Source organism: Narcine bancroftii, chromosome 6 (assembly GCF_036971445.1).
Source record: "Narcine bancroftii isolate sNarBan1 chromosome 6, sNarBan1.hap1, whole genome shotgun sequence".
NCBI lineage: Eukaryota > Metazoa > Chordata > Chondrichthyes > Torpediniformes > Narcinidae > Narcine > Narcine bancroftii.
In genome coordinates, this window is record NC_091474.1 from 99,247,495 (window position 1) to 99,371,612 (window position 124,118).

Consider the following 124,118-nt stretch of genomic DNA (forward strand, 5'->3'; position numbering starts at 1 on the left):
TGCTGTTTTCCCATCATGTTGCAAAGCCTATCTACACTATACTAGCCCCTAGCTCTACCTACAGTTTAGCCAACTTCCTCGTCCCCTCATCTTAAATTTCTCACCTTGACACACGCCCTGGGGAAAAAGACTAACTATCTATCCTATCTTTGCCCTACTTAATTTTGCAAACCTCTCGAATTTTACATTATTTCAGAATTTGGGCCTTTCCTGTATTTTCTGCTAATATACTCCGCCTTCCCTGATGGGCCAGAAATGCAAGTTCAACTCAAAATTAGCAAATAAGAAGCCCAAGGGATTAAAATTCATTTCTTTCTTTTTTGGACTATAGGCAGAGAGCAAAGGATTGTCTATCTGCCTCAACCCAGGCTCTCAGATACAGCACGTTGCTTCCCCCAATCAGCAATGTTGACATTGATCATTCAGCTGCAATGTTAGCTGAGTAACCGCAGGTACTTGCAGAATGCCCACAGTGCCTGTTGTCTTAAAAAAAAGGAGAGGCAGCGCCTGAACAAAGAGGGACCGATATCCTTTGCTGCAGCTGTTGGGGAGGGTTTAAACCAGGTTGGTGGGGAATGGAAACCAGAGTGTGAAGTCAGATGATAGAGTTGGAGATGGTAGGGTAGATGCTGTGTGTAATGAGACTGAGAGGAAGGATGGGCAGTGGATGGAACATATATGTAGTCAGTTGGGTATGTTCAAATGTGAACAAGAAGTACTTAAGAATAAAAAGCAAGGAACCATGCTTTAGAATTAGGAAGCAAAAAACAGGAAGTACTCATGAGAATTTATAGTAGCCAAGAAGGAACTTAAGAAAGAGGATAGGAGAGAGCTTGGCAAGTTGGAATAATGAAACCCTTAAGGCATTCTAGGCATATGTGAAGAACAGAAGGATGACAAGAGTGAAGGTAGGGCCAGTTAAGGATAAAGAAGGATACTGGATGTCTGGAGGTGGAGGAAGTTGGAAAAGTCCCAAATGCTTCAGTGGTCACCAGAAAAAAAGGATCTTGGTCAAAGTGAGGTCAGAATAGAACAGGCTTCTGTGCTGGGCCTTGTTGAGATTAAGCAAAAGGAAGCACTTAGAAACATTAGGATTGAGAAGTCCAAAACTGGACGAGATGTACCCCAGATTGCTAAGAGAAGGGAGGAAGAGATTGCTGGGCCTCTGGCAATGATTTTTGAGACCTTTTTGGCCACAGGGGAGGTGCCAGAGGATTGGAGAATGGTCTCTGCATCCAGCATATCCTCCTCCACTATCTCTGCCACCGGATTCTACCACATAATCTTCTCTCTGCCTTCTGCAGGGACCACTCTCTCCATGTCCACTCCTCCCTCCCCACCAATCACCCTCTTGGTATTTATCCCTGTGACCACAGGAGATGCTCCTGTGGATGCTACATCCACACCTCCTTCCTCAGCATCATTCGTGGCCCTAATCAATCCTTCCAAGTGAAGCAACATTTCACATGTGAATCTGCAGGGGTCATCTACTACATTTAGAGCACCCCTCTACATCAGAGAGACAGGGTACTGACTGGGAAATCACTCAGCTCTGTCCATCATAATAGCAGGGATCTCCCAGTTGCCACCCATTTCAATTCCCCACCCCATTCCCTTGCTGCTATGTCCGTCCAGAGTCTCATGCACTGCCAGACTGAGACCTGCAAATTGGAGGAACAACGCCTCATCTGTGAGGGCCCCCTCAAACCGGGCAGCATTAACGTCGATCTCCAGTTTCCGTTAAACCCCCCTCCCCTCTTCTTCTTTCCCCTTTCCCCCGGTTCTTTCTCTCTCTCCCCTTTTCCCTCTGTCTCCTTTCACAGACCCAAAATATGTTAATTATCATATCAAATTAACACGTTTTGTCTGTGGGTCTGCACTCCTCCCCTCCTATTCTTTCCCTTTTCTCTCTCCAGTCTTTATCCAGTCGCCTTCCTGTTTTTTGCTTGTGCCTTGCAGGTCAATAATATATCTTTTTTACCCTGGACTCAGCAAGACCGGCTGAGTTCTCTAGCATTTCTGTATGATTTTTTTCACCCCTGCCCCTCCCCCTCTGTACGTTTTTATCATAATTCCATGTACAAATCCATGGTCACCTTTATACCTCTTACATTAAAGCAAACACATATCTACCTGTGAGAAGCAGAGGTGCCTTCACAGATTTCACTCCAGACAAAAATTGAGAACAAAGAACATTTATTTTACAACAGTGCAAAGTTGGGTGCTTCCCTTACCCTGGGAATACACACACATACTGGGGCTTACCCAACTTTTTATACATTCCATTTCAGTACAGGGGTACCTCCCCCCTTAACATTCTTCTGCCTCCTGGATTGGTGCATTAGGTAAATCTGCCTAAGTGCCTTCTAACTTCTTATCAGTTTATGTGCCTTTGTGCAAACTTGTTTACCAGGAAGTGTCATGTCTTTGTTCTTATTCATTAATCAACCCCCAGGACTGCTCTAAATCTATCTACTTGCTATAAGACCCCTATTCTATTATACTTGCTTGACTTCCCATATTCCATTATCCCTTCACCCCATCCTAATTCATTCCTATTTAGCACTTGCTTGACTTCCCATATTCCATTATCTCTCACACAACCAACTGTCTTTATATACCACTCAGAGCTGGTGTGACAATTAGCCCAACTAGGCAGCCACCTATGGCACAGACAGCGGGGCGCTGTTGAAGAGAGATTCCAGTACCTCTGGAACCTCTGTAATGAATGGACAATCAACCACAGACACTACCTCACTTTCTCTTATTTTTACATGAATTTATTGTGACAGAATGTATAGAGATTTTTGGGAGATAAATTGGGAAAGATTTGTTAGAGCAGGTCACACACAAACACTTTAAAACAGAATTTTTGCAGGAGCTTTTTCAAGGGTGCTCAGACTCATGATGGACTGTTATTTGCAAAAGGCAACAAATGTAACAACAGGCAGTGGCAGCTTTGTCTGGAAAAGAGCATTTACTGCCTGGAAGGTCATGTGATCTTTACAGGCAGAGAGCAAATAAAAACAGGCTTTGCTTTCAGAGTTGGAGGGAGTGAGAGAGAGTGAGGAGAGACACAGACATCAGTTCCAGAGGGACAAGCTGGCAAGCTTTGGAAGATGGCCTGGTCAAAGGAGAGGACTGGCTGTCCAGTGTTTCCCTTGGAATAGGAGAAACAAAAAAGAACCGTATGAAGACCTGAAAGAAAGAGGTTATCATCAGGAGAACCCTGAAGAGGGCAAGTTTCATCAGTAAAACACTGGAGTAGCTGTCCTGGGATGAGAAAACTCTCACCAAAGCCTGGTGAACTTTATTAATGCTAACTTTTGTGCACAGTACAAGAATTGCCTGCAACCAGTGATATTGGACTATGAACCAAAGAACTTTTCTTAACTTATATACACATTACATACATGTGTGCTTAGCATTAGAGGGGGTTTAATTAGGTTAAGTAATTCAATAGAGATAAGTTAAAGTTTGATTCTGTTTTCATGTTCAAAGATAATTAAAAGCAACTTTTGTTCAAGTAACCCTTTGTCGTGGTGCATATCTATTGCTGTTGGGTTTTTGGGTCCTCTGGACTCATAACATTATTTATTTTTAAATGTAATTTTACAGCAATGTTTGGTTGTGACTAATGCGCTATAAGCATATGCATTAGTCTGGTAAGGCAGAGGGAGGAAGTCGAACATTACATCAGGTATTGAACCCAGTGCTCAGCCCAGTTAGCTCCCCCCCCTCCTCCCACTCCCCCTGCTCAGCCCAGCCTAGGGCGCAAAATAGCCCTGCATCCACTGCCTGTTCTTCCTCACAATCTCTCAGCACATTGCATCCACCTTTCCACCATCTGCTCCATCATTTGACTTAACGCTCTAGTTCCCATTCACCTGCCAACAACAGAGTCTAAACCCTTCCTATCAGCTCTCGCAAACCTGCTCTCGAGCTTAGGTCATACCTTCCCCAGAGGAGATCACAGAAAATGTTTTTAGACTGGAGAATTTTAGTCATCAGGAGAGACTGTGGTTATTTACTTTTGGAGTACTGGAGATGTGGGAGACAGGGGGGGCAGGAGTGTTCTGTTTTCAATGCCTCACAAACTGGTAGGGGGGTCACGGTTCTCAGCCAATACACACCGTGGGGCTGCACGGAGAACCATTAGTTAATTTATGCATAGGACCCCACAGTGACAAGATGATATTTTTAGTCGATTCTGGAGGCGCCCGATCTAGCATTCTACACCAACCCAAGGGGGTTAGAATAGAAGGGACCGTTATAGTTTCAGGGGTGGGAGGATGAGACTTTACAGTCCCGGTATTGCGAGAGGTCAGAATCCAAATGGGGGATAAGATCATAATCGAGGATCTTCTATTACTTCCCCAAGCCGGAGTATGCTTGCTAGGAAGAGACTTACAGGACCAATTGGCTATCAGAACCAGACCTTTACAATTGGAGTACAATTCTATGTTTTGAGCGAGGAGGATCGAAAACTTATAAATCCGAGAGTATGGGCAGAAAAGGCAATAGAGAAATCCTCGACATTCCTCCACTACAAGTCACTTTAAAGGATACTCAACAAATTGTTAGACAGAAACAGTACCCAATTCCGATGGCTGGCCGAAAAGGTTTACAGCCCGTAATTGACCACTTGATTCAGGATGGCATACTCGAACCCTGTATGTCTCCCTTTAATACCCCGATTTTACCTGTTCAAAAACCAGACGGCACCTACCGCTTAGTACAGGACTTGAGGGAGCTTAACAAATTCATTCTTACCCGTCACCCGGTTGTACCTAACCCCTATACCATTATGAGTAAAATTGATCCCCATAATCAATGGTTTAGTGTCATTGATCTCAAGGATGCATTTTGGACTTGTCCATTAGCTTCAGAGAGCAGAGACATGTTTCCCTTTGAATGGGAAAACCCCTTTACTGGCCGTAAAAACCAATACTGGTGGACTGTCCTTCGTCAGGGCTTTACAGAATCAGCCAATTTATTCGGTCAGGTCCTAGAACAGATATTAGATGAGGCTCCTCGGAGAGAAAATTGCCAACTCATACAATACGTTGATGACTTGTTAATTACAGCGAGAACTTATGAATTAGCTAAAGATTTTACTGTTGCACTTTTAAATTTTCGAGAGAAGAAAGGTCTGAGAGTCAGCGAATCCAAACTACAATTTGTGTAATCCGAAGTTAAATACTTAGGACATCTAGTGAGTCAGGGAACCAGGAAAATTAGCCCAGAGAGAATAACTGGTATTATGCAGATTCCCCCTCCCAAAAATGCCCAGGAACTCAGGAAATTCCTTGGGTTAGTGGGATTCTGTAGAATCTGGATGGAAAATTATTCTAACCTGGTCAAATTCCTTTATGATAAACTTCCCAGTATAGGAACCGAACCTCTTGACTGGACGGATGAAGAGATCAAAGATTTTAACTTCGTTAAACATTGCGTTACGCGTGCCCCAGTTTTAGCGCAACCCAACTTAAACAAACCTTTTGACTTATATATACCAAAGCTGGGGCAGCCACAGGAGTGCTCACCCAAAACAGGGCAGGCTATAGACAACCAGTGGCTTTCCTGTCAAAGCTTTTAGACCCCGTTTGTCGCGGCTGGCCAGAATGTGTACAAGCCATCGCAGCCACGGCAATTTTAGTTGAGGAAGGGCAAAAGATTACTTTCGGCGCCCCTATGATAGTTCACACCCCTCATACTGTCCACAATATCCTCTTACAGCGGGCTGGAAGATGGCTCACGGACTCGAGAATTTTAAAATATGAAACGATCCTAATGGATAGCAATGATTTGACCTTACTTACAACTAAAACTCTCAACCCAGCAGCCTTCCTCATCTCTCCAACTACTGACCAATCCTCAAACGATTTAGAACATGTGTGTTTAGAAGTTATCGACTTACAAACCAAAATTAGGGAAGACTTAACTGATGTCCCTTTAAATGAAGGAGAAAGATTGTTTATTGACGGCTCTTTACGTTGCATTGCAGGAACTCGCTATAGTGGGTATAGTGTAGTGGATGGTAAGCAAGGACTGGTGATCGAAGCCGGTCGCCTCCCTGGTCATTGGTCAGCACAATCCTGTGAACTATATGCCCTCTGTAGAGCACTCCACGAACTAGAGAACAAGGTAGGAACTATCTACACTGACTCTAAGTACGCTTTCGGTGTAGTCCATACCTTCGGTAAGATATGGAAAGAACGAGGGATGATAACTGGCAAAGGACAGAAGTTAGCCCATGAACATTTAATTATCCAATCCCTAGATGCTTTAACACTCCCGACCGAAATTGCCGTAGTACATGTGCGGGGACACCAGACTGGCAACAGTCCTGAAGCTAGAGGCAACAGGCAGGCTGATGCAGCTGCCAAACAGGCGGCACTCGCTGAAAAGATTCACATGCACCAGCTACTGCCCACACCAATAGAGATTAAAAAGACTCCCATCTTTTCACGGGAAGATGAGGTCTCAATGAAAGATAAGGGATTTCGCCAGACTGCCGACGGGTTGTGGTGGACAGCAGACAGACGGCAAGTCCTTAACAAAGCCCTAACTCGCCAAGTTATAGATCAGCTACATCAACAAACACATTGGGGAACCCAGTCACTTGTTGATACCTTTGAACGTTCCCTTCACTGCCCTGGCATATACACTATTACTAAACTCGCTACTAGATCTTGTCCCATCTGTCAGAGGATCAATAAGAAATCGATGCGCCATGTAATGCCTGGCGGTCGCGACCTTGCCATTCGCCCGTTCCAGCGCATACGAATAGACTTCACGGAACTTCCTAAAATTGGTATTTACAAATTCCTCCTTGTCATGGTCGATCATTTTACACGATGGTTTGAAGCTTTTCCCACCCCGAATGATCGCGCCAGCACTGTTATCAGAATACTCTTTGAATGTGTCATTCCACGATATGGTATGATGCAAACCATTGATTCAGATCGAGGTACGCATTTTACCTCTCAGGTTCTCCTGGGTGTCTGCAAGAAACTAGGAATAGACTGGCAACTACATACCCCATGGCATCCCCAAAGTTCGGGTCGAGTCGAACGTATGAATCAAACTTTGAAACTTCAACTCACCCGACTTCATGAAGAGACTGGCCTTTCCTGGATTAAATCGTTACCATTAGCCCTGATTAGAATTCGCACAGCCCCTCGTAAAGACCTTGCAGTCTCACCATACGAGATGATGTTTGGGCTTCCATTTATGGGGTTCCACACTGATTCTCCCATCCCCGAGGCTAATGACCAATACATTTCAAAATTTTTACAAGGGCTTTCTACTTCAATCCACGACTTGAAATAAAAGGGACTATTAGCCCAAACTCCACCCTTAGACTTTCCTATACATTCTATTAAACCTGGTGATTGGGTTTATGTCAAAGCATGGCAAGATGACCAACTAAAACCTGCCTGGGATGGTCCCTACTGTGTACTTTTAATTACAGACACCGCCTTACGAACAAGAGAAAAAGGCTGGACCCACATTCAAAGAATCAAACCAGCTTCCGAACCACAACATCACGACACACAGACTCAACCCTCAACCTGGCGTGCAGTTCCTCATCCTTCAGACCTGAAACTTACACTGCGCTGCGACAAAGTGCCGTAATGTTACATTTATTGTTTATTGTTTTATTTAACTGTTGCTTCTCCATTTCTGCCATGTCACTTAATTACTTGCTATGTTTTAAGTCCTCCTGGAATAGGGGCAGCAGAGGTTACAATTGTGTTACTTTACATTGTAGACAGGGCATAGATTTCAGACAGATATGTTTTCATAAGGCATTCCAATACGGACCAGGGGAACAGAGCAGCTATCGTCAGTTAACAGCCTACATAGGTATTGACGGCAGGAGTTCTAAACCTCTAGCACAACGGAGATGGTTTGACAAAGACACACTGAATTTTATTAATCAATGTACATTTCGCACACAGGGAGAGAATACATGTTCTCATTCACACACATTGGCTTCTACTCACAACCTCACTGATACTCGGACTAAGCTTAACAGGCAAGCTGCAACATACGGGTTAAATCACAAGAAACAATCCCACCCAGCTTGGTCTCTTCTCAAACATCCTTTGGGTCTCTCTTCCATTCACAAACACCACCCCATAAAGGGGAGCACCATTTACAAACAACGTGAGCTGCTACCGCACTCTAAAGCTGCTTGGCATTTCAATATCAGACTCCAGACAGCCTTCGGAGATCGATGGCCCTAGGGTTCGGGGCTGAAGAGGAACGTCAGATACGAGCCACAATTCAACGGAACCGCCTGACTCTTGCTACTCGTTCGCTGCTGAAGGCAGCATTTCTCAGAGACTTCTTCAGGACTCGTTCGCTGCTGAAGGCAGCATTTCTCACAGACTTCTTCAGGACAATGCTTACAACAGTCAGGCGGTTAAAGACACTGCTTCAAGACTTCAATGAGAATCTGCCCATGCCCATGTTCAGACTTGGCAACCTCGGACTGATGTGGGATGGACTACACTCTTTACTGAGAACTGGAGCCTTATACTCACAACCCTAATAGCAGCTGGACTCGCTACTCTGACCTTTATGGTGCTCCCCTACCTAAAGACTTTAAATTCATCGAACCCTTCGTCACAACACTACACCCCAAAGCCTTAACTCTCCAACGACACAGAGACTGCAATTCGGTTATTGACCAGCTGGGAAAAACAACACCTTACACTTTACAGCATCAGTAATACTGATCTAAAAGAAAAGTGAGGATGGGGGGGATCAGTAACACTGAGACCGGTAACCTAAGATCAGTAACACTGATCATGGTGAAAGATCAGTATTACTGATCTAAAAGAAAAGTGAGGATTGTGAGAGATGGGAAAACTGATCTAAAATTATGAACATAAAGGAAACTAAAATTCATACATCGGTTAATGGCTGTAACCAGTACAAACAGGATGAGCTTGGGAATTAGGATTCAGGAAAGCAGAGTCAGCACGATTAACATAAGAATCTTCTAGTCTTTGTGACAAGATCAATGAGCCACCATAAGACTAAGATAAGGAGCGATAAGGATCAATAGAATGTAGGAAGTTGAGGTAGTCTGGATCAGATAAGGGTCTCCTAGACCTAGACAGAAGTACCAAGTTCTACATATCTAATTAGTTAACCTTACACAGATTTACAAAGTTATACATATTAAATTAGTCAACCCTAGACAGGATGAGCCAATTCTGCATACCAAGAGACTGTAGCTCTGAGAATCAGGAAGGTGTGAATAAGGACAATAACATGAAGGGACACTGACAGAATACCCCCTGGTCCTCCAAGTATACTGAAACTGTACATAGGCAGGAAGGATTGCCTATGCCAAACCCATCCAGGGGGCAGAAGAATATAAGGCGGAGGGTATTCTGATACTGAAATTTACTGTATAAAAGTTGGGTGAGCCCCAGTGTATGTGTGTATTCCCAGGGTAAGGGGAAGCACCCAACTTTGCATTGTTGTTGTAATAAATGTTCTTTGTTCTCAATATTTGTCTCGAGCAATTGCTTTAAAGGTAATTCTATTTCTAACAACGTCCACTCTTCCCCACGGCCACTCTTCCTCACATCCACTCTTCCCTATGTCCACTTCCTCATGTCCACTCTTCCTCACATCCACTCTTCCCCCATGTCCACTTCCTCATGTCCACTCCATCCACATCTTTCGATATTTGGTATGTTTCAATGAGCTCCTCCCTCATCCTTCTAAACTCCAGCAAGTACAAGCCCGGAGACATTAAATGGTACTCAACTATTAACCATCTCATCCCCAGGATCATTCTCATAAACCTCCTCTGGACCCCTCCTTAGATATAGGGCCTAAAACTGCCTACAATACTCCAAATGTGGTTTGTCTAATGTAAGCTTCAGCATTGCATCTTCCTTTTTTATCCAAGTCCTCTTAAAATGAATATAAATATTTCATTTGCCTTCCTTACTGTGGACTCAAATGAAGTAAAAGCACAATGCTGGAGAAACTCAGCAAATAAAATGGTGTACTTTATGCAGCAAAGATAAAGCATAACCATCGTTTCAGGCTTGAGCCCTTTGTCAAGGTATGAGAAAATGTAGGAAGATGAGCCATTTTTTTGTTCAGGTGACTGCCTGTATTCTTTCATACCTTGATTAAGGGCTCCACCCCAATTCGAGAAGGGGCAGTATTAGATCTCCTATCAGGGAATGAGATAGGTCAGGTGACAGAGTTTTGTGTTGGGAAACACTTTGGGTCTAGTGATCACAATACTATTAGTATTGGGTGGGCCAAAGGTTGAGATTCTTGATTGGAAGAAAGCAAATTTCAAGGGGATGAGGAAAGATTTGGAGGGTGTAGATTGGGATGAGATATTTTCAGGGAAGAATGTAATGAGAGTGCAGATTGGTATCTCCCCATGAGGATTAACGGAAAGTTTGAAACTGAAGGGAGCCTGTGTTTTCAAAAGATATTGGAAACTTGGTTCGGAGGAAGAGGGATGTGTACAACAGGTATAAACAGCAAGGAATATAAGGAGAGTTAAAAAAATTTAAGAAGGAAATTAGAAAGGCTAAAAGGAGATATGAACCTGCTGTGGCAGGAAAAGTGAAAATAAATGCAAAGGGTTTCTCTAGGTATATTAAAAGTAAAAGAATAGTGAGGGATAAAATTAGATCCCTTGAAGATCAGGAGGTAGGCTCCATGAGAAGCCAGAGGAGATGGTGAAATTTTAAATGATTTTTTTTCTTCAGTATTCACTAAGGAAAAGAATATTGAGCCAGATGAAATGAAGAAATATGGTCGGGAGCTCATGGATAATATAAAGATTAATGAGGAGGTAGTGTTGACTATATTGAAAAAGATCAAGGTGGATAAATCTCCAGGTCCTGACAAAATAACCCCTAGGACCCTGAGGGAGGTTAGTGAATAAATAATGGGGGCATTAACAGAAATATTTAAAATGTCACTGGCCATGAGGGAGGTGCTGGAGGACTGGAGGGTGGCTCATGTTGTTCCGCTGTTCAAAAAAGGAACCAAAGGTAAACCTGGTAATTATAGGCCTGTAAGTCTGACGTCTGTGGTGGGTAAATTAATAGAAAATGTTCTTAGAGATGGTATATACAACTATTTGGAAAGACAGGATTGATTCGGAGTAGTCAGCATGGTTTTGTACGTGGGTAGATCATGTCTAATAAATTTTGAGTTTTTCGAGGTTACTAAAAAGGTTGATGAGGGTAATGCAGTGGATGTCTATTTGGACTTTAGTAAGAGGTTAGTAAGGAAGGTGGAAGCATTATGTATTAATGATGAAGTAGTGAGATGGATTCAGCAATGGTTGGATGGGAGCTGCCAGAGAGTAGAGGTGTAAAATTGTTTGTTGAATTAGAGGCCGGTGACGAGTGGACTGCCTCAGGAATCAGTACTGGGTCCACTGCTGTTTGTCATATATATTAACAATCTAGATGATATGATTAGTAAATTTGCAGATGATACAAAGATTGGTAGTGCTGTTTCAGTGAAGAAGATTATCAAAGATTACAGGGTGATATAGGACAGTTAGAAGAGTGGGCTGGAAAATGGCAGATGGAGTTTAATACTGAAAAATGTGAGGTGCTACATTTTGGTAGGACTAATCAAAACAGGACATGCACATTAAATGGTAGACAATTGAGGAGTGCAGTGGAACAAAGGGATTTAGGAGACATGGTACATAATTCTCTGAAAATTGAAACACGTGTGGAGAGGGTGGTGAAGAAGGCATTTAGTATGTTGGCTTTTATAAATTAGAGTATTGAATACAGGAGTTGGGTTGTTATGTTGAAATTGAATGAGACCAAATTTGGAATATTGTGTGCAGTTTTGGTGGCCAAATTACAGGAAGGATATAAACAGTATAGAGAGAGTGCAAAGGAGGTTTACGAGAATGTCACTAGGGTTTCAGCGTTTGAGTTACAGGGAACAGTTAAGCAGGCTGGGACTTTATTCCCTGAAGTGTAGAAGGTTGAGGGGTGATTTGATAGAGGTATTCAAAATTATAAGGGAGAAAGATAGAGTCAATGTGGACAGGCTTTTTTCCACAGAGTGGGGAAGATTCAAACAAGAGGGCATGGATTGAGAGTAAAAGGGGAAAAGTTTAAGGGAAATATAAGGGGGAATTTCTTCATGCAGAGGGTGGTGGGGGTATGGAACAAACTTCTGGCAGTGGTGATAGAAGCAAGATCAATGTTAATATTCAAAGATAGGTTGGATAGGTATATGGACTGGAAAGTTGTGGAGGACATGGACGGGAGAGGTATGGAGTGTTATGGTCCAAATGTGGGTCAGTGGGACTAGTTTGGAGATGATGTTCAGCACGGACTAGTAGGGCCAAACTGGCCTGTTTCTGTGCTGTAAATGGTAATATGCCATTATGGGTTAGCTTCGCTAAAGAAGATTTAGGAAGGATGGTAAACATGTGCAGTGTGCGCAGTACTGACCCCACCCTTTTCAATCAGGGTTTATCTGTCATGCCCTAGCACGCTAGGACAATGACTGGAGTCTTCAGGTCATAGGTGTTATGTCGGAGCGTTCTTCTCCTAGATGGATGGCCTGATGACGCTAACGAGCCCAATTTGCCCGGGTGTGATATCGGAGTTTTCCTTCTCTTAGGCTGGCTGCCAACCAAGGCTACCAAGCCGAGCCCACCCATCCAGTTATGCCGCCGGACACTTGGTCGTGCCATTAAAACGGGGGACACCGACAAGAAGGTGTTGCTACAGATGCAGTAATGTAGGAGAGGCCATTTGCAGTGACTTCCTGCCTGGCAGGTCAGAATTGGCCACGCAGGGACTATGTGATCATAGGGATATCAAACATGGAGAGGGTGAGCAAATTTAAATTCCTGGAGTCACCGTCTTGGAGGATCTTTCCTGAACCCAACACACCAATGCCATTGTGAAGAAAGCACGTCAGCACCTCTTATTTCCTCAGAGGTTTGAGGAGGTTTGGCATGACACCAGAAACACTGGCAAATTTCTACAGATATGCAGTGGAAAGTGCGCTGACCAGCTGCATCAAGATCTGGTATGGGGACACCAATATCCCTGAGCAGAAAGCCCTGCAAAAGGTAGTGACAGCCCAGGACATTGCAGGCAAAACCATCCCCACCATCGAGAACATCTAAGTGGAACGCTGCCATCAGAGAGCAGCAGCAGTCATCAAAGATCCACTCCACCCAGCACACGCTCTTGCTTTTGCCATCAGGAAAGAGGTTTAGGTACCACAAGACTCATATCACCTGGTTCAGGAACAGCTGCTATCCCTCCACCATCAGACTCCTCAACAACAAACAGAGAATGATGTAAGGACTTTTAATTTACTCATTATTTATTATTGAATATTTGTTTTCTATATTTGCATGTTGTTTACATTTCTTTCTTTTTGAGTACAGTTTTTGTTACCAGTAATTAGAAATTCTGCCTGGCCCACAGGAAAAAGAATCTCAGGGTTGCATGTGATGTCATGTCTGCACTCTGAGAAAAACTTTGAATTGCCAGGGCATCAATGGTTATGGAGAGAAGGCTGGGGCATGGGGCTGAGTGGAAGAATGGGCCAGCTCATGAGTGAATATTGGGCTTGTCAGCTAAACTGGTAAATGCAGGCTTGATTTTAACATTTAAGAAAAATATGGACATTGTTATGAGTCCAGAGGACCCCAAAATCCAGCAACAATAGAAATGCACCATGGCAAAGGGTTACTTAAACAAAAGTTGCTTTTAATTATCTTTGAACTTGAAAATAGAATCAAACTTTAACTTATCGCTATTTACTCACTTAACCTACTTTACTCCCTTCTAATTCTAAGCGCATGTGTGTGTAATGTGTGTTCAGCAAAGTTCTTTGGTTCACTGTCCAATCTCACTGGTTGCAGGTGTGAGAGATGGGAAAATTGATCTAAAATTATGAACATGGAAGAAACTAAAGTTCATCAGTAAAATGGCTGTAACCAGTTCAAACAGGATAAGCTTGGGGCTTAGGATGCAGGAAAGCAGAGTCAGCACGATTAACATAAGAATCTTCTAGTCTTTGTGACAAGACCATAGGACTAAGATAAGGAATGGTAAGGTACAATAGAATGTAGGAAGTTGAGGTAGTCTGGATCAGATAAGGGTCTCCTAGCCCTGGACAGAAGTACCAAGTCATACATTTCTAATTAGCTAACCATACACAGATTTATACATATGAAATTAGCCAACCCTAGATAGAATGAGTCAACTCTGCATATCAAGAGACTGTAGCCCCGAGAATCAGGAAGGTGTGAATAAGGACAATGACATGAAGGGACACCGACAGGATACCCCCCCCTGGTTCTCCAAGTATACTGAAATTGCACGTAGGCAGGCAGGATTGCCTAATGCCAAACCTCTCCAGCAGGAGGCAGAAGAATGTAAGGGGGAGGGTATTCCTACACTGAAATCAACTGTATAAAAGTTGGGTGAGCCCCAGTGTCTGTGTGTATTCCCAGGGTAAGGGGAAGCACCCAACTTTGCATTGTTGTAGTAATAAATGTTCTTTGTTCTCAATTTTTGTCTCGAGCAATTTCTTTAAAGGTACTTTAATTTCTAACACAGGCAATTCTGGTACTGTGCACAGAGGTTAACATTAATAAAGTTCACCAGGCTTTGGTGCTTAACAGGTAAATGGTTACCACTCAGAAAGGTTCTTGTTGGTTTTCAGAGAGAGAGTTTTTCTTGTTCCAGGACATCCACAACTGATTCCTTTTTAATCAGCCACTTCAGTGTCTTGCTGACGAAACACCCCCTTCAGGGTTCTCCAGATGATAACCTCTTTCTTTCAGGTCACCACAGAGTTCCTTTCTGATTCACCAATTCCAAGGGAAACACCAGTCAGTCAGTCCTCTCCTTTGACCAGGCCATTTTCCAAAGCTTGCCAGCTTGTCCCTCTGGAACCGATGCCTGTGACTGTCCTCTCTCCTCTCTCAATCTCTCAATCTCTCTCTCTCTCTCTCTCTCTCTCTCTCTCTCTCTCTCTCTCTCTCTCTCTCTCTCTCTCTCTTCCTCCTTCCAACTCCAAGAAAAAAACATTTTTTTTTTCCGGCTCTCTGCCTGCAAAGATTACCTTCCAGACAGTAAATGCTCTTTTCCAGACAAAGCTGCTGCTGCCTGTTGTTACATTTGTTGCCTTTTGCAAATAACAGTCCATCATGAGTCTCTGAGCACTCTTGCAAAAGCTCCTGCAAAGTTTCTGTGTTTTAAAATGTGACCTCCTATAACAAACCTTTCCCAATTTATCTCCCAAAACACCTCTATATACTATGTCACAACATGTACATGGGTATGGATGCAGGTTAGTGGATCTAGGCAGAAAAATGTTTGACACAGACTAGAAGGGTCAAAGAACACTACAGACCATGGCTGTGTGAGAGATGAGTAAAACTAATATGAAAATATGAAAGATGAAGAAAGCTAGTATGGATATATGTGTAATGGATAAAGCCAGTATGAATAGGATAAGGATAGATAATAGATAATAGAATGTAGGAAGTAAAGTTAGTCTGAATAAGATAAGGGTCTTCTAGCCTTTTAGACAGGACAGAAATCAGCAAGTTCTGCATATGTAATTAGTAAGCCTTATTTAGACAGAATTAGCAAGTTCTGCATATAAGGACAATGACATGATGGGACACCGACAGGATACCCCCTGGTCCTCCAAGTTCACAGAAACAGCAAGTAGGCAGACAGGATTGCCTAATGCCAAACTCATCCAGGAGGCAGAAGAATGTAAGGGGGAGGGTACTTCTATACTGAAATAAACTGTATAAATGTTGAGTGAGCCCCAGTGTGTGTGTGTATTCCCAGGGTAAGGGGAAAGCACCAAACTTTGCATTGTTGTATAATAAATGATCTTTTTGTTCTCAATTTTTGTCTCGAGCAATTTCTGTGAAGGTACTTCTGTTTCTCACAGCTGAATAGCCTATTTCTGCTGCTATGTCTGATTTAAGAGGCTTTAGATGCAATGGGACCAAGCTGAGTGAGTCAGGGTAAGAATGGAATTAGAAGGTACAGTTGGAATAGGATGCTATTGTGAGAAATAGAAGTACATTATCAGAAATTGCTCGAGACAAAAATTGAGAACAAAGAACATTTATTATACAACAATGCAAAGTTGGTTGCTTTCCCATTACCCCGGGAATACACACACACACAGGGGCTCATTCAACTCTTATACAGTTTATTTCAGTATAGAAGTACCCTCGCCCTTACATTCTTCTGCCTCCTGGATGAGTTTGGCATTAGGCAATCTTGTCTGCCTACTTGCTGTTTCTGTGAACTTGGAGGACCAGGGGGTATCCTGTCGGTGTCCCTGTCATTGTCCTTATTGTCTTTATTCACAAACCTGCCTTTGTCCTTATTCACACCTTCCCGACCCTCAGGGCTTACTAACTTCTTATATGCAGAACTTGCTAATTCTGTCTAAGACTGTCTAATTACATATGAGGAACTTGCTGCTTTCTTTTAGGCTAGAAGACCCTTATCTTATTCAGACTAAATTTACTTCCTACATTCTATTATCTATTATGTATCCTTATCATATTCATACTGGTTTTATTCATTACACATATATCCATACTAGTTTTCTTCATCTTTCATATTTTCATATTAGTTTTACTCATCTCTCACACTATTGTGAGAGATGGGAAAATTGACCTAAAATTATGAACATGGAAGAAACTAAAGTTCATCAGTAAAATGGCTGAAACCAGTTCAAACAGGATAAGTTTGGGGCTTAGGATGCAGGAAAGCAGAGTCAGCACGATTAACATAAGAATCTTCTATCCTTTGTGACAAGACCATAGGACTAAGATAAGGAATGGTAAGGTACAATAGAATGTAGGAAGTTGAGGTAGTCTGGATCAGATAAGGGTCTCCTAGCCCTGGACAGAAGTACCAAGTCATACATTTCTAATTAGCTAACCATACACAGATTTATACATATGAAATTAGCCAACCCTAGATAGAATGAGTCAACTCTGCATATCAAGAGACTGTAGCCCAGAGAATCAGGAAGGTGTGAATAAGGACAATGACATGATGGGGCACCCACAGGATACCCCCTGGTCCTCCAAGTGTACTGAAACTGCACGTAGGCAGGAAGGATTACCTATGCCAAACCCATCCAGGGGGGCAGAAGAATGTAAGGGGGAGGGCATTCTGATACTGAAATTGACTGTATAAAAGTTGGGTGAGCCCCAGTATGTGTGTGTATTCCCAGGGTAAGGGGAAGCACCCAACTTTGCATTGTTGTAGTAATAAATGTTCTTTGTTCTCAATTTTTGTCTCGAGCAATTTCTTTAAAGGTACTTTAATTTCTAACAAATGGGGGCTCGTCCGGGATCACACTCCCTCCACTGACAGAGTGCCCCGACGACGAGAGTAGGTGCACCCCGGCTGATTCAGCTGGACTCACGGGCGACGGGTGGCTTGTCAGTGGAAGAAGCGAGTGATATCCGAGAAGAGGCATTGAGAACAAACGGCGGAAGGACGCGCGCTAGAGCAGTACTGCCAGAACTCGGTAAGAGTATTTTACTTGTTCCTAAGTATGGGAATAGCGGGCAGTAGAGATGAGAGTCCTGACACAGGACGTGACCACCAGATAGCTACGTACAGCCCGCTTGGGATGATGTTATCTGAGTGGGGCACAGGAAAGACCCGCGGTAAAGACAAACTGACGACGGTCAGGTATTGTTGTAATGAATGGGTGAGATACCCGGTTAAAGGGAGCTCCGTGTACTGGCCAAAATTCGGATCCGAGGATGAATGGATGTGTGAAGCTTTGAACTTATGGCTCTATCAAAACCAGCCAGACAATGTTGAGAGCAGGGAATATGCAGCCTGCTGGCTCAAGGGATCCATTGAACAGCTGGTTTTGAATGAGAAAGAATCCAGGGATAAGAGAGAGGAGGAACCTCTTGTCCCTGAATCACAGGGTTGGGATGTGTTACATTCCCTCCCTCCACCCTATGTTCCTCCTATGCCAGCTCCTATCTTTCCTTCCCCTCCTATGACCTACCCTTCTGCACCTTCCCCACCTCCCCCACCACTAGAGAAGAGAGAAGAGAGCAGGAGTGGTATGATAACTTGCTCACAAAGCACTCGATTACCACCTCTGTTGGCAGGAGAGAGAGGTAACTTTAATTCAGAACAGCGTGAAACTCTTCAGGAAGAAAGGGCAGAACCCTTTGATTCATTTCCCAGGGAGCAGGAACCCAGACCTAATAAGCTAAGAAACCAATTGGATGAGACCACTGTGGGAAGTTCCCATGGGAGAGGGTCTCGGTTTTGTAAATGTGCCCCTGACCAGTACTGAAGTGCGTAACTTTAAGAAAGAACTGACCTCCCTGATAGAAGATCCCCAGGGATGTGCCGAACAGTTAGACCAATTTTTGGGACCATATATATATACAATATGGGGGTCTCGACATAGAATCCCCAGCAGGGGAACAATTGGTACTAACAGGTTTTGTTACCAACTCAGCCCCAGACATTAAGAGAAAATTACAAAAGACAGAAAATTGGCATGAGCAGGGAATAACCCAGCTTCTACAGATCACACAAAAAGCATTTGTCCAGACATCTGAGGATAAGCAGAAAGCAAAGGCTAACATTTTGATGCAAGCAGTTAAAGGAATAGTAGATGAGTAACATGAAAAAAGGCAGGGACTGTGTGCCAGCTCCTGAATGTTGGGAGAAGTGCAGGGAGTGGGAGAGTAGAGACCAGAGATAATTTCATAAATCATGACTTCCCACTTCAGTCACTGACCAATATTGATTAAAATTCATGCTAAAAATTAAATGTCATAAATGATCGTTTTTCAATACTGTAGAATTAGCGAATTTAACTACCAGTTAATTCCAATTTATGAAATAAATTGTATTTAAATGTGATTTTGCACAGGGAGTACCTGAGAGTTGAGTGATGTTATAACATTTGCAGGGAGAAATGTTTGCGCAAATAGGGTGAGTTCTATACATCTTAACTTTAAGTGTATGTGAGATAAAGAAAGGATCTGATGTGTAAAGTGGCTGGATCAGCCAGTTGAAGGGGGAGTGTGCATGTCCCTTTAAGTGCACTGTGGCACTTGAAATTGAGGCTTCAGGCTCTTGTCTTGCAGTTAGAGGTATGGAGCCCTATCAACACATTTAATACATTTCTTCTACACATTCAGCAGTCAAGGTCCGTGAGTTTAAAGATCACCCACCTCTGGAGAATAAAGATACCTCTGGGGATTCCTATAAGTTTAATCATTCATTTCTCTGGTGCATTTTCCTCTGGAGTGAAATTAATGCCTCAGCACAATTTCTCTGTATTGCCGCTGTTATTTAATTCATGATAACTTTCCCCCATTCATCAGGTTTATATTTAAATCTGGTAGTGCAGAAGTTACATTGTAAATAATCACGGAGGTAAACCCTGCGCAACTGGATTCAACTTAATGGAGAAATAAACCTGCGAACTGGTCTATGGTGGTGTGTGAGTACTGCAATAGGTGGAATATGATTTAAATTGGTGGCATCGTTCAGAACAATTGGGCGCATAGGAATAATAATATCATTAAGAACTCACAGATCTTGTACCAGATGCTATTCAGTACATCTTGACTTAAGGACTGGAGAAATTGGCATGTTAGAATGAGATTGGCATGGTACCAATATTTCTTGATTCAATAATGACTCCACAAGCTCCAGGATTCATGCAGCAGAACTTTTAAGTGGAATATTATAGAAACTAGCCTGTACTTAAATTATTGTGTGTGCAATCTTCATAAGAACATCTTTTAACTTTTTTTGGTGCCTGTTTTACAGACTGTTTTAAATAAGGCCAGCTCCTGTGAGCTGTGGCACAAGGCATTTTACTTAAGGCAGAACTAAAGGTTGAATATGTTTCAAGTTCTCTTGCAGGGGCTCTTGTGCTGCAATGTCTGTTATGTACTCAATCTAACAAATTGGAGGGTTGTGCCCCATACAGACAAGCAGCTCCAACTGCATTTTAATAAGGTCTAACATATTCAAAACCCATGCAAATATGGTTTGTGTTTCATTTTACAATTTTTACACTAACACAAAGGAAAGTCAGATTGTTACAAAGTGCCGTAATTTAACATTTTTTTTTCGTTTCTTTAATGGTTTATTCAGTTATTGTTGTATTTTACTTGTCTTTTGATTATTCAGTTATTGTTGTATTTTATTGCAGTTTTCAATGAGCTTGACATTTATTGTGGCTTTATTCAGTTCTTATTGTATTTTAATGCTGTTTTTAATGAGCTTTACATGTATTGTTCATTGTTGTTTACTAATTTCTTTGGAATATTGTTCGTTAATGTTTTAAGCCCCCCTGGAATAGGGGCAGCAGAGGTTACAATTCAGCTCCTTTAGAATGTAGACAGGGCATAGATTTAATGTATAGTCATAATGGGATATAAGGGATCCCAATACGGACCAGGGGAATTAAACAGCTTTAGTGGAGTACATCTAATTTGTATCATAGCCTACACAGGTATTAAAGACAGGAGTTTTGAAGCGATAGCACAAAGGACATGGTGGGACAAAGACAGACAGAATGGTAGTCAGGATTGTACATGTAGCAGAGAGAGAGAGAGTTGATACATATGCTAATGTACACAGACAGGCTGCAACTCACAAGTTCAATGATATATATGCTAATGTTAGCAGACAAGCTGCAACACACAGTTAAATCACAAGAAACAATCCCCCCCCTGCTTGGTCACTTTTCATCACCCCATGAAAGGGAGCACCAGTTTCCAACAACGTGAGCTGCTTGACACTTTAATATCAGGCTCCAAACAGCCTTCGGAGATCGGTGGCCCTAGGGTTCGGGGCTGAAGAGGACATCAGATACGAGCCACAATCAAACGGAACCGCCTGACTACTGCTACTTGTTCGCTGCTGAAGGCAGCGCTTCTCATAAACTGCTACTCGTTCGCTGCTGAAGGCAGCGCTTCTCAGAGACTGCTACTTGTTCGCTGCTGAAGGCAGCGCTTCTCATAAACTGCTACTCGTTCGCTGCTGAAGGCAGCGCTTCTCAGAGACTGCTACTTGTTCGCTGCTGAAGGCAGCGCTTCTCAGAGACTGCTACTCGTTCGCTGCTGAAGGCAGCGCTTCTCACAGACTTCGTCGGGACAACACTTACAAAGGTCGTGTGCTTCAAAGACACTGCTTCAATATTTCAACGTATGGGATGGACTAGACTCTTTACTGAGAACTGGAGCCTGATACTCCAAACCCTAATAAGCAGCTGGACTCACTCCCCTGACCTTCATGGTGCTCCCCTACCTAAAGACTTTACACAGACATTACAATTCGGTTATTGACCAGCTGGGTAAAACTACACCTTACACTTGAAAGATCAGTGTTACTGATCTAAAAGAAAAGTGAGGAAAGGGGGGGGGGGGGGGGATCAGTCACACTGACACTAGTAACCAAAGATCAGTAACACTGATCATGGTGAAAGATCAGTATTACTGATCTAAAAGAAAAGTGAGGATTGTGAGAGATGGGAAAATTGACCTAAAATTATGAACATGGAAGAAACTAAAGTTCATCAGTAAAATGGCTGAAACCAGTTCAAACAGGATAAGTTTGGGGCTTAGGATGCAGGAAAGCAGAGTCAGCACGATTAACATAAGAATCTTCTATCCTTTGTGACAAGACCATAGGACTAAGATAAGGAATGGTAAGGTACAATAGAATGTAGGAAGTTGAGGTAGTCTGGATCAGATAAGGGTCTCCTAGCCCTGGACAGAAGTACCAAGTCATACATTTCTAATTAGCTAACCATACACAGATTTATACATATGAAATTAGCCAACCCTAGATAGAATGAGTCAACTCTGCATATCAAGAGACTGTAGCCCAGAGAATCAGGAAGGTGTGAATAAGGACAATGACATGATGGGGCACCCACAGGATACCCCCTGGTCCTCCAAGTGTACTGAAACTGCACGTAGGCAGGAAGGATTACCTATGCCAAACCCATCCAGGGGGGCAGAAGAATGTAAGGGGGAGGGCATTCTGATACTGAAATTGACTGTATAAAAGTTGGGTGAGCCCCAGTATGTGTGTGTATTCCCAGGGTAAGGGGAAGCACCCAACTTTGCATTGTTGTAGTAATAAATGTTCTTTGTTCTCAATTTTTGTCTCGAGCAATTTCTTTAAAGGTACTTTAATTTCTAACACTATGATCAAGTGTGGCTAAACAGACAGGCAGGTGTCTTTGGAATTCTCCACATGCATGGGCTGCAGGGATTGTTTAGAGAAAATAGGTACATCTTTTGAAACCTCAGGGAAACGAGTGTTTGAGGGAACTGGTGCAAAGGAGGAGAGGCCTGCTCCTACTTTTCTTATAACCTGCTATTCTTGGAAAGTGTATGGACCTTCAGTCTGCTGCACCACAGTCTCAGGACCCTGTTGGAATCTAGAGGTTAAAACATTATGAAAGAAATGATTAATTAATAATTTTATATTTACTGCATGGTTTAGGGAAAAAGAGGAATGTGATTAAGTGGCAATCACAGCATGGAGCAAAGTTGGCTGAGCAAAATTGTCTGCTCCCAAATACAGGGAGAGGAAATGCATAAAACGATGTAGGAGGAATGCTCAAACTGAAGGAGGTGGGGAGTAGCACAGGAGACACAGGCCAGACCAGAACAAAGAATGGCCTGCAAGAAACAAAGGGAATGGAAAACCAGTCTAGGAGGAAGATTAAGGCATGAGGAGGTGTTAAAGAGTACAGCAGAAATTGGCCAGACAGGAACAGAATGGTGATTAGAAATATCTGGGGATGAATTAATTTCTGATCCAATCAACAGGATAGTCTGGCCTGGAGGATTAAGATGGGAGTGCTACACCCCAGATATCTGCAAAACAGGAGATGACTTGTGATAACCCTTATGCAAAAAGAACTAGCAAAGGAAGACAATTTTTGTTCTGTATGATAATGAAATCTAGCAAAGGAAGCCAACTTTTGTTCTGTATGATAAGGTTGACCTATATAAACTGAACCAACTGGACAATAGGGGTCAGTCTTGGGGAATAGCTGACTGTGCAGGTGACCTATGAACTAACGACTGACCCAGAGCTCTGTTAAGTTTTATTCTTGTGCTGTGTAATAAATTGACTGTTGAACCGAATACCTTCTCCTATCACTTCATTCAAAGAACACGCTAGAGAAAAGGGAAGAATGGGAGGGAAACGAGTACCGACCAACAGACAAATATAAGAGGACAGGAGAGAGGAAAGGTGAGAATTGAGAGGGTTGGGGGGTTCTTTTTCTCTCTTTTTGAGAGAAAGAGAAAGATGGTTTTCTAAAAGAAACTAGAGGTCAATATTAATGCCATCCAGTTGGAGTGGGGGTGGGGTTGTGAGACCTTGGACAGACATGCCAGCAAGGGAATGGGAGGGGGATTGAAATGGGCGGCTGCTGGCTGCGGACAGATCCGAGGTCCTCAACGAAAGGAACTCCCAGTCTGCATGCAGTCTCTGTGACATAGAGAAGGCCACGGCAGTGTGAGGGATACTGGAATGTTAGGAGTCCAGAGATACTGGAAGCAAGTGCCAATTAAGAATAAAGTATTATGGGTTAACTTAAGGTGAAGGGATACTGGAATGTTAGGAGTCAAGCAAGTGCCAATTAAGAATAAAGTATTATGGGTTAACTTAAGGTGAAGGGATACTGGAATGTGAGGAGTCAAGCAAGTGCTCATTAGAGATTAAGTATTATGGGTTAAATCAGGGTGAAGGGATGCTGGAATGAGAGGAAGGGTTGTAAAAGTGTAATAAACTAAGGATCTTCAAAACAGGATAACAAGTAGATAGCTTTAGCAAGTCTTAGGGATTGATTAATGAGTGAAGAACAAAGGCATGATACTTCTCTGGCTAACAAGTTTGCAGGAAGACACATAAACTGATAAGAAGTTAGAATCCACGTGGGCAGAATTACCTAATGCTAAACCAATCCAGGAGGCAGAAGAATGTTGGGGGGAAGGTATCTCTGTACTGAAATGAAATGTATAAAAGTTGGGTCTGCCTCAGTATCTGTGTGTATTCCCAGGGTAAGGGGAAGCACCCAACTTTGCATTGTTGTAAAATAAATGTTCTTTGTTCTCAATTTTTGTCTCGAGCAAATTCTGTGAAGGTACTTCTGTTTCTCACAGCAGGATGTAGTAGACCACTCCTGCAGAAGCACTAGTGAAAGGCAGCTTGGTGAAAATGGAATATTGAAATGCAAAATTTTTAGAAAAAATTACTTATAGTTTAAGGAATCAAATTGAAAACTTTTACAAAATTTGGGAACCATATATGGATTTTATGAATGTCCATCCACATCCTCCACCCCTCAGTTTGTAATTATAAAATGTATATGTTAGTATATATATGTAAAGTAGGTGTTTTTTTTTCTTATAGGGGAGGGGGTTGGGGAGAAAGTTAAAAATTTATTGTATGGTTTATTAAGTTACTATATTATTGAATTTACATTTTGCATTGATGCAATTGATAAATAAAATTTGCAAAAAGAAGGTGGAAGATGTGGAGCATCTCCTGTGGTGAGAGGACTTATCCAGAGCCTCTGCCCAGGGGCTGCCGCGGAGGGGTTGTGGGGCTGTGCGGCACTGCGGGGGATGGGCTGCACCATGACTGGGCGCTGGTTCTTGCGGGCCAGGAGGAGGAGCCACTGCTTCGGTGCAGTCCTCCGCGGCGATAGGTGTCACTGCGGCGCAGGGTGGTGAGGCGCACAAACAGGTCGACGGGCAGCGAGATGGCGGCGGCTCTCATCGTTGCTCTGTGTTTCGGTGCAGGTAGGAGCGCCAGAGAGGCCGTGGCGAGCCGGTTCTCATCCCCCTCGGGCTCTGTACACTGCTCGGGAGCCCCTTCACCCCCCACTATCCGCCGCCTCGCCCAACCCTCGAACCCCTGTCCCCGCTGAGGGCGGCCGAAGATTGTGGCATCCTCTCCCCGTTCAGTGCCAGGCTCCGGCCGGGTTTCTCTGACCGCCCCCTCTGGAGGTTAACCCCGCGACCGACCTCCCCTATGTTCCCCCCCCCCCCCCCGGGCAGACGGGAATGGCCACGTCCCGGTGGCCCACTTGGGCCGATGGGCTCAACTTTGTACCAGGTGCATCAAAAACGTCCAAACACTAATCACGCTCCAATGTGGTTGGGTCGTGGTTCTGGACCACAATTAATTCTTCTGATGAGGAGGAAAGTCCATTGTGAAGAAAACCCTAGTAGGGTCCATCGAGAAATTGGCATCGTGTGAGGAAATGCCAAGGGCTAAAAGGTGGCGGGATTCTGCAAATAGCCAGTACAGCGGATTTGGGAGCCAACAATCTTGTTGTTTATTGTCAGAGGAATTGAACACGAGTCAGCAGTAAAACACAAAAACTCAACGCTGGAGAAACTCAGCAGGTCAAACAGTGAACTTTATATTAAACACAGATACAGAACTGACGTTTCGGGCTTCAGCCTTTCAGCTTGATGAAGGGCTCAAGAATCCTGAAATGTTGCTTGTGCATCTTTATTTTTGCTCTACAAGGTGCACTCTTTGACCTGTTTCTCCATCATTGAGTGTTTACATGAGTCAGAGGTTATGCATTAATTATACAGAGTATTTTTTTAAAAATTAAATTAGGCATAATGCACTGTTACAGGCCACTTTGGCCCTAAGAGTCTGTGCAGCCCAAATTGCACCCCATTAACCTACACCCTGGTACTTTTTTTTAAATTGGAAGGTGGGAAGAAGCCAGAGACCCTGCAAAAAAACCTATGCAGTCATGGGGAGAACATGCAAACTCCTTACACACACCACGGGATTCAAACCTGATTGCTTGCACTGTAAAGATGTGCTAACCGCTACGGCACCTGTGGGACTGTATCAGTAGAATTGGTGTAGAATCTTATTGGAGGAAGGACGTTAATGTATTGGAAGCATTTCATACATGATTTACTAAATTTGTCTCCGGATGGGAAAGTTGCCTTATGTGGAAGGCTAGGCTTCAAAGTGCTTGGGAACTTGATTAAAACATTTGGGTTCCTGAGGAGTCTTGAAAGGATGCAGAGGATGTTTCCCCAAGAAACACTTCTGGTCTGCTTTGCTGATTCATTTTTCTTCAGATCCATTTTCTTCATCTGTCCTGGTCCTTTAAATGATCTCATTGATAAAAAATAAATATTCCAATAGATTCTATACCACAATTCTGAGACAAGGAGTTTCAAGGCATCTAACCCACATTCTTCCTTATTTCAGTCTTAAATGGGCACTTCCTTATTCTGTTCAATGACCTCTGTCCCATTCACCACGAGAGGGAATATTCAGCATTTACTCTGACTAAACCCCCCAAAAAATGGCATATTTAAGTCATATTGTGAATTGCAATCAGTATAATCCCAACCTAGAACAGCACAATACAGGCCCTTCAGCCACAATATTGTGCATACTTTGTACTCAAAACCTTCTATTTGTTATCTGTAACTTGGATACATGCTCTATGCTTAGGGTCATATGTTGTCTGATCCACCTCCAATGATATGGGGGAAAACAAAATATTGGACAAGTTATCTGTCTCAAACACCAGAGGCAAAGCTGTGCATGTGAGCATGCGAATTGGGAGCTACAATGCCTGCTCTGTCGTTTAATGTGCTCATAAATGATCTGATTTTAACCTCATTCCATAATTCTATCTGCGTAAGGTAACCTTTGTTTGTCAAACATCTGCCTTTCTTTAAAAATTATTCAAAGATTATGCTTCACTGCCCTTTGAAGAAAAGAAATTCTAAAGATTAATCACACACCAAAAATATCCAGTGAGTGGCAGTATTAGTGAGATCTGGTTGTGCAAAGATTTTGCATCATAATTAATTCTAGAGACACACCCAAGCTGTATTTCAGTGAATTAATTTAAATGTCTGTGAGAGATTTTTAAAACTGATTTTCTTCCTTTTTTTAATTTTTTTAAATTTTTCACACTATAAACCATATTGATCAAGATACATACATTAACCTTCTTAAATATATACAGTGTCATTTTCTTCCCCACTTCCCTCCTCCCCTCCCTCCTCCCCTCCCTCCTTCCCTCACCTCCCCTCCCTCCCTCCCTCACCTCCCCTCCCTCACCTCCCCTCCCTCCCTCCCTCCCTCACCTCCCCTCCCTCCCTCCCTCCCTCACCTCCCCTCCCTCCCTCCCTCCCTCACCTCCCCTCCCTCCCTCCCTCACCTCCCCTCCCTCCCTCCCTCACCTCCCCTCCCTCCCTCCCTCACCTCCCCTCCCTCCCTCCCTCCCTCACCTCCCCTCCCTCCCTCCCTCACCTCCCCTCCCATTTATTTAAAGTTCAGAATATAAGATACAATAAACCCATCAAACAATGTTGTCACTCAATAAAAATAAACAAGAAATTCCACTGAGTCAGTTCTTTTCATTATCTTCTCCTGTCATTTTAGGTGGTAGATGTCCACAGTAGGTTTTCTCTATTGTTTTTCATGTATGGCTCCCATATTTGTTCAAATATTGTAATATTATTTCTTAAATTATGTTATTTTTTTGTAATGGAATACATTTATTCATTTCTAACATAACAATTACAGCACGGAAACAGGCCATTAGGCCCTTCTAGTCTGCACCGAACCAAACACCCCTTTCTAGTCCCACCTCCCTGCACAATGCCCATAACCCTCCATCTTCTTCTCATCCATATACCTGTCCAACCTTTTCTTAAATAATACAATTGACTCCGCCGCCACTATTTCTCCCGGAAGATCATTCCACATGGCTACCACTCTCTGAGTAAAGAAGTTCCCCCTCATGTTACCTCTAAACCTCTGCCCCTTAATTCTTAACTCATGTCCTCTTGTTTTAATCTTTCCTCCTCTTAACGGAAATAGTCTATCCACATCCACTCTATCCCTTTCATAATCTTAAATACTTCTATCAAATCCCCTCTCAACCTTCTACACTCCAAAGAATAAAGACCTAATCTGTCCAATCTCTCCCTATACTCTAGATGCTTAAACCCAGGTAACATTCTGGTAAACCTTCTCTGCACTCTCTCCACTCTGTTTATATCCTTCCTATAATTAGGCGACCAGAACTTCACACAGAACTCCAAATTAGGCCGCACCAACGTCTTATACAATCTCACCATCACCTCCCAACTCCTATATTCCATGCAATGATTGATAAAGGCCAGCATACTAAAAGCTTTCTTCACCACCCTATTCACGTGAGTTTCTACCTTCAGGGAACGATGTACCTTCACTCCTAAATCTTTCTGCTCTTCTGTATTCCTCAATGCTCTCCCATTTACCACGTATGTCCTATTCTGATTCTTCTTACCAAAATGAAGCACCTCACACTTATCAGCATTAAATTCCATCTGCCATTTTTCAGCCCACTTTTCTAAGCAGCCCAAATCCCTCTGCAATCCTTGAAAACCTATATTTCAGCCCACTATTCCACCTATCTTAGTATCGTCTGCTATATACCATTGTTGTATTCTCAAGTTATCTTCTAATTTCCAGGTTGACATAATACATTTTTTTGCTCCAGCTAGGGCTATCATAACAAATCTTTTTTTGTGCTCCATCCAAATTGAGTCCAAATTCTTTGTTTTTTATATTACTTAGGAGGAAGATCTCTGGGTTTTTTGGTATATTGCTTTTTGTGATTTTATTTAATATCTGGTTTAGATCTTCCCAAAATTTTTTAACTTTCTCACATGTCCAAATTACATGAATTGTTCCCATTTCCTTTTTACAGCGAAAACGTCTGTCTGATACTATTGGGTACTATTTATTTAACTTTTGAGGTATAATGTATAGCCTGTGTGTCCAGTTATATTGTATCATACGTAACCTCCTGTTTATTGTATTTCTCATCGTTCCAGAACATAACTTCTCCCATGTTTCCTTTTTTATCTTTATATTTAAATCTTGTTCCCATTTTTGTTTACTTTTACCATTTGTTTCCTCATTCTCCTTTTCTTGTAATTTAATATACATGTTTGTTACAAATTTTTTGATTATCATTGTGTTTGTAATCACTTCCTTCTGGTAACCTCAGACTGTTTCCCAATTTGTCGTTCAAGTAGGATTTCAGTTGGTAGTATGCCAACATTGTATCATGAATTATATTATATTTATCCTTCATTTGTTCAAAGGATAATAATTTATTTCCCGAAAAACAATTTTATGTTCTTTTGATCCCTTTTTTCTCCCATTCTCTAAAGGAAAGGTTATCTATTGTAAAAGGGATTAGCTCATTTTGCGTCAGTATTAGTTTTGGTAGTTGGTAATTTGTTTTATTCCTTTCTACATGAATCTTCTTCCAAATGTTGAGCAGATGATGCAATACTGGAGAATTCCTACGTTGTACCAATTTTTCATCCCATTTATATATGTTCAGGTATCTTCTCCCCTATTTTATCTAATTCTAATCTAGTCCAATCTGGCTTTTCCCTTGTTTGATAAACATCTGATAGGTATCTTAATTGTGCGGCTCTATAATAATTTTTAAAGTTTGGTAATTGTAAGCCTCCTTGTTTATTTTCTTTGGCTTGGCTTCGCGGACGAAGATTTATGGAGGGGGTAAAAAGTCCACGTCAGCTGCAGGCTCGTTTGTGGCTGACAAGTCCGATGCGGGACAGGCAGACACGGTTGCAGGGGAAAATTGGTTGGTTGGGGTTGGGTGTTGGGTTTTTCCTCCTTTGCCTTTTGTCAGTGAGGTGGGCTCTGCGGTCTTCTTCAAAGGAGGTTGCTGCCCGCCAAACTGTGAGGCGCCAAGATGCACGGTTTGAGGCGTTATCAGCCCACTTGCGGTGGTCAATGTGGCAGGCACCAAGAGATTTCTTTAGGCAGACCTTGTACCTTTTCTTTGGTGCACCTCTGTCACGGTGGCCAGTGGAGAGCTCGCCATATAACACGATCTTGGGAAGGCGATGGTCCTCCATTCTGGAGACGTGACCCATCCAGCGTAGCTGGATCTTCAGCAGCGTGGGCTCGATGCTGTCGACCTCTGCCATCTCGAGTACTTCGACGTTAGGGATGAAAGCGCTCCAATGGATGTTGAGGATGGAGCGGAGACAACGCTGGTGGAAGCGTTCTAGGAGCCGTAGGTGGTGCCGGTAGAGGACCCATGATTCGGAGCCGAACAGGAGTATGGGTATGACAACGGCTCTGTATACGCTTATCTTTGTGAGGTTTTTCAGTTGGTTGTTTTTCCAGACTCTTTGTGTAGTCTTCCAAAGGCGCTATTTGCCTTGGCGAGTCTGTTGTCTATCTCATTGTCGATCCTTGCATCTGATGAAATGGTGCAGCCGAGATAGGTAAACTGGTTGACCGTTTTGAGTTTTGTGTGCCCGATGGAGATGTGGGGGGGCTGGTAGTCATGGTGGGGAGCTGGCTGATGGAGGACCTCAGTTTTCTTCAGGCTGACTTCTAGGCCAAACATTTTGGCAGTTTCCGCAAAGCAGGACGTCAAGCGCTGAAGAGCTGGCTCTGAATGGGCAACTAAAGCGGCATCGTCTGCAAAGAGTAGTTCACGGACAAGTTGCTCTTGTGTCTTGGTGTGAGCTTGCAGGCGCCTCAGATTGAAGAGACTGCCATCCGTGCGGTACCGGATGTAAACAGCGTCTTCGTTGTTGAGGTCTTTCATGGCTTGGTTCAGCATCATGCTGAAGAAGATTGAAAAGAGGGTTGGTGCGAGAACACAGCCTTGCTTCACGCCATTGTTAATGGAGAAGGGTTCAGAGAGCTCATTGCTGTATCCTACCCGACCTTGTTGGTTTTCGTGCAGTTGGATAATCATGTTGAGGAACTTTGGGGGACATCCGATGCGCTCTAGTATTTGCCAAAGCCCTTTCCTGCTCACGGTGTCAAAGGCTTTGGTGAGGTCAACAAAGGTGATGTAGAGTCCTTTGTTTTGTTCTCTGCACTTTTCTTGGAGCTGTCTGAGGGCAAAGACCATGTCAGTAGTTCCTCTGCGCGAAAGCCGCACTGTGATTCTGGGAGAATATTCTCGGCGACACTAGGTATTATTCTGTTTAGTAGAATCCTAGCGAAGATTTTGCCTGCAGTGGAGAGCAACGTGATTCCCCTGTAGTTTGAGCAGTCTGATTTCTCGCCTTTGTTTTTGTACAGGGTGATGATGGTGGCATCACGAAGATCCTGAGGCAATTTTCCTTGGTCCCAACAAAGCTTGAAAAACTCATGCAGTTAGGCATGCAGAGTTTTGCCGCCAGCCTTCCAGACCTCTGGGGGGATTCCATCCATACCTGCTGCTTTGCCACTTTTCAGTTGTTCGATTGCCTTATATGTCTCATCCAGGGTGAGAACCTCATCCAGCTCTAGCCTTAGGGGCTGTTGAGGGAGATGGAGCAGGGCGGAATGTTGGACTGAGCGGTTGGCACTGAAAAGAGATTGGAAGTGTTCTGACCGAGGATGGAGATCTTGTCGCTGAGGAGGACTTTGCCGTCTGAGCTGCGCAGCGGGCTTTGGACTTGGGGTGAGGGGCCGTACACAGCCTTTAGAGCCTTGTAGAAACCCCTGAAGTTGCCAATGTCCGCGCTGAGCTGGGTTCGTTTGGCGAGGCTAGTCCACCACTCATTTTGGATCTCCCGGAGTTTGCGCTGAAGATGGCTGCATGCGCGACGGAAGGCTTGTTTCTTCTCTGGACAGGACGGCTTTGTAAGGTGAGCCTGGTGGGCAGCTCGCTTCTTTGCCAGCAGCTCCTGGATTTCCTGGCTGTTTTCGTCGAACCAGTCCTTGTTTTTCCTGGAGGTGAAGCCCAGTACCTCTTCAGTTGATTGCAGTATGTTAGTCTTCAGTTGATCCCAGAGGGTTTCAGGGGACGTGTCCGTGAGGCGGATTGCATCCTCGAGCTTTGCTTTGAGGTTTGCCTGGAAGTTTCCTCTCGCTTCGTCTGACTGCAGGTTTCCAACATTGAACCTCTTTCTGGGGGCTTTATTGTTCCTGGGCTTTGGCTTGAAGTGAAGGTTGAGCTTGCAGCGAACCAGCCGGTGGTCAGTGTGGCATTCCGCGCTAGGCATGACCCTGGTGTGGAGCACATCTCGTTTGTCACTTTCTCGCACCAGGATGTAGTCCAGGAGGTGCCAGTGTTTGGATCGGGGATGCATCCAGGTGGTCTTAAGGCTGTCCCTCTGCTGAAAAAGGGTGTTTGTAATGACAAGCCGCTGTTCTGCGCAGAGCTCCAACAGGAGGTGCCCATTGTCGTTGCACTTGCCGATGCCATGCTTGCCCAGGATTTCTGGCCAGGTTTCTGAGTCTTTGCCGACACGAGCGTTGAAGTCGCCCAGGATGACAACCTTGTCGGCTGTAGGGTTGCGTTGAAAGAGGTTGCGCAGGTCGGTGTAGAACTTGTCCTTTTCTGCTGGTTCCGCCTGGAGGGTTGGAGCATAGACACTGATGAGGGTGATGTGATGCTTGTTTTGAAGGGGGAGTCGCATGGACATGATTCGGTCCGAGAGGCCTGTCGGAATTTTTTAGAGTTTGGAGGCAATGAAGCTCTTGACCATGAAGCCTACACCAGATAGGCGTCGTTCATCCGAAGGCTTGCCAGACCAGTAGAGTGTGTAGCCCGTGCCACGTTCTTGGAGGCTGCCTACATCTGCAAGGCGGACTTCACTGAGAGCGGCTATGTCGATGTCAAGTCTGAGGAGTTCATGTGCAATGAGGGCAGACCGACGTTCAGGTCGGTGGCTGTCAGCCTTGTCTAGCATGGTTCTGATGTTCCAGCATGCTAGCTTGAGTTTGTGAGCATCTTTTGAGGGGGAGGACGTGGAGGGGGAGGGCGTGGAGGGGGAGGGCGTGGAGGGGGAGGGCGTGGAGGGGGAGGGCGTGGAGGGGGAGGGCGTGGAGGGGGAGGGCGTGGAGGGGGAGGGCGTGGAGGGGGAGGGCGTGGAGGGGGAGGGCGTGGAGGGGGAGGGCGTGGAGGGGGAGGGCGTGGAGGGGGAGGGCGTGGAGGGGGAGGGCGTGGAGGGGGAGGGCGTGGAGGGGGAGGGCGTGGAGGGGGAGGGCGTGGAGGGGGAGGGCGTGGAGGGGGAGGGCGTGGAGGGGGAGGGCGTGGAGGGGGAGGGCGTGGAGGGGGAGGGCGTGGAGGGGGAGGGCGTGGAGGGGGAGGGCGTGGAGGGGGAGGGCGTGGAGGGGGAGGGCGTGGAGGGGGAGGGCGTGGAGGGGGAGGGCGTGGAGGGGGAGGGCGTGGAGGGGGAGGGCGTGGAGGGGGAGGGCGTGGAGGGGGAGGGCGTGGAGGGGGAGGGCGTGGAGGGGGAGGGCGTGGAGGGGGAGGGCGTGGAGGGGGAGGGCGTGGAGGGGGAGGGCGTGGAGGGGGAGGGCGTGGAGGGGGAGGGCGTGGAGGGGGAGGGCGTGGAGGGGGAGGGCGTGGAGGGGGAGGGCGTGGAGGGGGAGGGCGTGGAGGGGGAGGGCGTGGAGGGGGAGGGCGTGGAGGGGGAGGGCGTGGAGGGGGAGGGCGTGGAGGGGGAGGGCGTGGAGGGGGAGGGCGTGGAGGGGGAGGGCGTGGAGGGGGAGGGCGTGGAGGGGGAGGGCGTGGAGGGGGAGGGCGTGGAGGGGGAGGGCGTGGAGGGGGAGGGCGTGGAGGGGGAGGGCGTGGAGGGGGAGGGCGTGGAGGGGGAGGGCGTGGAGGGGGAGGGCGTGGAGGGGGAGGGCGTGGAGGGGGAGGGCGTGGAGGGGGAGGGCGTGGAGGGGGAGGGCGTGGAGGGGGAGGGCGTGGAGGGGGAGGGCGTGGAGGGGGAGGGCGTGGAGGGGGAGGGCGTGGAGGGGGAGGGCGTGGAGGGGGAGGGCGTGGAGGGGGAGGGCGTGGAGGGGGAGGGCGTGGAGGGGGAGGGCGTGGAGGGGGAGGGCGTGGAGGGGGAGGGCGTGGAGGGGGAGGGCGTGGAGGGGGAGGGCGTGGAGGGGGAGGGCGTGGAGGGGGAGGGCGTGGAGGGGGAGGGCGTGGAGGGGGAGGGCGTGGAGGGGGAGGGCGTGGAGGGGGAGGGCGTGGAGGGGGGAGGGCGTGGAGGGGGAGGGCGTGGAGGGGGAGGGCGTGGAGGGGGAGGGCGTGGAGGGGGAGGGCGTGGAGGGGGAGGGCGTGGAGGGGGGAGGGCGTGGAGGGGGAGGGCGTGGAGGGGGAGGGCGTGGAGGGGGAGGGCGTGGAGGGGGAGGGCGTGGAGGGGGAGGGCGTGGAGGGGGAGGGCGTGGAGGGGGAGGGCGTGGAGGGGGAGGACGTGGACCTGTCCTCGGGCCTGCGCAAAGGAGCTTTTAGGTGGAGTGCAGTGCTCGCAGTACTGGCCCCACCCTTTACACCCATGGTTCGTGTGCCGTGGCCAAGCAAGCTGGGACGTGGCAGCGAGGTCCTTGGGTCGTAGGTTTTATATCGGAGTGGCCTTCTCCTATGCAGGTTTCTTACCCGGGCTGGAGGGGCCTGCCTCCCCTCCTAGGTCGGTCCTTACTGACCGGACCGGGGCCGAGGCCGCTGCAGCTCACCCTGTTCCTGGACTGGGGCCGCCGCCTCCCACTCTCTGCCCGGATCGGGGCCTCCGCCTGCCCCACTCGACCGAGGCCGAGGCCGCCGTCTCCCCCTTGCTTCTGCCCGGATCGGGGCCGCCGCCGCCTACCCTTCGCCCGGACCGGGGCCGGGGCTGCTGCTGCTCTTCCTGTGCCCGGACTGGGGCCGCCGCCGCCTCCAACTCTCTGCCCGTATCGGGGCCTCCACCTGCCTCACTCGACCGAGGCCGAGGCTGCCGTCTCCCCCTTGCTCCTGCCCGTATCGGGGCCGCCGCCGTCTACCCTTCGCCGGGGCCGGGGCCGCTGCTGCTCTCCCTGTGCCCGGACTGGGGCTGCAGCCTCCAACTCTCTTCCCGGATCGGGGCCTCCGCCTGCCTCACTCGACCGAGGCCGGGGGCCACCGTCTCCCCCTTGCTCCTGCCCGGATCGGGGCCGCTGCCGTCTACCCTTCGCCCGGACCGGGGTCGCTGCTGCTCTCCCTGTGCCCGGACTGGGGCCGCCGCCTCCCACTCCCTGCCCGGACCGGGGCCTCCGCCTGCCTCACTCGACCGAGGCCGGGGCCGCCGTCTCCCCCTTGCTCCTGCCCGGATCGGGGCCACCGCCGCCGCCTACCCTTCGCCCGGACCGGGGCCGGGTCCGCTGCTGCTCTCCCTGTGCCCGGACTGGGGCCGCCGCCTCCAACTCTCTGCCCGGACCGGGGCCTCCGCCTTCCTCACTCGACCGAGGCCGCCGTCTCCCCTTTGCTCCTGCCCGGATCGGGGCCGCCGCCGCCGCCTACCCTTCGCCCGGATCGGGGCCGCCGCCGCCGCCTACCCTTCGCCCGGACCGGGGCCGAGGCCGCTGCTGCTCTCCCTGTGCCCGGACTGGGGCCGCCGCCTCCAACTCTCTGCCCGTATCGGGGCCTCCACCTGCCTCACTCGACCGAGGACGGGGCCGCCGTCTCCCCCTTGCTCCTGCCCGGATCGGGGCCGCCGCCGTCTACCCTTCGCCCGGACCGGTTTATACCATTCTGGTAATTTATCTAGTGCTATCCTCGGTTTCCCCTTTTCCATAAAAATTTCCTGATTATTTTCTTTAACTCCTTGAAGAATTTCTCTGTTAAGCATATTGGTAATGTCTGAAATAGGTATTGTATCCTTGGGAAAATGTTCATTTTAATACAGTTTATCCTTCCTATCAGTGTTAGTGGTAAGTCTTTCCAATGCTCTAAGTCTTGTAATTTTTTCATCAGTGGATAATAATTGAGTTTATATAGATGGCCAAAATTTTTATTTATTTGTATACCTAGGTATCGCATTGCTTGCATTTGCCATCTGAATGGTGATTCTTTCTTAAATTTTGAGAAATCCGCATTATTCATTGGCATTGCTTCACTTTTATTTGCATTAATCTTGTACCCCGACACTTCTCCATATTCCTTCAATTTCCTATGTAATTCTTTTATTAATATTTTTGGTTCTGCTAAGTATATTATAACGTCATCTGCAAATAGACTGATTTTATATTCCTTGTCTTTTATTTTTATCCCTTTTATTTTATTTTCTGTTCTCATCAGTTCTGCTAGTGGTTCTATAGCTAATGCGAACAGTGAGGGAGATAGTGGACATCCCTGCCTTGTTGATCTGCTTAAGTTAAATTGTTTTGATATATGTCCATTTACTGTCACTTTCGCCAATTGCCCCTTATATAATGCTTTAATCCAATTAATATATTTCTCTGGTAAGCTGAATTTTTGTAGTACTTTGAATAAATAATTCCATTCTACTCTGTCAAAGGCCTTCTCTGCATCTAAACCAACTGCTACTGTTGGATCTTTATTTCCTTCTACTGCATGAATTAAGTTAATAAATTTACATATATTGTCTGTTGTTCGTCTTTTTTTAATAAATCCAGTTTGGTCTAGATTTACTATTTTTGGTACATAGTCGGCTAATCTGTTTGCTAATAGTTTAGCTATTATCTTATAATCTGTGTTAAGTAAAGATATTGGTCTATATCACGCTGGTGCGAGTGGATCTTTCCCTTTCTTTGGTATTACTGTAATTATTGCTGTTTTGCATGAATCTGGTAAGCTTTGTGTTTTATCAATCTGGTTGATTACTTCCAGAAGGGGAGGAATTAATAAGTCTTTAAATGTTTTATAGAATTCTATTGGGAATCCATCCTCTCCTGGTGTTTTATTGTTCGATAGTTTTTTTTTATTATCTCCTGTATTTCTTCTATTTCAAATTGTTTTGTTAATTTATTTTGTTCCTCTGTTTGTAATTTCGGTAGTTCAATTTTAGTTAAAAATTCATCTATTTTGTCTTCTTTCCCTTCGTTTTCAGTTCGATATAGTTGTTCGTAGAATTCTCTGAAGTTTTCATTAATCTCCGTTGGATTATATGTGATTTGCTTGTCTTTTTTCCTTCATGCCAATACCATTCTCTTAGTTTGTTCTGTCTTAAGCTGCCATGCTAGAATTTTGTTCGTTTTTTTCTCCTAGTTCATAATATTTCTGTTTTGTCTTCATTATGTTCTTCTCCACCTTATATGTTTGTAGTGTTTCATATTTTATTTTTTTATCTGCCAATTCTCTTCTTTTAGTTGTGTCTTCCTTCATTGCTAATTCTTTTTCTATATTTGCTATTTCCCTTTATAACTGTTCTGTTTCCTGATTGTAGTCCTTCTTCATCTTGGTTACATAACTTAACTATTTGCCCTCTGATGAACGCTTTCATTGCGTCCCATAGTATAAACTTATCTTTCACTGATTCCGTATTTATTTCAAAGTACATTTTAATTTGTCGTTCAATGAATTCTCTAATATCCTGCCTTTTAAGTAGCATGGAGTTTAATCTCCATCTATACATTCTTGGTAGGATGTCCTCTAACTCTATTGTCAATAACGGGTGAGTGGTCCGATAATAGTCTAGCTTTATATTCCGTTTTCCTAACTCTCTCTTGCATGCGAGCTGATAACAGGAATAGGTCTATTCTTGAGTATGTTTTATGTCAGCTCGAATAATATGAATATTCCTTTTCCTTTGGGTGTTGTTTCCTTCATATATCCAAAAGTTGCATTTCTTGCATCAATTTAATTATAAATTTGGTTACTTTGTTCTTTCTGTTAATTTTTTTTCCAGTTTTATCCATGTTTGAATCCAAATTAAGGTTGAAATCCCCTCCTATCAGTAGATTCCCTTGCGTGTCTGCTATCTTCAAAAAGATATCTTGCATAAATTTTTGATCTTCTTTAGGTGAATATATTGAGTAAATTTCAAAACTCCGAATATATCTGACATTTTATCATAAACTGATTTTCTTCCTTAAAAGTCCATTATTGAACATGATTTGCATTAGGAGTGGAAGGAGGCATTTTTGTGACAAAGAATTAAGAGCCATTTGAACCTCGACAGATGGTCCTTGAAGATCAATGGTGATTTTGTTCCACTCCAGTTCTCTGCCTGCTGTTGTGGTCGATGAGACCAAAGTGAGATTCAGAGTTGCAGGTCTGTCGCGAGGTGCTAACAATGTCAGCTGAGCCAGTGAACCCCCACGATCTATCTCTTTTAAAAACATATATAATATAACCCATACATTATAAATTATTTAAATCATTATCAATCTTAATACCTAGATACTTAATTCTAGCATCAGACCATCTAAATCGAGTAATTTTCCTACATTGTGTATACTCTCACTTAACTAAAGGCATAATTTCACTTTTTTCTCAATTAATCTTATATCCAGCTACTTCACCATATTCTTCCAATCTTATTAATTCCTTGTGTCAATTATATATGGGGTCTGTCAAGTAAACCAAAACATCATCAGCCAACAAATTTTTTATATTCTTCTTGATTAATCTTTGAACCTTTAATCTTAAAATTTTGTTCTGCTAAAGGTTCAGTTGCCAAAATAAACAAAGCTGGTGATAATTGGCATCATTGCCTACTCGATCTAGTTACTTGAAAAGCATTAAAAATTTGTCCATTAATCACCACTTTTGCAGACGTTTTTATATAAAGTTTTAACCCAATTTATAAATATAATTTCAAAAGCAAACTTTTATAATACTTTAAACAAAAAATTCCATTCTAACCTATCAGAAGCTATCTCTGCATCTAAAGTTACCTCCACAACTAAAACACCCCTTTTCTGAGCTAGAAGAATTAAACTGATCAATCCAGCAACCTTATTAGCAGATTGTCTCTTTTTAACAAACCTGTTTAATCCATATGAATTAAATTTGGTAAATATTTAGCTATTCTATTGGCTAAAATTTTAGCAATAATTTTATAATCTGTATTTAATAAAGAAAATTGGCCTGTAAGACTTGGGTTTTAACAGATCTCTGTTCTTCTTTGGTATAACTATAATAATTGCACCTGAAAAAGTGGGATTCCGCTGCTTGCTTTAACACCTCCATAAAAGGAGGCATCAAAAGATCCTTAAATTTCTTATGAAACTCAGGCGGAAAACCATCCTTGCCTGGTGATTTACCATTCTGCAATGAACTCAATACCTTAGTAACTTCTCTTATCCTAAATGGAGCATCTTTATTTTTGATCTTGACAATTCAAACTAGATAAGCTTACTTGAGATTAAAAAAATGTCAGCTTTAGCCTCATCATAATTAGATTGATAGTTCTATAAAATAAAATAATTTAAATAAATCATTTATTTCATATAAGTAATTTTATATTCTTTTTAATAACATTAATTGTTTGAGATGTTTGTTCTGTTTTAAACTGCCAAGCAAGGACTTTATGGGCCCTTTCTCCCAATCTATAATATTTTTGTTTAGTTCTCTCAATTAATTTTTATTTTCTATAAGTCTGAATCGTATTATAATGAAGCTTTTTTGTTAATAAATTTGATATTTTCTCTTCATAAGCTTTCTTTTGTATATCTTTTAACAAACTTTCCATCTCCTTTTCTAATTGATTAACCTCTTTAATATAATCTTTCTTAATTTTAGCTGTGTAACTTATTACCTGACCCCATAAATATACCTTCAAAGCATCCCAAATAATAAATATACTATCTAGAATTTATTTCTAAAAAATCTTGGATCACTTTCCTGATAAAATCACAAAAATCTAGCCTCTTCAACAATGGAGAAATTTTTCTCCACCTTTAAATCAATTTTTCTTTTTCAGGAAACAAACATGTCATCAAAAATGGTGAATGGTCAGATAAAATCTTAGCTTTATATTCAGTATACATAATTCTTCCTTGCAATTGTGCTGACATTAAAAAAAATCTATTCTCGAATAAGAATCATGTCTATACAAATAAAAAGAATAATCATTTTCGTTTGGGTTTAACCTTCGCCAAATATCAAATTCAAATCTTTCATTAAGCTCAGAATCCTCTTTGCTGCCTTAGTTCTTACAACTGATTTTACAGACTTATCCAACACTGGATCAAGACAACATTTAAAATCCCTTCCTATCAGACTTTTTCTTGAGCTTCAGCTAAATGCATAAAGGTGTCGAAATTTCAGAATAAATTTGGCAATGTATCAAAACAAATCCCCTTTTTCTCAATCTAATTATTAAGTCCATTTATGTTAAAACTTACAAAATTTAACACTACTTACATCCATCTTCCAAATAACTTCCAAAAAATGATGAACTCCCTTTGCCTCCAACCCCTACCTCAACCTCTGGCTCCCTAAAACCATGAATCATGCTTGGCATCTCCAACCAAAAAAAATTCTGAAAAAAGAAAACTGGAAAAAACCCCGAAAGAAAAAACAGTACTACGGATGTTTCGGGTTTAAGCACTTCTTCAAGGTATAAGCAAGAAACAGGAAGGCACTTGAATAAAGACTGAAGAATGGGGGAGGGGTGGGGAGGAAGGAGACCAGAACACAGCCAAAAAGTGCTAATTAGATATGATGAGAATTATATATGAAAAGGTGAGAATTGATTTGGGCTGGCAAAGGAGACAAAGGGAAAAGGAAAGATAGACCAGTTCTGCGTGCTTTTTCTACAATCATAGCTTCTGCAGACTTGTGTTTCACACCAATACATACTATCTCTGCTCCTGACATTCATGTCTCATGAGTGATTTTTTTTTTAAAAAATAAGCAATTCTTGGGACCTTTTCTCTCAATTCCTAATAACTGGCTTCTCTCCTTTAGCCTTTCTATCACCATTGTTCCAAGGCTATGGAAGTCCATCTATTTTACACTCTGAATTACACTTCTTCACATGAATTCTCTCTCAAATTGGAGGCATCAAAAATTCATTTACACAGTTGAGCTAAATACCTTTTGAAATTGCAGATGGCATGATTGGAGGACTAATGATTTATTTTAAAAAGCAGTTCTAGATGGGTCTACTGACTTGTCTATTTTTAGGCAGTTCAAAGAGGCTGGAGAGGATTTGCAAAACTCTTGCAAGTGCCAATCTTAGTGAGGCATTTTGTCCCATGATGTGTTGTTCTGTTGAAACATGTGACTTATGCAGTCACCAAGCATGTGGCTGCATTCCAAGGTGTTGACTCTTGTAGTTTTCAATTTCACAATCACCGAATTGTTCATTGTGGTAAGTCAGCATGTACAAGTAAAACATTACATGGTTTGAGCCATTATATTAGCAACGAGTATAAGTAAGCTTTTCAGTCATTTTGCCATTTAATATGAAAGACCTCAACAATGAAGACGCTGTTTACATCTGGTACCGGACGGATGGCAGTCTCTTCAATCTGAAGCGCCTGCATGCTCACACCAAGACACAAGAGCAACTTGTCCGTGAACTACTCTTTGCAGACGATGCCGCTTTAGTTGCCCATTCAGAGCCAGCTCTTCAGCGCTTGACGTCCTGTTTTGTGGAAACTGCCAAAATGTTTGGCCTGGAAATCAACCTGAATAAAACTGAGGTCCTCCATCACCCAGCTCCCCACTATGACTACCAGCCCCCCCACATCTCCATCGGGCACACAAAACTCAAAACGGTCAACCAGTGTACCTATCTTGGCTGCACCATTTAATCGGATGCAAGGATAGACAACAGACTCGCCAAGGCAAATAGTGCCTTTGGAAGACTACACAAAAGAGTCTGGAAAAACAACCAACTGAAAAACCTCACAAAGATTAGCGTATACAGAGCCGTTGTCATACCCACACTCCTGTTCGGCTCTGAATTATGGGTCCTCTACCGGTATCACCTACGGCTCCTAGAACGCTTCCACCAGCGTTGTCTCCACTCCATCCTCAACATTCATTGGAGCGACTTCATCCCTAACATCGAAGTACTCGAGATGGCAGAGGCCGACAGCATCGAATCCACGCTGCTGAAGATCCAACTGCGCTGGGTAGGTCACGTCTCCAGAATGGAGGACCATCGCCTTCCCAAGATCGTGTTATATGGCGAGCTCTCCACTGGCCACCGTGACAGAGGTGCACCAAAGAAGAGGTACAAGGACTGCCTAAAGAAATCTCTTGGTGCCTGCCACATTGACCACCGCCAGTGGGCTGATATCGCCTCAAACCGTGCATCTTGGCGCCTCACAGTTCGGCGGGCAGCAACCTTCTTTGAAGAAGACCGCAGAGCCCACCTCACTAACAAAAGACAAAGGAGGAAAACCCAACACCCAACCCCAACCAACCAATTTTCCCTTGCAACTGCTGCAACTGTGTCTGCCTGTCCCGCATCGGACTTGTCAGCCACAAACGAGCCTGCAGCTGACGTGGACATTACCCCTCTATAAATCTTCGTCCGCGAAGCCAAACCAAAGAAGAAGATTTGTATTGCACTTTTCATATTTGATAAACTATAGTTGTAATAGCATTCTTTAAAGGAAGGGCAAGCAGCCAGAAATGATGGGGCACATTGATATCAATAACACAGGATGGAAATGTGCCGGGTACAGCAAAACAAACACGAGGAGTGAGGACGTAGGTTAAAAATAGGACCACCAAGGTGGTCATCCGTTGATTACTGCCAGTTTCAATGAAAGGAGTAGTGAACTTGGCTGAGCAGTTGGTGCAGGAGGGAGGGGTGCAGATCTTTTAACGTCGACTCGGGCTGACATGACCTTTACGAGAGAGAGAACCAGAAGGGCCAATGTTTTGTCAGCGAGATTTGTTAGTTTCATCCAGGAGGCTTTAAATGAGTGAGGCAGAGGGTGGGGAGCAAGACAAAGAAAGGGTGTTGAAGCAGGATAGGACGGTGGACAAGGTAACTCATGTAAACTTTGTTGACTTCAGTGCAAGAGCCTGGTGAGGAATATGGATGAGCTGAGAGCGTAGAACATTCCAACACAATACAAGCCCTTCAGCCTATGATGTGTTGATCTATACAAATCAATTCAACAATCTAAACCTCCCCTACCTCACACCCATAAACTTCTATTTCTTTGCCTAAGAGTATTTTAAATGACCCTATTGTTCCAGCCTTCACCCTCATCCCTGGAAATGCATTACAGGCACCCACTACTTTCTGTTTTAAAAATAAAAACCTTCCTCCTCAAAGCCATGTTGACTCTCACTGAGAAGACTTTGGTTCTCTAAATACTTGAAAATTTTATCCCTAAGAATTCTGTGCAATAGTTTGGCTACCACTGATGTGAGACTCACTGGTCCATCATGACTTTCTGAATGAGCATGCCATAGGGAACCTTGTCAAACTTCATTCTTGTTGAAGTTCAAGTAGCCTGCAAGCTGAAGTCAAGCTTATTGTCATCTGATTGTACAACTACAACCTGACAAAACAGCATTCTCTGGTTCTCAGTGCAATTCATATAGACACACAACCAGACTTAACACACATACAGACCTACAATACATACGCAGGACAAGCATTTGTATATATAAACAAATATTGTTTGGTACATATAAGAGTCTTGGAGGGTTAGTGTGAGCAGTTCCTTTTGGTCATTCAGCATTCTCACTGCCTGTTCCTCAGCCTTGTGGTGCTGCCTCTGATCCTTCCTTATCTCTTCCCTGATGAGAGCAGCTGAAAGATGCTGTGTGCGGGGTGGAAGGGGTCCTCAGTGATTTTGTGCACCCTCTTCAGGTAACGATCCTGGTAGATCATGATGGTTGGGGGTGGGGATCCTCTCTGCCACTCTCGTGGTGCTATGGATTAACCTCCGATGTATTTCTCTGCAGCATTCATACCACACTGTGATGCAGTCGGCCAGGAAGCTCTTGATAGAGCTTCTACTAAAGAAGGTTGACATGATGGTTGCTAGAGGCCTTGCCCACTTCATTCTTCTCAAGAAGTGTAGTTTCTGTTATGATTTCCTGACAAGTGAGGAGATGGATGTGTGTGTGCATGATAGGTCACAATTTAAGTGAACTCCAAGGGTGCTCTCCACTGCAGTCATTCCTGGGTCCACAATCCAGGATGATTGTGAATTCCACAATCATCTCCTTCATCTCGTTTGCATTTGGACTTGGGTTGTACAAGATATTAGAATTTTATTCTAAAATTGGAAAGGGTGTAGAGCAGGTTGATGAAGTCATTGGAAAGTTGAGTTATTGTGAGAGAGAAGGGAAAAATCAACCAGTTTTCCTTGGTGCCTTGCATGAAGGGATCAGATTGAGATTAGTAAGATCATTATGAGAGTTGCCTTCTGAAGAAGGGGATTCGAAGACGTCTTCCTATAAGGTTTGGGAGATGGGATTTGAAGGGACAGTCCTTCACTCAGGGCATTGGGGACATGGAGCAAGATGGCAATCAGTGGTGGAGGCCAGGTACATTATCTTAGATAACTCCATGGGTGGGAGGGGATTGGAGGTCTTAATGTAGGCTAGTGGGATAGAAGCAAGAGAGCATATTGTTTGGCATGGACACGTTGGGTCTGTGCCATGACTCCATGGGGGGGGGAAGGGGGGCAGGGAGTCATAAACTTGAGTATGCACTGTTAAATCATGATAAATTGCAGTTAGATGCTGCCACCTTGTTTTTGCATTGTCATTGCGACCAAGAAGTCAAGAAAAAAGTTTTAATCAAAACTTTTGAGTGCCATCTAAGTGTTTGGCCTATGATTTATGATAATAGGCACAGAGGTTACTGAGAACTCGAGCTGTGACAATACAGGTTTTTACTTTATGTGCATTTTCTGTCAGTTTTGTTAAAATATGCCTTGAATTATGGCCTTGCTGTGTCATGAAATACACCTTTCCATTGCTCTTTTAAACATTTCATTCTCTGGTCAATCTGTAGTCCCCCGCTCTACCTTTCACTCCATGTTTAGTAGCTTTCATTTAAGCAATTGTTACCCAGAAGTATATACTTGCCTATTTTTAAATTTCTGCTAGTTTTCTACCCAGGATCTCTGGTTATGTAGGCCTTCCCTGGTATGGATCCATGAAATGAACATACGTGGTGTTTCCAAGTTGGTTATACTGAACTTGATTGCACTTGATGTCAGAGGTTTCTTGAACCTTTGTTTTCTGCTTGATCAATCCCTAGCCCAGAGCAGGTCATGCAGTCTCTCAGTCCTGATGCACTGCAAGTTGATCATCTTTCTTCATTTATTTGGTTAGAGGATCATCAGCAAGTTCACCACATTGCTCACCTTCATTTGCCTCTGAAGGTGCTGGTAAGCTGCCTTGAGTTCTGCAGTCCTCCTGTCACCACAGAGTACAGAGTGGTGGAGGTTCTAGGATCTGCACTTGGCTGTGAGAAGATTCGATATTGTATTTCAAAGTCGGTCTGATATGTGAATTGGAAGGGGGCATCAGGCTGGTGGTGTTCCTGTGCACCTGACTCTCTTGCCCTTGGCAGTAATGCGTGTGAATTTGAGAGGTATTGTTGGAGAAGCCAGGGTAAGGAAACGTAACGCATTTTGTAGATAACACAATGGCTGTCAGAAAGTCTCTGGCAATGTGTTGGATATCAACCACACTATGCAAATCCCCAGTACATATGATGCTGATGTGCTCAAAATTGTTCGCATGCCCCTCCCTGAATTTTCTATCTTCCACACCTTTCTCCTATATATGAGAAGCATTAATTTCGAACCTTGCCCTCATCACCCAGCTCTGTACATATTACATCTTTGCCCCTTGCTCACATCTCTTACATTTTCTGCCCTCCTAATTTATTGAATTCTCTCTTGCACAATCTCCCTCAATTCAGATGCCCAAGTACAGTTTTCTTTCAAACCTGCAGTATCTTTTTTGCCATTCGTAGTTCCCTGTTCTTGTCAGTTTTACCTTTTACATTGGCTACATGTTAGCCCTGAACTGTCCACTGCTGAATGATACAGGTCCCATCAATCCGAGAAGCAACCCTAGTGAGTCAAGGTCCTTTTTAGTCTTGTGTTCGACTGTCCTATCCTCTTTCTGTCCTCATTGAAACATGATTGGTGTCATCCTGAGATTAAGGCCTCCAGGTCCAGTTTTTCTCCATATTGGGCCAATATGCACTAGAACCTTTGGTTATTCTCACTCCCACTATGGAATGTCTGTTTCCAGGGAGGCAACAGACCATTCTGGAGTTTGGAACCATAGAACATTACTCGGCCCTTCTAGTTTGTGGCTTTTTACCACAGAAAAGTCTGTTTGTTCCCCTCACTAATGAATCCCACAAAACTACTGCTCGCTAAGACAGGTGCTCCTTGACTTACTGAGTCCTTCTGGCAGTTGATGTTTGAAACATGTCTCCTTAATTTTATGCTTAGTCCTGTATAATTCTCTCTTCAAAGTTATTTAAATCACAAAGTAACCATGTCTCAGAAATGGCTATCAATTGAGAATTGAATGGAGGGAAGAACTCAAGAAAAGTATCAAATGGTCAAGTACAACCCGACAAAACAGCATTCTCTGGTCTTCAATGCAAAATGACACACAACCAGACATAACACTCATACAGACAACAATACTGGACGTATGTAGGACAGGTATTTTATCTAAACAAATAAATAAATATTGTTTAATTGGGGCGGCATGGTTGGCATAGTAGTTAGCGCAATGCCGTTACAGCGCCAGCAATCGGGGGTCCAAATCCCACGCTGTCCATAAGGAGTTTGTACGTTCTCCCCATGTCTGTGTGGGCTTCCCCAAGGCCTCTGGTTTCTACCCACCATTTGAAATGTATTGGGGGGGGCGTTGTAGATTAACTGGGTGTAATTAGGTGCCTTGGGCTCGTGGGCCAAAATGACCTGTTACCGTGTTGTATGTCTGAATTTGTTTTTAAAAAAGAGTCTCGGATGATTGGGGTGAGCAGTTCCTTTTGGTCATTTAGCATTCTCATTGCCCGTGGGAAGAAGCGTTCCTCAGCCTAGTAGTGCTGGCTCTGATACTCAGAAGGAAAATGATAGTGAAGAAATGGGAGCTGTGGGCTGAGCTGACCTGATGAACTTCATCCTGGGAGCGGATCCATTGGTTTTAATTTTCTAGCAGACTCAGAAGGTTCATTTGGTTTGGAAAGTAGCCAATGCAAGTTCTTAATTAAAAAAGGAAAGGCTTAATGCCTTTCATACAGAAATGTTGGAAGTTATTGCAGTAAAATCCATGTTTTCTGGAATTCAAGTAACTGGCAGAAAAAAGTCACGGAAAATAAATAGGTAAAAAATACAAAAGTTTAAAGTTGGCACCTTCTAGCGGTCCATGCAATCTTAAACAACAGGCAACTTCACTTTATAACATCTACCAATCCCTATAACTGCAAGATATTGGGGATGTTAGACTTTATAGGAAAATTGGAAAAATTCAAGCCAAATTGGGAAAATATGGCTTCAGGAAAGAGAAATCATATTTAATAAACATACTGGAATTCTTTAGAAAAAGTATGAAGAGCAGTTTAATAATGGAACTGAATATCAACAAAAATGCAAGTTAAATTATTTAAATTAGCTTTAGAGTACTGTAAACAATTCGGCCCTAAAATGCTGCCCACTTTAAATCTCATCTATTTACGTTTTTGAAGAGTGGGAGGAAACCGGAGTCCTTGGAAAAAAACCACACAGGCACTGGGAAAACCAAACTCCTTACAGACAGAGTGGGATTCAAACTTGGGTCTCGTCCTAATTGATGGAGCTATAAAGGTGTTGCGCTAACCACTACGTCAACCAATGTCGCCCTAGGGAAATGCAGGAGATCTGAACCATAAAATGCTCTTGTGGCTTCATAGGCCAGGCATTATCTGGGAATAGAGACATATTTAACATGCATTTACAGGCTATGGAGGGAATGCATTCCCAGAAAATGGTCCATGCCACAATTCTCTGAAGAACAAATCCACATCGCTGTTCTAGTGCCAAGAAATGTAACTTGAAAATTAAATTAAGATTGGCATATATTCTGTGAGTGTGAATTGTATTCCTTATCTCAGGAGTTTGGTTGTGTTTTGCCAATGTGTCACAGGGAACTTTTTTGTTTTCCAACCAGCCATATTGCAGGAATTGCGTGTAATCACTTAGTACTGGGACACGTCTTGGTGCTCCAATTACCTGCTGCACTTCTGGGACAGGGCAGTAATTGAGAATCTTAGCCTTGGCCTACGTTGGTTCAGTAATGCTTATAAAATGAATTCTAATTTTTTTTTCCTCTCTGTTGGCAGCTGTGGCCAAGCCTTTTTCAGGACAGGAACGATGTGCTGAAGGCCCCCTATTTTGGTGTCAAAATGTAAAGACTGCTTCAGACTGTGGAGCAGTAAAACACTGTCAGCAAAATGTTTGGAGGCAACCACCTGTGGTAAGTTGGTGAGAAAACTATCTGCAGTTTCTCTATTAATCTGAAGTTCTACCTGTGGTTTGAGTATCTTGTTGAGTAATGTGTGACTGGTTTTAGTGAACTTTGGCTTCAGTTAATATCCAGTTTAGATAAAGATCAGCACTGATGCAATTAGAGGCCTTGGATTGTAAGTTGCTGAGTTTTTTGCTGTAGCTTCACTGGGATTAAAATGTCTACATATTTGACAATAGCATTGAATGGTTCTTTGCATCACAGACAGATTATGATTTTTCTAAAATAAATATTGTAATTTCTTGTCTGAATGTTCCCATATACCTGACAATGGAACTGTTGTGATTCCTACATTTTTGTGTTTCCTTATCCTTCGTGTTCATTGTTTGCAAACTCTTGGTTATCCGAGAGAGTGCCAAGTGCAGTGTTCTTGGGGTGAAAGGTGATGTACCAGCAATGAAAGCTGGGCAAGGTCCAAAACTCAGCAGGGTTTAATCTAACGTAGGATTTGGATTCAGTTTCAGGCAGCTCAGAAATGGAGCATGAAGTGGACAGAAGGCACAGTGGGTTTAAATTTCTTCACATTTAATATAGAACATTTCTGTACAGGCTCTTTAGCCCACCGCATTGTGCTGACAATTGAAACCTATTCCACAACAATCTAATCGTTCTCCACCTCACACCCATAACCTATTTTGCCTACAAGTCCTGTTCCTCAAGGTGTTTGCATCTAACCAAGGAGATTTAAGAGTGTTTTAAATCTCCCAACTGTACCAGGTTCTACCACCACCTAAATGTGAATAGTATTTTCACTTTGAATCAGATTTTCTCAACAATTTTGTAATCAATGATAAATTGTTTCAAATGTGTTCAAATAATCCCCTTTAACTCATTAGTCTGGTTCTGATTAACACAAAGGCAGTTCTATTCAGTGTTTAATCTGTTGCTGATTTTGCTTGTTTTTCTGTTCGTGATTAGGTGGAATTTTTTCTTGACTAATTCTAGTTTGATTCATTTCAGAAAAGTCTCTCTTGTGATCTCTGTAAAGATGTCATGAATGTGATGAGAAACCTTCTGAAGCAAAACACCTCTGAGGTACTTGTGTGGAATTATTCAGCATGCCGTTCCCTTAGATGGTTGTTTTGGAAAAGACGTAAACTGACTCAAATCAAAATGCCTGTGGATTTGGGTCTCTCTGGCAGAGAAGGAAGTTGGACCTTTTTGATGCACATCCATACAGGCTGGGCTGTGCAGACCCATAACAAACCAGTTGTGTACAAGAATCGCAAAAAGCATTAATGTGATCTTGGGCAAATAATCTGACTTAGAAAAAGCAATTGAGAGATGCATATTGGCCAGAGCACCCAAAACAAGTCCTGTTCCTCAAGGTGTTTGCATCTAACCAAGGAGGCCACTGCAAACCTAACCCTGTTTTCATTCAGTGGATTTAAAATGAGTAAATATATTAGTGAAGTGTTTGATCCATTACACTGGAAACATCAAATGGTGCTGACTGTCACCATGGGACCTTAAAAGCTTGCATCCAGAAAGGTGGCGATAACAATCATGAGTTAACTGACCATATACAAATGCACCATAATTCTTCCTAATGCAGCCACACAGATGCACCAACTGAAATAGTCCACATTAAATTACCCCAGTATGGAAAGAGATAAATATCAAGGATTAATAAATATTCACAGTTACAGTTATTCAAAGGAAACAGTGGTGCAGGTTGGTATTTTGGTGGTTCTGGGGTTGTTTGTGGTTAGTGTACTAGGAGAAGGTTCAAGAGCCTGAGACCCATTGGAGACAATGTAACCTGGAGGTGCAGGACCTCGGGCTTCTTTACCAGAAGGCAATAGCGAGAAGAGGTTGTGACCACAGTGATGGGGGTCCATTATGATGTTGGCTGCTGTGTTGAGGCAGCGATGAGCAGAGATGCATTCAATGGATGGGAGGTTGGAGTCCCTGGTTGGCCTGCCTATGTTTGCTACAACCTGCTGGTACAATCTGTTGTTAACTTGTAAAGGTGGGGACTGAAGTTCATTGGGGGTAAGAGGTAAATCACAAAATTCTGTAGACACTGTGGTTAAAGTAAAAAAAAAACCACAAAATGCTGGAGAAGCTCAGTGTCCTTTATATAGCAAAGGTAAAAATGCATAACTGACGTTTCTGGCTTGACCTATCAAGACTTGTAATGAAAAGAAATCACAATGGTAACGCCATTCCCAGAAAACACTGAAAAGAAAAGAATGAAACTCAAAAGAAAAAGAAAACTAAGGACCTGAAAAGAAAAGGGCAGATGCGTTGTCTGCGCCAAGTCCTATGTCTGTAATTACACCTCTGACCTTGCTGGGATAATTTAACCTTATCCTTATTTAAAAGGGGGGAATCAATCTATCTGAGTACCAATGTACTGCAATAAGGTTGCCACACTCTAACAAATGTGTTCTGCAGACGAGGAAAAGGACAAAACAAAGTATTGGATAAAAGGTGGAGATATCCCCAAAAATGCCCCTAATTCAGAGACATTTAATACCCTTGACTCTGGGTAATAAGATCCTGAACACCTAGTGCCAGAGGGAGATCAGGTGTATCGAGGATTGCCTCGAAGTGGGGAAGCTTATTTAGAAACAAGTATAATTTGTCCAATTGAACATTTTTCTGCTATCCGCAAGTAAGATCTTCTTTGAGGGAAAAATTTGGGCCAGGAATAACCCTGTCTGAATGTAGTGACACAGAGATTCTAATTCGAATGCGAATGTGTGTAAATTTTTTTCTAAGATTATTACATATTCCAAAGTGAGGGTCCGAAACCGGGCCTACAAAGGTCAAGGGAGAGAAGGGAGTCGGACTTAAGCTCAACAATAATGAAGAATGGTGGCAGGATCTGTGTCTGGACAGTGTGACGGGGATTGTCAATGCCAGATACAGGATGGTGCAATATAACCGTAGAAACTATTTCAGAAATGTGTTTTAGATGTAGTGTGGAGATGGGAACTTTCATCCACTCTACCTGTCTGTGCTCAAAGGTGAGACCTTTTTGGGAAGAACTAGGGGATATTCTAAAAAAAATTACAAGAGTGGATTTTCCACAGGATCCGGAGTTGTTCCTCTTTAGACTGACTAATTTCCAGATTTATCTGTGAACGACGCTTTGGCGCTAGACAGGAAGTCCCACTGCCAGCTAAATACCACAGGATGGAATATGGTAATGCAGAATTGCATTCCCCTGGAGAAAATCACTTGTAACCTTTCTTAAATATAGAGCCCAAAATTGTACCCTGTATTCCAAGTGAGGTCCCACCAGGGCCTTTTAAAGTTTCAGTCTCTCATCCCTGCTCTTCTATTTCTCTAGATATGAATGCCAACATTACATTTGCCTTGATGTCAGGTAAATGGTATCATTAGCTAATAAGCAGGAGTTGGCCATCATCTAGGTTAAATTAACTTTTTGGTTTATAAATGTGAGTGTGATTATTTGTTAATGGGGCATACTTATTACTCTGTTAATGTTCGCTTTTCTCTCCAGAAGAAGAGAACCAAAGATTAATTAAATCAAACACAGTGATGCTGAATTGCCCTTTATGTATCTGTACTCTGGAAAGTACTGAGGTGAAGAACATGGATTACTTCCTGCTGGTGCTGTCTCATCATACTGGACTGTAGTTGTCACGTGTACTGAGGCAGTGAGGATTTTAATTTTGTGTGCTATTTACGCATCACCAAAAAAAAGTTCACTTCTCTCCGGCCCCATTCTGGATACAAAAATTCACAGAAAATATGGTAATAGCAATAATAAGAATCATGACAGAGGTCAAACTGGGTTTCTGGCATTTTAACATGGTGGCAACAACAGATTTATTTGCAGCTGCCTCCTGCAGTTCCAGGAGCCGTTCAATCATCACCGGGTGGATTGGAATCATCAGTCCGAGTGCAGCTGAGAGTAGCCTCTAGCTCTGTAACCCCTCTAAATGGCCAGCTTTAAAAGAATTTCACTCCCCTTCTCTTCAATCCTTAAAAGGTTTGCTGAGGCTGGGGTTGATGTGCTTGTTTTATCTTCCAGGAGGAATTGCGAAGTTACTTGGCCAAAGCTTGTGAGCTTCTTCCAAATCCAACCTTGACTGCACAGTGCAATGAATTAGTAGATGACTATTTACCAATCATCTTGAATATTCTCAAGGAAGAGCTGGTAACTATGCTCCCTCATTTCCTTTTCTTATGCAACTTAAAATGAATGGAATAATATGCAATTAAAATCAGAAATATATCTTTCCTCTGTTCTGGTTGAACTTCAATATTGTCCCGCCCTGATCACCAAGATGGTTTTGGTTGTTGATGTTCAGTCACCACAGACCCTGGATATAAGGGCAAGAATAAAAACTGGATGTGGTGGAAGCATTCAGCTAGTCAGACAGATGGTAGGGTGTAGTGGTTAGCGCAATGTTAGAGTACCAGTGATCGGGCTGGGTTTGAATCCTTCGCAGTCTGTAAGGAGTTTGTATGTTCTTCTCATGACGGTTGGGTTCCTCTGGGTGTTCCAGTTTCCTTCCACTCTTCAAAATGTACTGGGGCTGTAGGTTAATTAAGTAATCGGGCACATAAGCTTGTGAGGCATAAGGGCTGTTACCCTGCAGTATGTCCAAATTTAAAATTCAAAAAAATTATGCCACCTGATCAGTTGAATGTTTCCAGCATCTGCAATTTTTGATTTTTCACATTACAACTACAGTTCCTCATGATCACGTTGCAATTCTGTGACCATCTTCACCTACTTCATCAATGACCTTTCATCACCTGATCAGAATGAGATGTTCTCACCGTGCGATGTTCTGTTCACAATTTGTTAGCATGTTTCAAAACAAGGGCAACATTCAGGAACAGGTTGGTAATTAGCAAGTATCATCAATGCCATAATAGTGCCAGGCATTAGCAACCATTTGCCCCCCAAATCAACAAGCTCAACAGCATCCAGGACAAAGGAATTCATTTAATAGATAACCATCCACCACCCTAAATATTCATTCCCTCCCCCCTCAGGGTGTACATCTACAAAATATGCAACTCTAATGTAACCCTCAAATCTGTGTCATCTGCCACCATTCTCAGGTCACAGCAGATGAGAACATCACCACTTGCAGGTTACAACAAGTCACAAACGAAATTGACTTGGAACTATATCGACACTATTTACTGTATATTGATTCTGGTCTAAATCATGGAAGTTGGAACGTGACAGCAACCCTCCAGAAGGATTGCAGTAGTTCATAAAGGCATCTGTTCAAGTGCTTTTGGGGGAGGGGTGTAATAAATGCAGGCGTGGCCAACAATAATGGACTGAGGCAGGGAAATGTAGTCGAAACAAGGGATGCAGAAAATTGAGTTAAGGAGAAGAAAAATGCTAATGAGAGATTTAAGAAGATAGGAATTTGTAAAGCCCTAGAGAAGTACAGGATTGCCAGGAAAGATCTTAAAGGACTTGGGAGACTTGGACTTAGACTTACAGCATTTTAACAGGCCAATTCGGCCCGATGACTCTGTGCTATCCAAATTACACCCCATGAACCTACACCCCAGGACGGGAGGAAATGGAGCCCCCGGGAAAAACCCACACAGACACGGGGAGAACTCACAAACACCCAGGACCAGTCCCATTGGCTGGTGGTGTAAAGGCGTTGTGCTAACTGCTACTAGGTCATGAGAAGGAGTTGGTGAGGAAAAATGAGGCATTCTACAAATATGTCAAGAACTAGAGGATGAGTCGTGTGAGGATAGGACCCATCAGGGCTGATAATGGCAATGTGTGCATGGAATCAGAGGAGGTAGCAGATGGTCCTTAATGAATACTTTGCTTCAGCTGCATGGAGGACCTTTGAAATTGTGAGGATAACAAAATGGGGTGAAATGCTTGATCATGCTGACATTAAGAAAGGATGTTTTGGAGCTTTTAAAAAGCATGAAGTTATACAATTGACAGGACCAGACGAGATGTACAGCTTTCCATAATGTTTGGGACAAAGATTTTTTTTTCCCTTGATTTGGCCCTGTGCCACAAATTTAAATTTGTAATCAAACAATTTTCTTGTGTTTAAAGTGCATGTTCCATCTTTTATTCAAGGTTAATCCTTAGGATTACCAAGCATTGGGAAACCTAGAGCAACAGAAGATAACTAAAAAGGCCATATGGGGAGGAAAGATGAGGTATGAAGGGAAGCTAGCCAAAAATATAAAAGCTTCTTTAGGTATGTAAAGAGGAAAAAAAATCATTAAGATATGTTGGGCCCTTGAAGGCAGAAACGGGTGAAATTATTATGGGGATCAAGGAAATGGCAGACAAGTTGAACAGGTACTTTGAATCTCTCTTCACTAGGGAAGACACAAAATCTCCCAGATGTTATAGTGGAGGAACAAGGGTAATGGAGGAAATGAAGGAAATTCACATTAGGCAGAAAAAGGTGTGGGGTAGACTGATGGGACTGAAGGCTGATAAATCCCCAGGGCCTGATGGTCTGTATCCCAGGGTACTTAAGGAGATGGCTCTAGAAATCGTGAACGCATTGGTAATCATTTTCCAATGTTCGAAAAATTTAGGATCAGTTCCTGCAGATTGGAGGGTAGCTAATGTCCCACTTTTTAAGAAAGGAAGGAGAGAGAAAAGAGGGAATTATAGACCAGTTAGCCTGACTTCAGTAGTGGGGAAGATGATGGAGTTAATTATAGAAGATGAAATAGCAATAACCGGATTGGTCTGAGTCAGTGTAGATTTACGAACAGCAAGTCCTGTTTTACTAATCTGGAATTTCTTGAGGATGTAACTATGAAAATGGACAAGGGAGAGTCAGTGGATATAGTATACCTGGACTTTCAGAAAGCCTTTGATAAAGTCCCACACGGAGATTGGTGGGCAAATTTGGAAAGCATGATATTGGGGTTAGGGTACTGACATGGATAGAAAATTGGTTGGCAGACAGGAAACGTTAGGGATTAACTGGTCCCTTTCAGGATGGAAGGCAGTGACTAGTGGGGTACTGCAAGGCTCGGTGCTGGGACAGCAGCTATTTACAATATACACTAATGATTTAGATGAAGGGATTAAAAGTAACATTAGCAAATTTGCAGATGACACAAAGCTGGGTGGCCGTGTAAAATGTGAGGAGATGGTTATGAGAATTCAGGGGACTTGGACAGGTTAGTGAGTGGACAGTTCATTTTAATGTGGATAAAAGTGAGGTTATTCACCTTGCGGCAAGAACACAAAGGCAGATTTGCTACCTGAATGGTGTCAAATTAGGAAAAGAGGAAGTACAATGTGCTCTTGTCCATTAGTCACTGAAAGTAAGTTTGCAGGTACAGCAGGCAGTGAAGAAAGCATGTTGGCCTTCATCACAGGGGGAGTTGAGTATAGGAGAAGAGAGGTCCTCCTGCAGTTGTGCAGGGCCATGGTAAGACCACTCTTGGAGTATTGCATGCAGTTTTGGTTCCAGGTTTGAGGAAGGACATTCTTGCTGTTGAGGGAGTGCGGTGTAAGTTCATGAGGTTGGTTCCCGGGATGGCAGGATCGTCCTATGTTGAAAGATTGGAACGACTAGACCACAGTTTAAGAGTCCATTTAGAACAGAATTGAGGAAAAACTTTTTCACCCTGAGAGTTGTGGATCTGTGGAATGTTCTGCCTCAGAAGGCAGTGGAGGCTAATTCTCTGGATGCTTTCAAGAAAGAGTTAGATCAATTTATGGATATATGGAGGAGACAACACCCAAAGGAGAAGGAATACTCATATTATTCGAGTGACATAAAACATACTCAAGGATTGACCTGTTCCTGTTGTCAGCCCATATCCAGGGGAGATTTAGGAAAACGGAATATAAAGCTAGATTGTTAATGGATCACTCACCCCTGTTATTAGCAAAAGAGCTGGAGGACATCCCACCAAAAACGTATAGATGCAGATTAAACTCCATGCTACTTAAAAGACAAGGATTTTAGAGAATTAATTGAGTGCCAAATTAAAATGTACTTTGAAATGAATATGGAATAAGTGAAAGATAAATTTATATTATGGGATGCAATTAAAGCTTTCATCAGAGGGCAGATAATAAGTTATGTAACTAAGATGAAGAAGGACTACAAGCAGGAAATAGAACAGCTGGAAAGGGAAATAGTAAGTACAGAAAAAGAACTAGCAACAAGGGAAGATACAACAAAAAGAAGAGAATTGGCAGAAAAAAAAATACGAAACACTACAAACGTATAAGGTGGAGAAGAACATAATGAAGACAAAGCAAAAGTATGAGCTAGGAGAAAAAATGCACAAAATACTAGCTTGGTATCTTAAAACAGAACAAACTAAAAGAATTTCAAGGAATTCTACGAGCATTTATACCAAACTGAGAATGAAGAGAAAGGAGACAAAATAGATGAGTTTCTAGCTAAAATTGAACAACCGAAATTGCAAGAGGAGCAAAACAAATTGATAAAACCATTTGAAATAGAGGAAATACAGGATATACTTAAAAAGCTACTGAACACTAAAACCTCCTCTCTTGGAAGTAATGAACCAGATTGAAGAAACACGAAACATGCCAGATTCATGTAAAACAGCAATAATTACAGTAATACCAAAGATGGGGAAAGATCCACTAACACCAGCATCGTATAGACCAGTATCTCTACTTAACTCAGATTATAATATAGGAAAGCTATTAGCAAACAGTTTGGACGACTGTGTACCAAAAATAGTAAAACTAGATCAAACAGGATTTATTAAGAAAAGATGAACAACGGACAACATCTGTAAGTTCATTAACTTAATCCATGCATTACAAGGAAATAAGATGCCAACAGTGGCAGTTGCGTTAGACGCAGAGAAAGCCTTTGACAGGGTAGAATGGAATTATTTATTCAAAGTATACAGAGGTTCAACCTACCATAGAAATATATTAATTGAATTCCTTCTTTGGCTTGGCTTCGCGGATGAAGATTTATGGAGGGGTAAATGTCCACGTCAGCTGCAGGCTCGTTTGTGGCTGACAAGTCCGATGCGGGACAAGCAGACACGGTTGCAGGGGAAAATTTGTTGGTTGGGGTTGGGTGTTGGGTTTTTCCTCCTTTGTATTTTGTCAGTGAGGTGGGCTCTGCCCGACGAACTGTGAGGCGCCAAGATGCATGATTTGAGGCGATGTCAGCCCACTGGCGGTGGTCAATGTGGCAGGCACCAAGAGATTTCTTTAGGCAGTCCTTGTACCTCTTATTTGGTGTACCTCTGACACGATGGCCAGTGGAGAGCTCACCATATAACACGATCTTGGGAAGGCGATGGTCCTCCATTCTGGAGACATGACCTACCCAGCGCAGTTGGATCTTCAACAGCGTGGATTCGATGCTGTCGGCCTCTGCCATCTCGAGTACTTCGATGTTAGGGATGAAGTCGCTCCAATGAATGTTGAGGATGAAGCGGAGACAACGCTGGTGGAAGCGTTCTAGGAGCCGTATGTGATACCGGTAGAGGACCCATGATTCGGAGCCGAACAGGAGCGTGGGTATGACAACGGCTCTGTATACGTTTATCTTTGTGAGGTTTTTCAGTTGGTTGTTTTTCCAGACTCTTTTGTGTAGTCTTCCAAAGGCGCTATTTGCCTTGGCGAGTGTTGTCTATCTCTTTGTCGATCCTTGCATCATATGAAATGGTGCAGCCGAGATAGGTAAACTGGTTGACCGTTTTGAGTTCTGTGTGCCCAATGGAGATGTGGGGGGGCTGGTGGTCATGGTGGGGAGCTGGCTGATGGAGGACCTCAGTTTTCTTCAGGCTGACTTCCAGGCCAAACATTTTGGCAGTTTCCGCAAAGCAGGACATCATGCGCTGGAGAGCTGGCTCTGAATGGGCAACTAAAGCGGCATCGTCTGCAAAGAGTAGTTCACGGACAAGTTGCTCTTGTGTCTTGGTGTGAGCTTGCAGGTGCTTCAGATTGAAGAGACTGCCATCCGTGCGGTACCGAATGTAAACAGCGTCTTCATTGTTGAGGTCTTTCATGGCTTGGTTCAGCATCATGCTGAATAAGACTGAAAAGAGGGTTGGTGCGAGAACGCAGCCTTGCTTCATGCCATTGTTAATGGAGAAGGGTTCAGAGAGCTCATTGCTATATCTGACCTAACCTTGTTGGTTTTCGAGCAGTTGGATAACTATGTTGAGGAACTTTGGGGGGCATCCGAGGCGCTCTAGTATTTGCCAAAGCCCTTTCCTACTCACGGTGTCGAAGGCTTTGGTGAGGTCAACAAAGGTGATGTAGTGTCCTTTGTTTTGTTCTCTGCACTTTTCTTGGAGCAGTCTGAGGGCAAAGACCATGTCAGTAGTTCCTCTGTTTGCGCGAAAGCCGCACTGTGATTCTGGGAGAACATTCTCGGCGACACTATTTAGGAGAATCCTAGTGAAGATTTTGCCTGCAATGGAGAGCAGCGTGATTCCCCTGTAGTTTGAGCAGTCTGATTTCTCGCCTTTGTTTTTGTACAGGGTGATTATGATGGCATCACGAAGGTCCTGAGGCAGTTTTCCTTGGTTCCAGCAAAGCTTGAAAAACTCATGCAGTTTGGCATGCAGAGTTTTGCTGCCAGCCTTCCAAACCTCTGGGGGGATTCCATCCATACCTGCTGCTTTGCCACTTTTCAGTTGTTCAATTGAGGGACCATTAGCGAAGGTGACAGTAAATGGATATGTATAGGATATGTATAAATTAAGCAGGTCAATGAGGCAGGGATGTCCACTATCTCCCTGACTATTCGCTTGGCAGAACTGATAAGAACAGAAAATAAAATAAAAGAGGAATATTAAAAATCAGTCTATTTGCAGATGACATCATAGTATACTTAACAGAACCAGAATTATCAATAAAAGAATTGCATAAGAAATTGCAGGAATATGGAGAAATATCAGGGTACAAGATCAATGCAAATAAAAGTGAAGCGATTCCAATGAATAATGTGGATTTCACAAAGTTTAAGAGAAAGAATCACCATTTTAATGCCAAACACAAGCAATCCGATACCTAGGTATTTGACTTGATAATAATCTAGGCCATCTATACAAATTAAATTATCAGCCATTAATGAAGAAATTACAAGATGACTTCAAACATTGGAAAAATTTACCACTAACACTGATAGGAAGGGTAAATTGCATTAAAATGAATATCTTCCCAAGGATACAATACCTATTTCAATCGTTACCAATTTCCTTAACAGAGAAATTCTTCAATGAGCTAAATAAAATAATAATAAGGAAATTCTTATGGAAAGGGGGGAAACCAAGGATAGTGCTAGATAAATTAACAGGATGGTACAAACAAGGGGGCTTACAGCTACCAAACTTTCAGAATTATTATAGAGCAGCACAATTAAGATATCTATCAGATTTTTATCAAACAAGGGGAAAACCAGATTCGACCAGGTTCTTTCTTCTTCTTCTTCCTTGGCTTGGTTTCGCAGACGAAGATTTATGGAGGGGTATGTCCATGTCTGCTGCAGGCTCATTGGTGACTGACAAGTCCGATGCGGGACAGGCAGGCACGGTTGCAATGGAAAATTGGTTGGTTGGGGTTGCGTGTTGGGTTTTTCCTCCTTTGTCTTTTGTCAGTGAGGTGGGCTCTGCGGTCTTCTTCAAAATAGGTTGCAGCCCGCCGAACTGTGAGGCGCCAAAATTCACGGTTGGAGGCGATATCAGCCCACTGGCAGTGGTCAATGTGGCAGGCACCAAGAGATTTCTTTAAGCAGTCCTTTAAGCAGTCCTTGTACCTCTTTGGTGCACCTCTGTCTCGGTGATGGTCCTCCATTCTGGAGACGTGACCCACCCAGCGCAGTTGGGTCTTCAGCAGCGTGGATTTGATGCTTGCGGATTCTGCCAGCTCGAGTACTTCGATGTTGGTGATGAAGTCATTCCAATAAATGTTGAGGATGGAGCAGAGACAGCGCTGACGGAAGTGATAAAATAGGTGAGCTAGATAAAATAGGGGAGAAGGTACCAGAACATATACTTTATAAGTGGGTTGAAAAGCTGGTGCAACATAGAAGTTCACCAGTACTGCACCATCTGCTGAACATTTGGAAGAAGATTCACGTAGAAAGGAAAAAAAACAAATTACCAAAATTATTATTAATGTAAAATGAACTAATCCCTTTCACAATAGATAACCTTTCCTTCAGAGAATGGGAGAGAAAAGGGATAAAAAGAATAGAAAATTGTTTTTTGGGAAATAATTTATTATCTTTTGAACAAATGAAGTACATATATGGTATAACTCACGGTACAATATTTGCATACCACCAATTGAAAACCTACTTGAAGGACAAATTGGGAAGCAGACTGAGGTTACCAGAAGGAAGCAGCTTTGAATATGTCATTACAAGATGACTTCAAACATTGGAAAAATTTACCACTAACACTGATAGGAAGGGTAAATTGCATTAAAATGAATATCTTCCCAAGATACAATGATCATTAAAAGATTTATAACAAACATGTACATCAAGCTGCAAGAGAAAGAGAATGATGAAATAAGCTGTAAACCCAAACAAAAGTGGGAACAAGATCTAAACATAAAGATAAAAAATGAAAAATGGGAAAAGCTATGCTCTGGAACTATGAAAAATACAATAAACACGAGGTTACACATGATACAATATAATTGGTTACCACGCCCCAAAAGTTAAATAAATGGGACCCAAAAGTATCAGATAGATGTTTTTGCTGTAAGAAGGAAACGGGAACAACAGTACATGAAATTTGGGCATGTGAGAAAGTGGAAAAGTTTTGGGAAGATCTAAATTAGGTATTAAATAAAATCACAAAAAGCAACATACCAAAAAATCCAGAGATCTAAGTAATACAAGAAGTAAAGAATTAGGCCTCAAACAGGATGAAGCACACAAAAGATTTATTATGATAGTCTTAGCTGTAGCAAAAAAATGTATAATGTCAACCTGGAAATCAGAAGGGAGCCTGAGAATACAGCAATGGTACATAAAAATGAATAAATGTATTCCATTGGGAAAAAATAACATATAATTAAAAAAATAAAGTCACAGTATTGGAACAATTTGGGAACCATACATGGAACACAACAGAGGGGGCCTACCACGGACCTCCACCCCCTAAAATGATAGAATGAGAAACTGACCCAGTGTGTAAAAGTAGATGACACAATTTTCTTGTTTATTTTTATTGTGTGATGACATTGTTTAATGTGTTTATTGTATATGTTGAACGTTTAAAGGGTAGGGAGGGGGAAATGGGGAGAAAATGCCACTGTGTATATTCGAGAGGGAAATGTTTGTGTTTATTTTGGTTAATATGGTTCATAGTGTGAAAAATTAAAAAAAATTTAAAAAAAAGAGTTAGATCGAACTCTTAAAGATAGCAGAGTCAAGGGATATGGGGAGAAGGCAGGAACGGGGAACTGATTGTAGATGATAAGCCATGATCACAGTGAATGGTGGTGCTGGCTCAAAAGAGCCAAGTGGCCTCCTCCTGCATCTATTGTCTTATTATTTGTATACATTTTGGTTTGACCATGTAAAAATTACAGCACTTTTTATACACACTTCCCCCATTTCAGGGCACCATAATGTTTGGGACATTTGGCTTCACAGGTATATGTGTTTGCTAGGGTATATTTAATTGCTTCATTGGTGCAGGTATAAGAGAGCTGGGCTTTGAAGTCTTCAATCACCTGAGTCTGTAGTTGCCATTTTTCAGTATGAGGACCAGAGTTGTACCAATGAAAGTCAAAGAAGCTGAAAAACAAGAATAAAAACAGTAAGAGACATCTCCCAAACCTTAGGATTATCAAGATCAACTGTATGGAACATCATTAAGAAGAAAAAATGTACTGGTGAGCTCAGGAATTGCAAAAGGTCTGGTATTGCAAGGAAGACCTCCACTGTTGATGACAAGAATTCTCATCGTAATGAAGAAAGATCCCCAAGGCCTGACTGGAAGATCCAGAAACACTTTTCAGGAGGCAGATGTGGATACGTCAATGTCTTCTGTCCGCAGAAGACTTCATGAATAGAAATGCAAAGGCTATACTCCAAGGTGCAAACCACTAGTTAGCCACAGAAATGCAATAGCCAGATGACAGTTTGCCAAGAAGTATTTAAAAGAGCCTGCAGAATTCTGGGAAAAGGTCTTGTGGACAGATGAGGCCAGAGTATCAAGAGCAAAGTGTGGAGGCATAAAGAAACTATTCAAGATGCAAAGCATACGACCTCATCTGTGAAACATGGTAGTGTTGTTATGGCCTGGGCATGTAGGGCTACCACAGGTTCTGGCATACTTATTTTCTTCGATGATGGCATTCAGAGTGGTAGAGAAACATCTCAAGTTTGAACAAATGCCTCCAAACTCGTTGGTTGGATAATGATCCCAAACATACTGCTGAAGCAACAAAGGTTTTTTCAGTGCTAAAAGATGGCTAAGTCATTTGCCCGAACGAAATCAAATTGTGCATGCCTTCCATATGATGAAGAGAAAACTTGAAGGGACAAAGCAAGCAGGACCTGAAGACAGCTGTAGTAGAAACCTGGAAGAGCATCACCAGAGGGGATACACAGCAATTTCTTACATATAATCCATGTAACAATTACAGCGTAGAAACAGGCCAACTTGGCCCTTCTAGTCCATGCCCAACACTTTCTCCCACTGACCTACATTCAACCCGTAACCCTCCATTCCTTTACATAACCAACTTCTTAAATGCTAATATTGAGGCTGTCTTCACCACTTCATCTGGAAGCACATTTCACACATCCACTATGAGTAAAGAAGTACCCCCCCCCCCCATTTCTATGAATCACAGACTTTAAGCACTCATTGCATGCAAGACATGTGCAACAAAGTGCTAAACATAACTAATATACATACCATCGCTATGTACCAAATATTATGGTGCCCTGAAATGAGGGGGATGGTGTATTAAAATGTGCTTTAATTTCTACATGGTTAAACTGAAATGTGAACAAATAACCTTGAATAAAAGTTGGAACGTGCACTTTAATCACATCTGAATTGTTTGATTACAAATTTAAAACTGCAGCACAGGCAAATAAAGAGAAAATGTGTCTGACAAGACAGGGGGAAAGCAAGAGAGGAGATTGCTGAATCACTGGTGATGATCTTCGCATCATCACTGGGGACAGTGAAGTATTGGAGGGTTGCAAATGTTGTTCCCCTGTTCACGGAAGGGAGTAGAGATAACCAAGGAAATTATACTTACTGCATCTGACTTCATTGGTGGGCAGATTTGGAGACAATCCTGAGAGGCATTTAAATAGGCATGATCTGATATGGGATAGTCAGCACGTATGTGTCTCAGGAGCCTGATTAAATTTTTTGAGGAGCTTTCTTCAACCTTGGTTGGACTACACTTGACATAATGTGCTCAGTTTTGGTCCCTCGTTACAGGAAGGATGTGAATGCTGTAGAGAGGTTGCAGAGGAGGTTTAGAAAGGTGTGGCCTAGATTGGAGAGCGTGTCTTCTGAGGAGAGGTTAAGTGAATTTGATCTTTTCTTGACCTGACGGAGGGTGAGGGGTGACCTGATAGAGGTGTACACGATGATGAGAGGCAGTGATTGTTTGGACGGCCAGAGGCCTTTTCCCAGGGCTGAAATGGCTAACACAGAGAGGCGTAGTTTTAAGGTGCTTGAGAGTAAGTACGGGGGGTTGTATGAGGTAGGTTTTTCACACAGAAGGTGGTGTGTGCTTGGAATGTGTTGCCACCCACCAACAGTGGTAGAGGCAGGTACAATGGGATCTTTTAAGATGCTATTTGGTAGGTACAGTAAAATCTCTTATCCAGAATTCAAGCAACAAGCAGCCTCAAGCAACTGGCAAAAAAAAAATCACGGAAAATAAATGGGTTAAAAAAAAACGGATTTTAAAATTGGTGTGTCTTGCTGTTACTTCTCTATTCACACAACATTGCAATCTAATACAACCAGGAAATTCACTTATCTGGCATTTCTCTGTAAGTGCTGGATACCAGGGATGTTACTCTACAATATATAGAACTATATAGAACTGAGAAAAAATAAAATAGAGGGTTATTGAGTGGGAAATTCTAGGTAGTTTATAGAGAAGCAGCTGGCCGAAAGACTTGTGTGGTGCTGTGTTTGAAGCTCTAATACTGGTGGGGTAAGAATGAGCTTCATTTGGAGCACAAGTACTAGCATTGAACAGTTAGCCAAGTGGATCTTTTCTATGTGATAATGTTTTGTAATAGGGCCATAATTTGGGTCACATTCATTCTATAGTTAATAATGTTGGCAGTATTTCAGCTGATTTATAAGTAGTGGGCTCTCATTAAACCTTGTCCCAGAACCTTGAGAAGAACAACTTCAAGACCTATTTGTTTTTTTTAAATCTCAGACTTGCACATCTTACTTTTCTTTACAGGAAAATCCTGAAGTTGTTTGCAGTGCTATGGGCTTGTGCCAAACGCTCCAAGGAACACTTAAAGAAAAAGAGATACTTTCCAATGAAATACCAGAAGTGGACATGTCTAAAATAGTCTCTCCGTTTATTGCAAATGTTCCTCTTCTTCTTTATCCACAGCAGACCATCAAGTCAAAGGTAAACAGAAACCAATGTAATGTTGAAGAATTTGTATAAAATATTGTACTGTGATCATTACGCCTCTGTCCTTCTCCAAGTATTTCTGAAATACTTGAGGGTATTGGCCTGAAACATTAGTTTCGTTTCCAGCAATAGAGGCCAGTGAGCCTGACATCAGTAGGTAAATTATTGGAATGTTTCTTAAGAGACCAGATATTGTATATAAATACTTAGACATGCAAGGAATGATTATGGATAGTCAACATGACTTTGTGTGATAAGTTATGTTGAACCAATCAGCCAGAGCTTTTCAGAAAGGTCACTCAGAATGTTGATGAAGATAAGGCAGTGGAAGTTGTCTGCATGGACTTTACTAAGGTCTTTGACAAGGTTCTGCACAGGGTGGTGAGGTGGGGGGGGGAATCTGCATTTTGTCCATTGTAATAAAACTGTCATATTACATGTAATTTCTTGTTGCCTGCTGCAAGGCACAGATAGAAAGGAACTGCCTAAACACCTCTTATAGTCAGAGAGAAGCAAAAGCGAGTCCCCCCAAAATCTCTGAGATTTGCCTGCAGCATTTCCACAGCCACACAGAGTCCAGTCCAAACCAGTGCAACCTGAGCTCCAGATCTGAACCTCCAACACAGTCAGGAACCCTTCTTGGCACCTCCTTGCATCCTGGTTCGGATACCTGGTACTCCTCCAGCCAGTTCGAGCTGGTCTCCAGCAGCCCGCACCTGGCAAGGGTATTCCGACAGCAGTATCCAGTAGCCCGCAGCTTCCTCGCCTCAGGTTGCCAGCAGCCCGCTGCATGTGCTGGTCCCTCAGCTGCAGAGCCCCCTCACTGGTCCCTCAGCTGCAGAGCCCCCTCACTGGTCCCTCAGCTGCAGAGCCCCCTCACTGGTCCCTCAGCTGCAGAGCCCCCTCACTGGTCCCTCAGCTGCAGAGCCCCCTCACTGGTCCCTCAGCTGCAGAGCCCCCTCACTGGTCCCTCAGCTGCAGAGCCCCCTCACTGGTCCCTCAGCTGCAGAGCCCCCTCACTGGTCCCTCAGCTGCAGAGCCCCCTCACTGGTCCCTCAGCTGCAGAGCCCCCTCACTGGTCCCTCAGCTGCAGAGCCCCCTCACTGGTCCCTCAGCTGCAGAGCCCCCTCACTGGTCCCTCAGCTGCAGAGCCCCCTCACTGGTCCCTCAGCTGCAGAGCCCCCTCACTGGTCCCTCAGCTGCAGAGCCCCCTCACTGGTCCCTCAGCTGCAGAGCCCCCTCACTGGTCCCTCAGCTGCAGAGCCCCCTCACTGGTCCCTCAGCTGCAGAGCCCCCTCACTGGTCCCTCAGCTGCAGAGCCCCCTCACTGGTCCCTCAGCTGCAGAGCCCCCTCACTGGTTCACCGCCATGGTCATCATCCCTATGGATCATCTCCTCCGCTTCTCCCTCTCAGATGGTGCATGATCTTCCCATCCTCTGGCATCCTGCTCCAGTCCTCCACTTCCCCGGAGCCTGCAGCTCCTCATGGCTGCTGCTGATTATTGGGCACAGACCCCGAGGTTGTGGGATCTCAAATAAAACCACTGTCGGCTCCCTCAAAGAGCAGCTCAAATTCCATACGGAGCCAACGGCAGTTGATTGGATGGCTGGACCCCACAAGAGCACTGCATCTCCTCTCCCTTGCTCCCCATGGATCAGTGGCAGCGCTGCCGCTACAGTGGCTCCGCCAGTACCACCATCTTCAATTTAACATTTGCAGATGACATAAAAATTTGGGGTATAGTAAACAGCAAGGAAGGCTTTCAAAGCTTACAGTGGAATTATGGGATGCAAAATGGCAGATGGAATTTGAAAGCCGTGAAGTAATGTTAAAGACTCTAGATCCTGCTTGGAATATTGTGTTCATTTCTCGTCATCTCACTACAAGAAGGATATGGATGTTGTAGAGAGGGTGTTTACAGGGATGCTGCTTGGATTGGAGACCATGCCTTTATGAGGTTAAGTAAACTTGGTATTTTTCTTCTTGGAGTGCCGGGAGTATGAGGGGGTGACCTGATAGAAGTGACAAGTTGATGCAAGGCATTGATTGTGTGGATGGTCAGATTTTTTTCCTAGGAATGAAATGCTAACATGAGGGAGTATAGTTTTGAGAGTGAGTACAGGGGGAATTGAGAGATTGGTTTGTGCACACAGAGAGTGGTGAAATGCACTGCTGGCAACTGTGGGATCATCGAAGAGGCAATTAGATAGTACATGGAACTGAGATAAATGGAGGCCTGTGCAGAAGAGAAATTCTAGACAGTTGTTAGGTTGGTACAGCTCTGTCGGAAAGGCCTGTAATTTAAATTTGGACATACAGGCCATTTTGGCCCATGAGCTCATGCCACCCAATTAACCTACAACTCCTGGCATGTTTTGAACAGTAGCAGGAAACCCGAGCCCCCAGGGAAAACCCACACAGACACAGGATGAGTGTACCAGCTCCTTCCAGACAGTGCGGGATTTGAACCCAAGTCCTGATAGCTCACACTGTAGCAGCATTGTTCTAGCTGCTGTGCTAACCATGCTGCCCTGTATTTTGTTGTGGATTTCTATGAATTTAATGCAACAAGTGTGAGGTGTTGCAATTTGGGATGACAAACCAGGGTAGGACTAGCACATTTAAATGGTTGGGTACTGCCGAATGTGACAGAACAGGCGTTAGGGAGTATAGATATATAATTCCCTGAAAGTAGTCTCACAGGTCGTTGGGGGCATAAGGAGGTCTTTTTGACCCATGGTCATTTATATATCAAAGTACTGATTATAAGAGTTGGGATGTTATGATAATGTTCTGCAAGACATTAGTGAGGCCAGATTTGGGAGTATTGTGTGCAGTTTTGGTCACCTTAACTACAGGAAAAATACCAATAAGATTGTAAAAGTGCAGGAAAAAAAATTACAAGGATGTTGCTAGGACTTGAGGAGCTGAGTTACAGGGAATGGTTGAATAGACCAGGACTTTATTCTGTGAGCATTGTTGAATGAGGGCACAGATCAGATAAATGCAAACAGGGTTTTTCAGCTAAGGTTAGGTGAAACAAGAACAAGAGAACAGGATTAAGGGTGAAAGGATAATGACTAAAGGAACATTAGGGGGAACTTTACACAGAACGTGGTGAGTGTGGAATGAGCTGCCAATGGAGGTGGTGGACGAGGGTACAATTTGAACATTTAAGTAAAGATGCGATAGGTGCATGGATGGGTGGGATATGTATGGCTAAGGTCCAGGTGCAGGTCAATGGGTGGAAAATTAGTTCGGCGTGGGTGAGATGGTCTGAATGGCCTGTTTCTGTGTTGTTGAGCTCTAATGTTCACTGTTTGGGCTGGTGTTTCCAAAGTCTAGTTCATGCTTTCGGAAGAAAACCAGAGAAAAGTTGCAATCTGCTGATAATTTGACAGATTTATTAATCTTTTTAAACTACTTTTTGTTCATCCATTCCCTTCATCCTGCTTTCTGCTTGACACTGATCTCTTTTGTTCTATCCTTACTGTTTCTCAAGCTGTGTTTGTTCAAGTGATTAGCTCCTCTCTGTCCACTGTTCCTGCTCTTTCCATTTACAGGGCCATGAACATTTATATTATTCGTATTTCTCATGTCACATGAGGAGGCCCTTCAGTCGATCAGTTCTTGGATGATTCGCAATTTCCCCACCACCCCCCTCCCCTCCCCAACCTACCTCTGTTATTTCCTGATAACCTATCTGGTCTCTTTCCTGCCTTCTGACATTACCAATATTGGAAGTCATTTGCAATTGTCAATGAACCTGCCAACTGCCCAATATATCTTTGAATATTGTTCAATTCTGTTGTCAAGTCCTCAGCAAATGAAGGAATCTTTGCCTGATGCAACAGGGTTTAACAATATTAGTTTGTGGACCGATTTGTGACAAGTAACACTCGTAGCACAGAAATGACAGACAACGAAGATCAAGTAAGTTTAATTTTGACATGAGTCCTTGATTATCAGCATATTCTGAGCATCACTATCGACTTGAAACCTGGCTGGATGGACCAGGTGAATACTGTGAGCAGTTTAGAGACTGTATCATGCAGCAAATAATTTGCCTAAAGTCTTAAAGCTTTTCCAGTGAGACTCAATGTGACTGCCGGGTGAATGCATTCCCAGAACAGCTGCCTCATTGATCAGCATCCTGTCAACCAGCCTAAACATTCATCCCCTCCACCACCAGAACGCCGTGGCCTGGTTTTGTACCGTTGACAAAATTCACTACCCTCTCAACCTTCCAACTTCTACCGCCACCAAGACCCTGATGCGACCAGTATGTCTAAATAAAAAAAAGAACAAAATAATTCTGGCTTTGCCAGTGATGCCCAGATCCTGAACTATGAGAAAAAGTACCTTCAAAGGAGAGCTATGCTCTGGGTGAATAAAGTCTCTGAACACCTGGCCCTTTATTTTGAGACTGATTCCTGGGTCCAGACAGAAAAGCATCATCTAAATTAACCAAGCCCCAAAAGCAAGGTTCCGTAAGCACTTCAAATTGTAAGCTCACAATAGCCCTGCAGCCTCAACACTATTTTCCTACACTATCCCAATGTCTTTTGATGCTTTTAATATCCATACAGTGATACATCGATCTCAGTCTTGAATTCATTCAGTGACTTAGCCTCTATAGCCATCCTTTGCTTGTTAGTTGCTGATTTAAATCAGCATTGCAGAGAAATAGATAGGAGGTCAATCTACAAAACCATAGGAGTGGCAGGGAAGATCATGGGAGTCTTTCTTCCCTTCCCCACCCCCCCCACCCCCCCCCCCCCACCACCACCACCACAAGCCCCCCAACCCACACATGGCATCTTTTAGCTGCTCCCATCGGGGAAGATGTACAGGAGTATCAGAGCCAGCATCACCAAGTTGAGGAACAGCTTCTTCCCACAGGCAGGGAGAATGTTGAACAACCAAAGTAACTGTTAACACTAAGCATCCGAGACTATTTATTTATATTTATGATATGAATACGTATCCTGCGTATATATTATTTGTCTGTATGTGTGCTATGCCTGGTTGTATCTACATGCTTTGCATGGAAGACTGGAGAATGCTGTTTCATTGGGTTGTACTCGAGCAATCGGATGACAAACTTGAGGACATTTAATCTCCGTTCACTGGTCCATTGCCATATCTCCATGATGCATAAACATTAAAGGCAAATATGGAACCATTTGATGAAATGATGTCTCGGCTTACCTTTCATTTTGCTAGTCCTCGTATCATCCATTCAACACCCCCCCACTCCACCCTTCCTTCAGTTCATAAGAGAGAGCACAATTGGGCTGTTTGGCCCATCGAGTGTGCCATTCGAATCATATAACCATTTACAGCACAGAAACAGGCTAGTTTGGCCCTTCTAGTTCAAGCCGAACATCTTCTCCCACCTAGTCCCACTGACCTACAATTGACCCATAACCCTCCACACCTCGTCCATATACCTATCCAACCTATCCTTGAATATTAAGTTCATTCCATACCCCCACCACCCTTTGCGTGAAGAAATTCCCCCTTGTGTTTCTCTTATACTTTTCCCCTTTTAATCTCAATCCATGCCCTCTTGTTTGAATCTCCCCCACTCTGGAAAAAGCCTGGCCACATTGACTCTATCCATCCCCCTTATAATTTTGAATATCAAATCACCCCTCAACCTTCTACATTCCATAGAATAAAGTCACAGCCTGCTCAACCGTTCCCTGTAATTCAAACCCTGAAACCCCAGCAACATTATCGTAAACCTTCTTTGTTCTCTCTCTTCTGTTTATATCCTTCCAGTAATTTGGAGACCAAAGCTACACACAATATTCCAAATTTGGCTTCACCAATGCCTTATCCAATTTCAACATAACATCCCAACTTCTGTGTTCTACACTCTGATTTATGAAAGCCAACATACTAAATGCCTTCTTAACCACTTAATTCAAATTTCAGAGAATTATGTACCATGACTCCTAAATCCCTTTGTTCCACTGCACTCCTCAGTTGTCTACCATTTAATGTGTATGTCCTATTTTGATTAGTCCTACCAAAATGTAGCACCTCACATTTATCAGTATTAAACTCCATCTGCCATTTTCCAGCCCACTCTTCTAACTGTCCTATATCACCCTGTAATCTTTGATAATCTTCTTCACTGAAACAGCACTACCAATCTTTGTATCATCTGCAAATATACTAATCATATCATCTAGATTGTTAATATATATGACAAACAGCAGTGGACCCAGTACTGATTCCTGAGGCAGTCCACTCGTCACCGGCCTCTAATTCAACAAACAATTTTACACCTCTACTCTCTGGCAGCTCCCATCCAACCATTGCTGAATCCATCTCACTACTTCATCATTAATACATAATGCTTCCACCTTCCTTACTAACCTCTTACTAAAGTCCAAATAGACATCCACTGCATTACCCTCATCAACCTTTTTAGTAACCTCGAAAAACTCAAAATTTATTAGACATGATCTACCCACGTACAAAACCATGCTGACTACTCCGAATCAATTCCTGTCTTTCCAAATAGTTGTATATACCATCTCTAAGAACATTTTCTATTAAGTTACCCACCACAGACGTCAGACTTACAGGCCTATAATTACCAGGTTTACCTTTGGTTCCTTTTTTGAACAGCGGAACAACATGAGCCACCCTCCAGTCCTCCAGCACCTCCCTCGTGGCCAGTGACATTTTAAATATTTCTGTCAACTATTTGTTCACTAACGTCAGGGTCCTAGGGAATATTTTGTCAGGACCTGGAGATTTATCCACCTTGATCTTTTCAATATAACCAACATTACCTCCTCATTAATCCTTATATTATCCATGAGCTCTCTACCATGTTTCATCACTTAATCTGGCTCAATATTCTTTTCCTTAGTGAATACTGAAGAAAAAAAATCATTTAAAATTTCACCATCTCCTTTGGGCTTCTCAAGGAGCCTACTCCTTGATCTTCAAGGGATCTAATTTTATCCCTCACTATTCTTTTATTTTTAATGTACCTATACCCTTTGGATATATTTTTACTTTGCCTGCCAAAGAAGGCAAATTAGCGTTTCTAATTTCTTTCTTAAGATTTTCTTACACTTATATTCTTCAAGCAGTTCATCCATTCCCTGTTGTTTATACCTGTTGTACACATCCCTCTTCTTCTGAAACAAGTTCCCAATATCTTGAAAACCGAGACTCCCTAAGTTTCTAACCTTTCCTTTTATCCTCACGGGAACATACCAACTTTGCCCTCTTAGAACTTTTCCTTTCAATATCCTCCATTTATCTGCTACATTTTCCCTGAAAATAACATCCCAATCCACACCCTCCAAATTTTTCCTCATCCCCTTGAAATTTGCTTTCTTCCAATCAAGAATCTCAACCTTTGGCCCACCTCTATTTTCCATTATTAGCCTAAAACTAATAGCATTGTGATCACTAGACCCAAAGTGTTCCCCAACACAAACCTCTGTCACCTGATCTATCTTGTTCCCTAATAGGAGATCCAATACTAATCCCTCTTGATTTGGTTCTTGTACGTATTGATTAAGAAAACTTTCATGAACACACTTAAACTCTACTCCATCCAGCCCTCTTACTATATGTTAATGCTCGGACAGTTGAAGTCTTCCACAACTACCATCTTGTGTTTATTACACATATACGCAATCTCCTTACAAGTGTACTTCTCTAATTTCCTCAGCCCATTTGATGGTCTATAATATACTCCCATTAATGTATTTGTGCCTCTGCTATTCCTTAATTCTTCCCAAGTAGCCTCGCTGGACGATCCCACCAAACCATACTGCCACAGCACTGCTGTAATGTTCTCTTTAATAAGCAATGCAACTCCTCCACCTTTTATCCCACCCTGTTCTATCATGCCTAAAACAATGGAATCCTGGAATATTTAACTGCCAAACATGCCCTTCCTGCAACCAAGTTTCACTGATGGCCACAATATCGTATATCCATGTGGCTATCCATGCCTTAAGCTCATCCTCCTTGCATTAAAATATATGCACTTGAGAGACTGTCCTCCACATTTACTCCTTCTGTTGCCAACAACCTTTACCTTCTTCCCTCCTTCATTTATTTTTACATTCTGTTCCCTCCCTTCAATTCCAGTTTAGGTGTTCTTCCTCCCTACTCTCCGTACTCTCATTCTGATTTCTGCCCCCCTCCCCCCTGCCAAATTAGTTTAAACCCTCCCCAACAGCTCTAGCAAACCTGCCCACCAGAATAGTGATCCCCCTTCAGTTCAAGTGCAGACCGTCCCTTTTGTACAGGTCAGACTTGCTCCAGAAGAGATCCCAATGATCCAGAAATGCCCCATCTCCTGAGCCACACATTCATCCTCCACAACTTCCTATTTCTATCCTCACTAGTGCATGGCACAGGCAGCAACCCTGAGATCACCACCCTTGAGGTCCTGCTTTTCAACTTCTTCCCTAACTCTGTAATCCCTTTTCAGGACCTCATCCCCATTTCTATATGTCATTGGTCCCCACATGGACCATGACTTCTGGCCGCTCTCCCTCCAGAATGCTGTGCTGTGGACTCAATCAGAGACATCCCTGACCCTGGCACCTGGTTGATGTATCATTCCTTTAAACCCAACTTTCGTGCCTTCTCTCCAAAACCTTTGAAACCCTTACTTGTCAAGACCCAATAAACTTTTGGTTTAAATCTACCCAATGACTTGGCCTCCAAAGCAATGAACTCCACAGATTCACCCCCCCTCCCCCCCCCCCCCCCCCAACGGCTGAAGAAATCTATTCTGAAGGGATATGTTTTTATTCTGAGGCAGTGTCTTCTCATTCTAGACTCTCCCACTATTTCTTCTCATCCATTCTCTCCAGCCCTTTCAATATATCAGTCCAAGGAGGTTTTAAATTCTCAGCTGTGGACACATTTCTCAAAGAAATGAAGTGAAAAATATTTGACCAATTGCAGCAACATAGTGTAGCGGTTAGTACAGTGCCAGCAAATGCGACCAGGGTTTGAATCCAGTCCTGACTATAAGGAGTTTGCATGTTCTCCCCAGTTTCCTCCCACCCTTTGAAACATACCAGAGGTTGTAGGTCATTTGGGTAGCATGGGCTCATGGGCCAGTTACCATGCTTATGTCTAAGTTTAAATGTAAAAATATTTGTAGTAGATTGTTCAGTTCTGGCCATTTTAACTTGGCCAAGAATTGATCTGCAAGTGTCTGATTTACCTCTTCTCATTTTGGTCATTTATTTGCAGAGCAATGATGTTGCCTGTCTGGACTGCAGTCAGTTCATCACAAATATTCAGACTGCTATGACACATAATACTGCCTTCCTGGATGAAGTCATTTCTCAGTTAAAGAAACAGTGTAACGTGGGCCCTGGTTTAACAGAACTGGTGAGTGTTGATGAGCATGTTAACTACTGAATATCTGAGATTTGTTGAGTTCACTGATGCTGAGAATGATTGGATTTGTGCTGCATACACCCTGTGGCTGGACATGGTAAAACGTGTTAGGTGTTGAGAGTATCCTTGCAATTTGATTTCTGCTCAACTCAGTAGGATTGGTTGCATCACCTGAACAAATATTACCAGTGGAGGGGGGGGATGACTCACAGCATGTATGGAGAACATCACACTGAAGTACAGTGCCCTCCATAATATTTAGGGCAAATAAATGTTTTCCCTTCATTTACTTCTGTGGTCCACAATTTTAAATTTGTAATGAAACAGTTTGTATGTAATTAAAGTGCACATTCCAGATTTTATTCATGATTATTTGTATGACTTTTAGTTTGACCATGTAGAAATTATAGCACTTTTCATACATTTCAGGGCACGATAATGTTTGGGATATTTGGCTTCACAGGGGTTTGTGATTATACAGTTATATTTAATTGCTTCATTGGTGTAGGGATAAGAGAGCTGGGCTTGCTTTGAAGCTTTTGATTGCCTTTGGAGTCTATAGTTGCCATTTTTCAACATGAGGACCAGAAATGTGCCACTGAAAGTCAAAGAAGCCATTATGAGGCTGAAAAACAAGAATAAAATAGTAAGAGACAACACCTAAACCTTAGGATTACCAAAATGTACTGACATCTCTGGTCTTCATGTTGAAAACTGCCAGCTACAGACTCCAAAAGTGATCAAAAACATAGATGCAAGCCCAGCTCTCTTATACCTACACCAATGAAGCAACTAAACATACCTGAGTCCTCACAAACACCTGTGAAGCCCTGAAATGAGGGGATTATGTTTGAAAAGTGCTGTAATTTCTACACGTCCAAAATGTATTCAAATAACCTTAAATTAAATCTGGAATGTGCACTTTAATCACACGTGAAATGTCCTCACCTACCATCCGTGTCTAATGTATCCTCCTCCACCATTCCTGCAACCTACTACGTGATCCCACCACCAGACACATCTTTCCCTTCCCTCCCTTCTCCACCTTCTTCAGGGACTTCTCCCTCCCTCATCCACTCCTTCCCATCAGTCATCCCCTTGGTACCTACCCCTGTGACCACAAGAAATGTTATACTTGTGCCCACACCACAGTCTTCACCACTATTCAAGTACCCAAAGGGTCCTTCCAAGTGAGGCAGCTCTTCACCTGTGAATATGCAGGGGTAATCTACTGCATCTGGTGCTTCCGTTGTGGCCTCTTCTACTTTGGTGAGACATGACATAGACTGGGAGATTGCTTTGTTGAAGACCTTCGCCCTGTCTGCAGCAGTAGCAGAGATCTCCCAGTTCTGTGGTTTTACTTACCTGTAAATGGCAACCAATTTCAATTCCTCACCCCAAGGTTGGTGGTGGAGGCTGGAACAACAGTGGGAGTTAAGAGACTCTTGGACATGCACATGCACATGGATGAGGTAGGGAGGGTTTAGTTTTTTTTATTAAGTATACATCATGGGCTGAGGAGCTGTTGGTTTAGTTTTTTTTATTAGGTATACATCATGGGCTGAGGAGCTGTTCTGTGCTGTAATGCTCTATGTTCTATTCCCATGCTGACATGTCTGTCCATGGTTTCATGCACTGTCAGATTAAAACTACTCATAAATCGAAGGAACACCACATTCTCTCTGAGCACCCTCCAACCAGATGGCATTAACATCAATCTCTGGTTTCCTTTAGCACCTAACCACCACCATCCTGCCCAATCTTCCCCCCCCCCCCCACCGCCTATAGCCAGACTTCCCCCACTTTTCCTTTCTGACCTCCTACACGTGTCCAATTATGGCCTTTTGCCATTTCTTCCCTCCTCCCCCAGCACTTTTACTTGGGCACCTGCCTGCTTTTTGCTCATACCTTGAGCTCAGCCACAGAACATTGGGTGACCTGAGTTCCTCCAGCATTCTTGTGTTTTAGTTGAATTCCTTCAACCATTCATACCAAATCATCAATATTAATACAACACTACAGCATGGTACAGGCCTTTCGGCCCTTGATGCTGTGCTGACCTATATATTCCTACCAATTAAAAACAAAAGTACCCCGGCAAGGTATTCCAGGCCCCCACAACTCTCTGTGTAAAGAAAAACTTACCCCTGATGTCTCCCTAAACTTCCCACCCTTCATGTTGTACACATGTCCTCTGGTGTTTGCTGGCTGTCCACCCTATCTATGCCTCTCAGAATTTTGTAGACAAATTTGTGACCTTGCACTACCAAACTTGCTATCAACATCACTAATCTTTATCTGTAAACATTAATCCTATGTTCACTTACAAATCCAAGAGGTTGCAGCACTGTTTCCCCAAGGTACACCACATGTCACAGGCTTCTAATTCCAAACCAACTCTCTTCCAGCATTTTCTGCCTCTCCTTATTAGTCCCCTTTTGGATCGAAATATCCATTTCCCCTGGATCCCATGGTCTCTAATCTTTTGGGGGCTCTACTGAAATTCAAATAAACAATATCAAAGCCAGAAACTTTTATGTGATCATCCTTGCAGACTCAAAATGTTCAGCTGCCCTGTACAGTTTAAGATGAACAGGTAAGCAAGAGATGGGATTCATCTACAACCGTGAATGTTTTTAATCAAGATCAATTACTTTGATCAGTTTTGTTTGGATATATAAAAAGATAGGCGGAGAAATTTTTTTCCCCACCACGATCCTTGGAATGTGACCACAGTTTACTACAATGGGCTACAGTGTTCCCCAGAGAAGTGATCACCCCTTATTTCCAGCTCTGCCAACAAGTCCTTGTTTGAAGAAATTTTAGCAGATCCTATTTTACTGCTCTCTTGCCTTAAATGATGTCAGCCAAGGGTTTGTTTGTGTTTCAGACAAAGAAAAGCAGTGTTTTGTTCAGCAAATATCAGGCCCAGAAATTAACATTTGAGTCCAATGTCACCTTCTCATAAATTCTAAACTCCTGCTCCTAACGTTTGGTCACAGTTGTAATCTTTGTTGGAATTCTAACTCGTTACCTACATTACTTTGTACAGAGATCTCTGATTTAATACAAAGATTGTCCTAATGCGTATTACCTTGTGATTTCAGTGTGAGAAGTACATTGCCCTGCAAGGGCCACGAGTGGCTGAGGTATTAATGCAGAGAGTGAGTATCAAAAACATAATTTAAATGGTAAAAGTGTTTATCTCTCTTGATTAATTCCCAACATGGCTCTGAGACATTAAATTCAGTTAATTAAGTGACGTGTAGTTTAAAAATTGGATGTCAATAAATAAGAATCATGAAATTGCTGGTCTCTTGATCAAACCCCACCTAGTTGGCTGGTCAGTTTGTGAAGCCATGTTGTGAAGTATCTGTTCTTTATCCACTCCCATTCTTTTTAATATCTCTCCCTCCACCAGTCTCTCCACCTCTCCCACCTTCTGTCCAGTACCCCATCACCTCTTAATAACCCAAATACATCATCAAAAACTCTGGGGAAGAAAAAAAAAGAAAGCAGTAAAATAAAACTGGTATCCAGCATCTATGAGGATTGGAAGATGCCGGATAAGGGTATTTTCCAGTTGCTTGAGACTTGCTCTTACAATGCCGAGCTAATACATCTTCTTTAAGAACTGTGTAGAAGATGAAAATACTACACTGTACTTGACTGAACTTCATTTGGATGAATCATTTTACTTTGTTTTCAGTCATATTATTTGAAAACATTTATCCATCACTGCATCTGCAGGTTCCTCCCCCTCTATGGAGCTGCCCAAAACATTATAGATAATTAACCCCCCCATTCCCAAGTTTACAGATAAAACCTCTGATTGGGGCATCTCTTACTAAGCAGGGATAAGGAGACACTTTAAGAGAGTCACCCCAATATTGAACGGCATCAACCAGTTCTTCTCCTGGTTGACGCCATTGTTTTACACAACTTTATTCAAACAGCTGCTACAAGTAAAGCCTGACCAAGGCTCTCCACTGGTCAAGTTTTGCTTCCGTCTTCGCCAAAGGTTTATGTGTTACTTCAGAGAACATTTATTTTTACAATTTTAAACTTGTGAATTTTTTTACCTATTATTTTTTTAAAAATTGTATTTATTTTTCTCTTTTTTCTTTGCTGGTTGCTTAAATTCCAGATACGAGGGGTTTTACTATATTCAGAAATGATGTTCTAACAAAACTATACCGGTAATCTTTCACGAATCCCCACCTCTTCAAGGAAACAAAGCTCCTGATCCTGAGAATGTTTTCACCACTGAGGACCTTTGGCCCTCCGAGAACAAAAATATTAAAAGAATGAAACAAAACGGTTACCTAACATTTGCTATCCTCCAGTCTTCTGATATCTCACACACGCACACATATGATCGGCTGAGATTTTACAAATTCTTTTAGAGCAGATCTCTCCCTTGGGGGTCCTTGGGATGCCTCTCATTAGACCCTGGGGACTTGTTTAAAGGCCTTTCCATTCCATAAGCCCAATCTGCCCAATGCACCAGTTAACCGACAGAGAGGTGGGTGGAAACTGGAACATCCAGGGGAAAACCATGCGCACAGGGGAAGAAAGTACAAACACCTTACAGCCAGCACTGGATTTGAATCTCAGTCGCTGGCGTTGCAACAACGATGCATTAACTGTGCCACCCACTATCCCATGTCTACTTTATATCATGGGTTCTTTGGACTTCCTCCTTATCTTTCACCAATACTGAAACCTGTTGCCCCTTGAACTCTCATCATTTTCACATTCAAATGTCTCCTCTTGGTGGATGTCAACCTACTGACAGTCCACTTCTAAGAAACCTGGATTACGATATGGAACCTGGACTCTCCCCAGGACTGTTATTTTCTGGTCCTTACTTTTCTTGTCCATAATGACCTTTAAACTTAACAAAACTCTGGTCCATTTGCCAGCTTCATTCCCTGAGATCAGGTCTCTTCTCCAAATAGATGAGACCATGTTCTGGATCAAAAAGCTCTGCATGCACCTTAATCTACTAGACAAAGCAGCAGAATCAGGTTGTTTGGCCCATTGAGTCTGCCCTGCTATTTTGATATACAATCCTTTTCAACATTCTTCTGCATTCTCCTTCTCTCTGTCTTAAATATACCGAGAGACTTGGCCTCCTTAGCTATCTGTGGCAATGAATTCCACAGATTCACCACCATCTGGATAAAGATGTTCCTACTCATCTCTTTTCTAAGGGTTGAGTATGTATTCTCTGAGGCTGTCCTCTGATCTCGCACCATAGGAAACATCCTCTCCATATCCTTTCATTATTCAATAGTTTCAATGGGTAAAGAATTTAAAGTCAAGCCTAGTAGTTTGGGCGAGGAGTTGGAGGCGTTTAGTGGAGATGGGGCGAGGAGAGACTGATGGGGTTAATTGGTAGAGGGCCAATAAAAGGAGGGTAAGGTAAAGGAACAGCCCAGCAAGTGAGTGGCACAGTAAAGTAGTGGGAGTGAGGTCGAGCTTGTATGCATTCAGGTAAGGCTGGTTAGTTGTTTGTTTCTTTATTTTTTTTCTTCCTTCTGCATTTGAGGAAGGGGAGAGAGAAAGGATAAAGGTGCAAGCAGTTTGTTGTTCTCAATGTCAGATGTGGGAGGTCCTGGAGTCTTCTAGCCTCCCGGACATCCTATCTGCACAAGGTGTGCTGAGCTATGGCTTCTCAGGGACTGTGTTAGGGAACTGGAGCTGCAGCTCGATGACCTTGCTCAGGTCGGGGAGAGTGAGGACATCATAGATAGGAGTTACACCAGGGCCACAGGAGGAGGATAAGTGGGTCACAGTTAGGAGAGGGAAAGGGAAGAGTAAGGTGCTAGAGAGGACCCCTGTGGCTGTAACCCTCAATAATACGTACTCCCCTTTGAGTACTGTTGGGAGGGCAGCCTAGCTGGGCAAAGCAACAGTGGCTGTACCACGGGGTCGGCCCCTGTGGCTCAGAAGGGTGAAGAAACAAAGAGGAGGGCAGTAGTCATGGGGGACTCAATAGTTAGGAGGACAGATGGGGGATTCTGTGGATGCAGTAAGGAGAACAAGATGGTAGATTGCCTCCCTGGTGCCAGGATCCAGGAAAGGATGTTGCTGCTCGTGTCCAAGATATCCTAAAATGGGAGGGAGATGAGCCAGAGGTCATGGTACGTGTAGCTACCAATGACCTAGGGAGGAAGAGAGAAGAGGTCCTGAAAAGTGAGTACAAGGAGTTAGTTAGGGAGTTGAAAAGAAGGACTGCAAAGAGTAATCCCAGGATTACTGCCTGTGCCACGCAACAGTGGGAGCAGGAACAGAATGAGGTGGAAGATGAATGCATGGCTGAAGGGATGGAGCAAGGGGCAGGGATTCAAGTTTCTGGATCGATGTGATCTGTACAGAAAGGATGCGTTACACTTGAATTCCAGGGGGACCAGGATTCTGGCTGGGACATTTGCAAAGGCTAGTCGGGAGACTTTAAACTAGAATGGTTGGGGGGAAGGAACCAAATGGAAGAAAACAGCAAGGAGAAGGTTAGATTGCAGAGAAAGCTTGTAGACGGTGTTTGAGGGAGGAAAGGCAGGTGATAGAGAAGGGAAATGCTCTGTACAAAGATGGAAGGAAGGTGATAGAAAAAGATTAATAGAGTTGTTTGTAAAGATAGGGGCAACAGAGAGTAAGAAGTGGGAAATCTCTGAAATGCAGATATTTTAATGCTAGGAACATTGTGAGGAAGGAAGATGAGCTGAGGGTATGGATTGACACTTGGCAGTATAACATGGTAGCGATAAGTGAAACATGGTTGCAGGAGGGATGTGATTGGCAGCTAACTAATTCATGGATTTCATTGCTTTAGGTGTGATAGAATTGGAGGGACAAGAGGGGGCAATGTTGCATTGCTTATAAATATTACCTTGGTGCTTAGGCAGGATAGAATAGAGGGCTCATCAAGGGAGGCTCTTTGGATGGAATTGAGAAATGGGAAAGGAGTAGTTACACTTATAGGGGTGATTATAGACCACCTAATGGAGAACGAGGACTATAGCAGCAAATTTGTAGGGAGATAGCAGATATTTTGAATAAGCACAAGGTTGAGATTGTGGGAGATTTTAATTTTCCAAATATAGATTGGGAAACCCATTCTGTGAAAGAGCTGGGTGGATTGGAGTTTGTAAATTGTTTGTAGGGTAGTTTTCTACAGCAATACGAAGATGTATCGACTAGAGAAGAGAAGTGATGGATCTACTGTTGGGGAAAGAGATAGGTCAGGTAACGGAGGTAGGTGCTGGGATGCACTTCAGGTCCAGTGATCATAGTGCCATTAGCTTCAATGTAATTATGGAAAGGGATAGGTCAGGGCCTAGGGTTGAGGTTATCGAGTGGGGAACAGCTAGATTTGAGGAGATGCGAATGGATTACAAGGAGTGGATTGGGACAATTTGTTTTACAGCCAGGATGTAGTAGAGAAAAAAGGAGGTCTTTCAAAGGTGAAAGTTTGAGGGTACAAAATCTTTATGTTCCTGTTAGGTTAAAAGGCTGTCTAAAGGTTGAGAGAACCATGGTTTTCAAGGGATATTGGAAACTTGGTTCAAAAAAAGGGAGACCTACAATAAATAAAAGAAACAAGGAAAAGAGATGTTCGGAGAATACATTGAATTTAAAAGAATCTTAAGAAATAAATTAGAAAAGCTAAAAGAAGTTACAAGGTGGCTATGGGAAGCAGGGTGAAAATAAATCCAAAAGGTTTCTATAAATATGTTAATAGCTAAAGGAGAGTGAGAGATAAAATTGGTCCCTTAGAGAATCACAGCAGACAACTGTGTGGAGCCAAAAGAGATGGGGGAGGTCTTGAACAATTTATTTGGTATTCACTAAGGAGAAGGATATTGAATTGTGTGGGTAAAGGAAACAAAGAGGGTAATTATGGAAACTATAGTGATTAAGAAAGAGGAAGTACTGGAGCTTTTGAAGCATATAAAGGTGGATAAGTCTCCAGGTCTCAAAGGGATTTTCCCTAGGACCTTGAGAGAAGTTGGTGAGGAAATAGCAGAGGCTCTGACAGTGATTTTTCAAATGTCATTAGAGACGGGTATAGTGCCGGAGGATTGGAGAATTTCTCGTGTGTTTCCTTTGCTTAAAAAGGGTTTGAGGAGCAAGCCTAGCAATTATTGGCCAGTAAGTTTGACATCTGTGGTAGTTAAATTAATGTTAAGATTTCTTAGAGATAGTGTGTGGAGTATCTGGAGGGACAAGTTCTGATCAGGAATGCTCAACATGGGTTTGGGTGTGTAAGGTCATGTTTGACCAATCTTGTTGAATGTTTTGAAGAGGTGACTAGGAATGTTGATGAGCAGTAGATGTTGTCTATATGGACTTCAGTAAGGCCTTTGATAAGATTCCGCATGAAAGGTTAGTTGGGAAGGTTCAGTCGTTGGATATTAATTTTGAGATAGTCAAATGGATTCAACAATCCATACCCTCATTTGGAAGGGAGATGCCAGAGAGTTCTAGTGGATACCTGTTTGTCAGGCTGGAGGCCAGTGACAAGTGGTGTGCCTCAGGGATCTGTTTTGGGTCCTTTGCTGTTTGTTACATACATTAATGATCTGGATGATAGGGTGGCAAATTGGATTAGTAAATATGCAGATGATACTAAAATAGGTGGAATTGTGGATAATGAAAAAGGTTTTCAAAGATTGCAGAGGGATTTGGACTGATTAGAAGAGTGGGCTGAAAGATGGCAGATGGAGTTCAAGTGTGAAGTGTTTCATTATGGAAGGAATAATCAAAACAAGATATACATAGTAAATGGGAGGGCATTGTGGAATGCAGAAAGATCAAGGAATAATGTTGCCTTGTTCCCTGATGGTAGAATCTCATGGATAGGCTTTTAGTATGCTGGCCTTCATAAATCAAAGCATAGAATACAGGAGTTGGGAAGTAATGTTGAGATTGTTGAAGGCATTAGTGAAGCCAAATTTAGAGTACTGTGTTCAGCCAACTTATAGGAAGGATATCAAAAAGGTACAGAGGGTGCAGAGGTTTACGCAAATGTTACCTGGGTTTCAGAAATTACAAAGAAAGATTGAGCAAATTAGGACTTTATTCTTTGGAGCATAGAAGGTTGAGAGGGGATTTGATAGAGGTATTTAAGATTATGAGAGAGAGAGAGAGTTGATGTGGATAGGCTTTTTCCATTGAGAGTAGGAGAGATTGAAACAAGGTCATGGGTTAAGAGGTAAAAGTTTAGAAGTGACATGAAGGGGAACTTCTTCACTCAGAGAGTGGTGGTGGTATGGAATGAGCTTCCGGAGAAGTCGTGATGGCAGGGTCAATTTTAAGGAAAAATTGAATAGTATATGGATGAGAGAGGAATGGATGGTTATGGGCAGGGTTTTGGTAAGTACTCCATCCTCAACATCCATTGGAGCGCTTTCATCCCTAACGTCGAAGTACTTGAGATGGCAGAGGTCGACAGCATCGAGTCCACGCTGCTGAAGATCCAGCTGCGCTGGATGGGTCACGTCTCCAGAATGGAGGACCATCGCCTTCGCAAGATCGTGTTATATGGCGAGCTCTCCACTGGCCACCGTGACAGAGGTGCACCAAAGAAAAGGTACAAGGACTGCCTAAAGAAATCTCTTGGTGCCTGCCACATTGACCACCGCCAGTGGGCTGATAACGCCTCAAACCGTGCATCTTGGCGCCTCACAGTTTGGCGGGCGGCAACCTCCTTTGAAGAAGACCGCAGAGCCCACCTCACTGACAAAAGGCAAAGGAGGAAAAACCCAACACCCAACCCCAACCAACTAATTTTCCCCTGCAACCGCTGCAACCGTGTCTGCCTGTCCCGCATTGGACTTGTCAGCCACAAACGAGCCTGCAGCTGACGTGGACTTTTTACCCCCTCCATAAATCTTCGTCCGCGAAGCCAAGCCAAAGGAAGAGGAGAGTACTTAATTCAGTGCAGACTATGAGGGCCAAAATGGCCTGTTTCCATGTTGAAATTATTATATGGTTATACACACCTTTCACAATATGATCCCATTAATTGTGAGGAAGTTGAAATCATTTGCCATAAGAACCTCCCTGTCCTTTACCTGTATGAATGTTCTGCGGTGAACTTCTGTCCCACATTTTATTTTTTTAAAATTGCCACCTGTATGACTGATTTGAAAGGCTTCCAGGATGTCTTCCCCTCATTTCTCCATCAACATTATGAAGCCACCCACTGTTTTTACAATCTTCTGCGTCCCCTGTGAAAATTCCAAAAGGTTGAGTTGCAAACCCTTCACGCCTTCTCTACATTTTTCTGTCAGAAGCAGTATATGCTAATCAGTGCTCTGGGTTATCTGCCAAGCATTAAAATAAATGAAATTGGCCATGTGCCCTATCATGCTCGGCCTTCCGAATATTTTCTTTCTATGTTTGAATTTATTTTGGCCCTCTGTCCCTTTTCTTTGCCATATTAGTTTAAACCCTCCCCAGCAGCAGACGCCAACCTCCCAGAAGGATGTTGGATCTGATCTGCTTCAGGTGCAACAAGTCCAGGTTGCAGAAATATAAAGCCATCACACAACTCTGCTACAAATCCCACACTGTCTGTAAGGAGCTTGTACATTCTCCCCGTGTCTGCGTGGTTTCCTCCCACCCTTCAAAATGCACTGTAGGTAAATTGGGGTATTTGGGTGGCACGGGCTTGTTGGCTGGAAGAGCTTGTTGCCATTCTGTGTGTATTTTTTAAATTTATAAATGTAAATTTAAAATGTTTATCTGACCTAATCTCCAATTTCAATGGGGTTATTGCCCTCTCGCTAATTTTCTGTGCAGTTGACTGGTGTGGGTAAGCCATTAACCCTGGCTATACATTCCCATACAGCAGTTAGTGAGCGAGACTGACGTGGGTGCCTCAGGAACTAATCCGGACTTGGTCCCTCTGCCTGAACACTTTGAAGCTGCATTTTAACCACTGGGGAACTGTGTTGACAATAAACTTTTTTCAATCTAATCAATGCAGCTGTTACTCCAGCTCCAACGCCGCCCTGCAAACTGCAACACGAGGTACTTCTCACGAGGTGGTTTGGGTCACTGAAAGTGTCAGCTTTCCACACGAGGTGCTCACAGGGTGCAGGGAGAGGGTGACCACCAGGAAAGAGAGACAGGGCGACCACCAGGAAAGAGAGACAGGGCGACCACCAGGAAAGAGAGACAGGGCGACCACCAGGAAAGAGAGACAGGGCGACCACCAGGAAAGAGAGACAGGGCGACCACCAGGAAAGAGAGACAGGGCGACCACCAGGAAAGAGAGACAGGGCGACCACCAGGAAAGAGAGACAGGGCGACCACCAGGAAAGAGAGACAGGGCGACCACCAGGAAAGAGAGACAGGGCGACCACCAGGAAAGAGAGACAGGGCGACCACCAGGAAAGAGAGACAGGGCGACCACCAGGAAAGAGAGACAGGGCGACCACCAGGAAAGAGAGACAGGGCGACCACCAGGAAAGAGAGACAGGGCGACCACCAGGAAAGAGAGACAGGGCGACCACCAGGAAAGAGAGACAGGGCGACCACCAGGAAAGAGAGACAGGGCAGGCAGTGAGTGCAGGATTCCTTTGTGGTTATTCCCCTCATAAACAAGTATGTCCTTTTGGATATCGATGGGAGGAGTAAACATTATTTTGGGGGCGGGGGGGTAGCAGGAGCTGCCAGGTTTGTGGAGCCATAGCTGGCACTGATACACATGAGCTGCAGTGATAGAGGGCGGGGGGGTGGGGGCGGGGTTGGTTAGAGGGACAGACAGGAGATGCTGAGGCCATGAGCAGGACTCTAGGTGGTTTCTTACCTCCCAGATGTGAGGGTCATGAATGTCTCTGAGCAATTGCAGGACATTCTCAAGGAGAAGTGTGAGCAGCCCAAGCGTGTTGTTCACAGATAGAAAAGCGGATTCATTCTAGTGGAGTGAAAATAGGGAATAGGGCAGAATGTTGAAAAACAGGACATCTCTTAAACTCTGGATTACACAGGTGCCACATGTTAGAGAGGGAACAAATTCAAGGAATTGGTCCGATAAAACATGGCTGAGGAGCTCTTGCTCTTATGTGGCAGAGATTCCCTGTACAGAAGGGAAGGGTTATCCCTGTACTGAAGGGAGTCTGATAACCTTGTTGAGAAATTCTCTAGTTAGATGGTTTAAACTAATCTGGTGGTGGGGGGGGGGGGATGGGACCCAAAGCAGCAGTTTGACAGAAGAGAGGAAAATACGGAAGTTAAAGCAAGCAACTCCAGTGGGCAAGAGAGCAGGAGCAATCTTGATCTGGTTTGAACATGTAAATTTTAATGCAGGAATCCTGACTGGGAAGGCCGTCCAGCTCAGAACTTTGATAGGCCAATGTCAGGGAGTGTTATATCCATTACAGAAGTGAGGTCGAGAGATGGGCACCAGCAACTCGTATTGCTCCAGGGGTACACAAGCTACAGGCATGGGGGAATCATGACACTACTTCAAATATTCCTGGGGATCGTCTAGTGAGACTAAGAGCAGAAGTAGGAAGGGTGATAACTTTTGGATTTGGAGCAGACTTGATGGGCAAAATGGCGAAGTTTGTGTACTTATTTCACTATTATTTTCCATAACTCTTTCAAAACAAATAAATTATTATTACTGATCTCAAAGGCTCCCACTAGTGCTTCAGTGACTTGGCCTCTCTCACTTCCTCGGAGAAACTGAATTTGTTGTAATGAGCATGTCACAAAATTTTTTGTTTTGCAGCAGTATCACAGTGTAGACATTCCAACCAACCACATTTCAAAAGAAATAAAATAGTGTAAGAAAAAGACAGTGAGATCAAATGTTGTGCTGCCTACCAGGGCCATCTACATTATCGGTTGAGAAAACTTTCTAAACACACTGAAATTCCGGCCCATCCAAGCCTTATGCAAGCCCAGGTCAATATTAGAGAGGTCAACAGTAGGAAATCCTCTGCAGGCGTCGCCTTGTGGCAGTCACTTTTTAATTCAGTGTCAGTCATTCAACCAGGTGTCATCTCTGGATTTATTATCTTGGCAGCATCTAACCAGAGTGGCCTTTCCCCTTTTCCATTTCTTTAAATATTATTTAAAGAAAAATCAGACTGCGAGAAATCAGACTGCTCAAACTACAGGGGAATCATGTTGCTCTCCATTGCAGGCAAAATCTTCGCTAGGATTCTACTAAATAGAATAATACCTAGTGTCGCCGAGAATATTCTCCCAGAATCACAGTGCGGCTTTCGCGCAAACAGAGGAACCACTGACATGGTCTTTGCCCTCAGACAGCTCCAAGAAAAGTGCAGAGAACAAAACAAAGGACTCTACATCACCTTTGTTGACCTCACCAAAGCCTTCGACACCGTGAGTAGGAAAGGGCTTTGGCAAATACTAGAGCGCATCGGATGTCCCCCAAAGTTCCTCAACATGATTATCCAACTGCACGAAAACCAACAAGGTCGGGTCAGATACAGCAATGAGCTCTCTGAACCCTTCTCCATTAACAATGGCGTGAAGCAAGGCTGTGTTCTGGCACCAACCCTCTTTTCAATCATCTTCAGCATGATGCTGAACCAAGCCATGAAAGACCCCAACAATGAAGACGCTGTTTACATCCGGTACCGCACGGATGGCAGTCTCTTCAATCTGAGGCGCCTGCAAGCTCACACCAAGACACAAGAGAAACTTGTCCGTGAACTACTCTTTGCAGATGATGCCGCTTTAGTTGCCCATTCAGAGCCAGCTCTTCAGCGCTTGACGTCCTGCTTTGCGGAAACTGCCAAAATGTTTGGCCTGGAAGTCAGCCTGAAGAAAACTGAGGTCCTCCATCAGCCAGCTCCCCACCATGACTACCAGCCCCCCCACATCTCCATCGGGCACACAAAACTCAAAACGGTCAACCAGTTTACCTATCTCGGCTGCACCATTTCATCAGATGCAAGGATCGACAATGAGATAGACAACAGACTCGCCAAGGCAAATAGCGCCTTTGGAAGACTACACAAGAGTCTGGAAAAACAACCAACTGAAAAACCTCACAAAGATAAGCGTATACAGAGCCGTTGTCATACCCACACTCCTGTTCGGCTCCGAATCATGGGTCCTCTACCGGCACCACCTACGGCTCCTAGAACGCTTCCACCAGCGTTGTCTCCGCTCCATCCTCAACATCCATTGGAGCGCTTACACCCCTAACGTCGAAGTACTCGAGATGGCAGAGGTCGACAGCATCGAGTCCACGCTTATGAAGATCCAGCTGCGCTGGATGGGTCACGTCTCCAGAATGGAGGACCATCGCCTTCCCAAGATCGTATTATATGGCGAGCTCTCCACTGGCCACCGTGACAGAGGTGCACCAAAGAAAAGGTACAAGGACTGCCTAAAGAAATCTCTTGGTGCCTGCCACATTGACCACCGCCAGTGGGCTGATAACCCCTCAAACCGTGCATCTTGGCGCCTCACAGTTTGGCGGGCAGCAACCTCCTTTGAAGAAGACCGCAGAGCCCACCTCACTGACAAAAGGCAAAGGAGGAAAAACCCAACACCCAACCCCAACCAACCAATTTTCCCTTGCAACCGCTGCAATCGTGTCTGCCTGTCCCGCATCGGACTTGTCAGCCACAAACGAGCCTGCAGCTGACGTGGACTTTTTATCCCCTCCATAAATCTTCGTCCGCGAAGCCAAGCCAAAGAAAAAAGATTTAAATCTACATTTGCTGTTTTAAAAATAATTTTTAAAGAGTTGTATTTTGTGCTTTCCTTTTTCAGAGTGCAGAAGATATTTGTACTATGAATGGATTCTGCGAGAAACCAGCCACTGTACCTCTGCAGCCCCTCCAGAAGCCTATTATGCAGGTGAAGTGTCTTTCATTTGGTCAGGAGTCAACGAATTCTCCATGGATAATTTCTCCCAATAATCTGAATCGGAGATAGAGGGACAAAGTTGGGCTCAAAAGCAAGGAGGTCATAATCTAATGAATCAGTACTTTGGGATTAACTCTGGATACAACATTTTAGTAAGGGTGCAAGGCCAAAGAAAAGGTGAAATGGGCTTGGTCAGTGCCTGCTTGTGTGCTCCATTCTGTTTCATTCCCAAACTCTTGGCACATCCTTTACTCCTAACTTTTTCAGGAAGCTAAAAATGGTTGGCAATCCCTGGATTGAGACCAGACCAACAAGCTATTGAGGGTAAGAAAAGGAAGAGTGGGAGGAGGGGTTCAGGTTTGTGGATCATTGGGACCCCTTCTGGGCAAGGTATGACCGGTACAAAAGGGACGGGTTGTACCTGAACTCAGGGGACCAATAATCGGTGGGCAGGTTTCCTGGAGTTAAACTAGGTTTAAGAAGGATGGGAACCAAACCGTTTGGCTAGATAATGAAGCATTTGGTGGAAAGGTAAATGCAATGTGCAGTGAGACTTTAAGGTAAGGAAAGACAGGCAGTGAAATCAGTTGAAATCAGTTGGATGAGTCAAAATGTGTTTACTTCAATATGAGAAGTATTAAGAATAAGGTGATGAATTTCAATCATGGATCAGTACGATCTTGTGGCCATGACAGACATGGCTGGGTGGATAACACAGTTAGTGTTGCTGATGGGGAGGGCAGCTACAGAAGTTCCTAGCCTCTAAATCCATACCACTTTGCTCTCAGGGGAGTCACCCAGATCTTCCCTGCTGGACCTTTGGTACTACGATGTCCTCCTCATCCCGAAGATCTGCTGTACATCTAGCTGCAGGAGTTGTAGCTGCACACACTTTCCACAAGGTTATGGGCACAAATCCTATCTGTTTTCTATGATCTGCGATCATTTTTAATCTTTACAGTGGGCCAGATGTAGATGACTTGCTAAACACAAGACTGCATTCTCCCGTTGTCATTATCTTCCTGTGAAATCCAACTGGCAGCTAAATAATTCAAGATTCTTTTATTGTCATGTAATAACATGTGCCTTCCTTTCATCTACCATAAAAGAGAAAGAGAAGCAAAAGAGAGTCCCTTCAGTGTCTGAGTGTCAATGGATTTGCCTCTCGTGCTGCCACAGCCTCTGCAGGCGCACAGACCTCTTCTATCTATTGGCAATCTGAGCTCCAGATCCAAACCTCCAATATGATCAGGAGGCCTTCAGCAGCCCTCAGCACCCTCTCATATCCCAGCTATGATATTGCTTCTCACAAACAAAAATTTACAACTTTTTAATGATGCTTGAAAATCCTATTTACTAGTTATAATTGTTCTATTTCTCTTGGAGCTGAGTTTAACGAACTGATGGTTAAAAGTAGCTGCCAATTGGAGCCATGGGATGATTCGCCATTCTGGCGGAAACATTCATAATCCACCACTCATTCAGAGCAGAGAAGGCCATTTGGCCCATCCAATCCATGCTTATGCTTGCCCATCAATTCTGCCAATCTTGCAAATCTATACTAACCTCATTTGCCCACATTTTACTATGCCTTGTTTATTCAAGTCCCATTCACCTAGACTCAGTCCATAACCTTCTCCATCCTTCCTATCCAAATGTCTTATAAAAATCACAGTTGTAACTGCATCAACAGTTTCCTTTGATGGGCTTGTTCTAGATACGGGGAATTATCCCTCAAATCCTCTGTCCTCTCACCTTTAACTTGCGTATCTAGTTCTAGGATCATTCACCTAGGAGTAGAAATAGGCCATTCAGCCCATCAAGTCTGCCCACCATTTAATCATGAGTCATTTAATAATTTTCCCACTCAGCCCCATTGCCCAGCCTTCTCCTGATGACCATTGATGCCCTGGCTAATCAAGAACCTATCAATCTCTACCTTAAATGCACCTAATGATCTGGCCTCCACTCCTCCTGTGGCAACAAATTCAATAGATTTACCACCCATGTCCCTCATGATTTTTAAAAAATTTAATTTAAATTTAACAGGCAATTTTGGCCTAGATCCCATGCTGCCCAATTTGCACCCAATTAGCCTACACATACACTTTGAAGGGCGAGGAGACCATACAAACTCCTTAACAGACAGTATCTGGACTTAACCCAGTCCAGATCGCTGGGGCTGTAAAGGTTTTGCACTAACTGCTACCCCAACTGATGCCCCTCTCAATCTTTTTTGTAAACCTCATTGTACCCTCTCTCAGGCCCCCTACACTCCAGGGAATAAAGGCCCAGCCTATTCTGGTCCAGGCAATGCCATGGCGAATGTGCTCTGCACCCTCTCCAAACTGCACTTTATGAAATGCGCACAGTAACTTCAGTTGCCTTAAATTATTTTGTCCCTTTAAATATTGTCTGTTTTCAGGAGAATCCAGTGTCTGCAAAAGACTTTCAAGAATGTCTAATTTGTGAGTTTGTGATGAAAGAGATTGACACACTTCTGCAGCAGAATACAACTGAGGTGAGATCATAGAACTCCAGGTGCACTTTGGAAAATCAGACCAAATGGTTTGTCTTGCAGCTGTGTCCAACTTGATTTAGGATGAAGTATCAGGTTAGGAACAGTGATGCAAAGAGAAATCTCACCACGGACAAGACAACACATATTCTCCTTGACTTGTGGCTTGTTTCTCACTGACAGGAGGTGATCATTGATGCTCTGCTAAAAATATTGCCGGCCACTGTTAAAGAGGAGTGTGCAGACTTTCTGGACCAATATGGGAAAGTTCTGATTCAACTCCTTGTGCAGAAAGTGGATCCTGCTCGTGTGTGCACATTTCTTGGCGTGTGCAAGAAGCCAAAAGATCTAGTTGTGGGTATGTAGGATGTTTCCATTATTAGGGTTATGCAAGTGAGGTAAATTCCAGTACAGTACAACTCCAATTATCCAAAATGGTCGGGGCCATGTCTATTTCAGATAAATGGTATTTTCAGATAACTGGTCATTTTTAAAATCAGCCCATTTGCAGCAGCAGATCGCATGTGTTTAAACAACATCAAACAAGGGGAGGCATTTTAAGCATGAAATAATGTTTAATTCTCACCAAAAAACCAACCTGAACAAAATAAGATAAATCCGGATAACTGAGAATTTCTGATTATTTCGATATCCTCATTTATCGGAGGCAAAATTATGTTTTTACGAATCCAGAATAATATCAGATGTATTCTGATATTCCAAATGTATTCATGGCAAGCTGATAGTTTTCTGACAAGTTTTTGAACTTTGGCAGTAGTGGGAGGAACAGAATGGTCAGCATTTCAACCCCCAAGTCTAGAGATTAGAGGGGGAATTTTGGAATTAAGCTAAATACGCAATGCTGCAGAGAGGAAGGCATCTGCAAGGGTCATCTACTGCACCTTCTCCATAACAATTACAGCACGGAAACAGGCCATTAGGCCCTTCTAGTCCGCACCGAACCAAACACCTCTTTCTAGTCCCACCTCCCTGCACAATGCCCATAACCCTCCATCTTTTTCTCATCCTTTTCTTAAATAATACAATTGACTCCGCCGCCACTATTTCTCCCGGAAGATCATTCCACACGGCTACCACTCTCTGAGTAAAGAAGTTCCCCCTCATGTTACCTCTAAACCTCTGCCCCTTAATTCTTAACTCATGTCCTCTTGTTTTAATCTTTCCTCCTCTTAACGGAAATAGTCTATCCACATCCACTCTGTCTATCCCTTTCATAATCTTAAATACTTCTATCAAATCCCCTCTCAACCTTCTACGCTCAAAAGAATAAAGACCTAATCTGTCCAATCTCTCCCTATACTCTAGATGCTTAAACCATTCTGGTAAACCTTCTCTGCACTCTCTCCACTCTGTTTATATCCTTCCTATAATTAGGCGACCAGAACTGCACACAGAACTCCAAATTAGGCCGCACCAACGTCTTATACAATCTCAACATCAACTCCCAACTCCTATATTCCATGCAATGATTGATAAAGGCCAGCATACTAAAAGCCTTCTTCACCACCCTATTCACGTGAGTTTCTACCTTCAGGGAACGATGTACCGTCACTCCTAAATTTTTCTGCTCTTCAGTATTCCTCAATGCTCTCCCATTTACCACGTATGTCCTATTCTGATTCTTCTTACCAAAATGAAGCACCTCACACTTATCAGCATTAAATTCCATCTGCCATTTTTCAGCCCACTTTTCTAAGCAGCCCAAATCCCTCTGCAATCCTTGAAAACCTTCTTCATTATCCACTATTCCACCTATCTTAGTATCGTCTGCATATTTACTAATCCAATTTACCACCCCATCATCTAGATCATTAATGTATATAACGAACAACAATGGGCCCAATACAGATCCTTGAGGCACACCACTGGTCACCGGCCTCCAACCTGACAGACAATTATCCACTACCACTCTCTGGCCTCTCCCTTTCAGCCAATGTTCAATCCATTTGACTATCTTAAAATTTATACCTAAAGACTGCACCTTCCTAACTGACCTTCCATGTGGTACCTTATCGAAGGCCTTACTGAAGTCCATATAGACAACATCCACTGCGCTACCCTCATCCACATTCCTAGTCACCTCTTCAAAAAATTCAATCAGATTGGTCAAACATGACCTTCCTCCCACAAATCCATGTTGAGTGCTCCTGATCAGACCCTGTCTATCCAGATGTTTATAAGTACTATCTCTAAGAATTTTCTCCATTAATTTACCTACCACAGACGTCAAACTTACAGGCCGATAGTTGCCAGGCTTCCTCCTTGAACCCTTTTTAAATAACGGAACCACACGCGCAATGCGCCAATCCTCCGGCACTATCCCCATATCTAATGACATTTGGAAAATTACCGCCAGAGCCTCTGCTATTTCCTCCTTCACTTCTCTCAATGTCCTGGGGAAGATCTCGTCTGGTCCCGGAGACTTATCCACCTTTATATTCTTCAAAAGCCTTAAAACTACACCTTTTGTAATCTCTATATTCCCCATATTTACCCAATTTGCTTTTTTTATCTCACATCTCCCAATATCCTTCTCCTTAGTGAATACCGAAGAAAAGAAACTGTTCAATATCTCCCCCATTTCTCTAGGCTCCACACACAGTTTTCCGCTCTGATTTTCTAAGGGACCAATTTTGTCTCGAGCTTTCCTCTTACCATTAACATATTTGTAGAACTCTTTTGGATTAGTTTTCACCCTGCTTGCCATAGTTTTCTCGTACCTTCTTTTAGCTTTCCTAATTCCTCTCTTAAGATTCCTCTTACATTCAATGTATCTTTCAAACATCTCCTTAACTCCATGCTTCTTATATCTAATGTACGCCTCCCTTTTTCTTCGAACCAAGTTTCCAATATTCCTTGAAAACCACGGCTCTCTCAAACCTTTTGCCCCTCCTTTTAACCTAACAGGAACATAAAGCTTTTGCACTCTCAAAATCTGATCTTTAAAAGACTTTCATCTCTCTACTACATCCTGCCCATAAAACAAATTGTCCCAATGCACACCCTGCAAGTCCTTTCGCATCTCCTCAAATCTAGCTTTTCCCCAATCAAAAACCTCAATCCTTGGCCCTGATTTCTCTCTTTCCATAATGACATTGAAGCTGATGGCATTATGATCACTGGACCCGAAGTGCTCGCCAACACTAACCTCCGTCACTTGACCCATCGCATTTGCCAACAGTAGATCTAACACTGCTCCTTCTCTGGTCGGCACCTCTACATATTGTTGTAAAAAACTATCTTGCACACATTTCACAAACTCTAACCCATCCAGTCCTTTCACAGAATGTGTTTCCCAATCTATATGTGGAAAAGTAAAATCTCCCATAATTACAACCCTGTGCTTATCATAAATATCTACTAGCTCCCTACAGATTTGCTCCTCTAGGTCTCGGTCCCCTCGGGTGGTCTATAATACACCCCTACAAGTGTAACCTCTCCTTTCCTACTTCTCAGTTCCACCCAAATAGGCTCCGTGGATGTGCCCTCTAATCTATCCTTCCTAGGCACCGCTGTAATATTTTCCCTGACAAGCAATGCAACCCCACCTCTGAGGAAACCCAGGGATATTCAGTTGCCAATCACATCCCTCCTGCAACCATGTCTCACTAATCGCTACCACATCATACTTCCAAGTATCAATCCACACCTTCAGCTCAGCCACATTTTTTACAATACTCCTGGCATTAAAATATATGAATTTCAGAGATTTCCCAATTTTTAATCCCTGTTTTCCCTCATCTTTAATAACAACATTATTTACTTTTCCTGCCAATTGCCCTTCATCTTCTTCCAGAGCATTTCCCTTCTCTATCACCTGCCCATCCATATTCAAATACTTACTACAAACTTTCTTTGTTTGCATTCTAACCTTCTCCTTACTGCTCTGTACTATTTTGTTCCCTCCCCCCAACCATTCTAGTTTAAAGGATCCTGAGTAGCCCTAGCAAATACCTCTGCCAGGATTCTGGTCCCCCTGGGATTTAAGTGTAACCCGTCCTTACTGTACGGGTCACATCTCCCCCAAAAAAGGTCCCAGTTATCCAGAAACTTAAAACCCTGCCCCTTACTCCACCCCTTCAGCCACGTGTTAATCCTCCACCTCATTCTATTTCTATTCACACTGTCACGTGGCACAGGGAGTAATCCAGAGATTACCCCCTTTGCAGTCCTTCTTTTTAACTCCCTACCTAACTGCCTGTACTCACTTTTTAGGACCTCTTCTCTAATCTCCCTAAGTCATTGGTACTTACATGTACCACGACCTCTGGCTCCTGTCCCTCCCACTTTAGGATATCTGGGACACAAGCAGCAACATCCCGGACCCTGGCACCAGGTCGGTGCTTCTTGACATCGGAGAAGCTGAGCCACCCTCTTTAATTCTCCATCCCACTCCCTTGCTGACATGTCTGTCCATGGTCTCATGCACTGCCAGACTAAGACCACTTGCAAATTGAAGAAATAACATCTCAGCTTCCATCTAGGCCCCTCCAACTGGTGTCTGTTCAACACCCACTCCCTTTCCCTTGTCGCCCTTCCCCAGCTCTCTCTTTCTCATCCCTTTCACAGAGCCAAAATCAATTCTCACCTCTCTTATCAGATCCATTTCACACCTTTTATTGGTCTAGACTCCTTCCCGGCCAGTCTTCAGTTTTTGTTCTGATGCCTTTCTGTAATTTGCTTCTGCAGTGAAGAAGGCCTCAGGTCCTAAACATTGGTAACATATCTTTACCTCCTATGGACGCTTCGAGGCCTGCTGAGTTCCTCCTGCATTTCTGTTTGTTTTTCTACACGGCTGCAGGAATTGGGCATCATCAGTGGGAGAAAAAGAATGGTCAACATTTGGATTTAAAGGATGTATTGAGACTGGAGAAATGAAGGAGAAGCCAGTGTAAAGAGGACGGTGTGTGAGCGCAGTGGTGGGGGGAGGGGGGGTGATAGTGAGATGGAGACTGCCAGAATGAAGAGAAGAGGAATGTTTATCTGACGTTGGGATGCCTTGAAGAGACTTCCCAGTGGTAATAAACTGGATGTACTGTCTGTGCTCCTACATGGGCTTCCTCCTCTAATCTCTAGATTTGGGGTTTGAAATGCTGACCATTCTGTTCCTCCCACTACTTCCAAAGTTCAAAAACTTGTCAGAAAACTATCAGCTTGCCATGAAATCTCCCTGATTTGTTAGTATCCTTCAGGACAGCAATTCTGCCATCCTCTGCTGTTGGGCCAATCTTTTTGAACCCGATAAACTGTGATGATACTTTCCAGGTAACTATGTGCCTGTATTCTGATTCCTCTGCTCTACTATGTTCCCCAGATTCCTATCATTCGCTGTGCAGGCCTTACCCATGTAAGACCTCCCAAAATGTAACATGTCATATTTCTCTCTCTTAAATTCCATTGTAAACTGCACGTCCTTCTGCAATATTTGGCAAATGTCTTCCCTTTCCTTTTCAATATTTTTATTGGCTTTATCAAATAAATGTTCCATAACAATAGAATAAAATATTAACATATCTCGTCCAGCAATACAAATAGTACAGAGACCTATGTTACATTAAAAAGGATTAAAAAGAAAAACACTAAACATCTAATTCAATCCTCTCCCTTCGGAGGCGACTGACTAATATTTAGAATTAGGATATAATAAATTGCTGATGCTTGAGTTTAATCAGGATTTACCACAAAAAAAAACAATTGTTTCTCAATAGATGATGTTCATGATCTCTCTTGATATTTTTTGTTACTTAAATGAAGAAGTGGAGGGGTAGATCAGAATGTTTGCAGATTATCAATTTTTTTTTAAATATGGAGCTTACAACACAACATGTTGGTTTGAAAATTTGAAGGACTCTCTTGACAGCCCATCCTGTTGTTAATGCCCAGTTCCATTATTATTTGTATTGAGAGTTGATATTTTTTGACCTTCTCCCAACCCTTTCTTTTATTTTTCTTTCTTTGATGTATTATAGGGGTTGGTGGGAGGAGGGTTGGAGGGGGGTGGGGTTTATATATTTATAAATATATTTATTTTTTATTTGTGTGTGTATGTGTAAAAAATATATATATATACATATACACACACAGATACTGTGTAATTATTTTTCTCTTGTAGCTTTATTGAATATGCATACATGGATGTGGTTTTAAATTTCTTAAATAAAATATTTTTTTTAAAGTATGTTTGCAGATGATACAAAGGTTGGTGTTGTGGATATTATAGAAAGTAGCCGTAATTACAACAGGATGAAGAGAAGATTCATAATCGAGTAGAGAAATGGCAGACGGAGTTCAATCAAGTGTGAAATGATGCACTTTGGAAGGTCAAACTTGAAGGCAGAGTACGATTAATTGCAAGATTCTTAGCAGGGGTCCAGGTCCATAAAACCTCAATGTTGCCACACAAAAAGGCATATGGTGTGTTTCCCTTCATTCATCTGTCAGTTGAGTTCAAGATCCATGAGGTAAAACTGGTGAGAGCCCACTTGGAGTATCAGTTCTGGTCAGCTTATTACAGGAAAGACCAAGAGAAAGTGCAGAGGAGATTGGCCAGGGTGTGGCCTAGATTGGAGAACCTATCTAATGAAGAAAGATTGATTCTTTGGAGTGACAAAGGCTGAGGGGTAACTTGGTAGAGATTGAAAGGCAGAGATAGAGTGAGAAGACAGCACCTTCGTCGTGGGGAGACCGTAGCAAATTCTGGACAACATGATCATAAGGGAGACGCACGCACGCACAAACTCCCCTCCCCTGGAATGCATTGCTGGGGCTGATGGTGGAGGCTGGTACAATAGTGATATTCGGAAGACTTGGGAACATGGAGGCAAGAGAAGTAGTGTTGTGTGTGTGAGGGAAGGAAGAGTTGCATCTTTGTGCAGTAGGTTTTCATAGGTCTGTAATGTTTCATTTTACACGTTACCCTGAAACTGCAGTATTGTTCCTCTTGTGTTCTGATTGTGTGACAACTCTTTTAATAGCTCCTCACCTTTATGATGGCACCATCTCCAGTAAATGTTAACCTTTTTATGCTGCTGCATAATTCTTCCAGATCCCATAAAAACCAAGCCAAGTCAGCTGGAAGTGCAAGTCTTCTGTGAGGTCTGCAAGGAAATGGTAGAATATTTAGATAATTTACTGGAAGAGAACAGAACTGAGGAAATGATCATGGTTGCCCTGAAGAAAGTCTGTTCCTTGATGCCAAAATCAGTGCTCGATGAGGTAAGAACATCAGGACCACAGGGAGGGTGCAGCAATGGCCTCCTTCTCTACCCGTGGGTGATAAGCGGATATGTTATTCAGGGAGTGATTGTGTGGATGAGTCAGTGGTGTCCCTTGTGACACTGCAGGTGGTGTGACACTCCGATCTCTCATAGCAACAGATGACCGCTTTTTTTTTTAAACGGGCTCTTGGAGGGAATGGGCCAGTCAGCAGTTCAAATGCAGCCCTCCGGTCCATGAGCCCCTGCTGCCGAAAAACACCCATATTACCAATTAACCTACGAACCCTACACGTCTTTGGAGCGTGGGAGGATTCACAAGTGAAGTGTTGCTTGGAAAGTCTGGGCTCTGAATGTTGGTAAGAGAGGAGGTGTAGGTACGTGTACCATTTCTTGCAGTCTCAGGGAGGGGTAGTCTGTTGGGGGGGGTTTAGTGGGAAGTGATGAGTGGAACAAGGGAGTCCCAGAGGGTGTGGTCTCTGGCATTGATGTGGTAAACAATCTCTGCAGTGTGCTCCCTTTCTCCAGCTCCCTGATTAATAATCTATACCCCCACCCCCACCTTTCCCTTCCTATCCCTTTTGAAACATCGTCTAAACCTTGGTAACTGCATCAGCCAAGTCTCGATAACAGCCGCATAAATTTATTATCAGTCATCTCCTCAAAAAACTTGCTGGAAACCATGCTGAATCTCCATAATAAGCCCACACTTCTCCACATGTGATGAAATGTTAATCCTAATCATTTCCAGTAAACAGATAAAAGGCTCACTGGCTGGATTCACCCCATTGACCTTCTCAAGGCGAGAATAGCAAGTTTTCTGGGATCTTGCCTGTGGCTAGAGAGGATTAGAGGATTCAAAGATTGTCAAAGTTGCCTCTCTCAATAACCTGGGATGGATCCTATCAGGACCTGGAAGATCCGCCTTAACATTCCTTGAGGAACTAAACGCCACCTCCTTCCTGACATCAATAATTCCAGGAGTTAAACCATGCTGAATCTCCATAATAAGCCCACACTTTTCCACATGTGATGAAATGTTAATCCTAATCATCTCCAGTGAACAGATAAAAGGTTCACTGGCTGGATTCATCCCATTGACCTTCTCAAGGCGAGAATAACAAGTTTTCTGGGATCTTGCCTGTGGCTAGAGAGGATTCAAAGATTGTCAAAGTTGCCTCTCTCAATAACCTGGGATAGATCCCATCAGGACCTGGAACATCCGCCTTAACATTCCTTGAGGAACTAAATGCCACCTCCTTCCTGACATCAATATTTCCAGGAGTATCTGCATCCGCCCCCCCCCCCCCCTCCCCATCACCCCGCCATCCTGTCCTTGCTGGATGTCAATGAAAAGCTCCCATTTAGTAGCTCACCTCCTTCCTCTGACTCAAGGTATAAATTATTTCCTTTATCCTTGAGTGATCTCTCTCTCTAGCTATCTTCTAATTTGAAGTTAAACAGGAAAGTCTGCAGACTTGTAGTGCACCACCCAAGGGCTGGAGAAACTCTGTGGGTCACACAGCATCAAAAGGTCAGTTGTTCATACAATTTACGGTATCCTTGGTTTGGTAGTGCATTAGGGAAAACGTGGCTTTCCCTGTACTGCCATCAACTCAGCTCTTACCTGCATCTCATCGATTTCCCACACATCTGCCTGGCCCCCTCCACCCGGAGACACGGAAGAAGGACAGGACTTCCATCATCCTCACCTACCACCTCACCACCCTTCGCATTCTAACAACTAGAGTGTGATTCCACCACCCAGACACAGGGACTGCTCTTTCCTAGATTCCTCATCCACATCCCTTCCCACTAACTGCCCCCTTGGTACCTACCCCTGTGACCACAAGTGATGCCTCTTATGCCCACACCTCCTCCCTCACAGCATTCAGGGACTCGTACAGTCCTTGTAAGTGAAGCAACACTCTGGACGCAGATTGATTGACTGCCTCGTTGAGCACCTTTGCTCTATTCTCTGCAATAACAGGGACTTTCCAGTGGCAACCCATTTCAATTCCACACACCATGCCCATACTAATGCATCTATCCACAACCTCATGCACTGTCAAACCTGCAAATTGGAGGAACAACACCTAATGTCTGTATGGGCACTCTCTAACCAGACAGCATTATCATTGACTCTCCAGTTTCTGTTAAACCCTTCCTCTGAGTCTCTTTCTCTATCCCTCTTTCTCCTTTATTCTAGCTCCCCACCCCTTTCTCTGCCCTCTCCATTCACAGTTACCCCCTCCTCTATCACTTCTCAGTTTTTTTTTCCCACCTCTATCCACCGATGACCTTTGTGAGCCTGTGCTCATCACCCTACCCTTTTCCTTCTCCCTCTCCCCTCCTTTTTATTCAGGCGCTTGCCTGCCTTGTGCTTGTACCTTAACGAAGGGCTCAGGCCGAAACTTTGGTTACCATATGCTTCCTGTACATGCTGTGTGACCTGCTGAGTTTCTTTTGTGCATTGCTCTTGTTTTTAATGGCTTGGGTTTCTTCTTAATCCTACTTGCCAGGGGCATCTCATGAACCCTTTTAGCTCTCCTGGTTCCCTATTTAGTATTTAGGCTCTTTCCTGTTCCCTTGTATTCCTTGTGAGTCCCATCTAATCTCAGCTTCCTTAAAGCTTGTATTTGCTTTCATTTCCTTTGACCAGGTTTACAACGTCTTGGATCCTTGCTGTCTTTCTTTCTTCCTCACAGGAATATGGCCAACTTGATTTCTGACCAGCTGGCCTTTAAGTGACTCCCACGTGTCCAACGTACAGTTCCCTGATGACAGCTGCTCTTGGTCGACTGTCCCCAGCTCCTGTCCAATATTATACTTGGCATTCCCTCACCACAGCACTGTCCCCTGAGACCCAGTCTTGTCCAAAAGAAATTAAAAATTCAAGGATTTGTGATCACGATTCCCAAAATCACCTGGCAAGGCTCATTTTCCAAACCTAGGTCCCGATGGGCATCTTTCCTGGCTGGATTATCTATAAGCTGTGTTAAGAACCCCCCCCTTAGATGCACCCAACAAATTCTCCACCATCTATATCCCTTACACTCAGGAAGTCCCATCTATAATGGGGAAGTTGAAACCACCCATTACAACCCTGTTCCTTCACATCTTTCCATAATCTGCCTACTTCTCTGATTTCCCCACCTGTTAGCTATTGGGAGCCAGATAGTATAACTCTTCATAGCAGCCATATTGTCTCAGTGGGCAAGTCCTCAAACTGCATCTGTGACATCCTCCCTGATCTGTCTTGTAAATCAATAAAAACAGAGGAGCTCAACAGGTCTCACAGCATTCTGAGAAGATAAAGTTATATTACTGATGTTTCAGGCCTGAGCCCTTCCTCAAGGGCTCCAGGTACCTTGAGGCTCAAAACGTTAGATGTTTTACTCCAGTAGTGTACTCCCCCAACTCATTTCTATCTCTCACACCTGCAAAAGCCAAACTCTAGTCCTGCCCTTGTGATGACTACGACATAGTTCCGTGCACTCGTGCAGGTCCATGTTCATTTGCCTGTGAATAATATCCTGGCATCAGCTTCATTGTGTTCATTAACTGGGCTCTGCCTGTCTGACTTCTATTAGACTACTGGGCTCAACCTCAACCTACCCCTTTACCCATTTTTCACTGTATTCCACTGCTCCAGTTCCCACCACCTGCTGTTTTCATTTAAAACCTTCTGAGTGGCACGAGCAAATCATTTGGAAAGGATATTGATGCCCCTGCAGTTTTGATGCTACCCCTCCCTCTTGTACAAGTCCCACCTGCCCAGAAAGAGAGCCCAATATGACATCCTCCGGTTACAACTCTAGAACTTGTGTTTCTTTGTAACTTTCTGTCTAACCTCCAAAATTCCCATTTGTCGGACATCATCTTCCTGCCTTGATAGCAATATGGACTGCAACCTCTTCATATTCACCCTCCCACTTCGAAGCACAAGGGAAGTAACACACCAGTCTGGAGTCTCACTTGCAGCCAGATGTGTCACTGAATGTGGAATCCCATCATTAGTCCTTGATGTACTCAGCTGTACAATACAGGCAGTTACAATGCCAACAATGCTGCTATTCAATACCCCCCCCCCCCCCCCATCGCCAACAGTATCCAAATGAGTAAACTTGTTAGAGAAGGGGCTAGCAACAGGAGGGAACTCCTGCACCACCTCATCTAGTCAGCTGAACCTTTAGTGTAATCACCTCCCTGAAACTCTTGTCTGTGACGCTCTGCTTCCATCTGCTGGGAATGAATTTGGATCTGTAACCTCAGGGTACACTGCAAGTCTAAATGTTCACCAACTATAGTAAATTCTCTATTGCAGTGTAACGATCTGATAAATCAGTATGGATCATTGTTGCTTCAGCTTCTGTTGCAGAGTTTGGATCCTGCCGTTGTTTGCAGAGTGAGTATGATTTGCTTTTCTCCAGGAATTACAATTCCATTATTTGTCTGTGAATTGAACAGTGTCTTGTGTTTGGACGTCCATCACTTTAGTCACATAAATTGAGCTCACATCAGCTGTGTCACCTGGTCCCTGTCATACTTCAAGGCTTGTTTTAACCCAACCCTTCAGAAACCCCTGGTATCCAGCATCTGTGGGGATTGGTAGATCCTGGATAAGTATGTTTTCCAGTTGTTTGAGACTTACTCTTCTGTGGCCTCCTTTACACTGGAGAGACTGGGCACAGACTCTCGACCAGTTGAGCTCCGTCCAGGTGCTTTGTTGAGCACCTCAGCTCTGTCTGTCGCAATAAAGTGAATCTCCCAGTGGCCACCCATTTCCTTTCTCCATCCCATTTGACATGTCTGTTTATGGTTTCATGCACTGCCAGACTAGGACCACCCGCAACTTGGAGGAACAACACTGGTGACCCTCCAACCAGATGGCATTAATATTGACTTCTCTGGCTTTTGTTAAAACCCTCCCCACCCCCCCCCACCAATTATCCCCCAGCGCTGTGTCTCCCTTCTCCACCGTCTTTCGCACAGACATGAGAAATTCTTACATCTCCCCTACCACATCCAATGAACCCCTTTTGTGGTCTGGATTCCTCCCCCCAGCCGGCATCGACTGAATCCTGAAATTTCCTGCTTCTGGCTCATTCTGCTTTTTCCTTGAAGAGCTCCGACCCAAAACATCAGCAACATAACTTTGCTTTTTATGGACACTGAAAAGACCAGCTGAATTCCTCCAGTGTTTTTTCTATAATCACAACCTGTGGACTTTTGTGTTTGACTTTCTCTTACAATGCATTAACAATTTAAAAGACAAAAACTGATTGCAGGTGACGCCTGGTGTACAAGTGGTGGATTGGCGAACCATTTAAACGTCTATTTTTTACCTTTAATTTATCTTAATTTTTATTTATTTCCTTTTTTTTGCCGGTTGCTTAAATTCTGGATACCAGGGCTTTTACTGTAGTTTAAAGTCACAGAGTCACACAGCGTGGAAATAGGCTGCTCACCCAAACCTGCCCTGACCCCCTGCCCCCCCCAGTAGATCCATCTGCCTGCATTTATCCATGTATCAGTCCACTTTTTTTCTTAAATGTTGCAATTGCACCTGCCTCAACCACCAGCAGCCATGCACCCACTCCCCTCTATTTTTTCAAAAAGTTACCCCTCAGGTTCCTGTTAAATCTGTTCCCCCTCACCTTAAACCCATGCCCTCTGGTTACTGATTTCCCCTACTCTGGGCAAAGGATTCTCTGCATTCACTTTGTACACCTCTCTGAAATCGCCCGTCAGCTTCCTGCACTCCAAAGAATAAAGCCCCAGTCTGCTTAAGATCAGGCCCCAGATCCTGGCAACATCCTCATAAATGTGCAGTTTTCACCTGGATGGCATCTTTCCTGCAGCACATTTGATTAAAACGGAACACAATTATCCAAATGCAGCACAACCTCGATTCCAACCTCAAGAGCTGGTGTTGGACCAGAAACACGATTCAATGGAAGGAGCAATTTGTCAGAGAACGTGCTTTAGTCTTGACTCACTTCTGTTTTCATTTGAGATACATTTTTAAAATCATGCTTCAATCTGTCCACAATTTGCATTTTAATAGTCTGAATAGATGTAAAGGACAAGCACAGCTATATTCTACCTGACCATCACTCCCTGACTGATAGGATATCATAGGATATTAATCAGTATATTTCTGGAGTATTTCTTCCCTTTTGCATTCAGGTGCCTTTCATTTTTCTGTGATCTGTGGTGTGACATTGAAATCACGCTATGACTGACCAATGGATCGCAGAATAAAGCAGGCCCTTTGGCCCATCATAGTGTACATCTGCACTGATCCCATTTCCCTGTGTTAGGCCCATAACCTCGGGTCTTTCTCACCCAAGTATGGTAAAACCTCTGGTATCTGGAACCTACGGGGATTGTGGATGCAGGATATGTGAGTGTTCTAGTTTCCTGAATGTTTACCTGCTTTAAGAATAAATAATTGAAAAGACAAAAATTGGTGAAAAACGTAAAAGTAATTTGGAAAAAAAGTATTATCATCCTTAATCATGTAAAATTCATTTTAATCAAGTAAATCACCCAACAGTTAGATTAGGGAACTAAGCAAAACATTTTTTAATTGCTTTAAAAGCACTGCAATTTTAGAAACTCATTTGTCTTATTATTCTCTATATTTCATGAGCAGGAACTAGGTGTTTGCAGAGAAGGAAATAAACATCTCTTGGGGGCAGATAAATGTGTCTGGGGCCCGTCATACTGGTGCATGAACATGGAAACTGCAAACCTGTGCAACGTAAGTAGCAACACACCATCAAACAGAATTCCACCTACCTGGATGTGCTTTTGGGATAGTCGAACTCAAGTTCTAAAGTTCAGCAGCATGCAAACAAGACCTTTGGCCCATCTTGTCCAAACAGATTGAGCTGCCCCCATTTGCTTGCATTTGGCCCAGAAACCTATCCCATCTATGTACAGTAGAACTCCTAAACTGCTTGTGGATTGGGTCGATCCCTTGGTTAGCACTTATAAAATTCAAATTTAAGGTGGAATAAAGTGATGAACAGGTAAGTTTTGATAGTTGGTTCATTAACAGATACAGCATGCTTCGTTGATCAAAACAAGCAATTTAAAGAAAAATAAAGTCAACACTTGTCAAAAATGTGAACATAGAATATTTCACTGCAAAAAAAGCATATAATGTGCTTAAAATTATCTTTAAAAATGAACTGGAAAAGAAAAATACAGTATACAAATGAATTTCTTAGTGATGATTACCCATGGTCATGGTCATGTGGGCACTGTGCATCTGTGGTGCTTTCTCACACACCCACACTAAAGTTAAAAAGCTTGAGAGAGTTTGAGAAGTCCTCATTCTCGGGTGGGCTGAAATTCTGGCATCTGAATTTTTGGGACTTCTACTGTTCCACTTCAAATTTTTATTGACCATAATAATTGTACCTGCTCCTATCATCCTCTGTCAGCTCATTCCATTCACTCACCACCCCTGTGAAGAAACTGCCCCTCGTAAATCCTTCCTCTCTCTCACAGCTCCAATTATGCCCCCAAATTTTAGATTCACCTGCTGTCAGGCTTTACAGAAATTCTCCCTTAAATGTTTACACAACTTAATTAGGTGGGGGGGGTGGGTGCAAATCGGTTCCCAGGAATGGAACATTCATGAAATTCACACGACCACCTGTGTTACATTTGGTTCATCATCTCTCTCATTAGTGCACTTTTCCGCCTGCTGGGGAAAGGGGGCTCTGAAGAGGATCTTTTCCCCCAGAGAGTGGACAGAACCTGAGATACCCTGCCTGAAGGTACATGCAGAGAGCCACACTGAGGCTTGCAGACTCTAGTCTCTCTTCAGCCGGACATTGAGAGGCTGAGACTGGAGGGAAGCCTCTCAAGCAAAGAAGGGGGAGTAATTGCAAGGGACCACAGCAATAGCAACCGTGCTACATAACAAATTAGGGAATGAATGTAGCGTGGATTGGTATATGTAAATCTATGCCAAAAGACTGGTTTTCCTTTCTATGTAGTTTGATTTTGGGGAGAAAACAAACACGGCCTGAGAGGCTGGTTAAGGTCCGGGTCATTCACAGCTTTTGAGAAGCATCCAGGTCTATGGACCAAGCCCACGAGACCAACTCGGGAGGCTATTCATTGGTCGGTGTGGACATGTTGGTCTGAATGGCCTGTTTCCAAACTATACTGTTTAATCATTTCTTTAAATCTACTTCAAGCAGCTGGTATCAGCAATGTCTTTGGTGCCCTGATGTATACCTCTATCAAATCTCCCATCATTCCTCTACACTCCAGGGAATAAAATCTTAACCTGTTTAATCTTTCTCTGTTGCTCAGTTCCTGAAGTCTCAGCAGCATCCTAGTAAATCTTCTATTTTGATATCTTTCTTGCAGTCAGATAACCAAACTGCACAACAATACGCCAAATACTTCGTCACCAGCATCTTGTACAACATTACCACAACATCCCAATTCATCAACTTTCCTGGTAACCTCCTCTGAAAACTCTTAAGATCAGTTAAACACAATCTACCATGCACAAAGCCATATTGACTATTCATAAGCAGTCCCTGGCTACCCAAATACTTGAGCATCCAAACTCTTAGATCACCTTCTAATCACTATTAATCACTACTGAAATCAGGCTCCTGGCCTATAATTTCCTGGGTTAGTTTAGGAGCCTTTTTTTAACAGTAAGACAATGTGAGCTCTAATTCCCCCCACCCAATCTTCCAGTGCCTCATCTGAAGCTAAGGACATTTTAGCCTCCCTCCAGATTAAGGTAATGCCTTCACAGGCCATGGGGATTTTATCCACCTTTATTTGCTTTAACACAGCAAGCACCTCCTCCTCTCTAATCTGAAGAGGTTCCATGTTTGCCTCACTTCCCTCGATGCAAAAATAAGATTCTCCCCATCTCTTGGTTCCATACAAAGCCGACTCTGATTTTCAAGGACACCAATTTTGTTCATTACTATCCTTTTGCTCTTAATATACCTATAGAAGCCCTTCAGATTTTCCTTCACCTCTGCCAAAGCAACCTCGTGTGTTTTAGCCTTCCTGATTTCCTTATTTTGCAGCATTTTTTATACTCCACAAGAACCTCATTTTCTCCATGTTGCCTATACCTGCTATACAACCTCTTCTTCTTAACCAGATCCCCATTATCCCTCAAACCAAGGTTCTTTATCCCTTCTAACCTTGCCTTTAATCCTTACAGGAACATACAAACTCTGTACTTTTAAAATGTCACCTTCCACTTACCGAACCCATCCCTAACAGAAAATAACCCAGCCTAATCCATGCTTTTCCTTAAAATTGGCTGTTCTCCAGTTTAGAATCTGAACTCAAGATCCAGACCTGTCCTCCATAATTGAAACAAATGGCATTATGATCACTGGACCCAAAGTGTTCCCACTACAGTACTCTGGTTACTGCAGTGGTTAACACAACGCTGTTACATCGCCAACAACCCAGGATCAAACCCATGCTGTTTGTGCATTCTCCCCGTGTCTGCATGGATTTCCTCTGGGTGCTCCGGTTTCCTCCCACCCTTCAAAACTTGGGGGATTGTAGGTTAATTGGCTGTAATTGAGTGTTCGAGTGCCAGAGAGGCCTGTTAGTATGCTGTATGTCTAAATTTAAAACCTAATTCTGGCACCTGTTCTGTCCCCAATAGGAGATTCAGTATTGCACTTTCTTTAGTTGGAACTTCGATAATTGATTTAGAAAACTTTCTTGAACACATTTGACAAACTCTTAGACAACCAGCTCTTTAACAGTGTGGGAGTCCCAGTCAATATGTGGAAAGTTAAAATCTCCTACTATCAGAGCCTTGTGTTTTCTGCAGCTGTCTGCTATCCCTACAGATATGCTCCTTCAAATCTTGCTGACCATTAGGTGGTCTAAAACACAACCCCATTAATCTGGTTATACCTTTCCCATTCCTCAGTTCCACCCATGTAGCCTCAGTAGACGAGCCCTCTATTCTGTTCTGTCTGAGTACACCTGTGATATTTGATGAGCACTCCTCCCCTTTATATCCTTCCTGCTCGAGTGCTTCTGAAACTGCGGAAGCCCGTAACATTCAGCTGCTCCTCCTGCAACCAAGCTTCACTAATGGCCACAATCTCCTAATTCCACCTGCCCATCCACGCTCTCAGCTCGTCTGCCTTTTCTGCAATACTTCTTGCATTGAAATAGAGGCAGCTTTGATTTCTGCCTCTACAGGCAGTCTTATCGTCTGTTTCCTCCTCCACTCCACCAACTTCTCTGGCACTCCACTTCCCATTCTTCTGCAATCTAGTTTAAACCCCCCCCCCAGAGCACCACGAGGAAACCCCTCAACCCCTCAAGGATATCTGTACCCTCCAATTCAGAAGTGAACTGTCCTGCTGGCCACTTGAGAATGCTATGAGCTCAATCTGACACATCCTGACACCTGGAAGACAATGTACCATCTGGGATTCTCAATCTCTTCCACGGATCTTCTTATCTGTTCCCCTCCTCCCTCCCTTCACCACAGGGCCAGACTCCATGCCGGAGGCCAGACTACTGTATCTTGTCCCTGGTAGGTCTACCCCCTCAACAGCATCCAAAATGTTATTATCTATTCCCTGGGTGACATTCAGATTCAGGAGAGACTCACCCAGATACTTTCTCCTACCTGCTGGGTGTGATTGTGTGCCTGTAACTCCTGTCTATCATCCCCTCAGCCTCCTGAATGATCTGAAGTTCATTCAACTCCAGTTCCCTAACTCGGTACGTCAGAAGCTGCAGCCGGATCCACTTCTCGCAGATGGAGTCATCAGGGATACCGTTGGCTTCCCTGACAACCCACATTCTGCAAGAGGAGCATTCGCCTGCCTTAACTGCCATTCATAAAAAAAGTTTTAATATCCTGTCCTTTCCCGGACCTATTTGCTGAATTGTTTTGTTCCATAAAAGGGATGCCCTTACCTCAACTCCTCCACAACTGCCTCAAATTCCCACTCTTACACTGGCCACTCCCACTTTGGGCAGCATGGTTAGTATTTCAGTTAACGCAACACTGTTAAGGCGCCAGCATCCTGGGTTCAAATCCCACGCTGTTTGTACGTTCCCCCTGTGTCTCTGCCTCCAGGTGCTCTGGTTTCCACCCACCCTCCAAAATGTATCGGGGTTTGTAAGTTAATGGGGTGCAATTGGGCAGCACAGGCTCGTGAGCTGAAAATGCCTGTTACTGTTCTGTATGTCTAAGTTTTAAATTTAAGCTCCCCTTTTTTGGCCAGTGGAGAAATGCTCCTCGTTCTAATACCCACTCGCAGTTCCCCAACAAGGAACTAACAAGTACCTTCCAACAAACACTAAGGCGGTACTGCTAGAATCTTCCACTAACAATCGCTGGAGGCGCTGAGTGGGTCAAAGAGCACTCAGGGTGGATAGGGTCCGTCAGTGTTTGGGATCTGGAGCCGTCATCAAATCTAAAGGAGCGGAAGGGCTCAAGCAGAAAGCGTTCGCTATGTATTTGTTACCTTTGCTATATAAAGGACACTCTTTGTCCTGCTGAGTTTCTCCAGCATTTTTGTGTTTTTAGTCCAAAATTCAATGTTCAGGCCTTGGTTAAACTCTTCGCTGCCCTCTAATGTTGACCTATTCAGCTGCTCAAAGCTCTGCCACAATCAGAGACTTGGTGGCTTCGTAATCTTCACAGCTGTACAGGCCGTCCTGTGAACTGTATTTAACCACTGATTTTGTTTCCTTTTCTCATTCTGACAGGCGGTCGAACATTGCAAAAGCCATATCTGGAAGTGAAAGGGACGGCCTCCTGGATACAGTTATGGTTCTAAGCAAATATGTTTGTTTTGCAATATATGATCCGGCTTGATGTTGAAATGTGTCCATTGTAACAATCTGCAGAGATCCTGTTTCCATGCACCTACTTGCCTATCGTGACAGATATACCCGTGAGGTATCCATTTATCTACCTGTTTGTGCTGACATATCCCTGTGAGGTCTGTCTTAACTTTGATCCTGAGTGATGATATATTACAGCAAAATGGAGGATCCAGGTTAGTCCTAATGGGAACATTGTAGCTGCAGCAAAGGTTGTCTTTCAGATGTGATAATTAATGTGTAAATTTTTGGTGTTCAGTTTACTAACAAAATAATAGCTGCGTTCTATTTCATTAATATACAAGTATCATTGTTCTGTATAACCGGAGATACTTACCGATCAGTTTCTGAATCATTAGTTTGTTGTAAAATATTTGGTTGCGACAAGACAAATTGGTTTGTCAATAAAGATCAGTTTCAAGTCTCCTCTTCATTTTCTGCTGGGAAGTTGGTTCAGTTCATACTGAACAGCCGACTCTTTGACTTGACATGTATGTTCCTTCCGTCGGTAATCAGTATGCATCAAATTGAGCTCTTTTCAGAAACTTCATTGGGAAACACAGGAAATGTCTGTTCAAGTGTGGGGGCTGCACTTTAATCTTGCACAGCCCACCTGAGCAATGTTCTTTGTTTCTTTACACTTTCTGTTCATTCTCTCTCCTGAAATAATGACATTTGGCATAATTTTTTTCGAGTGGCTTGTTGATGAGTCCAATAGGGGATCAGCTTCACTGGATTGGGGGATGCACCAAAGGTGATTAGAGAACTTATCAGGGGTGACCAAACTGCAGTTTCCCAGCCACATGCGGTTCTGACGTGAATCTGCAGCTCACAGGGATATATTGGCTTGCGATAGTGTGACTAGGAGCACGGTTTGTAAGTGTGCCCGCTCTCTCTCAGAGAGAAAACCTGTTTTACTCTGCTTGCAAAACCACATGACCCTCTTAGAACAGCAGGTTCCACTCCAGACATTCTGCGGCTCCGACAAGTTCTTTCATCTGTTGTCTCTTTGTAAACAACAATCCATTAGTGAAGTTCTTAGGCACTCTCCAAAGCTTTTGCAAAGCCTCTTGGTGCTGACATGTCCAGCATGAGCAGAGCTCTAGTATTTTAAGTAAGATCTATTTTAAAGTGATTGTATGTGACCTACACTAAAAAAAAACTGCTGTAATTTATCTCCCAAAAACATACCTATATACAATATAAACAACATAATCTGTCACACCACCCATGTTCAGGGGCAGGGGTGTCAAACTCAAATTCACAGAGGGCCAAAATTAAAAAACTTGGACTAAGTTGTGGGCCAAACTAAATATTTATTGAAAATTTTCAACAACATCTGCATGTTTTCTCTTCTTTCAACATATGTAATGTTAAACTTTTTCTTATTAAAATAAATGTTTAATAATAGTTTTGGTTAAACTTTCCAGAAGAAGCATTAACAAATGAGAAATAAAATATTCAATAAATAATATTTCTCTGTAGCCTTTAAGCTCCTTTTAAATGTATTTTTTTTCACAAGCCAACAAGTCAAAAAAATAACTTGCTTCAATGAAAATCCAATCTTTCAACTATGAACAGTCCAAATTAACCAAAGAAAATATTAATCCAAGTAGCTTGCTACACTGATTTATTCTGATGCACCTGGGTCTAAACCAGATACTTGGCATCTCTTTTTAGATGCAAGTTCATCAAACTCTGGGGTCAGAGTTTGCCTCCCACCTGTCTTGAAAGGTCTTGTTTTCTGTCTTTCGTTTGGCCATTTTTCGTAAGGGGTTTATTACATGTGAGTTTGGCGACAGGTTGCAGATGCTAACGAAAGTAAACAGAGGAGGTGGGGGCGATTAGCGGGCTAACGGGCCAGTGCCAACGCATTTGCAAAGTACTCTGGTATTTGTGCATGCACTATACTGGCGCAGCGGCCAGCTCTAATAGATATTTGATATGATCTTGCGGGCCAAATTTGGCCTGCGGGCCTGAGTTTGACGTGTGTTCTAGAGTAAAGGAATCATAGAGGGCAGTGATCACAATATGACTGAGTTCAATTTAACAAGGAGAAACTAAAAGTCAGATGTGTCACTATTTCCGTGGAGTGAAGGGACTTAGAGTGGCATGAGAAAGGAACTGGCCAAAGTAGATTGAAAGGGGACACTTGGGGACACTTACAAGTCCAGAGGACCCCAAAACCCAACAGCAATAGATATGAACCATGACAAAGGGTCACTTAAACAAAAGTAGCTTTGAGCATGAAATAGAATCAAACTTTAACTTATCTCTATTGACTTACCTAACCCCCCCCCCACTTCAAATTCTAAGTGCATATGTGTGTAATGAGTGTGCAAGTTCACCCAAGTTATTTGGTTCACAGTCGAATCTCACTGGTTGCAGGCAATTTTGTGCTGTGCGCAGAGGTTAATGTTAATAAAGTTCACCAGGCTTTGGTGCTTAACAAGTAAATGGTTACCACTCAGAAGGGTTCTTGTTGGTTTTCAGAGAGAGTTTTTCTTGTTCCAGGACATCCACAACTGATTCCTTTATAATCCGCCACTCCGGTGTCTCCAGATGATAACTTTGTTCTTTCAGGTCACCACAGAGTTCCTTTCTGATTCACCTATTCCAAGGGAAACACCAGACAACTAGTCCTCTCCTTTGACCAGGCCGTTTTCCAAAGTTAACCCTAACCATAATGTGTCTCCTCTCTCCCTCTCTCTCACACTCCCTCCAACTCTGAGAGCAAAGCCTCTCTTTTTCTGCTTTCTGCCTGCAAAGATCACATGATCTTCCAGAGAGTAAATGCTCTTTTCCAGACACAGCTGCCACTGCCTGTTACATTTGTTGCCTTTTGCAAATAACAGTCCATCCTGAGTCTCTGAGCACTTGCAAAAGCTCCTGCAAAACTTCAGTGTTTGAGTGTGACCTGCTCTAACAAATCTTTCCCAATTTATCTCCCAAACATCTCTATATACTCTGTCACAACACCAGCAGGGAAAACGATAGAGCACCAATGGATGGAATTTCTTCAGGAACTGAGGAAGCTGCAGGATAAATACTACTTAACAAAAAATAGAAAATATTCTAAAAGAAAAATGTAACTGGCTGATGAGGGAAGTCAAAGCCAACGGAAAAGCAAAAGAGAGAGCAGACAAGGAAGCCAAAATCAGTGGGAAGTGTCGGACTCTGGCTTTACCTTACTCTTAATTTAGTCTATGTGTAGTCTGAGTCCAGCGTGTTCTTTGAATGAAGTGATAGGAGAAGGTATTCGGTTCAACAATCAATTTATTACACAGCACAAGAATAAAACTTAACAGAGCTCTGGGTCACTCATTAGTTCATAGGTCACCTGCACAGTGAGCTACTCCCCAAGACTGACCCCTATTGTCCAGTTGGCTCAGTTTATATAGATCAACCTTATCATACAGAACAAAAGTTGGCTTCCTTTGCTAGATTTCATTATCATACAAAACAAAAGTTGTCTTCCTTTGCTAGATCTTTTTGCATAAGGGTTATCACAAGTCATCTCCTGTTTTGCAGATATCTGGGGTGTAGCACTCCCATCTTAATCCTCCAGGCCAGACTATCCTGTTGTGTTGATCAGAAATTAATTCATCCTCAGATATTTCTAATCACCATTCTGTTCTTGTCTGGCCAATTTCTGCTGTTCTCTTTAACACCTCCTCCTGCCTTAATCTTCCTCCTCGACTGGTTTTCCATTCCCTTTGTTTCTTGCAGGCCATTCTTTGTTCTGGTCTGGCCTGTGTCTCCTGTGCTACTCACCACCTCCTTTAGTTTGAGCATTCCTCCTAAATCGTTTTATCCATTTCCTCTCCCTGTATTTGGGAGCAGACCATTTTGCTCAGCCAACTTTGCTCCATGCTGTGATTGCCACTTAATCACATTCCTCTTTTTCCCTGAACCATGCAGTAAATATAAACTTATTAATTAATCATTTATTTCATAATGTTTTAACCCCTAGATTCCAACAGAAGGTAGAGGATTGGGAAGTTTTTAAAAACTAACTTTAAAAACTTTTAGAAGGGGAAAAGATGAAATACGAAATTCGTCTAGCAAATGACATCGGAGGATACAAAAAGGTGCTTCAAGTATATAAAGAGTAAAAGAGGTGAGAGTGGATGTAGGGCCACTAGGAAATTATGCTAGAGAAATAATGGGAGACAGGGAGATGGCAGAGGAACTAAATGAGTATTTACTGTGAAAGACAATAAGGGCATCAGGGAAGGGAAGTGAGTGCAGTTACAATTTCAAGGGTGCTCAGAAAGCTGAGTAGCCTAAGAGTGGATAAGTGCCCTGCACCAGATGGATCGTGGAGACGTTGGTCATGGTCTTTCAGTCATCAGTAGATTCTAGCATGGTCCCAGGGGACTGGAAAATCGCAAATGTTACCCCACTATTCAAAAAGAGTGAGGTAGCAGAAAGGAAATTCCAGACCCATTAGCCTGATGTCAGTAGTCGGGAAAATGTTGGAGTTGATTGTCAAGGATGAGGTTACAGAGTACTTGGAGACACATGGCAGGACAGCCAAAGCCAGCATGGTTCCTAAAGGGAAGATCTTGCTTGACAAACCTTTTGGAATTCCTTGTGGAAGCGACAAGCCGGCTGGTTAAGGGAGATGCAGTGGAAGTTGTGTATTTGGGTTTTCAGAAGGCCTTTGACAAGGTGCCACAAGGTTGGGGTGGGGGGGCACAATTCAACACTCATAAACTCGCTCAGCAGGGGTTGTAGGGACCAGTACTTAGCTGCTGAATGAACATTAACCCCCCACCGTTCCTCTGACGTCGCAGCTGAAAGTCCTGCTTTTATTGTATTGAGAATCACTAGTGCACATCGAACTGGATACTAGTGACGGTTGATGTTCACTAGTGGCAGGGTCAGGCCTGATGGTAAGCGATGGCTATGAGCATAGGGGCCACAGCACCTCACTTGGGGGCTATGACCATGAATGCCAACCCTGACCGCGCATGAGGCTACTGAACAAGATAAGAGCCCATGGTGCAACAGGAAACATACCAGAGTGGGTGGAGAATTAGCTGATTGACAGGACGTTGGCTGCCAGTTACTTAACTAACAATGCCCACCTCCCCCTCTGTGTTTTGGAGGGATAATTTATTTCCTGAAAAGCAATTTTCTATTCTTTTGATCCCTTTTTTCTCCCTTTCTCTAAAGGAAAGATTATCTATTGTAAAAGGGATTAGCTGATTTTGCGTCAGTATTAATTTTGGTAATTGGTAATTTGTTTTATTCCTTTCTACATGAATCTTCTTCCAGATATTGAGCAGATGATGTAATACTGGAGAATTCCTATGTTGTACCAATTTTTCATCCCATTTGCATAATATATGTTCAGGTATCTTGGCAGTTGTAAACCTCCTTGTTTATACCATTCTGTTAATTTATCTAGTGCTATCCTCGGTTTCCCCCCTTTCCATAAAAATTTCCTTATTATTTCCTTTAACTCCTAGAAGAATTTCTCCATCAAGTGTATTGGCAATGCCTGAAATAGGTATAGTATCCTTGGGAAAATGTTCATTTTAATTCAGTTTATCCTTCCTATTAGTCGTTTTGTAATTTTTTCATTAGTGGATAATAATTAAGGTTATATAGATGGCCGAGGTTCTTATTTATTTGTATACCTAGGTATCTTATTGCTTGCATTTGCCATCTGAATGGTGATTCCTTCTTAAATTTTGAGAAATCCGCATTATTCATTGGCATTGCTTCACTTTTATTTACGTTAATCTTGTAACCCAACACTTCTCCATATTCCTTCAATTTCTTATATAATTCTTTTATTGATAGTTCTGGTTCTGTTAAGTATACTATAACGTCATGTGCAAATAAACTGATTGTATATTCCTTGTCTTTTATTTTTATCCCTTTTATATTATTTTCTGTTCTTATCAATTCTGCTAGTGGTTCTATAGCTAACACAAACAATAAGGGTGATAGTGGGCATCCCTGCCTTGTTGATCTGCTTAAGTTAAATTGTTTTGATATATATCCATTTACTGTCACTTTCGCCAATGGTCCCTTATATAATGCTTTAATCCAATTAATATACTTCTCTGGTAAACTGAATTTTTGCAATACTTTGAATAAATAATTCCATTCTACTCTGTCAAAGGCCTTCTCTGCGTCTAAAGCAACTGCTACTGTTGGCGCTTTACTCCCTTCTACTGCATGAATTAAGTTAATAAATTTACAAATATTGTCTGCTGTGTGTCTTTTTTTAATAAATCCAGTTTGGTCTAGATTTACCATTTTAGGTACACAATCTGGTGATCTGTTTGCTAATAGTTTAGCTATTATCTTATAATCTGTGTTAAGTAATGATATTTGTCTATATGATGCTGGTGCGAGTGGATCTTTCCCTTGCTTTGGCATTACTGTAATTATTGATGTTTCACATGAATCTGGTAAGCTTTGTGTTATGTCAATCTGGTTGATTACTTCCAGGAGGGGAGGATTTAATAAATCTTTAAATGTTTTATAGAATTCTATTGGGAATCCATCCTCTCCTGGTGTTTTATTATTTGGTAGTTCTTTTTTATTATCTCTTGTATTTCTACTATTTCAAATGGTTCTGTTAATTTATTTTGTTCCTCTATTTGTAATTTTGGTAGTTCAATTTTAGTTAAAAATTCATCTATTTTGCCTTCTTTCCCTTCGTTTTCAGTTTGGTATAATTGTGCATAGAATTCTCTAAAGTTTTAATTAATCTCCATTGGATTATATGTGATTTTTTTGTCTTTTTTCCTTGATGCCAATACCATTTTCTTAGCTTGTTCTGTCTTCAGCTGCCATGCTAGAATTTTATGCGTTTTTTCCCCTAGTTCATAATATTTCTGTTTTGTCTTCATTATGTTCTTCACCACCTTATATGTTTGTAGTGTTTCATATTTTATTTTTTTATCTGCCAATTCTCTTCTTTTAGTTGTATCTTCCTTCATTGCTAATTCTTTTTCTATATTTACTATTTCCCTTTCCAACTGCTCTGTTTCCTGATTGTAGTCCTTCTTCATCTTGGTTACATAACTTATTATTTGCCCTCTAATAAACGCTTTCATTGCATCCCATAGTATAAACTTATCTTTCACTGACTCTATTTATTTCAAAGTACATTTTAATTTGTCTTTCAATGAATTCTCTAAAATCCTGCCTTTTAAGTAGCATGGAGTTTAATCTCCATCTATACATTCTTGGAGGGATGTCCTCTAACTCTATTGTCAATATCAAGGGTGAATGGTCCGATAATATTCTAGCTTTATATTCTGTTTTTCTTACTCTATCTTCCATACGAGCTGATAACAGAAATAGGTATATTCTTGAGTATGTTTTATGTCTACCCGAATAATATGAATATTCCTTTTGCATTGGGTGTTGTTTCCTCCATATATCCAAAAGTTGCATTTCTTGCATCGATTTAATTATAAATTTGGTTACTTTGTTCTTTCTGTTAATTTTTTTCCCAGTTTTATCCATATTTGAATCCAAATTAAGGTTGAAATCCCCTCCTATTAATATGTTCCCTTGCGTGTCTGCTATCTTCAAAAAAATATCTTGCATAAACTTTTGATCTTCGTTAGGTGAATATACATTGAGTAGATTCCAAAACTCCGAATATATCTGACATTTTATCATTACATATCTCCCTGCTGGATCTATTATTTCCTCTTCTATTTTAATTGGTACATTTTTACTGATTAATATAGCTACTCCTCTTGCTTTAGAATTATACGACGCTGCTGTTACATGTCCTACCCAATCTCTCTTTAATTTCTTGTGCTCCAATTCAGTTTCTTGCACAAATGCTATATCAATTTTTTCCTTTTTCAGTAAATTTAGCAGTTTCTTCCTTTTGATTTGGTTATGTATTCCGTTAATATTTAAAGTCATATAGTTCAGCGTAGCCATTTCATACTTTGTTTATCTTCCCTTTCCATTTCTCCATCATCACCTTTCCTTCTTATCCATTTCTGCTTTCTTGTTTCGAACACTTTATAAGACAACATTTCTAAAACATCAACCATTTTCCTTATTCTCCTATTTAAAACTTCTTTAACCCCATTCTCCCCTCCCCCTCCTGAGTTGCCCTTTATCCCTTGTCGGGCAACCACATCTCCCCTCTCCATTTGGATTTGTGAATTCACTCGCAAATGTCTACTGATTTTGCAGTGACCGTAACTCCTCCCCACCCAGCCCCCCCCGGAAAAGATTTCAATTTTCATATGTAACAAAGGTCACTCTTTTAATTCCCTCCTTATTCCCTCTATTCCCTTTCATTCCCTTATTAATTCTTATCTATACTCTATATATTTTCCTCTAAATACGGATAGATTCATGTATACACACACATATACCCATATACACACATACATATAGTTCGTGGTCATTTTTACTCTCATTACATGTCTTCATCTCTCTGCTTGTTTTGTAGTTGTTCTGCAAATTTTTTTGCTTCCTCTGGATCCGAGAATAGCCTGTTTTTTTTTGCCCTGGAATAACTATTTTAAGTACCGCTGCGTACTTTAACATAAATTTATATCCTTTTTTCCATAAGATCGTTTTTGCTGTATTGAACTCCTTCCTCTTCTTCAGGAGTTCAAAACTTATGTCTGGATAGAAAATTTTTTTTGGACCTTTGTATTCCAGTGGCTTTTTGTCTTCTCTTATTTTCTTCATTGCTTTCTCCAATATATTTTCTCTTGAGGTATATCTTAAAAATTTTACTAAAATGGATCTTTGCTTTTGCTGCGGTTGTGGTTTCGGGGCTAATGTTCTGTGTGCCCTCTCCATTTCCATTTCTTTCTGTAATTCTGGTCTTCCTAGGACCCTGGGGATCCAATCTTTTATAAATTCTCTCATATTCTTGCCTTCTTCATCTTCCTTAAGGCCCACTATCTTTATATTATTTCTTCTATTATAGTTTTCCATTATATCTATCTTCTGAGCTAACAGCTCATGTGCCTCTTGAACTTTTTTATTAGATTCTTCTAATTTCTCTTTCAAGTCCTCTACTTCCATTTCTACGATTATTTCTCATTTTTCCACATTATCCACTCTTTTTCCTATCTCTGATATGACCATTTTTATTTTATTCATTTTTTCTTCTGTATTCTTAATTCTTCTTTTTTCTCATTAAATTCTTGTAATTGCCATTCTTTCACTGATTCCATATATTCTTTAAAAAAAAGATATATCCTTTCTCCTCTTCTTCCATTTCTTTCTGTTCTTCTTCTTCTTCCTCTGGGTTGACCATCTGTTGTTTCCTTGTTTTCTTTTTGCCCTCTTCTTTCTTGTTGTCGTTATTTTCTGTGTTCTGCACCTGCTGCTGTGTTGCAGAAGTCTCTCAGCTGTGGAGATCGACTCTGCAGCTGTTCGTCCCTCCCGTCAGTGTATTTTTTCATGCACATCGCACATGCACGACTCCTCGCGCATGCGCGGTTGCGCACTTTTACTCAGCTCTGTGAGCCATTTTAGTAGTCCTGAGCCCGGGACTTCCACTGACCTGAGGGAGCAGGCTTCTCTCTCCGCGGCGGGCCTCCTCGGACAGGTAAGGCCTTCACCTTCTTCTTCCGACGTTCTTTCTTCTTCTCTTCTTCCCATTGTTTTTGACTTTTCTCTCTTCGCTGCCATTTTCTTCTCACCTTTATTTTCACTTTGTTTTAAATTTTAATCTTGTACCTTTGTGTTTTGTGCGCTTTTTTAAAAACTTTTCCGGAGAGGGCTGGAATTCCCTGACCGGCCACTACTCCATCACGTGACTCCTCCCTTTGTTATATATGAAGATTAAAATCTTTTCTGGGGGGGGGTGCTGGGTGGGGAAGAATAACAGTCACTGCGAAATCAGTTGATGCTTGCGAAAGGATTCGCAAATCCAAATGGAGAGGGGAGATGTGGTTGCCCGACAAAGGACAAAGGGCAACTCAGAAAGGGGAGGGACTATTGGGGTTAAAGTAATTTTAGATATGAGAATAGTGGAAATATTTTATGTTTTAGAAATGTGTTCAAAAAAAGAAAGCAGAAATGGATAAGAAGGGAAGGTGGTGATGAGGAAACAGAAAGGAAAGATAAACAAAGTATGAAATGACTATGTTGAACTATATGACTTTAAATATTAATGGAATACATAACCAAATCAAAAGGAAGAAACTGTTAAATTTACTGAAAAAAGAAAAAAATTGATATAGCATTCGTGCAAGAAACACATCTAAATGAAGTGGAACACGGGAAATTAAAGAGAGATTGGATAGGACATGTAACAGCAGCATCATATAATTCAAAAGCCAGAGGAGTAGCTATATTAATCAATAAAAATGTACCAATCAAAATATAAGAGGAAATAATAGATCCAGCAGGGAGATATGTAATGATAAAATGTCAGATCTATTCAGAATTTTTGAATTTACTCAATGTATATTCACCTAATGCAGAAGATCAAAAATTTATGCAAGATATTTTTTTGAAGATATCAGTTACGCAAGGGAACATACTAATAGGAGGGGATTTTAACCTTAATTTGGATTCAAATATGGATAAAACTGTGAAAAAAAAATTAACAGAAAGAACAAAGTAACCAAATTCATAATTAAATCGATGCAAGAAATGCAACATTTGGATATATGGAGGAAACAACACCCAAAGGAAAAGGAATATTCATATTATTCAGGTAGACATAAAACATACTCAAGGATAGACCTATTCCTGTTATCAGCCCACATTCAAGGGAGAGTTAGGAAAATGGAATATAAAGCTAGACTATTATCGGACCACTCACCCCTGTTATTGGGAATAGAGCTAGAGGACATCCCACCAAGAATGTATAGATGGAGATTAAACTCCATGCTACTTAAAAGACAGGATTTTAGAGAATTAATTGAACGACAAATTAAAATGTACTTTGAAATAAATACGGAATCAGTGAAAAATAAGTTTATACTATGGGTCACAATGAAAGCGTTTATCAGAGGGCAAATAATAAGTTATGTAACTAAGATGAAGAAGGACTACAATCGGGAAACAGAACAGTTGGAAAGGGAAATAACAAATATAGAAAAAGAGAACTAAAAGAGAATTGGCAGATAAAAAAATAAAATATGAAACACTACAAACATATAAGGTGGAGAAGAACATAATTAAGACAAAACAGAAATATTATGAGCTAGGAGAAAAAAACGCACAAAATTCTAGCGTGGCAGCTTAAGACAGAACAAACTAAAAGAATGGTATTGGCATTAAGGAAGAAGGACAAACAAATTACATATAATCCAACGGAGATCAATGAAAACTTCAGGGAATTCTACGAACAACTATATCAAACTGAAAACGAAGGGAAAGAAGACAAAATAGATGAATTTCTAACTAAAATTGAACTACCAAAATTACAAACAGAGGAGCAAAATAAATTAATAAAACCATTTGGAATAGAAGAATTACAGGAGATATTAAAAAAACTACTGAACAGCATGGATTCCCAATAGAATTCTATAAAACATTTAAAGACTTATTAATTCCTCCCCTCCTGGAAGTAATCAACCAGATTGATAAAACACAAAGCATATCAGATTAATGCAAAACAGCAATAATTACAGTAATACCAAAGACTATCTCCCTCACTGTTTGCATTAGCTATAGAACCACTTGCACCAGCGTCATATAGACACAGATTATAAGATAATAGCTATACTATTAGCAAACAGATTGGCCGACCATGTACCAAAAATAGTAAATCTAGACCAAATTGGATTTATTAAAAAAAAGAACAACAGACAATATCTGTAAATTTATTAACTTAATTCAGTAGAAGGAAATAAAACTCCAACAGTAGCGGTTGCAGTAGATGCAGAGAAGGCCTTTGACAGAGTAGAATGGAATTATTTATTCAAAGTACGACAAAAATTCAGCCTACCAGAGAAATATATTAATTGGATTAATGCATTATATAAGGGGCCATTGGCGAAAGTGACAGTAAATGGATATATAGCAAAACAATTTAACTGAAGCAGATCAACAAGGCAGGGATGTCCACTATCTCCCTCACTGTTCGCGTTAGCTATAGAACCACTAGCAGAACTGATAAGAACAGAAAATAAAATAAGAGGGATAAAAATAAAAGAGAAGGAATATAAAATCAGTCTATTTGCAGATGACGTTATAATATACTTAACAGAACCAGAAATATCAATAAAACAATTACATACGAAATTGAAGGAATGTGGAGAAGTATCGGGGTACAAGATCAATGCAAATAAAAGTGAAGCAATGCCAATGAATAATGCGGATTTCACAAAGTTTAAGAAAGAATCACCATTCAGATGGCAAACGCAAGCAATGCGATACCTAGGTATAAAACTAAATAAAAACCTTGGCCATCGAAATAAACTCAATTACCATCCATTAATTAAAAAATTACAAGACGACTTAGAGCATTGGAAAGACTTACCACTAACACTGATAGGAAGGATAAAATGTATTAAAATGAACATTTTCCCAAGGATACAATACCTATTTCAGTCATTACCAATACATCCAACAGAGAAATTCTTCAAGGAGTTAAAGAAAATAATAAGGAAATTCTTATGGAAAGGGGGGAAACCGAGGATAGCACTAGATAAATTAACAGAATGGTACAAACAAGGAGGCTTACAACTACCAAACTTTAAGAATTATTATCGAGCCGCACAATTAAGATACCTATCAGAATTTTATCAAACAATGGAAAAACCAGATTGGACCAGATTAGAACTAGATAATATAGGGGAGAAGATACCTGAACATATAGTATATAAATGGGATGAAAAATTGGTGCAATGTAGGAATTCACTGGTATTGCTTCATCTGCTCAACATTTGGAAGAAGATTCATGTAGAAAGGAATAAAACAAATTACCAACTACCAAAACTAATATTGACGCAAAATCAGCTAATCCCTTTCACAATAGATAACCTTTCCTTTAGAGAATGGGATAGAAAAGGGATGAAAAGAATAGAAAATTGTTTTTCGGGAAATAAATTATTATCCTTTGAACAAATGAAGGATAAATATAATATAACTCACGATACAATGTTTGCATACTACCAACTGAAAACCTACTTGAAGGATAAATTGGGAAACAGTCTGAGGTTACCAGAAGGAAGCAATTTTGAATATGTGATTACAGACACAATGATAATTACAAAATTTGTAACAAACATGTACATCAAACTGCAAGAAAAGGAGAATGAGGAAACAAACGGTAAACCTAAACAAAAGTGGGAACAAGATCTAAACATAAAGATAAAGAATGCAACATGGGAGAAGCTATGCTCCGGAGAAATACAATAAACACGAGGATATGCATGA

At 42.8% G+C, this 124,118-nt stretch overlaps 1 protein-coding gene across 1 annotated transcript; it reads left to right on the forward strand.

Annotated features, from left to right (window-relative positions):
• Window positions 1-24,779: 24,779 nt before the first annotated feature.
• Window positions 24,780-111,186, forward strand: psap (prosaposin). The gene is made up of 15 exons (XM_069885878.1): window positions 24,780-24,886; window positions 48,104-48,237; window positions 49,249-49,323; window positions 52,298-52,423; window positions 64,673-64,849; window positions 74,112-74,252; window positions 77,369-77,425; window positions 89,037-89,123; window positions 89,921-90,034; window positions 91,558-91,653; window positions 91,834-92,008; window positions 98,717-98,886; window positions 103,213-103,293; window positions 105,547-105,654; window positions 110,646-111,186. The coding sequence occupies exons 1-15, from the start codon at window positions 24,847-24,849 to the stop codon at window positions 110,679-110,681; spliced, it is 1,617 nt and encodes a 538-aa protein (XP_069741979.1). The 5' UTR covers window positions 24,780-24,846; the 3' UTR covers window positions 110,682-111,186.
• The last annotated feature ends 12,932 nt before the right edge of the window (window positions 111,187-124,118 follow it).

Excerpts from the sequence above, each read along its gene's own strand:
- psap (XM_069885878.1), top strand. The coding sequence starts at position 24,847 with ATGGCGGCGGCTCTCATCGTTGCTCTGTGTTTCGGTGCAG. Across the intron at positions 24,887-48,103 it reads TGCTCTGTGTTTCGGTGCAG|CTGTGGCCAAGCCTTTTTCA; the intron begins GTAGGAGCGCCA and ends CTCTGTTGGCAG. Across the intron at positions 48,238-49,248 it reads TTTGGAGGCAACCACCTGTG|AAAAGTCTCTCTTGTGATCT; the intron begins GTAAGTTGGTGA and ends GATTCATTTCAG.